This window comes from Scyliorhinus canicula, chromosome 10 (genome assembly GCF_902713615.1).
Source record: "Scyliorhinus canicula chromosome 10, sScyCan1.1, whole genome shotgun sequence".
NCBI lineage: Eukaryota > Metazoa > Chordata > Chondrichthyes > Carcharhiniformes > Scyliorhinidae > Scyliorhinus > Scyliorhinus canicula.
Window position 1 is genome coordinate 99,020,181 of NC_052155.1, and position 116,565 is coordinate 99,136,745.

The following is a 116,565-nucleotide window of genomic DNA, read 5'->3' on the forward strand; positions in this document are numbered from 1 at the left end:
CACCCCGGGTCTCGTTCACACCCCCCCCCCCCCCCGTCTTCCTTCTCCGTAAGGGGTGAATGTGATGATATGATCTGCATACTCGTCTGCCATTGGGCCAGAACGTCGGCTTACCATTGGCCCTGGTCGGTCATGTGCCTCTCGACCGATTGGCCGAGAGGCTGAGTTAACCACGCCTCTATCAACGAGGTATAAATGCTCAGAAGCCTGACGATCGTCCCTTTCCACTGTAGACGATCGCCAGGCTGTGTTCTAGTTAATTAAAGCCTGACATTGGTAAATCACTCGCCTCGCGTGCAATCGATGGTACATCACTCTGGGCCGGCAATTTCGGTCCCTGACCATCCACCATTGCTGCAGACTATTCTTCAACCAACGATCTCTGCTTTTCAGACCATTTCTGGTCCACAAATCCATACACTGGCGGGGAATCCTACTCCTCTACCGCACAAGTCTCCTGTTTTGTCGATCAAATCCTACAGAAATTGGGGAAAAGGGTCCCAAAGGTCCGCACCGAAATTGCGGCTGGTGCGGGGACTGAGAATCCAGTTTGACGCAGAAATTGGGACTGGTGGCGATTCTCCATGCTCCGAAAAGTGGCATCACTGGGGAGTACGCAGCGCCGCCTGGGGCCATTTCCAGAAGCCCGCTCCGACATCCTCTGCCCCCGACCGGCCGAATTCCCGACGGCATGGATCTAACTGAGTCCTGCTGGTCAGGATACTTGCGTGGCGCAGTCCGCTGCCACCCTGGTTGGGACCGGAGGCCAGGGGGGGGCCTTATAGGCGGCCAGGGAATGATTGTGTGGGGTTTGAGGGTCAGGCGCTCGGCCGATTGGGTGGGGGTGGGGGGCATCTCCTTTGTAGGTCTACCGACGCGGTCCGAGTCCATCATGGAGCACGGCGGGGATTTCCTCCGGGTCCCTGCTAGCCCCCTACAGGGCTGGGAAATTGGGTTCCTTTAATCCAGGATTTTCAGGAGTATATCTATACTGTTTTGACGTCGGCTTCAACACTTAGGGGAGACTATGTATGTGAAAAGGAAGGTGGGGACAAGTGAATTTTATTGCCAAACTTGACTTACTTGAAGGATACTGGCAAGTATCTGTATCACAATGAAGGAAGTTTCAGCTTTTGCAACACCAAATGGTCTGTCTCAGTTTAAAGTTATGCTGTTTGGAATGAAGACTATGCCAGGAACATTCTGAAGACGAACAAACAAGGTCATTTCTGGACTAATGAATTGTGCAGTATGCTTAGATGACCTGGTGGTGTTCAATCCAATATGGAAGGAGCATTTTCAACATTAAAGGAATTGTCCCATCAGCTACAGGAGGCTGGTTTGGTGGGAACTTGGCTAAAGTTGAATTTGAGAAAGCTCAACTCACATTCTTTGGCCATACAGTTGTACATGGTCTGGTGGTCCCACAGAATGTCAAAACAAAAGCTATTGCCGAATTCCCAATACCATCAATGGGAATTGAAGTTCAGAGATTTCTGGGTATGAGTGGCTTCTTCCGAAAATTTGTGAAAATTTTAGCACTGTGTTTGCTCCACTGACTGAACTTCAGAAAATGTTCAGGAAATTTAATTGGATGTCGGAACATCAGGAGGAATTTGACAATCTGAAAACTGTGTTGACTCCGCACCAGTGTTGACGACACTGAATTATGCCAATCAATTTAAGGTGGCAATAGACCATAAGCTATTGAAGTTTTTGGAGAAGTTTAAGGATCAAAATGCAAGACTGTTTTTTTTTAAACATACAGTGCAGAAGGCCATTCGCCCCATTGAGTCTGCACCGACCCATTTAAGCCCTCACTTCCACCCTATCCCCCAAACCCAATAACCCCTCCTAACCTTTTTGGACACTCAGGGCAATTTAGCGTAGCCAATCCACCTAAACTGCATGTCTTTGGACTGTGAGAGGAAACTGGAGCACTTGCAGGAAACGCACACAGACACAGGGAGAATGTGCAGTCTCTGTACAAACAGTGACCCAGCAGGGAATTGAACCTGGGACCCTGGTGCTGTGAAGCCACAGTGCTAACCATTATCCTACCATGCTGCCCATAATGGAGTTTATTGCTACAACCGTTTAACCTGAAGATTATATGTGTAGTAGGATGAGGAGACATGATGGCAGATATTTTTTCATGACTTTGAGATGTGAGAAGACTGGAATGTTCAAAGTTGGAAAAGACTGAAATGGACAATATTCATATTCAAATTTGAAAACCTAAATATAATAAGACATGTATCTTATAGATATTGGTGGTATTTAGTAATGAGTTTTTTAAGTGTATAAAGGCATGGAAAGTGAAGCCATCTTTTCATATTGTTGGGGTTTTTTTTTAAGATGGAGGTGTGATTAATGTAAGAAATTGGTATTTGTATTTTATTATATGTATTTGGTGTAGTCATGGTTTTAAATGCCTGGGTTAGGGTGTGTATATATCTCTGCAGTATTTTTTTTTGAAAATCCTGCTTTAAAAGAAAGATGAAATGAAAAATGAAATGAGACTTCCGGTTGCGGCTATGACCAGCTAAGTCGCACGTTTGGCTGCTCCTGCTACAAAGGTGTTTTCGGGCCGATTGGAGGGCCCCAACGGCGCTGTAAGGACAAATCCCGGTGGGGGAAGGCTCCCTGAAGAGAACCAGACCAACTTTATGGTCGGTACCCGGAGTGGGGTGGTAAAGAGAGCAACAGCAGCTCCCAAAAAAAAGCGGGGGAAGAAGACCAAAATGGCGGCCGGTGGTGCACCTGAGGAATGGAGGAAATGGGCGGAGGAGCAGCAGGCTGCTCTCCTGCGCTTCTTTACGGAGCTGAAAATGGAGCTCTTGGAGTCAATGAATGCGACGACCACCAGGCTGATGGGAGCCCAGGCGACCCAAGAGGCGTCGATTCGGGAGCTGCAACAGGAGATGACTGCGAGGGAGGAGGAGGCCACGGTCCTCGTGGGAAAGGTAGAGGTGCACGAGGCACTCCACCTGAAATGGCAGAGCCGTTTTGAGGAGCTGGATACCCGAATGAGGCGGAAGAACCTGAGGATCTTGGGCCTGGCAGAAGGCCTGGAGGGGTCAGACCTCCCGGGATATGTAGCAGAAATGCTGAGCTCCCTGATGGGGGCAGGGGCCGTCCCTTCGCCCCTGGAGCTGGAAGAGGCCTACAGGGTCATGGCTAGGAGGCCAAGAGCAAATGAGCCCCCGAGGGCGGTGCTGGTGCGGTTCCAGCGACTCAGCGACCGTGAAAGAGTGCTGGAGTGGGCCAAGAGGGAAAGGAGCAGCAAGTGGGAGAATTCGACGGTGAGGGTCTACCAGGACTGGAGTGCGGAGGTGGCAAAGCGGCGGGCCCGGTACAACCGGACGAAGGCGGTGCTACATGCAAAACGGATCAGGTTCGGAATGCTGCAGCCAGCGCGCTTGTGGGTCACCTACAGGAACCAACACCACTATTTTGAGTCCCCAGAGGAGGCGTGGGCCTTTGTACAGGAAGAGAAACTGGACTCGAATTAGACCCAGGGGATACTTGGCGGCCGTAGCCGCTCGGGTACTTTCAGCTGAATTCTTTGTTTGGATTTTGAACTCTTGCTGTGGTTTTTCTTCTGATGTTTTTTCCCCCTTTGCCAACTTCCCTTAGTTATTGTTATTGTGGTTATTCATGGTTATTTATGGGTATTTATGCTGTTTGGTAGAGGGCGACTGTTAAGTACATTGTTATTTGTTATTTATCTGTTATTTATAATGTTAAGTTGGGGAGGTGGGACGGGGGGGAGAGCAGATCGGGGATATGGGCTCCTAGGGGGGGTTCTTTACAGGCATGGACGGGGACGGGGGTGGAACTGAAGATGGCGGGGTGGGGTGTGGCAGGGCGAAAGCGCGGGCTTTCCTCTGTTTTCCCGCGCGCGGGGCAGAGGAGGGGGGAGGGGAGGAGTGCGGGGCGTGGCTAGCAATGGCGACCTTTCCCGCGCTGGAGCGGGGCCAGGGGGGAGTGGCAAGGGGGGGGAGGCCCCCCCCCCCCGAGCCGGGGGGAGTCGGAGTGTGGCAGGAGCAGCCGGGTCAGCGTGAACCAGCTGACTTACGGGAGTACAATGGAGGGTACATCGCGGCTAGGAGGGGTCCTAGCCTGGGGGGGGAGGGGGGTTAGGGAGGGACACCGGGTTGCTGCTGAAAAGACCAGAAACGAGAAGTGGAGGACTGGAGAGGTGGGGGGAGGGGGACATCGCCATGGGGAGCGGGTCAGAAGGGGAGGGTCGACCCGGGGCGAGCAGGGAACAGGACATGGCTAATCGGCAGGGGAGGGGGGCGGGTCGTCCCGCGACCCGGCTGATCACTTGGAACGTGAGGGGGTTGAATGGGCCGGTCAAGAGATCAAGGGTATTCTCACACCTGAAGGGACTGAAGGCTGATGTAGCAATGTTACAGGAGACCCATTTGAAGGTAGTGGACCAGGTTCGCCTGAGAAGGGGGTGGGTGGGACAGGTGTTCCACTCTGGATTGGACGCAAAGAACCGGGGGGTGGCGATTCTGGTGGGAAAGAGGGTGTCGTTCGTGGCGGAGGAGGTGGTGGCGGATAAGGAGGGTAGGTATGTGATGGTGAAGGGTAAGCTGCAGGGGGAGAAAGTGGTGATGGTCAACGTATATGCCCCGAACTGGGATGACGCGGGTTTTATGAGGCGCCTATTGGGCCTCATTCCGGGACTGGAGGCAGGGGGCTTGATCATGGGGGGGGACTTTAACACAGTGCTGGACCCCGGGCTAGACAGATCGAGCTCAAGGACCAATAGGAGGCCGGCAGCGGCAGAAGTGCTGAGGGGGTACATGGAGCAGATGGGAGGAGTAGACCCATGGAGGTTTGGTAGGCCGAGGGCGAGGGAGTATTCCTTTTTCTCCCACGTCCATAGAGTGTACTCCAGAATCGATTTCTTCGTGTTGAGCAGGGGGCTGATCCCGAGGGTACGGGAAGCTGAGTACTCGGCCATTGCGATCTCTGATCATGCACCACATTGGGTGGATGTGGAAATGGGGGAGGCGCGGGACCAGCGCCCGCTGTGGCGGCTGGATGTGGGGCTGTTAGCGGACGACGAGGTGTGTAAAAGGGTCCGGAAGAGCATTGAGAGCTATCTGGACTTGAATGACACGGGTGAGGTGCAGGTGGGGATGGTCTGGGAGGCCCTGAAGGCAGTGATCAGGGGAGAGCTGATCTCCATAAGGGCGCACAGAGAAAGAAAGGAGAGGCAGGAGAGGGAGAGGCTGGTGGGGGAGCTATTGGAAGTGGATAGGAGATATGCGGAGGCACCAGAGGAGGGGCTGCTGGGAGAACGGCGCAGCCTGCAGGTCAAGTTCGACCTGCTGACCACCAGGAAGGCAGAGACGCAGTGGAGAAGGGCACAGGGCGCGGTTTATGAGTATGGGGAAAAGGCGAGCAGGATGCTGGCACACCAGCTTCGCAAACGAGATGCGGCTAGGGAGATTGGGGGAGTGAAGGAGAGGGGCGGGAAGGTAGTGCAGAAGGGGCAAGAAGTGAACGGGGTCTTCAGGGATTTTTACAAGGAGTTGTATCGGTCTGAGCCGCCGACGAGGAGAGGGGGAATGGAGGACTTCCTAAACAAATTGAGGTTCCCAAGGGTCCAGGAGGGGCTGGTAGAAGGGCTGGGGGCGCCAATAGGGCTAGAGGAGCTAGTCAAGGGAATAGGTCAGATGCAGGCGGGGAAGGCGCCGGGGCCAGATGGGTTCCCGGTGGAATTCTATAAGAAAAATGTGGACTTGGTGGGACCGGTACTGGTACGAGCCTTTAATGAGGCGCGAGAGGGGGGGTTCTGCCCCCGACAATGTCGCAGGCTCTGATCTCCCTGATATTGAAGCGGGATAAAGACCCCGTGCAGTGCGGGTCCTACAGGCCTATCTCGCTTCTGAACGTGGATGCCAAGTTGCTGGCAAAGATCCTGGCAGCTAGAATAGAGGATTGTGTGCCAGGGGTAATCCATGAGGACCAGACGGGGTTCGTGAAGGGGCGGCAGCTCAACACGAACGTGCGGAGATTGCTGAATGTAATTATGATGCCGGCAGTGGAGGGGGAGGCTGAGATAGTGGTAGCGCTGGACGCGGAGAAGGCATTCGATAGGGTGGAGTGGGAGTACCTGTGGGAGACGTTGGAACGGTTTGGATTTGGGGAAGGCTTTATTAAGTGGGTGAAGCTGCTCTACTCGGCCCCGACGGCGAGTGTAGTGACAAACGGGAGGAGGTCGGAGTATTTCGGGCTCCACCGAGGGACCAGGCAGGGATGTCCCCTATCCCCCCTACTTTTCGCACTGGCGATTGAACCGTTGGCGATGGCACTGAGGGGTTCAGGGGGGTGGAGAGGACTGACTAGGGGAGGGGAGGAACATCGAGTATCGCTGTATGCGGATGATCTACTGCTGTACGTGGTAGACCCAGAAGGGGGAATGCCGGAGATAATGGAACTATTAGCAGAGTTTGGGGACTTTTCGGGGTACAAACTAAATTTGGGCAAAAGCGAGGTTTTTGTGATACACCCGGGGGACCAGGGAGAGGGTATTGGGAGACTCCCCTTCAAGCGAGCAGGAAAGAGCTTTAGGTACTTAGGGGTGCAGGTGGCAAGGAACTGGGGGACCCTCCACAAGTTGAACTTTTCCAGGCTGGTGGAACAGATGGAGGAGGAATTTAAGAGGTGGGACATGGTACCGTTGTCGCTGGCGGGGAGGGTGCAGTCAATCAAAATGACGGTCCTCCCAAGGTTCTTGTTTTTATTTCAGTGCTTGCCCACCTTCCTCCCTAGGGCCTTCTTCAAAAAGGTGACGAGTAGCATCATGAGCTACGTGTGGGCGCATGGCACCCCAAGGGTGAGGAGGGTCTTTTTGGAGCGGAGTAGGGACAGTGGAGGGCTGGCACTACCCAATCTTTCGGGGTACTACTGGGCGGCAAATGTGTCAATGGTGCGCAAGTGGATGATGGAAGGGGAGGGGGCAGCTTGGAAACGAATGGAGAGGGCGTCCTGTGGCAACACAAGCCTGGGGGCCCTAGTAACGGCACCATGGCCGCTCCCCCCCACGAGGTACACCATGAGCCCGGTGGTGGCGGCCACCCTCAAGATATGGGGGCAGTGGAGGCGACATAGGGGGGAAATGGGAGGTCTGTTGGCGGCGCCAATAAGAGGGAACCATAGATTCATCCCGGGGAACATCGACGGGGGATTTCAGAGCTGGTACAGGGTGGGCATACGGCAGCTGAAGGACCTGTTTATAGAGGGGAGGTTTGCGAGCCTGGGAGGGCTGGAGGAGAAGTTTGAGCTCCCCCGGGAAACATGTTCAGATATTTACAAGTGAAGGCATTTGCTAGACGGCAGGTGGAGGGGTTCCCCCTGCTCCCCAGTAAGGGGGCGAGTGATAGGGTGCTCTCGGGGGTCTGGGTCGGAGGGGGGAAGATATCAGACATCTACAAGATAATGCAGGAGGCGGAGAAGCATCAGGGGAGGAGCTGAAAGCCAAGTGGGAAGGGGAGCTGGGAGAGCAGATAGAAGACGGGACGTGGGCGGATGCACTGGAGAAGGTCAATTCTTCCTCCTCGTGTGCGAGGCTGAGCCTCATTCAATTTAAGGTGCTGCATAGAGCTCACATGACGGGGACAAGGATGAGCCGGTTCTTTGGGGGTGAGGACAGGTGTGTCAGATGTCTGGGAAGCCCAGCGAACCATGTGCATATGTTCTGGGCATGTCCGGTGCTGGAAGGGTTCTGGAAGGGGGTGGCAAGGACGGTGTCGAAGGTGGTGGGGTCCAGGGTCAAACCAGGATGGGGGCTTGCGATCTTTGGGGTCGGGGTAGAACCGGGGGTACAGGAGGCTAGGGAGGCCGGAATACTGGCCTTTGCATCCCTAGTGGCTCGACGAAGGATATTAATTCAATGGAAGGACGCGAGGCCTCCAAGCGTTGAAACTTGGATTAACGATATGGCTAGCTATATTCAGCTAGAAAGGATCAAATTTGCCCTGAGAGGGTCGGTACAGGGATTCTCCAGGCTGGTGGCAACCTTTCCTTGACTTTTTAGATCAGAGATAGACGTTCGGGGTCGTGGCAGCAGCAACCCGGGGGGGGGGGGGGGGGGGGAGGGGGGGAGGGAGGGAGGGAGGGGGGGGAGGGGGGGGGGGCAGCAAGGGTCGTGGGGGGACATGCACGACTGTAACGCGGGCAAGTCTGCTCGCTGCTCATGTCTGAAACTGTAGGCTGCCTTGTTTGTTAAGGTTGCCTGGGGGGGGGGGGGGGGGGGGGGGGAGGACTGGTGCGCGCGAGAGGGCGGGCGAGGGAGGGACATTTGCCTAGAGGGATTGTGTTGTAAATAATTTAAAAATTAGTAGGGGTAAATGTTTGTATGGAAAAACTCTTTCAATAAAAATTATTTAACAAAAAGAAAAATGAAATGAAAATGAAACTCGCTTATTGTCACAAGTACGCTTCAATTAAGTTACTGTGAAAAGCCCCTAGTCGCCACATTCCGGCGCCTGTTCGGGGAGCCTGGTCCAGGAATTGAACAGTGCTGCTGGCCTGTCTTGGTCTGCTTTAAAAGCCAGTGATTTAGCCCAGTGTGCTAAACCAGCCTCTAAAGATAGACAATGTGGCTGCAAAAGTGTGCAATTAAAATGTCATGAAATTGAGACTGTCGTTATTTCAAACCATGTTTATGTTCAAAAGGAGAAGCTACTGGGTTTTTGTTCTAATTTCTGCAGAGTAGACAATTAGAGACATAGGGCTGGATTCTCTGTTTTTGAGGCTAAGTGCGGAGGATCTGTGGCATTTTACGTGAAACAAATTGGTGGCACTCCCTCATCGATCCTGCGAACAGTGAGGTGCTAGCAGCCATGCCACCTAAAACTCCTAGCCCCCATGATATAAACGTCCTGAGAATGGCCGGGTCCTTGGCCGTGCATGCGCATGGCGGTGACTCGGCCCCACCCCCATTCATGCTTGTTAGGATTGCGGCATTGCCCCCCATTCCCCAAAGTGAGCATACCCCGCTATGGGGTCGCTGAGAGCCCCTTCCTTGAAGGTCACCCCAACTTTCAAACCTCCCTTTCAGGCACAATACTTAACACCTTCCCTTCACCCTTCATACACCCCTTCACCCCTCCACCCTCAGGCCTTGCACCTTGGCAATGCTCTTGGCACTCTGGAAAATTTGAGTAATAGTCAAAGATTATCAAATAATCACAGTCTTAAAAGTAAAATATGTCCATTGTGACTAGTCCATGGTTGAGTAACTAGTTTCCTTTCCACCAAGGTCTGTTGAGATTGTGCCGGTTGGTGCATTTGGCATATCCGACACTGTTGAATGTAGTTGTCTATATTCTGTTGATTCCCGGCCAATACACCGATTGCCGTGCTCGTCTTCTACATTTCTCAATCCATGATGCCCTTCGTGGATTTGTGCGAGAATGTCTTGTCTAAGATATGATGGAATTACAATGAGGTCCCCTTTCAATCGAAAGTCGTCGATAATTGTCAGGTCTTCTCTAATGTTGCGAAAGTCTGAATATTTCCCTTTAGGCCAGTCACTATGTAGATATTGTATCACTTGCTGAAGTGTCATATCTTGTAGAGTTTCTGCCTTGATTATTCGTAGTTTAGCATCTGTGATAGGTAGCATTGCTGTGATGAAGTTGGCTTCTGCTTCAATACTGAGTACAATGTCAATAACTTTGTTATCCTCGTGCATTGTGGCTCTGGATAACGTATCCGCAAGTACTAAATCTTTCTAACCAGGGAAAGAGTTGGCAGTGTGAATCCTCCCCATCAGGTTTAGCTGGATACATGCATCAACTCCAATAAGTGAGGATTTTGTGTCATCCATAATTTCAAAATCAAGTGGAATTTTAATGTCACCAATCTAAACTATGAGGTAGCATGAACTTTATGTTGCTATTTCATTTCTATTGTAGTCTGTTAATCTACAATGTGTATTTTTATATTTTGGACAGGTCGCTACTTTGCCCAAATCCGATTCTGTTTGCGTGTGCACCAGTGTACAACTTAAATTGTACTTCTGATCCATTTATGATCAATGTTTCAATCCAATCTTTACTTCTATCTGATAGTTGCCTGATTGGTTTATCAGCATATCGTTTCCACTTGTTTTAGTGATTGCTTCAATTATGAAGTTGTCCAGTGAAGTAGACATAGGGAGATCAATCTTTGATTTCAACATTTTTTCTTCTTCTTCCTTGTTTAGTATAGTGTTGTTTTTTTTGATGCTGTAGAAATGCATTTTTAAATTGAATCTGCATTGTTTAGCAAAATGATTGACTTTGTTACATGTTGTACACCTTTTTTCAAATGCAGTGTTGCTTTTAGTGGGAGTGTCAACAATGTGTACATGTCATCGCATTGGTGATGTCATGCGTAAATCTCTCGTGCGCATGCACAAATCAGTCAACGTCCGGTTCACGTCCTTTTTCAAAGTGTGCCTGTGCGAACGGATCCTGCACATGCGCAGGATTTGTGACATGATGGAATTACAATACGGTCCCCTTTCAATAGAAAGTCGTCTATTGCTGCCAGGTCTTCTCTGATGTTGTTCTCAAATGTCCGTTTCGCAGTTTTTTCTTTTCTGCGCCTGCACAATACCTGCTGCAGCAGGATATTTTAAAAACTGCACCCCAGAGGCAATCGCACCGAGCACGTTGCTGAAGTTTGCGTCTTTTTAACGGGATTTGAATTCAGCATATTCATTGACGGCTTGCTCACTTGCTTTACAGAGGTTGATGGCTTCTTCTAAAGTTAAGTTTGGTTTTCTTAGCAAACGTTCCCGCATTTGCTCTTCAAATATGCCAAACATAATTTGGTCACGCAGGATTGATTCCCTAATTGAGGAAAAATTGCAGGATTGCATTCGGAGCCTCAAATCAGTTAGAAAATAGTGAAAAGATTCTCCTTTTAGCTGCCCCCTTTTTTTTAAATTTAGAGTGCCCAATTCATTTTTTCCAATTAAGGGGCTATTTAGCGTCGCCAATCCACCTACCCTACACATCTTTGGGTTGTGGAGACGAAACCCACGCAAACACAGGGAGAATGTGTAATCTCCACACAGACAGTGACCCAGAGCCAGGATTGAACCTGGGACCTTGGCGCCGTGAGGCAGCAATACTAACCACTGTGCCACCGTGCTGGCCTAGCTGCACCTTTTTTTTAAACATGTATCTCTCATACACCTCATTGACCTGTATTTTGCAATGAGAGTCAAATTTTTCCATTACTTTCTCATACTTATTTTTAGCTTCATTTTCTGAGAAATTAAATGAGTTAAAGAGTTCAAATGCCTGTGGACCTGCCAGATTTAGTAGGAGAGCTATTTTCCTAGTGTCAGGAGCTGATTCAAGTGCAGAGGCAGAGAGAAAGACTTTAAACTGCTGCTTGATGATTTTCCAATTTAAACTTGTTTACCGGACATCTTGAAGTTATCTGGCTTTTGCACAGCATCCATTTGGTCTCGGCTTTTCTTTGTTCTTTACAGATTTTCAAATATGTAGCGATGCGCTGATTTATTTTCTTTCTTCTTTCTTACTGCTTGCTTTTCTGGAATACACTCTTGGTACCATAAAATTTAAAGGTGTCCACGCCTGATCCCATGTGGTGATCCGGGATGGAAGGCGTAGAGATCACAAAGATACACAAAGCTCTTTTGGAAACTAAACTAATTTTATTAACACTATTAAATTTGAGTTTGACACTTATTCTGAATAGCAAACATACATGTAAGAATTAAACTACACTCACTAACGCTATCTCTACCTACTAATTATAACTATTCTATCTTAACTAATTCTGCAATACAATAGGAATCTTATCTTTGTCAGCTCCAGTCTAAACTCCTCCCCTTAGCTTAAGAGCGATGCAATTTATAGTATTGTCCCTTAGCTCCCTTTAGTGGCTAAGCTTAACATAACATTAACTCTTCACATGCTGCACATTTGTATAATATCACAGTGAGAAGAAGGTTGAGGTTAATAGGATGAACAGGCAGGGATAGTCTAACGACTACGAAGGGGATAGGAAACGTAAAAAAACAAAACTTAAGGTGACTGTGGGATGAAAGTTGGAGATGAGGCTGAGTGTTATTTTAATGCGAGCATTTCTGCAATCCCATGCCCCAGATGAGTAATCGTTGGATGGAGTGCAGATTAGAGAATTGGGTTGACATGTAATCCTATGACTTGCACTCTACACAGTAGCTCCCCTACTCAGAACATGGGGTATTTCAATTGTTTGCAACTCATTGAGAATTCAAAATGCTGTGTGAAATTTGTTTGCTTTGATTACTAAGGTTCGTACGTGTGCTCATGAAGATTCAAAATGATTCTAGCTTTTAAATTCTGTCTGCGAGCTGGACACACCATTGACAAAAGAAAAGAAAATGAGATTTAAACAATGCCTTTTAAATGTTAAAAGACATGAGTTGTGCAATTATGAGTAAGCTAACTTGTGATTTCAGAACTAAACCACAAATGCAATTAGGATCTTAACAGGGGAATAAGCAGATAAAAATAAGCAACAGAAGACAAGAATCAGACATTAGGACAGATCACCAAATCGTCAAAGCTGCAGAATTTACGAGAGGGAAGGCAGGTAGATTATTGAAGGATTTAGGGTGGGAATTTGAGGATTTATGGCTGAAGTTTTGGCAGATAAACTATGGAAGAAATATGGTTCAAATTGGTGTTAAAGCAATCTCTGGGGCTTTTCTACCAAAGCCTTCAGGTAAATTAATCTCTGTAAATGTTAATTTGAGTGTGATTAAAGTTATTAGATTTGTTACGATCTTGTTCTGCATTATTTATATTTAAAGAGGAAATCCAAACACCCAGCAATTAACTGACAGAAATTTTTGTTAAATAAATTTAGAGTCCCTAATTCATTTTTGCCAATTAAAGGGCAATTTAGCATGGCCAATCCACCTACCCTGCCATTTCTTCGGTTGTAGGGACCAAACCCACGCAAACATGGGGAGAATGTGCAAACTCCACACGGACAGTAACCAGAGCTGGGATCGAACCTGGAACCTCGGCGCCGTGAGACAGCAGTGCTAACCACTGCGCCACCGTGCTGCCTAACTGAGAGAACTTTGCCATAATGATTACACGTATTGAAACCAAAGCAAACTTAAGTGTATGTCAAAAATAATTAAAAAGTGTAAGCCAATGAACCAAACATTATGTATCGCTCATAAAGAAAGGAAGGAAGTGGGAAGGAACTGGACAAGATCACAGAATCATAGAATTTATAGTACAAAAGGAGGCCCTTCAGCCCATCGGGTCTAAACCGGCCCTTGGAAAGAGTACCCTACTTAAGCCCACACCTCCACCCTATCCCCGTAACCCAGCAACCCCATCTAACCTTTTTGGACACTAAGGGCAATTTAGCATGGCCAATCCACCTAGCCTACACGTCTTTGGCCTGTGGGAGGAAACAGGAGCACCCGGAGGAGACCCGCACAGACACAGGGAGAACATGCAAACTCTGCACAGACAGTGACAGGAATCGAACCTTGGACCCTGGAGCTGTGAAGCAACAATACTAACCACTGTGCTACCGTGCCATCCATTGAGAGAGTCTGGAGTCGGGGTAGGAAAAAATGAGTTCAGTGGGGCAAGAACAGGCTGACACGATTGGCCTACTGGGACAGCATTGTTTGTGGATCTTGGAGAGGGCTGTCCCCACCAACTCTTATCGTCATACCCGTTGACAATAGTTCAAACTGTGTTTGCAGCTTTTTCCTACTCGCCTGCAACTGCGGGTTAGCGTCAAGTGAGTACAAGTGAGTACTAGTGGTCTACCTAAAGAATGGAGTCCACCAGCCTCTGCTGCTCCACCCACGCTGTAGTCACCACATCCACTTTATAGGAGATAATTTCCCCTCTAAGGACCACCTTAAGGCCTCCCACAGCGTGGAAGGTGAGATTGGCTTGGTCCTATCATCGAAACCTAAATGAAAGACCTATCCAATCCATCCCTTTCACAGCCTGGTCTGGGTCCCTGACCCTCAAATGGGTCTCTTGCAAGAGCACCACGTTGGAGTTTAAGCTCTTAAGGTGGGCAAATACTTTAGATCTTTTCAGCTGGTCATTCAACCCCGAATATTCCAGGTGGCCAAGTGAACTGGGGGACCCTCAATCTGGAGTCAGCCATTTGCACCAAGAGAGATTACTCAAAGGATACTTAAAAGGTACAACAAACAGGCCCACCCAAGATGGCCACCCAACCAATTTAAAAGACAGGACAAAGAGAAATCTACAAACACCATCGGCTAACTACCCCAACCCCCCCACCCCCTCCCCCCACTGTCATCGCCCTTGAACACAACCCCACCCAAGTACAAATACGAATAGAGGCAAGGCAAACACAAACTACTAAAGCCTACTTCTACCGAACCTAATCAAAACAAGAATTCTAAGCTGATTACCGAAAGAACTACTATAATGAGCTGCAGCCAACCCTTCAAAATTTAGGTTAGCAGGGAGGCTCCCCACTAGAGATAAGAAAAATGGTTACAAACAACAAATTACCAAAAGCCCATAAACCTTGTGCTCCAAAAGGGAGCTATATATTATCATAATAAACAGAGCCCCACATAGAACTAAACCCCAAATCTAAACAAGAACTATAAAAATTCAACCCTAACAAGATCAAACATGAAACCCCAACAATGCAACAATTCAACATGCCTGTCAACAGAACCAAAATCTCAATTGCCATGAACAACTTGGCATGAAGGAGTTGTGCTTGTGGGTGCCAAGGGGGTGCTGCTGAACAAGCATGAAGATTGGATGTGGGTAGGGTGCAAGATGTCAGCCAGTGATTTGTGGGGGAAGTTGAGAATTTGAGGAGTGGCAGGCGGATCTCAGGCCAGGAAAGAGGTGGTAACTTTCCCTTGCAGCTCGGTGGTCTTCTTCCTGCATTGTACGGTGGTCCTCCAGTTCATGCTGACCAAACTGACAGCTGCTGCCTCCCAGGTGGCATTGGTGGCCCTGCTGCTGGGCCTCCCATCCCCCTGGGGTAACAGGATGTCCAGTCAACTCCACTGTGTCCAGACACCTGGACAAGTCGGCATTGCCCAAGCGATGAGCACATCTGCTCGCTGCTATGTTTGTTTGTTGACTGGGAGTGAGTATTGAGGGAGCACTTAAAACCAGTTCCCCCTTGTCAGCAGTGAGCTGCTGAGGAATGAGTCTGGCAAATCAGACGGTGAGACAGCCAATAATGGCGAGAAGCTCGTGTGGTTCATTTTTATCATTTTTAACACTAAGTGCCATTAAATACGGGCCGCGATCTTGCCAATGCGGTTGTCGAGAAACAGCCCACTAATCGTGCCCAAAATGACACTTGAAATTGTTTCCCTTAAATTACATCCATTGACTCAATCTAGCCTCTGAAAACATGTTTAACCAGTTATCTAATTAACGAGTTGCAGTTCTAAGCAGAGCCTGTGTGATGCGCGACCAATGAACATAGAAACAAAGGAGTAGTCTGAATCGAAGGCTTTAATCTACAAGTGTGGCCAGCAGCTTGAGTACAGAAAGAACGATGGCTGCTGGGAAACACAGGTTCTTACACTCTGCCTCATAGGCGGGGCTACCTTCCTCTCGACCAATGGGGAGACAACACTTGGGCCAATGGGCAGCGAGCCTTCTCCACCAATAGCAGCTCACACTCCCAGGTACCATAGTACCTCTAGTCATACTACCACACTGTGTGAATCCTGTTTTAAAGCTGGTTTAAAACTCGCCTACTTCCAACCCAAACACCAACTTTTAAGTTAATTTACCAAAGTAAAAACTGCAATTCTCAATTGACCTTGTGAGGAAGTGGAGCTGCTGCTTTGCTTCCTGCTGTCTCTGCCTCCTCCCAAATCCCCAGCCCTACCTGCCCCACCTTCTGTCCTCCCAACCCTGCGCCTGCAGTGGGAGTGGGCCCACCTGGGGCCTATTGCTGTGCCCCCTCCCGGGGTACAGACCCTGCTGCCTGCCTCTGTCCCCCCAGCCCTCTATCTGAGGTGGGAGTAGGACCACCTGGGGCCTGGTGCTATGCCCCTTCCTGGGGTGAAGATCCTGCCCTATGTTCGCCCATCCCCCTGCCTGAGGTGGGAGTGGGACCACGAAGGCCAAGGACTCTATTTCGGGCCCCAACAGGGCTGTGAGGACCGAGGACTCAGTTTTGGGCCCCCACAGGGCTGACGAGCGTTGTCTGCCCACCACCGTTTAACCACCTGTGGAGAGCGTGGGGCAACCAGGGACATTGTTTTAGGGCCCCCAGGGCTGAAGAATGCTGCCCCACTCTGCTGCTGCTGTTGCTCTGCAGCATCTTCCCTTGTGGCACCTGCTGTATCACAAGGTGCCACATCCACACCCCCTCCCCTACCCTTGCCCTACTCAGATACACGGCCGGGCCATACCAGGGATGGCATGGCTAGCACCTTAGGGGCATTCTCCACTCTGCTGGGTGTGGGGCAGCCACGTACCTATGTGGGGGTGGCAGCCTCTTGACCCTCCGCTGCCTCCGCGGCCCACACGCCCTTCCACCTACTAATGCGGCAGCTGGGAGTCAAGTGCTATGCCCACCCTATTATGACCATCAAGGCGTGCACTCGTACGATGGCCGGGGTCGTCGCCCCTTGATCATCATAGCCGCCTACAGGCTGTATGGCAAGGCCATGTTTTTCCTGTGGGCCGAGCGGGCGGTCCACCAGGTCCTGGAAAGGGGGCTCACGGTGGGCGGGGCACACGTGGCAGTGGACCTGCTGGAGGCCACCGCCGAACATGTCGTTCTCTCCAACATCCCGCCCTACCTCCCCACCGAGCCCCTCCGCCCCCATCTCAACCATTGGGGGCAGTCAGGTCCAGGATGGCGCCGCTGACGCTCGGTCTGAGGGACCCCTCCCTCCGCCATGTATACTCCTTCCGGCATCAGGTTTTAGTCCGCCTGACCCAGGAGGAGGAGGCTTGAATAATAATAATAATTTAAAAATAATAATAATTGATTAGCAACAGCCAATAAATGCACAATGAAAGTCGGCATGATGGTCAGACCGGGCCCTCCAAGACACAGGCCCTGTTCTAACCGCTGAGCCCGTGCCCATCCAGACAAGCTCAGGGGCCGCAGACTCATCTTGGGACACCGCCGCCCTGCAATGACCTGAACCCAGAGAGACCACCGAACGGGCTCCAGAGGGTGATGGGGATCCTTTATTAGGCCCAGGACACCGCCGCTCAGGACACCGCCGCTCCACAACAACCTGGGCCCAAAGAGACCACTATACAGGCTCCAGGCGACGAAGGTGACACTGTATACGGCCCCGACGTGGAGGAGGATCAGACGCCCCAGGGGGGGAAGCAGCCGAAGACCCTCCAGCGGTGGAAGTCATGCAGCAGGGTGATTCTGCCCCCCCTCACCACAAGCGACGTCTGTCCGTGCAGGAGGAGGAGGTGGATCTTGCTGCCCCCTCCCCGGGCGAGCAGGGGTGGGTGTCTCCCATATTCATCCCCATCACCCTGACGGCCACACATGTCAACAGGAAAGCCGAGGAGGCCTCCAAGGCCCCCGAGGCGTTTGAGCTGCTGTCGTCCCCGAGCCAGGGCCAAGCGGAAACATGACCCCTGAGGGCTTGTTCCGCCCGGTGGAGTTTTACTCCCCAGTCACCTCCTTTTGTTCATCGCTAGGGGCAACCAGAGCCCATACATACTCGGATCGTGGGCGGGTGGTGGCGAGGAAGGCTCCCCATTCTCTACGCCCAAGCAGGCGATGCCAGGGAGCCCAAGATCCATGCCAGAGTTGTTTCCGGAGGTCTTCCCGGATCTCTCCGAAGGCCCGGCGTTGACGGCGGGGGCGGGGTTGGAGCTGCCAGCGTCCACAGCCCCAGAACTGCTGGAGCAGCCTGCGAGGGACCCGCCTAAGGATAATCCTGGGAATGGGATCGACTCGGGCCTAGGGCTAGCAGGTGGGCCCGTGTCGTCTGCCACAATCCATGTGGCGGAGGACTCGGGCTCGGGTGGTGACCGCTCGGAGGAGGAAGGCTGCTCGGTGACGGGTGAGGAGGAGGATTTAGACCCTCTCTGCAGCGAGGCAGAGGGTTCCCTCACAGCCGGCACCGAGTCACCCCTCATCTCCTCGGGAGAACTCATCACGGTCACCAGGACTGTGTGCGGCTTGCCCTAGACAGCTGGGGAAATCTGGGGCTTCCACCTGAGTCCACCCACTCCTATGGCAAGAGGCGCGGGAATTCGATCGGGACCAGGGGGAGCAGTGCCAAGCTGTTCTGTTCCTTGCGGGATTCCTGAGGGAGTGGAGGGGGTGTTGAACCTCGGCTCCCTCCGAGCACTGTGTAAAGGGTATTAGTGAAGGATAACACTACTACTGATATGGAGGTAACCATCGCCAACCTCAACATCAACGGCAACAAGGACGCACATCGCCGTCCCAGTGCTTCTCTGTCCTCCGGGACGGAAAGTACAGGGTGCGCTTCCTGCAGGAAACCCACGCCTTGCCACTCCAGGCTCAGTGGACCCTGGAGTGGCAAGGGGGAGTCTTCATGAGTCACTTGGCCCCACGTTCGGGTGGGGTGGCTATCTTGTTGGCTCCACATTTTCAGCCAGAGATCTTGGGGGTCAAGGAGCTACGCCATCTGTTGCACTTAACGGTCCGCGACGCGGACGTTCTGCTTCACTTTGTGAACGTCTACGCTCCCCTGGTCGGGCTCAGCTGGCAACTTTCTACGAAAAAGTGTCCACTCCCCCAGGCACCATCCCGGTGGGTGAGTGGATTTTAATTGTACCCTCCAGGACAAGAACCATCAAGGAGCCCAGCACAGCTCGCCAGCGGTGGTGAAGTTGAAAGATCTGGTTAGGCCCTTCGACTTGGTGGACGTCTGGCAGATTCTCCATCCTGAATTGCGGGTATACACCTTGTGCGCCCTCCGTTCAGAGCATCCAGAATCGATCGTCTTTACATTTCCAAGACGTACTCGCCCAGCGTTCCAACGGCCTTTGTGGAGAAGGTGCCATGCTCGGATCACGACATGGTGTGGGCGGGGCTCGCCCCATCCCGCGCTCAGACACGGGCCGCGAACTGGCACTTTCACAACCTGCTGCTGGAGGGCGAGCGGTTCCTGGACTCGTTTTGCCGTTTCTGGGCCGGCTGGAGAAGGAAGCGGGGTGGCTTACCCTCCTTGAGGCTATGGTGGGATGTGAGCAAGACTCACATCCGCGCCTTCTGTTAGGGGTACACAAAGGGGTCTACGGCCCTGGGACCATTGTACAGGCCACGATGTGGGACCTGCAATTTGCTGTGTCCCGCGGCGTATATGTGAGGTCGTGGATACGTCTCCTGACGGACAAGGACCGCAGCTCCCCCTTCTTCTACTTGCTGGAAAGAGGACGCGGGGCCCATCGGCAGATTTCTACACTGCTGGCCGACGATGGGTCCCTCGTCTCGGATTTGGAGGGGGTCAGGACCCTGATTAGGGACTGTTATTCCGACCTCTTCTCTCCGGATCCGTCCAGCGAGGACGCTTGCAAGTTTTGTGGGAGGACCTGCCGCAGGTCGGCGTGGAGGGCGCCGGGAAGCTCAATCAAACCATCAATCTCCAAGAGTTGACCGGCGCCCTGGACAGTTTGATATGGGGCAGAACCCCAGGGCTGGATGGCCTGACCGTGGAGTTCTTCAGGGCATTCTGGAACATCTTGGAGAGCGACTATGCAGGGGTCCTGGGGGAATGTATCATGACCGGGGAGATGCCCCTTTCACGGCCCAGGGCCGTCATTGCCCTGCTGCCCAAGAAGGGGGATCTCCGCCTACTCCAAAACTGGCGACCGGTCTCCCTCCTCAGCACGGACTACAAAATTTTCGCCAAGGCAATGTCTTCACGTCCACATGATCCACCCTGACAAGTCCTACAGAGTCCCAGACAGCACAATCTACGATAATATCCATCTGGTCCGGGACATAATTCATTTTACCCAGAGGACTGGTATGTCGAGGGCCATCCTGTCTCTTGACCAGGAGAAGGTGTTCGACAGAGTGGGCACGAGTATTTACTCGGGACTCTGCGAGCTTTCGGGTTCGGGACGCACTTTGTCACCCGGATCCGATTATTGTAAGCTGCCTTAGAGTGTCTGATTAAGGTTAAGATTTGGGGCAGCACGGTAGCATGGTGGTTAGCATAAATGCTTCACAGCTCCAGGGTCCCAGGTTCGATTCCCGGCTGGGTCACTGTCTGTGTGGAGTCTGCACGTCCTCCCCGTGTATGCGTGGGTTTCCTCCGGGTGCTCCGGATTCCTCCCACAGTCCAAAGATGTGCGGGTTAGGTGGATTGGCTATGCAAAATTGCCCGTAGTGTCTTCAAAAGTAAGGTTACGGGTATAGGGTGGATACATGGGTTTGAGTAGGGTGATCATTACTCGGCACAACATCGAGGGCCGAAGGGCCTGTTCTGTGCTGTACTGGTCTATGTTCTAAGGTTAACGAGTCCCTGACACCGCCCCTTCGCTTTGGGAGAGGAGTGCGTCAGGGCTGCCCCTTGTCCGGCCAACTTTATTCTCTGTGCATGGAGCCTTTTCTGCGCCTCCGGCGGAGGAGGTTGTCGGGCTGGTTCTGCACGGGCCGGGCATTGGGGTGGTCCTCTCGGCTTAGGCTGATGACGTGCTCCTCATGTTTACTGACCCCGGTGACCTGTGGAGGATGCGAGAGTGCCAGGCTGTGTACTCCGTCGCGTCTTCTGCTAGGATCAACTGGGCTAAATGTTCTGGACTCCTGGTCGGTCGGTGCCAAATGGACCCCCTCCCAGGGGAGCTCAGGCCCTTCAGCTGTAGCTGGACCAACATCCTCTACTTGGGAGTTCACCTTTGCCCGGCAGAGGAAGCCTGGCTGGCGAACTGGCAGGAGCTGGAGACCAAGGTCACCACTTGCCTGGGACGCTGGACAGGACTGCTCCGAGTGCTGTCCGACAGGGGTTGAGTTCTCGTCATAAACTAGCTGATCGCCTACATGCTGTGGTACCGACTGGCCACTTTGACCCCTCCCCCTGTCTTTGTCACACGCATCCACACAACTCTGATTCGAGGAATTAAGGGCTATGGGGAGAGAGCGGGTAAATGGAGTTGAAATCAACCATGATTGAATGGTGGAGTGGACTCGATGGGCCGAATGGCCTTACTTCCACTCCTATGTCTTATGGTCTTATGGTCTTATGGTTCTTCTGGGACAAAGGATTGCACTGGGTCGCCGCGGAGGTTTTGCGTCTCCTGATTGCAGAGGGCGGTTTGGCGCTGGTGTGCCTTCGCATCCAGGTTGTGACATTCCGCCTTAAGACTCTGCAGCGATACCTGTACATTGAGTCTCCTCCAAGATGGTGCGCCCTGGCGACATATTTCTTCCAGCAGGTGCACGGCCTGAACTATGCAGCTCCTGTTTGTTGACCAAAAAAGTCTTCAAAACTGTTTGTTGGCGCTGCCCGTCTTGTACCAGGACCTTCTCAAAGTCTGGAACATGGTCGCCGCGCGCCACAACTCTCCCCAGTCAGGAGTAGTGGCTGTTGTAAGGGAGCCGCTGCTCAGGAACCCGCGTCTCCGCCAATATCCTCGGCCCCGTGTCACATTAGGACTTGAGACGGCGCAGATGTGTGGTGGTATTCCGTCTGAGCGAACCCCTGCTTGGATGGAAGTCCACATTAGTCCCAAACCCTGGAACTTCCCCCCGGGTGCTGGTGCCCCACAGCCCCAGTACCCTCCGTGCCTTTATGCACCGCGCAGAGGTATACCACCCCCTAAATCCCCCAACAGTGTTCCCCGGGATGAACCGATGATTTCCACCTAATGGAGCCTCCATTGAGCCCCCTGTTTCCCCCCTATGTCGTCTCCACTGTCCCCAGATTCTTAGGGTCGCCGCCACCACCGGGCTCGTGGTATACCTCTTAGGAGAGAGCGGCAACGGCGCCGTTACCAGGGCACCCAGGCTCGTACCTCTACAAGACGCCATCTCCATTCTTTTCCATGCCGCCCCCCCCCCCCCCATCAACGCACCATTGACACATTGGCCGCCCAATAGTACCCCAAAAGGTTGGGCAGTGCCAGCCTGCCTCTATCCCTCCCTCGCTACAGGAAAACCCTCTTCACTCTTGGAGTCCCATGCGCCCACACAAAGCTCAAAATACTGCTAATCACCCTCCTAAAGAAGGCCCTGAGGATGAAGATTGGTTTCTTGACAACGTTGTTGTTGAGACTTTCTTTGCATTTCAGCCCCATGCTCTTAATCTACAGACATCCAGTGCGGAGGGGGGCAGGGAAGGCAGAGGACTTTCTCGTGAACCTGCTCCTGGACCTGGCCAAACTTGCCATATAGGTCCAGGCAGTGGGCGACCGAGGGGGTCGTCCAGCCTGATTGTCTGCCCATCTTCCGTGGCCTCATTCACGGCCGGGTGTCCCTGGAGCAGGAGCATGCGGAGTCCACGGGCATACTCGAGGCCTTCCGTGCTCAGTGGGCACCGCAGGGGTTGGATTGCCTTATCGACCCCGATTTTCGCACTTTGATTTCCGGGTTTTGGATAAGCTTTTGTTTCCCTTCTCGTTCTTTTTGGGCTGTGCTCCACTCGTTGTTTTGGGGCACTCCCCTTTTTTGTTTTATCCATCAGTTACTTTGTGTTCTTTTGCTTGGTCGTCACACCGAGCATCATGCCAGCGTAAGTGGTGGATGACGGATTAACAGCCTCCCTGAACAGGCGCCGGAATGTGGCGACGAGGGGCTTTTCACAGTAACTTCATTTGAAGCCTACTCGTGACAATAAGCAATTTTCATTTAATTAACTCCTGCTACGTTTAAATAAACGTAGCAGGTCGTCACTCATGAAAAAAAACACAGTAAAAAATAATAAAAACAAAGCACAAAAAACAAAACATTTTTAAATTATTTTTTGCCTGTCTGGCCTTATTAGAGTAGTAAGACTCTATAAAAGGTCCAAACCAAACAGCAACTGTCAGTTAAGTACTACATTAAAGAAAGACTATACTTTAGCCAGACATTAATGCCTAAATTCCCTTCGCCATCAAGCTACAATTTAAGCACTCTGACTGCAGCTCAAGTGTATATAAATGCAAATCGATTTCCTGCTATTGAAAATAGCTCATTTGGCTGGACAGTTGGTTTGAGATGCAGACTCAGGCAAACAGCGTTTCAATTCCAGTACAGGTTGGCTGTATCCTCAACCTTGCTACTCAGGTTAAATCACGACCGCTCTAAGGGGAAAGCAGCGCATCTCCGTCTGGGACTACTTCGCTTATTAAAAACTATTAAAAATATGTCGATATAAAGTTTTTTAAAGTTGTAAAATTATTCAAAAAAAATATTTTAACTATATTTCTTCAAATTGGTGAATTGGTAAAACCTGAGCAGTGTGAGACTAAAGTTGCTGACGTGCCGACAAATCTGGAGCCCCTGCCCACGCTCACTTCTTTTTCTTGATTTGCAATGATTGGGCTGGGAAGAAGCTGCGGCGCTGGATTTGCATATCCGGCAGGTCCCCCCCCCCCCCCCCCCCCCCCCCCCCCTCCCCCTCCCCCTTCTCCTGCGTAATTTGCTTGTGTAAAGTTCACAATATCGATGAGTATACAGCCTTGACGTGGATCTTCATTGGCTTCCAATCCCCGAAAGGACTTGACCCTTGTTCGAGCTCCGAATCAGCCCGGCGTGGCTTTTAGCGCCATTTCAGTGAGGCGAATCAGCAAACTTGGGCGAATCGGGGAGATCGCAGGGAAGAGCGAAGGCTGCAGCAACCTTTGTCTGCTGCTGTCACCCTCCCGTTGTTGTGGACAAATTATCCAACAATGGCAGATCTGAGTGTCTGGATTGTGAGTGCATTGGCGGGGTTGTCACTCGGCTGCTTCCTGCTGCTAAGGATCAGGAGAAGGCGAGTGCAGATTTTTGTTACTGTCTCTGTTCTAAATTCTGATGGCAAAACCTTGGTAGCAGGAGAAGAAATCCCTTTTCTGTTAAACAAAAATCGATTTTCTTTTTCACATCTTTATCCGCTTTCCTTTAAAAAGCTATTGTGAATTCTGCTCCCGCCAGTGTTTATGCGGGTTTTCCAGGGATGATTTCACTTTCCAGTATGCTCCGGGCTGTTATGGAAAAGAAACAGGGGCAGAAAGGTGGCAATATGTACATTTAGGGGTCCAAAGTGGCAGCAGCAGTAGTAGTTTTTGGGAGAATTTAGATGGCTTCAGTCCCGATTGTTTCTGTGTCGTTTTGTGCAGTTTTTAAAAAAATATTAATTTATGGGCTGCCTTGAACAGCTGCAGTCCCTGAGGTGTGTTGTTAGGGAGGGAGTTCCTAGCTGATGCTAGGAAAACACTTGTTCAGAGGCTGCGTGGAAACTGGGTGCTGTAATTTTCCACTCTTCAACTTCAGACTGGGGGTTCTGTAAAGAGGAAGGTGGCAACTTCAGCAGAATGAATGTATTGTTATGGGCCAGGGTTTAGAGAACCCCAAAGTGTATCATGGAGTTCACCTGACCCACAACTTTTAATAGATTGTGGTATGGGGAGCACATGGCCCACTCTACAGGTGCGGTACAACAGAAATGGAAAAGTATTTTTTAAAGCAAAACAATGTTTATTCTATGAACTCAAGTTAACCTTTTTAAAACATACAGTGACCATCTTAGCAACCATGAATTCAAATACAACCCCCAAAGAATACAACACTAAGTAATTCTTAAAAACTTTCCAAACAACATCCAGAAGACAGAAGAAACACCTTTGAACAGAAGCACATTAGGTTTACATTCACTACTGAGAACATTTATAATTCTGAATTCACCAAATGATCAGGAGATAGTCTTTTCATGGCAGAGAGATCAACAGTACACCTGCTCTGTCTGGCTTCAGCTCCAACACTGAAAATGAAACTAAAACACACCCTTCAGCAAACAGCCTAAACCAAAAGTAAAAAGCTGACTGACAGCCCAGCTCCACCCACACTCTGACATCACTGCAATAATATGAGCAGCCAAACATTTCTTAAAGCGACATTCTCATGACACCACCCCCCCAAGAAAAAAAATAAACCATCATTCAAGATGGTTTCATTTTTCACCTTTTCACTATCCTTTAAGAAATGCACACACTAAATATACTTTTTGTTTCAAAAAACAACACACGCAAACAGGTATAATAATGTGGTCCTTTTTTTTCTTCCTCCGACTGAAATCCTCGATTGACAGTCTCCTCAAACAAGAAGGTCTCTGCACGATCCATCCATTTCTCTACGCCTCGGCATGTCTCTTTAAAGTCATATACTTTAGTTCAATCTGATCAGAGTCCCTTGTAATTCTCCAATACCTGAGCTTTGGTTATCACAGCTTTCAGGCAGTCAAATGCCTGTTGAAACTCCGCTGTCCATTGAAATCTTTGACATTTCTTCAGCAAGTCCATCAGTGGAGCAATCACGCGACAAAACGTTGGCACAAATGTTCAATCAAATCCACTCATGCCAAGAAATCCCATTATTTCCCTTCGTCTTGAGGGTATCGGAAATTCCTCAAGGAAAGTGACATGGGCTTTTCCAAATTCACTTTTGGCTAGGTTTATCACCAAACCCGCCTCCTGAAGTCGATTGAATAACTCCATCAGATGTTTTAAATGTTCTTTCCATGTCTGGCTGAAAATTACCTGATCGTCGATGTATAGCGCATGATTGGGTAATCCTGAAACAACTTTGTTAGTTAACCATTGAAATGTGGCTGGGCTATTTTTCATGCCAAATGGCATAACTTTGAATTGGTATGTACCATCTGTCACAAAAGCTGAAATCCCCTTCGCCCTTTCGGATAAAGGTACCTGCCAGTAACCTTTAAGTAAATCCAGTTGGACCCGGGTCCAATCCCAGTCCTGGGTCATTGTCCGTGTGGAGTTTGCACCATCTCCCCATTGTCTGTGTGGGTCTTGATGTGTTGGGTATGCTGGGTCTGCGAGGACTGCGTTTACCAGAGCAGTGAGAGGCTACCAACATTTGTAGAAGTACAACTCTATTTTATTTAACTATGAGCCGTTAAACATACTTGCACTGTGGGTCGACACTATGTTAGGTTGACTGAAGACCTATGGCTAACCTGACCAGACTATACTGCTAGCACATGGTAGATGTTCGTGTTACTGATTACGGGCTCTGGCTGTCTCAGAGGCTGCATCCCGAATGAGCGTGAAAACTAGTGCCCTCTGGCTTTATAGTGACCGTGCCCTGTCTGGTGATTGGCTGCTGTGTTCTGTGTGTTGATTGGTCTTTCAGTGTGTCAGTCAGTATGTGTCTATGCACCATCATATACTTGTGTGTATATATGCCATCTCTCCTTTAAAAAAAAAAATATGCGTGCGTGGCAATAAATAGCGTGGTATGTGAATGTTCCTGACTATGTGGGGCATATGTGAGTATATTTACAGGACTATATACAAAAGTTCTAACACATTTACACGGGAAGGTGTCTAGTGCAGATAGACCGTATGTAACACAAAGCAGAACATGAATAACAGTATGTACAAACTAGTGAATTAATAAACAGGGTAATGAAACAATCAGTTCATGAGTTTAGAGAGTCCATAAATTCAGGCAGTTCATAAATTCAGTCTCTGTGATGGGCGACGGATTCTGGTTGACCGCCTCAACGGTGGGTCAGGGGCCGCCTGCTCTGGAACGGGCGGGACTGTGTCAGTCGCAGAGGGTGGCAACACAAAAGGTAGATCTGCGAGCTCTGTGACGGGCCTGTCCTGAGGGCGAGGCAGGGCATGGCGATCTGGCGACGAGCGAGGAAGGAGCCGTAGTGCCCGCCTATTTCGGTGAAGAAGAGAGCCGTCCTCTAGACGAGCCAAAAGGGACCTGGGGACCACTTGTTTGAGTACCACAGCGGCTGAAAACCAGCCACCGTCGGGAAGTTGGACACGAACCTTGTCATCAGGAACAAGAGCAGGGAGATACGTGGCGCGGGCGTCGTACGCCGATTTGTGTTGGGCCCGAGACAACTGTATTTGACGCAGGACCGGAAGGTTGTCCAAGTCTGAGACATGAGTGGCCGCCACCGTCGTTCGCAATGTGCGGTTCATCAACAATTGAGCCGGTGACAGGCCAGTGGACAATTGAGCTGACCTGTAGGCAAGTAGTGCGAGGTAAAAGTCAGATCCTGCATCGGCCTCCTTGCACAGGAGTCGTTTGACAATGTGCACCCCCTTCTCAGCTTTGCCATTGGACTGGGGGTAGTGGGGACTGAAGGTGACGTGCGTGAAATTATATCGCCGGGCAAAATTAGACCACTCCTGACTAGCAAAACACGGGCCATTGTCAGACATGACCGTGAGTGGGATGCCATGGCAAGCAAAAGTCTCCTTGCACGCACGGATGACTGCTGTCGATGTGCGGTCGTGTAGCCTAACTATCTCTGCGTAGTTAGAGAAGTAGTCCACTATGAGGACGTAGTCCCGGCCCAGTGCAAAGAAAAGATCAATGCCCACCTTGGTCCGGGGGACGACACCAGCTCATGGGGCAGCAAGGTCTCCGTTGAGAACGGTGATGGCGATGTCCTGGTTGATACCAGGCCAGTACACTGCCTCAAGGGCCCGCTGGCGGCACCTCTCCACCCCCAGGTGACCCTCATGGAGCTGCTCAAGGATGAGTTCCCGCATGCTGTGCGGAATGACGATCCTGTCCAACTTTAGCAGAATTCCATCTACCACTGCCAGGTCATCTTTGATGTTGTAGAATTGAGGGCATTGGCCCTTGAGCCATCCGTCTGTCAGATGGCCCATGACGCGTTGGAGCAGAGGATCATTGGCTGTTTCACGACGAATCTGGATGAGTCGTTCGTCCGTGGCGGGCAGGTTAGACACGCAGAACGCTACCTGAGCATCAATTTGGCACACAAAGCCCGACGGCTCGCAGGGCGGAGTGACAGAACGGGTGAGTGCATCGGCAACAATGAGTTCCTTACCCGGGGTGTAGACCAGTTTGAAGTCATACCACCTGAGTTTAAAGAAAATGCGTTGCAGGCGTGGCGTCATGTCATTAAGGTCTTTTTGAATAATGTTGACCAATGGCCTGTGGTCTGTTTCGACTGTGAATTTTGGGAGTCCATAGACGTAGTCATGGAATTTGACAATTCCCGTGAGAAGGCCCAGGCACTCTTTTTCGATTTGCACATTGCGTTGCTCGGTGGGCATCATTGCACGCGATGCGTATGCGACTGGAGCCCATGAGGAGGCGTCATCGCGTTGAAGGAGCACTGCTCCAATGCTGGACTGGCTGGCATCAGTGGAGATCTTCGTCTCCTTGGCAGGGTCGAAGAATGCCAATACCGGGGCCTTGGTGAGTTTCGCCCTGAGTTCTCGCCATTCTTGTTCATGGGCGGGGAGCCATTGGAATTCGGTTGTCTTCTTCACCAGATTGCGGAGAGCCGTGGTGTGGGATGCAAGGTTGGGGATGAACTTCCCCAGGAAGTTGACCATGCTCAGGAAGCAGAGGACCACCTTCTTGTCCTTTGGTGTCTTCATGGCATTAATGGCCGACACCTTGTCAGCATCCGGCTGCACACCAAACTGTGAAATGTGGTCTCCGAGGAATTTAATTTCTGTTTGACCAAAGGAGCATTTGGCTCTGTTGAGGCAGAGGCCATGCTCATGGATTCGTCGGAAGATGCGTTGGAGGCGATCAGTGTGTTCCTGCAGGGTGGTAGACCAGACGATAATGTCGTCTGCATATACCTGAACCCCTTCGATGCCTTCCATCATTTGCTTCATTATTCGGTGGAACACCTCCGATGCTGAGATGATGCCAAACAGCATCCGGTTGTAACAATACCGGCCAAATGGGGCGTAAAAGGTGCAAAGCTTCCGACTGGATGCATCATGTTGAATCTGCCAGAACCGCTTGGATGCATCTAGCTTGGTGAAAAATTTGGCGCGAGCCATCTCACAGGTGAGTTCTTCGCCCTTTGGGATAGGGTAGTGTTCCCTCATAATGTTACGGTTCAGATCCTTGGGGTCGATGCAGATGCGTAGTTCGCCGGATGGTTTCTTAACACACACCATGGAGCTGACCCAGTCGGTTGGTTGTGTTACTTTAGATATGACGCCCTGGTCCTGGAGGTCCTGCAGCTGCTGTGTGAGGTGGTCCTTGAGGGGCGGCGGACCCGGCGAGGTGCGTGAACCACAGGCATGGCATTTGGTTTCAAAATAATTTTGCACGTGTATGGGAGTGTGCCCATGCCCTCGAAGACACTGTGGTATCGAGTGATGATGTTGTTCAGTTGTGTTTGAAAGTCAGCCTCCGGCGATGCTGAAGCCTCAGCGGGTGACAAGGAGTGAACCCTTTGGACGAGGTTTAGGAGCTTGCATGCCTGAGCAACGAGCAGGGAAGCTTTAGTGGACCCTACAGTCTCGAAGGGCAGGGTGGCCTTTAAGGAACGTTGCAACACCACAAGCTGTCATGAGCCACTGGCAGCAATGGCATTGCCATTGTAGTCAAGAAGCTGGCAGACGGATGGCAAGATGGTTGGCTGAACGTGGAGGCTGTCCAGGTCAGACCGCGCAATGAGGTTGGCTGAAGAGCCGGTGTCCAGCCTGAGTCGGATGTGAGATTTGTTGACCGTGAGGGTGGCACACCACTCGTCGTACGGATCAATGCTCAGCACTGGGAAGGACTTGGCTTTTTTTTTCTGAGGCACCTTGTGTTTGGTGATGATATCCACCCGGAATGGTGCTTTGAGATCCTCGGTGTCAGGGTCCGGAATCATGTTGGAATCTGTGACTGGTGACTGGACGGTCCGGACGTCCCTGCGCAGCTGGTGGGAGTGACGAGAGGTGGTTTGTTGAGCAGACCTACATAGGGCTGCATAGTGGCCAAGCTTGCCACACTGGAGACAGCGTCGGGATTTTGTGGGATATTGCCGCTTTAAGTGGGCGGAGCCACAATTGTTGCATGTCGTGACGTCAGAACGTTCAGTGCGCCACCGCGGTGGTTGTACGTAGTACGCGCCTGCGCAGTTCGGTCTTCGGCCTCGCCGTCCCCTCGGTCGGTGCACGCATGCGCGGGAGCCCGTGAATAGCGTGCAAAATGGCCGCCCTCATCCAGGCTCAGGTCCTGGAGCTGTTTTACGACCTGCACCCACTCTGCCTCGTGGGGGCCTTGCCGCGCCGTCTCTGCCGCTTGATTGTGCGAGTCTCCGTTAGTGGCATGTTCATGCAGAACGCAGGTCTCGATGGCTATAGCAAGGGTGAACTGTTTAACTTTGAGGAGCTGCTGGCGCAGGGGGTCCGATTGCACACCAAAAATGATCTGGTCACTGATCATCGAATCGGAGGTGGAGCCGTAATTGCAGGATTGCGCGAGGATACGAAGGTGGGTGAGGAAAGATTGAAAAGGTTCATCCTTAACCTGCAGATGCTGTTGAAAGACTTAACGCTCAAAACTTTTGTTGACTTCGATGTCACAGTGACTGTCGAATTTGAGCAGAACTGTCTTGAACTTGGACTTGTCCTCACTTTCAGCGAATGTGATGGAGTTGAAAATATGGATGGCGTGGTCCCCGGCCGTGGAGAGGAAGAGAGCAATCTTCCTGGCGTCTGAGGCAGCTTCCAGATCTGTAGCTTCGAGGTACAGTTGAAACCTTTGTTTAAAAATCTTCCAGTTCGCACCGAGGTTACCGGTGATGCGGGGCAGCAGGGGAGGGCGGGTGCTGTCCATACTACCGGATGGCTGATCGCTGGTCAAAGGCAGATTATTTGAGGGTAGGTCCATCAAACTCTAACATCACGTACTGGTACCATGATGTGTTGGTTATGCTGGGTCTGCGAGGACTGCGTTTACCAGAGCAGTGAGAGAGACAGGCTACCAACGCTTGTAGAAGTACAACTCTATTTTATTTAACTATGAGCTGTTAAACATACTTGCACTGTGGGTCGACACTATATTAGGTTGACTGAAGACCTATGGCTAACCTGACCAGACTATCCTGCTAGCACATGGTAGATGTTCGTGCTACTGATTACGGGCTCTGGCTGTCTCAGAGGCTGCATCCCGAATGAGCGGAAAAACTAGTGTCCTCTGGCTTTATAGTGGTCGTGTCCTGTCTGGTGATTGGCTGCTGTGTTCTGTGTGTTGATTGGTCTTTCAGTGTGTCAGTCAGTATGTGTCTATGCACCATCATATACTTGTGTGTATATTATGACAGGTCTCACCCCCAAAACCCAAAGGTAGGCAGGATAGGTGGATTGGCCACGTTAAAATTGTCCCTTAATTGGAAAGAAAATGAATTGGGTACTTTAAATTAAAAAAAAATCTTGTTATTTCTATATTCAATTCTTCCCCTTATGAACATGAGGTATTAATACGCTTTTTAAACCATCTTATCAACTTGCTATGTCACCTTTAAGGATTTGTACATTGGCAGCAACATCTCTTTGCTCATCCACACTTTCTAAACTAGAGCAATTTACACTATATTGTCTTTTCATGTTAGTTCTTCTGAAGTGGGGGTGGCATGGTGGTGCAGTGGTTAGCACTGCTGCCTCATATTGCCCAGGACTTGGGTTTGATCCCAACCCCGGGTCACTGTATGTATGGAGTTTGCACATTTGCCCCGTGTCTGCGTGTGCCTCACCCCCATAACCCAAAGATGTGCAGGGTAGGTGAATTGGCCACGCTAAATTGCCCCTTAATTGGAAAAAACACAATTGGGTACTCTAAGTTTACATATAATTTAATCTGCCATACTTTTGTCCACCTCACTATCCTGTGTATGTTATCATGAAACATTGTGCGGGATTCACCGGGCTGGGATCACGCCCGGCACGGGGGCGGAGAATAGCCGTTCACGCCATAAATCTGGCAGGATAGCGCTTCCTCGATTCTCCGCGCACCCCCAGTCCTGTGCACACGGTCGATGCGGCGTCAGTCGGGGGCCGTTGGAACAGGCCCCCGTGGCGTTTCTCCGCGGTTGACCAGCCGAACACCCACCGGCATGGTTTACATGTGGTACCACGCGGCGGGAGCTGGGTCCCACAGCTGTGGTGGCAGTCCTGGTGGGGAGCGGGAGGTATCTGACTCCAGGAGGGCCCTCAGTGGTGGCCAGGCCCTCAATCGGGGGCCACCAATCGTCGGGCCATTGCGATATGGGAGGGACCTACCTTTCTCCTCTGCGGGACCTGTGCTAGCCCCCTGGAAAACGGGGAATCACCCCGGTCCTTCAAGGAAAGAGTCCGGAGTGATTCTCGCCCGTTTTCCGGCGGGGTCCACAGAAGGGAAAATCCCATCCCTTATTTCCTAAAGGTCGCATTGGGGTGACCTTATTTGCCCTCCTTGCGTCATAAGATTTATGATTTATTCATGCAACTCTATTTTTTAATTAACCTAATAAACCTATTTAAGCTTGACTTAATTAATGTTTCGCTGCAAATGGTCAAAACAATCTGCAGAGATTCACACAACTTCAATTGACAAGGTACCTCTGATGGAACCATCAATTCACCAGACACGTGCTTTCCGATATGAATAGTGGTTTTAATCTACTTACTACAGAGCCAGCCTGTTACCCATTGATGAACTCTCGGTGAACTGCAGGCTGACTCTGGACAAGGGTACTTATACAGCAGCACAAGGGGGAGGAGTCGTGGGCGGAGCCAAGGGTGGAGCCCTGTACAAACTCCTGAGCATTCCCAGAGCTACTCCCCCTAGTGATCGGCTAACGCTACTGCGCTTACAAAGATACAGTGTGAATTACCAAGTTACATTCACCACATTCACCCCCTGCAAAAAAATCAAGTCCGGCGGGGGTGGTGGTCTACAAAGTCAGTCTGTCCGGTGGTTGAACTGTCCGCCGTGATCTGCGGAGCACCGGGGTTGCAGCCTCTTGCGGTGGCTGGATGGGTGTTGTGTGCTGGGGTACGATGGCGGACTCCAGGGAGGGTTGTATCCGAGCTTCATACTCTCCTGGTTCGACTGGGGGCGTTGGGGGCTGGCCGGCGCGGGTGCGCGGAACTGGTGGAGCGAGCTCGTGGGCTCGGGAGCGCGAGGGAGCAGCAGCATGGGGTGTAGAATGAGGGGTCCTTCTGTGGGGGTAGAGGGGGCGCTGGATCCGGCGGGTGCCAGATCCCGGAGGGATACAGTGTCCTGACGGCCGTCAGGGAACTCGACGAATACGTACTGGGGGTTGGAGTGCAGCAGGCGCACCTTCTCAACAAGGGGGTCGGTTTTGTGTGCCCTGACGTGTTTCCTCAGGAGTACAGGGCCCGGTGTCCTCAGCCATGCCGGAAGTGAGACCCCCGTGGTAGTGCCCCGGAAAAAGTGAAGAGCCTCTCGTGAGGGGTCTGATTGGTCGCTGTGCACAAAAGGGACCTAATAGCGTGGAGCGCATCTGGGATTACTTCCTGTCACTGGGAGACTTGGAGCTTTCTAGACCGGAGGGTCAGCAGGACGGTCTTCCCTCTCCACCAGCCCGTTCCCCCTGGGGTTGTAGCTGGTAGTCCTGCTCGAGGCAATGCCCTTGTCGAGCAGGTACTGACACAGCTCGTTGCTCATGAAGGACGAACCCTGGTCGCTGTGCACGTAGCTGGGGAAACCAAACAGGGTGAAGATGCTATGCAGGGCCCTAATGACTGTGTGGGAGGTCATGTCGGGGCACGGAATAGCAAATGGGAAACGGGAGAACTCACTTACGACGTTTAGAAAGTAAATGTTCTTGTTAGTTGAGAGGAGTGGCCCTTTGAAATCAATCGCGAGGCGTTCAAAGGGCCTAGAAGCCTTGACCAGGTGCTGCCCTGTCTGGTCTATAGAAGTGCGGTCTGCACTCCGCACAGATCGGGCAGTCCCTGGTGACTGCTTTTACCTCCTCATTGGAGAAAGGCAGGTTTTGGGCCCTGATGTAGTGGGCGAGCCGGGAGACCCCCGGGTGGCAGAGGTCATTGTGGATGACTTTCAGTCGGTCAATCTGCGCGCTGGCGCATGTCCCGCGGAATAGGGCATACGGAGGCTCGTTGAGCTTCCCGGGTCGATACTTAATATCGTAATTGTCGGTGGAGAGTTCGATCCTCCACCTCAGAATTTTGTCGTTTTTAATTTTACCCCTTTGCGAGTTGTCAAAACATGAAGGCAACCGATCTTTGGTCGGTGATGAGGGTGAACATCCTACCTGCGAGGTAGTGCCTCCAGTAACGAATAGCCTCCACAATGGCTTGTGCTTCTTTCTCGACTGAGGAGTGTCGGAGTTCTGAAGCGGAGAGGGTACGGGAGAAAAATGCGACTGGTCTCCCTGCCTGATTTAGTGTGGCTGCTAGAGCTACCTCTGAGGCGTCGCTCTCAACCTGGAATGGAGTGGATTCATCCACCGCCCGCATGACCGCTTTGGCGATGTCCTCCTTGATGCAGTTGAAGGCCTGGCGTGCCTCAGCTGACAAGGGAAATCGTGTGGCCTTAAAGAGTGGGCGGGCTTTGTCTGCATATTGAGGGACCCACTGGGCGTAGTAGGAGAAGAAGCCCAAGCACCGTTTGAGGGCCTTGGGGCAATGGGGGAGGGGCCCAGGACTCCGTTTTCCACGACATTGCCAAGGATAGCTAGTCTGGTTGTGCAGAAAACGCATTTCTCCTTGTTATACGTGAGATTCAGTTTCTGTGCCGTCTGGAGAAAACAGTGGAGGTTGGCGTCGTGGTCCTGCTGGTCATAGCCGCAGATGGTGACATTGTCCAAGTACGGAAACGTGGCCCGCAGCCCGTACTGGTCCACCATTCGGTCCATTGCTCGTTGGAACACCGAGACCCCATTAGTGACGCCAAAAGGGACCCGGAGGAAATGGAAGAGGCGGCCATCGGCCTCGAATGCCGTGTAGTGGCGGTCCTCCGGGTGGATTGGGAGCTGGTGGTATGCAGACTTCAGATCCACCGTGGAAAAGAGCCGGTACTGGGCGATCTGATTTACCATGTCTGCAATCCTGGGGAGGGGATACGCGTCAAGGAGCGTAAATCTATTTATGGTCTGACTATAGTCGACAACCATGCGGAATTTTTCCCCGGTCTTAACGACCACCACCTGAGCTCTCCAGGGACTATTGCTGGCCTCTATGATCCCCTCACTGAGAAGCCTTCGGACCTCTGATCTGATAAATACCCTATCCTGCAGGCTGTATCGCCTGCTACGAGTGGCTACGGGTTTACAGTCCTTTGTGAGATTGGCGAAGAGAGGAGGGGGGGAGATTCGCAACGTAGCGAGGCTGGAGATAGTGAGTGGGGGCAGGGGCCCGCCGAAGCTGAGGGTGAGGCTCTTACGGTTACATTGAAAGTCTAGGCCTAATAAGAGTGGCGCGCAGAGGTCGGGCAAAACGTAGAGTTGGAATTTTGAGCAGCTAGCGCCTCGGATTGTGAGTGTCGCGGCGGTGCGCCCCTGGATCTGGACCGAATGGGAGCCTGAAGCGAGCGAGATAGTTTGCCGCATGGGGAAAACGGGGAGCGAACAGCGTCTTACCAGGTCTGGATGTATGAAGCTCGCCGTGCTCCCGGAGTCGAAGAGGCATGGCGTTTTGTACCCGTTGATTTGGACCTCTGCCATCGAATTTCGCAGGTGCTTCGGGCGTGATTGGGCCAGAGTGACTGCGCTGAGTTGCGGGTAGTCGGCGGCTCGATCAGCTGTGCTGGAGTGGCCCCGTGATGACTGTCCTCTGAGTTTGTAGTCGTATTCTTCCGATGAGTTGTCCGAGCGTGGAGATGCAGGTCGGACCCGTGGATCGCACGTGGCGGGCGGCGAGGAAGATGGCATCCAAGATGGCGGCCCCCATGAGTCGCACGTGGCCGGCCGCGTGGTGGAGGTTTGCCAAGATGGCGACCCCCATGGATCGCACGTGGCAGGAGGGGGCGGAGTCGGGGTATAGGCCGCAGCGTTTCGGGCCTTCGGGTGTGGGGAGTGATTACTTCATGCCGCTGGGGAGTTGGAAGCTGGAGCCCTTTTTGCGAGGCACACTCTTGCGTAGTGGCCTTTCCGCCCGCAGCTGCTGCAGGTCGTGTTGCGGGCCGGGCATTGCTGCCGCGGGTGCTGATTCTGGCCGCAGAAATGGCAGTCTCGAGCAGCATAGTGGCTGGCTGGGGCAGCATGGTGGCTGGGCGGCCTCGTAGCACAGGCCTGGGAGAGTCGCTGGTCGGGGGCCCATGATTGGGTCGCAGGGTCCGCGGGGAACGAGTTGAGGCTGCGGAAGGAGACCTCCATCGTGGTAGCAGCTTCCACAGTTGTTTCTAAGTCTTGGGCACCCTTTTCCAGCAGTCGTTGGCGCACATAATTAGACCTGAGGCCCGCTACAAAAACATCGCGTACAGCAAGTTCTCTGTGTTCAACCGCGGTAACCGCTTGATAGTTACAGTCATTTGATAAATTATTGAGTTCCCTTAAAAATTCGGCGAGTGATTCTGTAGGCCGCTGGCGGCGAGTCGTGAACACATGGCGTGTGTAAACTTCGTTAATGGACCTTACATACATCTTATCGAGTACCGCTAGCGCTGCAGTATATGAACCGGCCGAGTTTGGTTGCGTAGAGATTCTGTGGCTCACCCTCGCGTGCAGTAGACTTAACATCTGTTCCTCTGTCGTTTCGGCTGTGCTCGCTTCTAAGCACCGCAGCAGTGGGAGAAGATTTATTTTGCCTCTGCATCCTGTGGGTCGAGTTCCAGGCGTCCAGGCTTGAGGGCTGATTCCATGATCGATCTTGACTGTTCTTAAGTAGATTAAATTGATGGAACCATCAATTCACCACTCACCTGCTTTCCGATATGAACAGTGGTTTTAATCTACTTACTACAGAGCCAGACTGTTACCCGTTGATGAACTCTCGGTGAACTGCAGGCTGACTCTGGACAAGGGTATTTATACAGCAGCACAAGGGGGAGGAGTCATGGACGGAGCCAAGGGTGGAGCCCTGTACAAACTCCTGAGCATTCCCAGAGCTACTCCTCCTAGTGGTCGGATAACGCTACTGTGCTTACAAAGATACAGTGTGAATTACCAAGTTACATTCACCACAACCTCATGGTAGACTGGTACAACAGGTGAAGTCACATGGGATCAGAGGAGAGCTGGCAAGTTGGATACAGAACTAGCTTGGGCACAGATATAGAGGGTAGCAGTAGAAGGGTGCTTTTCTTAATGGAAGGCTGTGTCTAGCGGTGTTCCACAGGGATCTTGGGCGGGATTCTCTGAACCCCCGCCGGGCCAGAGAATCGCTAGGGGGGCGCTGTGAATACACGCCCCCGCCGGCTGCCGTATTCTCTGCCGCCAGGGTTTTGGCTGGGGCGAGAATTGAGCCGCGCCGGTCGGCATCCGCTGGCAGCGGGCCCCCGGCGATTCTCCGGCCCGCAATGGGCCGAGCAGCCGCCTGTTTTAGGCTGGTTCTGTCGCCGTAAATTAGACCTGGTACTTACCGACGGCCTCCAGGGCCCTCGGGGGGGGGGGGGGGGGGGCGCGGGAGGATCTGGCCCTGGGGGGGTAACCCCACGGTGGCCTGGCCCGTGATCGGGGCCCACCGGCGGGCCTGCGCCGTGGGGGCACTCTTTCCCTCCGCACCAGCAGCTGTGGACCTCTGCCATGGCCGGTGCGGAGACGAACCCCCCCCCCCCCCCCTGCACATGCGCTGGGATGACGCCAGCACACGCAGGCGCTCCTGGGCATGCACCAACTCATGCCAGCCGACTGAGGCCCCTTGGCGTGGCGCCAAGCCCCTTCCGCGCCATTTGGTGCGGCACCAACCCCGCCGGCACCGGCCTAGTCCCTGAAGGTTCGGAGGATTCCGCACCTTCCGGGCGGCCCAACGCCGGAGTGGTTCATGCCACTCCTCGGCACCGGGACCACCCGCCCTGCCGGGTAGGGGAGAATCCCACTGGTTAGTAAGTTCACAGACGACACACAAATTGGTGGAGTTGCGGATAGTGAAGAGGATTGTCAGAGAATACAGCAAGATCTAAACTGATTGGAGTCTTGGGTGGAGAAATGGCAGATGGAGTTTAATCCGGACAAGTGTGAGGTAATGCACTTTGGAAGATCCAATGCATGTAGGAATTACACAGGAAATGGTAGAACTTTTGCGAGTATTGACAGGCAGAGAGATCTGGGCGTGTATGTCCATCAATCACTGAAAATGGCAACGCATGTGGATAAGGTGGTCAAGCCGGCATACGTACAAATCCTTAAAGGCATGCTGGCCTTCATCGGTCTGGGCCTTGAATATAAAAATGGGCAAGTCATTTTGCAGCTGTACAGGACCTTAGTTAGGCCTCATTTGGAATATTGTGTACAATTCAATGAGGCTTTGTGAGGGGCAGGTCACGCCTCACAAGCCTCATTGAATTCTTTGAGGATGTGACGAGATGCATTGATGAAGGTCGGCATGGTGTATATGGATTTCAGTAAGGCATTTGATAAAGTACCTTATGGGGGCACCCCCCGGGGCAGATCGCCCCGCTCCCCCCCCCCCAGGATCCGCTCGCGCCGCCTGCTCCCGCCGGCACCAGAGGTGCTGTGATTCCCGCCAGTGGGAATGGCCTGTCAGCAGCGGGACTTTGGCCCATCGCGGGCCGGAGAATCGCCGCGGGGGGCCTGCCGACCGGTGCGGCGCGATTCCCGCCTCTGCCGATTCCCGGGTGGGGGAGAATTCCAGGGGTTTACGCCGGCCCAGGGAGATTCTCCGACCCTGCGGGGCGTCGGAGAATTCCGTCCCTGTTTCTGGTACTTAGGTCGTGTGATAAATTTTCATCTATTTTGAACATTTCAATTTGGCACCTTTCTCGTCCATCATTTTATCATATTGGATCTTTGCTTTTCCATAGGCATGACTATTTCAGCAATCTTATCCTGGCACATAATCTCAGTTTCTTTCTCTGTCTGAATTGCTGATTCTGCTACAATTTCAATATTTGTATCTCTTCAGTTAATTTCTCATTGCCTAGCTTCCCTTCTTCAAGTTCTTATTCTCCTGATTTAATACTTCACTGGACTTGCTCTTATTTTCTAGTTGCCTTTTCAAGGAGTTCAGCTTATTTTCCATTGTTTGATGTCTTCTCTAGAGCTTCATTTAATTTTGCTGACTCTTTATATTCAATACTTCCTAGTTTCTTTTGAAGTCTTTAATGTATGCATTTCTTCTGAGGGAAATCCATCAAGTTCTTCCTGGACATTTACATTTCACAAATGGAACCTTCATTACTACTTGTCTTAACTTCAGCCATATGCTTTTTGCTTCACTGTTGGTCAGGTCTGTCTCCAAGGAAGTGTTGACTTGTTTCCATTCCGCAATTCTCTCATTGCGCTTCCTGTGGGGCCTTACATTGTCCTTCTTCTGGGGTCTTTCATTGTCCTCCTTCTGGGGTCTTCAATTGCCCTTCTGGATCTTTCAGTGCCCTTCTGAGTTGTTTCAGTGCCTCCTCCGAGGTCTTCTGTTGCAACTTCCTTGGGGTCTTCATTGCCTCCTCTGGGATCTTGAGATATTTGTTCCTTTTGGACCTTTTGTCTTGGGGTCCTCTCCAATTTTCCTGTCCAGTGTCATTTGTTTCTTCTTGAGGTTGTTGTGTTAAGTGCATTGCAACATTAAGTATATTACCACTTTAAATGAATCACCTCTGAAAATGCATTAGCGCTTTAAATGCATTACTGCTTTAAGATTATCATCTGTTATATTTGAATGAGTTGTGAGCAGCTTCTTTCTGTGCTTTTACTGTGCTTTTGAAGTCTTGGCGGAAATCTGACTGCTCCTCCTTTCACCCTGTTTAAAGTTGTAAAACTTAATTTCTCCATCGATGGAAAGCTGCTTGAGTGATCTCAGCAGCCCTTTCTTCTCTCAGGCCATTTGGAGAGTCACTTCCCTCTTTTGATGTGCTAGGGTTTTTCTCGACTTCACTGGAGACCCAGTGTTCTCAAGGTTCAAGGGGCTGTGGTTTCCAATTTGTTTTTAACTTCTTCTTTTCTAAACAGGTTGAGGTCATCTCCTCCTCTAAACAATGCCCCCACCCCCACAGGCTGTGCTCAAATCGGGAGCCCAGTGTTTCTGTACTCTCTTTTTTCTTGAAAAAAAACTTTGCACTAACTTTGTTTTTACATAAGTTACACTTTCCTTAAACTCAAAATTGCAGCTCTTGCTTCTGAGATTTATTTTCACTGGTTGTGCTGGCCGATTTAGGCTCATTCCGCTTCCTCTCCTCAGGATCTGACAATACCTCAAATGTGTCTATTCTCCCGAAGTCAGGCATCCGGGTGAGCATTTTTTTCTTCAGACTTCAACTAAAACAGGTGTCGGACCAGAGTTCCATCATAATCATCCCATCCTCATCGCCAGATGAAATTATGCACGTTTGCAGACTTGATTAGAAACACAAAAGGTATTTATTAATAAGAAAAACTGTATAGAAGCCATCAGCCTCACAGCTTTCCTGGAGCAGCCCATCGGCTGCCCCAGCTCCCTATATGTCTTCTACGCGTCTTCTGCCGAAGAGAGGACTCCACCTCCTGGAGTGATTATCCACCCTCAGTCCTAATTGGCCTCCCTCTTCTGCTGTGTTGTCATTAAAGGGACAATCACCACAAATCACCACAACCTGCAACCCAGATTGTAAGAACACCTTTCAGGTTTCTATTGACATATTTTGACTACCTGTTCTGTATTTAAAAAGTAAGATGATGTCCATGCTGCAGTTCATATTGTTTCATTGTTGGGGTGTTGTAGAAGGGAATGAGTGGGAGAGGGGAGGAAGACAGTCCCATTCATTTGCGAAAAGCAAATTGCTGCAGATGCTGGGATCTGAAACAAAACAGAAAATGCTGGAAAATCTCACTAGGTCTGGCAGCAACTGTAGGGAGAGAAAAGAGCTAATGTTTCGAGTCCAATGACTCATTCACTTGCTGCGGCCTAAGCTCTCTTACCCCTCCCTTGACACTGTGACACATCACTCACTCACCTCACTCAAGATAACTCTGCAACTCGAAGAACATTCCAGTTGCCTGGGAGTGACTCGGCCAGGTCCAAACTGGTATGACGCCAAGTGAAAGCTGCCTCAGGCCTGCTCTGGCATCTTTATCAGTGGAGTCTCCCTCCTGTTCTTTCATTTTCAATTTCTGCTCCTTGGCCTCACAGGAGATGTTGTCACAAAGAGTTAAGTGCAGTTGAAAGATTCCTGCATTTTGATGAATGGAAACACCCAGAATAACTGCTAAAGCCCATCTAATCATAGGTTTCCCCTTGTCCTTGCTGCTCCTCCAATCATAGATTCTGCCTCTGGATAAGTGACAAGAGCAAAAGGGTGGGAACCTGTTATTCAAGGAACTGGAGCAATGATGAACTCAGACACAATGCAGTCTTGTCTCATTGGTTCCCCCCGTAGGTTGCATTCAACAGTTCTTCGCAAATTCAAGCAAAGATAACGGGTGGGATTCTCTGATCGTGAGGCTAAGTGTTGACGCTGTTGCGTTTCACGACGGTGTCAACATGCCCTCAGAGCAGTGATTCTGACCCCTACAGGGGGCCAGCAGAGCACCGGAGTGACCCATGCCGCTCCAGCTGCTGATGCCGGCGTCAAATGGGCGCCGCGGGTCTGCGCATGCACAGTGGGACCGGCGCCAATGCGCGCATGCGCGGTTCCCTTCTCTGCGCCGGCCCGACGCAGCATGGCGTAGGGCTACAGGGGCCAGCACGAAGCAAAAGAGGCCCCCAGCCCGAGAGGCCGGCCCGCCGATCGGTACGCCCGATCGCGGGCCAGGCCACAGCGGAGACCCCCCCCCCCCCCATGGGTTGAACCCCCCACCACCAGGCCGCCCCGGACGCATGCACACCGAGGTGCATCCACACATGGATGGCGCTTGCGGGATTACGGTTTTTTGTGCAGCCGCTTGGCCCATCCCGGGTGGAGAAGCGGCGGCGCGGCCCCTGACTGGCGCCGCGCCGACCGCGCCGGCACCAATGTCGCCGATTCTCCGCTCTCCAATTCACGCCCGGCCCGGCGATTCTTGGGCCCGGCGTGGGCTGAGAGAATCCCGCCCAACACAAGAGTTTCAAAAGAAAGCCCTCAACAGTAAACTGACACCTGCAGACCTGTTTGTATGTTATAACCTGTTCATTTAATTTTCATACATAAAATGAAATGCAGTGTTAGATGTCCTTTACAGACCAATCAGCATGAGGGAGAGAGGAACAGACAGTGACAGCACTGCGCAGAACCACTGGGAAACCACCAGTGGCAAGTAAACCACCAGAAATCAAAAAGGAAAGGAAGAACTTGTATATATGCAGAGTGGGGGAAACGGAATCTATGATTGGAGGAGAGGCTCTGCCTTTCCCACACTTGCTGCTCCTCCATCACTGCTCTGCTGTCAGTTCTCACTCTCAGCAACTGACAGGTTAACTGACAATCACTTTTTTTTAGATCCTGGCAGTTTTTGCGATTTGGAAAAATCTTCGGCAGCTTTGTGGTTGACTGGCTTAAACAAAACGTCAGAACTGTCAGTTTAACTAGAGTGACTTCACTTCAGGAGTTAGTCATTTGACTGCAAAGTAAACTGGGATATCCTGTGGTCATAAAACATGCTATCTAAATCTAGGCCTTTCTTTTTCCTAAGGATTTGAAGAAACGTTGATAATAGGCTCTTCGGTGGTTGGTGACAAATGGTAATTTTTTTGCTGGACTCATTATTTTGGAAACATTTTATAACACAATTTAAAGCTGATATGTCTAGTTTGCTCATTTCAGGGTTGTTACCGAGAATATCTTAAAGCTTCGCATACCACAGGCATTTGGAGGAGGTGGATGAGTCATGTTCTAAGCATTGCTTTCCCAGTTGATCGGCCATGGATGGCTGCCACTTCCAGAAACTGTATTGGCAAAGAGATTTTTCCACTTTCATACAGTGCCTCATCTGTCTGATGTTTACATCAAGATCTTTCTAATCTGTTCACCTTTAGAAATCTTTCTTAGTTTAGCAGGTTTGGGGAGGATTAAACCCCAGAATGCTCCTGGCAATGTCTTTAGTCGGTCTATTTTGTAATCTATTCCATGGTAAGAAGCATAAATTGGGCTCCTTTACAGAGCATAGTAAGAACTTAATGATAACCATTCACTACACAGTGACAACTGATTTCCAAACGATTCAGATGACTGCACAGGATCTTTTCCATTCTGTAGAGTTTCTCCTGCCTTGGTGCATGATATTATTAAATATAATTATTTCCTCCAAGGAATGTAATTTCGCAGAGTAGAAAGATCAAATGATTCCTGAGCAAAAAAGTGGAATGATTGAGCAACATAGGTCTTCATTGTCAGTGAGAAGTGTTAGAGCCCTCAGGTGCAAGCCCTCAGGTGTCCCTGTGGGATGCAACTTTTAAGAGACCAGAGGACAAAGACTAGATATTTCACAATTATATCTGTGTTTCCTTGATCAGCAAATCTGAGGCTCTGCTGATTACTACTTCTCGCTACAATATATTTTCAATATCTGCTATGCAACACAACTTTATCACAATATTTCAATACCACAAAAAACTCATAACAGCACCAAGGTAGAGTGGGATAATATTTAGGTAGACCAGTCCCTTTCCCTAGCCCACTGGGGGATCCTATCTGGCCAAATCACAGCCTGGTATGGCAACTGTTCAGCCCAAGACTGTAAGAAACTACAGAGAGTCGTGAACACAGCTCAGTCCATTATGCAAACCCACTTCCCATCCATTGACTCTGTCTACACCTCCGCTGCCTTGGGAAAGCGAGCAGCATAATCAAAGACATCTCCCACCCGGGCTATTCTCACTTCCAACCTCTTCCATCGGGTAGGAGATACATAAGTCTGAGAAAACGCACTAACAGATTCAAAAACAGCTTTTTCCCCGCTGTTACCAGATTCCTGAATGACCCTCTTATAGACTGAACTGATCTCTCCATGTATCTTCTCTACTGAGTAGCAGTACACTCCGTATGCTTCACCTGATGTCGTTGTCTATGTATTTACTTTGTGTATTTATCATATGTCCTATGTTTTTTATGTATGGAAAGATCTGTCTGTACTGTACGCAGAACAATACTTTTCACTGTACCTCAGTACACATGACAATAAATCCAAATCCAAATAGGCTAAACTTCCTCCAGCGTTCTCCCCTTCCCTAGCCCTGAATTCACATATTTCTCTAGTTTTCCTCCTATTTCTGCTCATGGCCTCTCCGAGCCCATTTTGTCATTAAGATCCACCTCCATTCCTTTGACCCTATCCCTACTAGCTCCCCATCCTGGGTCCTATGTTTGAAGATATTATTCACAGTTCTCTCTTCATGGCTGTCCCCATTTCAAATCTGCTATAATCACCCCTTGTCTGAATACCATTGCATGGCGTCACTGTTCTTGCAAGCTACTGCCTCATTTCCAACCTCTCTTTTCTCTCCAAAGTCTTTGAATGGCTGTTTGTCTCTCAATTCTATGCCCATTGCTTCATGTTTGAATCACTTCAATCCTGTTTCAGTCCCTGCCACAGTAACAAAATGGCTTTTACCAAAGATACAAATGACATCCTGTGTGATTGTGTGAAAGCCAGGTAGAAAGATCTTTCTTTTCCTCATTCTTGCAACTGTGCCGGATTTTGGGACCGAATATCAAATTCAACGGACAGTCAGAGAACTCACTTGATCTTTCACTCGATTACCAGTCTCGGGTTTGCTTGAGAGTGTGCAACTTATTCTGTCATTGGCAGTTTGTTTCAAACATGCCTCACTTGCAACACATTGGAATAAAATAACATTTTCACAGCATGTTTCCTTTTCAGTACTTTGAATGAGCTTTGTTCTAATTGCCATAACTGGAATGTCTTCTGAAAAGCAATTCCAATTGGCAATATGCATTGGTCATGCCAGGAGGGGACGGCGCACACACTGTGCACAAGTTTCCCGCGTATTGATGATGGGAAATGATGCAGCTGGTGGTTTGTATTGGACGGAGCGTTTTCAACAAGCAGGAGTGTGGAGCTCATGTTGAGCTGCTTTGTGAAAATTGGAACATTGTAAAACCTAGATTGGTATCGGGAGAGAAATATTGGTGTAGCTCGCTGGTGACCTGAAACGGTCTCATGCTCCAGTTTGAGCTGGGGGAGGGGAGGCAGTAATGGGGTCCTGACGGGCACGCAGGTTGTTGGGTCCGGATGAGGTTGTTGCCGTGAAGTCGGAGGCGTCGGACGAGGCGGCCAAATCCTCAATGGAGAAAATACCCAACAAGAAGCTGCATCTGCTCCTCTGCTTCACGGGAATCGTTATCTGTTACTTTAATGCCTGAATTTTATAAGAGACGACGTAAGTACTTGGTGCCCAAGACAGAGCGCACCCAGTGAAAATAGGCCATTCATTGAACATGTACAAAATGTCCTTCCCCCAAGCAGTGGCGGACTGGCCAGGGTGTCAGCTTGCCCGATGGCAAGTGGGCCCCTGATGAAGTGGGCCCCCTATATCAAATAAAAATGCAATAAAGAAACAAACGCAGACAACGGTTTTAGTAATAAAAAGGAATAAGAAAAAAAAGAGAACAGGACACAAATAAGCAGTGCATGAAAAGGAATGAAGCAGGGGAGGTAGTGGAAGGATGTGGAATAGGGGGGCCCAGGTCGGGCATAATTAATGAAATTCCATGTTTTCAGCAAGAGTGTGTGAATTTAAAGATAAAGTTACAATTCGTGATTTGAGATAGTCGGCAACTTCAAAGGATATCAAGCAGCAGTCTTGGTTCAGCCGGTACATCGGTCCGGGGCCCGGAGAGCCAAGAAGGGGCCCGTGAATCTCTGAAGGGCCCTTAAAAATTATAATTAATTAGATAAATAAATCTCCAACTTCTTTCCTGAGATTTGTATTCTAACTTAATAAAATATAATTGTTTTTAAAAAGAGCAATACCAAATAAAAATGCAATAAAGAAACAAACAAATAATCACTCAGTGTATGAACGAACGAAGCAGTGTTAAACGGATGTGAAAAGGAGTGGGGGGGGGGGGGGGGGCTGGTTCACCCGGGTCGGACATAGTTGGAAATCCACGTTTTCAGCAAGAGTGTGTGAATTTAAAGATAAAGTTACAGTTCGTGATTTGAGATGGTCGGCAACTTGAAAGGATATCAAGCAGTAAATAGGGTCGTGAGGTCACCGAAAAGGAGAAGCGGTACCTTTGACCGTGAATCATGAGGTCAAAGATATTGAAGTGATAAGCCATGATCGGTAAACTTAAAGGGTTGCGACTTGTAACACTACGCTGGTATCAAACTGGACATGTTAACTTTGGTTGTGGGACCATTCTTAATGTCTTACTACAGTCGGACCAAACTTCTAAGTTTCAACAGTTGTCTCAGTTGCTTGCTGGTGTGAACACTGGACAGTGGATTGTCTCCTCTTCTGAAGCTGCATAGGCCACAGTAGTATTGACTAATGAACATAGCCTATTGAAGTGTAAGTAAGTTATTTCATATTTTTTATCAAGCAGGGGTTTATCTGGTGTTCCTTCAAGTTATTCTTGCAATCATCAATATTCATTTTTCCCAATGTGGGCTATTTTTAATTAAGTTTTTATTTCAGGAATATTACCCCCACCAGCATGGAAAAGAAAAAGCATAAATCTGGGTCACTAAAATGCAAAGAACACAAAGAAGCAGAAAGGAAGGAATCAGCCAAGCGATGCAGGCCTATTACAGAGTTTATAATACCACAAGCACAATCCACATCAATATCCAGTTCTGCAACAAATAATCAAGAAGCAAGAAACAATGCTCATGGTGATGATGCAATGACATGAGAGTTACAAGAACAGAGAAGAGCTACTTTGAATGTAGAGACAAATACAAGTGCATCCATTACTAATCAACCCAGGCCCAAAATTTACTCTGGCTTCCTTGTTCTGTTATCTGTACTGCCTGTAGTTGCAACATCTGAACACATAGCTTCAACTAGTGACAGGGAATCAGATATTCCTTCAAGCATACATGACTTGGTTTCTGAAGCACATCCTGTAAATGAACATACGCAAGAAAATGAAAGATCAATTACTGGAATCTTCCAATATCCATCACGAACAAAGCTAAAACAGTTTTTTGCTGAACATCCACTTCAGCCACTTGATGATCTGCCATTTGATGCTCGTTTGTATGAGAGGAAAATTATGAATGACTCAATCCCAAGAAAATGGCTAACATATAACAAAGAAAATAGATGCTTATGTTGTTCATACTGCTTAGCCTTTGAGTTTCCCAACACTTGTAATCCATCACCCTTTGTACGTGGCTTTAGTGACTACAGGCATATTAGCCAGAGCTTAACTTTACATGAATTGACAACAACACATGTCAGAAATGCTCAGCAATATATCAGTGTGGTTAATGATGGCACCTTAGATAAATTTTTTGCAGCATCACTAATTAAAAGGAAAGAAGAAGTATTGAAGCAGAGAAGTATTATCATGAGGATTATAGACATCATAAAGATGTTAGGCAAGCAAGCACTTCCTTTTCGAGGTCACAGAAATGAATCGGCCTACACTCTAGATAATGAGGTTCTGAATCATGGCAATTTTTTAGATACAGTGCAGTTGATGGCAAAATATGACCCCATTATGGAAGCTCACGTTTCTGCAGTGCAAAACAAGTCTAAACAAAGAATCAAACGATTAGAGCAACAAGGAAAGGCTCAAAGTAAAGGCCATGGTGGACTTGTTACATACCTGAGTAAAACAACTATAAACATGTTAATCAAAATTATGAAGAATATGATACAAGAAAGAATTAGTCATGAAGTTTCTCAAGCAAAATATTATTCTATTCAGGTTGATTCAACACAAGATAATTCATCCATCGATCAGTTTAGCATTATTATTCGGTATGTGCTTAAAGGTATTATCTGTGAGCGACTACTTTCAGTTGTGCCAAGTAATGATGGTACAGGACAGGGACTTTTTGATCTATTGATTGAAACATTACAGCATCTTAAAATTGACCCCCAAAAATGTTTATCTGATAGCACAGATGGCGCTGCAAGCTACCATGGCCAGTATAATGGTTTACAAAGTAAAATTGCTGATGTGGCTGATCAACATGTTCATATATGGTGCTATGCCGATGTCTTGAATTTGGTGATAACTGAAACAACAAAATGTGTGCCTACAGTTTCTTTTTTCAATTTGCTCCAGAATATAGCAACTTTTGTGAAAGCATCATACAAGAGAATGGCTGTATGGATAGAAGTTGTTGGAAAACATCTAGGACAAGAAAAAATGAAATGATTAAAGCTAATTGGTGAGACCAGATGGTCAGGAAAATCCAATGCAGCAACAACTATATTTGGACGTTTTGATGATGCCGCTGCCACTACTTTGGTAAATCTATCGACATGCTTATCAATGATACAAGATTCAGAAAAGTTTGATGCAAAAACAAAACATGAAGCAAATGTTTTACTTCAAAGTCTTCTAAAGTTTGAAACCATATTGACAGCATTTACTTACTTGTATATATTTGAAACTACAACCCCGTTATCAAGTTATCTACAGACAAGTGGTTTAGATATGTTTACTGCATGGAGTTTGGTAGATTCAGCTACAACAAAGTTGAAGGAACAGACAAGAACATTTGATAACGTTCACAGCAAGGCTTTGTAATTTGTAAATAAATGTAATGACAGGATTTCACAGATGAATATGGATGAAAATCAAACATTGGAAATTGATGCGTTGGAAACAGCATTGCCAGTTAAGAGGCAGAGGAAGAAGAAAAGAATGGCAGATGAGCTTATTGATGATGAAAGAAATTCCTCAGATTCTCTAGCTGATTTTCGAGTAAATGTGTTTAACCTAATAATGGATCGCATTGTCTGTTAATGTGTAAATTGTGCAGTAAACTATTTAAAAATATCAACCAATTACTTAAAATTTAAAAAAATAAATAAAAAATTCAATTATAACATTCTGTATTTACATTTGGTATCTACTGCCAGTAATATGTACAGTACATGTACACTGTAATTACTAAGAAATACACATTTTTTCCACAAAAAATTTTATTGTACCCTTTTTTCCATATGTATTTTTAAAAATTTTTATTTATTGGTTATGAAAATTAAATGATAGCATTGTAGTTGTGGGTGGGCCCCCTTTGTCTCCTGGCAACCAATATTTTTAGACCCAGTCCGCCACTGCCCCCAAGGATTGTAGGGATTTACCGACCACCCCGCCGCGTGCTCTTTGATGGGGGAGGCGGCCCGTCAGCGGGATCTACTGGTCTCGTCGTTGTAATCTGGATGCTGAATAGGATGAATCAAAGCCACTCTGCGTGGTAATGGCTACCCTGATCAGATCATTGCTGGCTGTATATCGCACAAACACCTAAGGCCACCACATTCAATCCTGAAACGTTCCCAGTCTACCTCAGATTATCCTGGAAGGGTAAGGTATCTTAAAATGTTTGAGCAACAAGTGAAGCTAGCTCTTTCATGCTGTTACAATGCAGTAGCAACTTGAGTGGTATTCGCCACTAACAGGATGCTGCCATCAAGCTAAAAAAATGTCCTGTCTAGCACACAAATGTAATGTGGTATATACATTTAATCTCCACTGTTATGTTAGGTATCTAGACCTTATGTCTCAAAGATTAGCGGATCATATCAAACAGCATGTGCCTTTGGCTATTCACAACAAGCAACTGTACCCAACCAGCATGTGCTTGCGAAATTCAATACAGAGTGTCCAGCATTGATGGAATTCCATGATTGGACAATATTTACGAAATAATCTTGAGTGTGCTAGGAATTAAGCTGATAACCAATTTAAGATTACCAGTCAGGCTCACAATGTGATGCACATATACCTGATAGGAGCTACATTTATTAATACACATGGCTCTGTTCTTTGCAGACAAAAAGAACATGTACATACAATCCGTCTTTTCAACTAAACAAAATAGGTGACTGAGTTCTCTGGTTCATTCCCCAAGCTAATGCTTTGACCAATGAGAGCTCACCTACCTGAATTTAAACAAAGCTTGGCAGTTAACTGTAAGGCATCAGTTAGCTGGTGCATTCTCCATGGCAACACCTCTGTCAATCAGAATCCACTTGCGAATTAATCAGCACTCTCTTATGAAGTATAAATGTTGTTCCTATTACACTTGGTATTCTTATGAATTATCCTGATGCATGCTAGATGAAAAGCTTTGATAACATATATCTTTTTTTCAGCAATAATAAAATAACTACAGTGAGCCGTGAACACAGCCCAGTCCATCATGCCAATCCGCCTCCCATCAATTGGGTAGGAGATACAAAGTTCTGAGAACACGCACTAACAGTTTCGAAACAGCTTCTGCCTCACTATTACCAGACTTCTGAATGACTCTCTTAAAGATTGAACTGATCTCTCCACGCATCTTCTCTACTGGGTCGCACTACACTCCGTATGCTTCACCCGATGTCTATGTCTCTGTATTTACTTATTTTATTTATCGTATGTCCTATATTTTTAAAGTATTGAATGATCTGCCTAGACTGTACGCAGAATGTTTCACTGGACCTTGGTCCGCATGACAATAAATCCAAATCCAAATAATTGAATAGGGTCAGACGCATAATTATCTAATTTTTTACTTACTTCAACCCATCTTGTGCATTTTGAACATCGTTCTCAGATTTTCTGTTATATTTTGGGATTCTTTTGAGTTGAGGTTCATACTATTGGCTTTGCAAAATAATTTGAAACGATGGGCAACCATACCTAGCAAACAGCTGCTTGTAAAGTGCACTCCTATTTGAACTCTTGGCACTAATTTACCCTACTGAGTTCAAAACAATTTGAGAATTAGTTTATAATTAATAAAGATTGATTGTAATGAAAACCAAATATATCAGTCCTAACTTTCTGCCACTTCAACTTGGAATGTCACATGCATTGAACGTGTCTTTATACATGGACGTTTGTATGTTTGATATCACCTTACCTTCGTACCTTCCTCTAAGCATCAATTCCCACAATTTAACTTTCCAATTCTGTTGACTCTGGTCTTGTGTGCTCTTCCTCTCTTTTTGTGCCTCCTCCTCACCCCAGGAGTGGAGCCACACGTTTTCTGGGTTCCATTTTCTGGAGCTCTCGTCTGCCACTCCAATGTCCTCTTCTTTAAAAATCAAATCTTTCCTCCAACTCAGCATATTTGCTACATGCAGCTGCCTATGTTTCTTGTATTTTAATGTAAAGCTGTACTGTTGCAATTGAAATAAGATTCTCCTAGGGTAGGATGAAGTATTGTTTTCAGAATTGTGAGAAGTCTTACAACACCAGGTTAAAGTCCAACATGTTTGTTTCAAACACTAGCTTTCGGAGCACTGCTCCTTCCTCAGGTGAATGACACTGTTTGAAACAAACATGTTGGACTTTAACCTGGTGTTGTAAGACTTCTTACTGTGCTCACCCCAGTCCAACGCCGGCATCTCCACATCATGGCTACCATCGACACCGCAAACTGCCAGCTCAAAGTGGATCTCCAAGAAGATCGCGCATACAGACACTTGTTTGAAACAAACCTGCTGGACTTTAACCTGGTGTTGTAAGACTTCTTACTGTGCTCACCCCAGTCCAACGCCGGCATCGCCATTTCTGAATTGTCTCAAGAGATTTATGATCCAATTCTTCTGGATACACATAATAGTTGAACTTATTACCCCTGCCGCTGCAAGTTTTTTAAAATTAGGATTTAACTGCATTGGATTAGTTTAAGCACTTTGGAGTTGAATACTATGCATTGGTCTTCGTGTAATGGGAATGCAAGACATATTGTCGCAAGACATTTTGGTTACTGTTTCAAGTGTTTGATTGCTTTCATTTTCTTATTTTAGTTTTAGTGCTGCAGGGAATATGTGTGGTATTTGATGTGTTGGGTATGCTGGGTCTGCGAGGACTGCGTTTACCATAGCAGTGAGAGAGACAGGCTTCCAACACTTGTTGAAATGCAACTCTATTTTATTGAACTATGAACTGTTAAACATACTTGAACAGTGGGTTGACACTATGCTGAGTTGACTGGAGACCTGAGGCTAACCTGACCAGACTATCCTGCTACCACATGGTGGATGTTCGTGTTGCTGCTCACGGGCTCTGGCTGTCTCAGAGGCTGCATCGCAAGAGAGCTGGAAAACTAGTGCCCTCTGGCTTTATAGTGGCCGTGTCCTGTCTGGTGATTGGCTGCTGTGTTCTGTGTGTTAATTGGTCATCCTGTGTATCAATCAGTGTATGTTTGTGCACCATCATATACTTGTGTGTATATTATGATATCTTCCCCTTTTTAAAAAAATGTGTACATGGCAATAAATACTGAGTATGTGAATGTGCCTGACTATGTACAGAGTATGTGAGCGTATTTATATGACTAGGAATCTGACTATATACAAAAATATGAACGTATTTACATGGGAAGGTGTCTAGTGCAGATAGAGTGCATATACAAAATCATGGAAAACAGTATGTACAGGCGAGCAAACGAAGAATCAAGGCAACAAAACAATCAGTCTATAAATTCAGTCTCTGTCGTGGGCGACGAATTCTGGTTGACTGCCTCAAGGGTGGGTCAGGGGCTGCCTGCTCTGGAATGGGCGGAGCTGTATCGACTGCAGAGGGTGGCAAAAGAAGAGGTAGACCGGTGATCTCTTGGAAGGGCGTGTCCTGAGGATGGATCAGGCGAGGCAGGGGATCACGTTCAGGTGGCGAGTGTGGAAGCAGCCGCAGTGCCCGCCCATTACGCCAAAGAAAAGAGCCACCCTGCATGCGAACTAGAAATGATCTGGGGGCCACTTGCTTCACCACCACAGCTGTGGCAGACCAGCCACCTTGAGGTAGCTGAACACAAACTTGGTCATCAAGGATGAGAGACTGGAGATCTGCGGCGTGGGCGTCATACGCCGACTTGCATTGGACCCGAGACAGTTGCATTCGTTGCAGGACTGGAAAATTGTCAAGGTCTGGGATGTGGATTGCAGGCACCGTTGTCCGTAATGTGCGGTTCATTAGCAGTTGTGCTGGGGACAGGCCAGCGGACAAAGGAGTTGCCCTGTAGGCTAGCAGTGCGAGGTGAAAGTCTGAACCCGCATCAGCCGCTTTACACAGGAGTCGTTTGACAAAGTGTACCCCCTTTTCAGCTTTCCCATTTGACTGGGGATAGTGGGGACTCGAGGTGATGTGCGTGAAATTGTACCGTCGGGCAAAATTGGTCCACTCCTGACTGAAAAAACACGGGCCATTATCGGTCATGACCATGACTGGAATGTCATGACGGGCAAAGGTCTCTTTGCACACCCGGATGACCGTTGCCGATGTGAGGTCATGCAGCCTAACCACCTCGGAGTAGTTAGAGAAGTAATCCACAATGAAGACGTAGTCCCGGCGTTGTGCGTGGAAGAGATCTATGCCAACCTTGGTCCATGGGGACGACACCAGTTCATGTGGCTGCAAAGTCTCTTTCGGCTGAGCCGCTGGAACTGTTGGCACGTTGGGCAATTTAGAACAGTGTTGGCAATGTCCTGATTGATGCCAGGCCAGTACACTGCCTCACGGGCCCGCCGGCAGCAATTCTCCACCCCCCGGTGACCCTCGTGGAGCTGGCCAAGGACGAGCTCCCGCATGCTTTGCGGAATGACGATCCTGTCCAATTTCAACAGAATTCCATCTACCACTGCCAGATCATCTTTAATGTTGTAGAATTGCGGGCATTGGCCCTTTTGCCACCCGTCTGTGAGATGGCGCATGACCCGTTGGAGCAGAGGATCCTTGGCTGTTTCACAACGAATCTGGATGACTCGTTCGTCAGTGGCAGGAAAAAATTGGATGCGCAGAACTCAACATGGTCATCAATTTGGCAAACAAAGTCCGACTGCTCGCACGGTGTAGTGACGGAGCGAGAGAGTGCATTGGCCACGATGAGCTCCTTGCCCGGGGTGTAGACCAGTTAGAAATCATAGCGTCTGAGCTTGAGGAGGATGCGCTGCAGGCGTGGCATCATATCGTTGAGGTCCTGTATGATGTGAACCAGTGGCCTGTGGTCCGTTTCGACCATAAATTTGGGGAGTCCATACACGTAGTCATGGAATTTGACAATTCCCGTGAGGAGGCCCAGGCAGTCGTTCTCGATTTGAGCATAGCGCTGCTCAGTGGGTGTCATTGCGCGTGAATCATATGCGACTGGGGCCCATGAGGAGGATTTGTCGCACTGGAGGAGCACTGCCGCAATGCCAGACTGGCTTGCATCAGTGGAGATCTTCATCTCCTTGGCAGGGTCGAAGAATGCCAGTACCGGGGCCTTGGTGAGTTTTGTCCTGAGTTCACGCCACTCTCGCTCATGAGCAGGGAGCCACTGGAAGTCGGTGGCTTTCTTCACAAGATTGCGGAGAGCCGTTGTGTGAGATGCGAGGTTGGGGATAAATTTTCCCAGGACGTTGACCATCCCCAGGAAGTGGAGGACCGCCTTCTTGTCCTCCGGTGTCTTCATAGCATTGATCGCCGACACCTTATCCGCATTTGGCTGCACACCGAACTATGTGTTCTGTGTGTTAATTGGTCATCCTGTGTGTCAATCAGTGTATGTCTGTGCACAATCATATACTTGTGTGTATATTATGACAGTATTTAACTGATGTTTTGCACTTATTGATTTCAGTTTCAAATTGTGTCAATTTGGTGTTTGAGTTTCTACCCCCACATTAAGCTGGATTTTTGTTTTCAATGGTGAACAAGTAGTGCCAACTATTCATTGCACTTGTCTACAAATGTTCTACGGGACTTTGCACAGGAACCTACTCTGAAAGAGACAGTGTCCTCTGCACTGTGAATGGCTCAAGCAATTATGTATTTTCTTAACTAATCAGATTGAAATCTTGTTAATGAGGAGTCTGAAACTGGGAAATATGAGTTAGACTCTTCAATGTTGTATATACAGAAAACAATATAGTCGAGAGAATAAAGAATGGGAAATAAAGATGCAGTTAGGAAATAGAGATAAAGAGACAGAAAACCTTTTTAAAACTCCAACAATAATTATGATCTGATAGCATGAGAAATCTTAAGATTTGGTCATGAACTAGTTCCACTTACATTTTAGTGTATAGGTGTAGCAGCCTTCAGCCAGTGGCACTAATATATGGATATCTTGTATAATGGTGTGTGTGAACAGTTCTTTTTGGCTCTCTTCGCAATGTGAAACTGGTTGGATTGCATATATTTTTAACATTTAATATTTAGTAGTAGTCTTTCTAAATACACTATTGGGGTGAATTTTCTTGTGGATTTTCCTACTTGTCTGCTACAATTGAAAGATGTGCAGTGATAGTTATGTCTCTTGTTTTATTTCAATGTTTCTTTTTCACAGACAAGAGGGAGAGCCTCCCGTTGAAAATGGTTGGATTCCGTACATTGGTTGCGCTTTAGAGTTTGGTGCGAATCCGCTGAAGTTTCTGCAAACTCGCCAGAAGAAATACGGAGATGCTTTTACATGTAAAATAGCTGGGAACTTCATCACTTTCATCACTGATCCCTTCTCATACAGTTCTGTAGTTCGACATGGAAAAAATCTTAATTTTCAGACCATTGCACTAAAAATCTCAAGAAGGGTAAGGGAGCCTACTTGTTTATGATGTATTGCCTCTTTAGTAGTACAGTGCAAAATGATTAACTGAATAATTTGCCAAGTAATTTTATCAAAATGTTCTATTATTTTTTCTGATTTAAAAATTAATCAAGAAGCTTAATTGACCTCAAACTGGCTTGCAATTACAGTACTGGAAAAATAGCCACACTACTGTAGTACATAGTTGAAAGTATATTTAGGTGCTTCCTGATCTACATTGATGCTTGGTCTAGAAATGCCTTGTTTCTTAAAATTCTCAACTTTGTTTTCGAATCACTCCATAGCCTTGTGCCTCCCTACCTTTATAATCTCCTCCAGCCCACATCCCTCCGAGATAGCAGTGATTCTCTAATTGTGGCCTCTTGTGGTGCATTGCCGATTCATTTTTTGAAATATAAATTTAGAATACCCAATTCTTTCTTTCAATTTAGGGGCAATTTAGCGTGGCCAATTCACCTACGTTGCAGATCTTTTTGCATTGTGGGGGTGAGAACCACGCAGATACAGGGAGAATATGCAAACTCCACATGGACAGTGAACCCGGGACCTCCACACCGTGAGGTAGCAGTATTAACAACTGCACCACCGTGCCACCCCAAAAACAGATTAATTATATTTACCAATCTCACATAGTATTTAACAAATCATTTTTTAAGAAAGTTGTTCACTTGTCATTTAGCTAGGCATGAGATTAATTGTGTGTGGTTAAATACAGAGTGGCTAAGTTGCTGTATGTGACTTAATTAAACATACAACCCAACACCGTGTTGTTATAGTTCTGACTTTATTTGGAATAAGCAAGAATTAGTACATTATAGTACTTAAGTAGCAGTCTAAAAAGCATAAGTGAGAGTTATGTTAAAGAAAAAGAAAACTAGTGCAGATGCTAAAAATCTGAAATAAAAACAGAAAATGCTGAAAATAACCAGTAGATCAGGCAGCACCTTTGGAGAGAAAAACAGAGTTAAGGGGCCCAATCTAACATAATGGGAACAGAGTCCCATAGCGAGTGCGTTTAGCCGTGAGCACCAGGAAACACCCCGCTATCTAACGCCAGTCCGGTTAGATAAGGGGCCTCATTGGGCAACACGCGGCCGCACTCAGCCCCCTTTTCTGTACTAAGGAACTGCGCTAGCTGGAACTCCTCAGTGCAGGATCGCCATTTTTAATTTTTTGAATTCCCGATGTGACCCTCGAATCTCCCTCATGCCCCAACTCACTATAAGGGGTCCCCGGGCTCCCTCACACCGCCCCCACACCCACAAGTGCACCGCCCCAGTCTTCACTGCCAGGTGGAAAATGCCAGCTTGACACCTTGGCACTGCCATGTTGGCAGTGTGCCTACCACCTGAGCACCTTGCCAGTGCCTGGCCAACACCCAGATGGTACTGCCAGGGTACCAAGCTGGCAGTGCTAGGGTTCCCAAGTGGCACCAGCAGTGCCAGCGTGCGACCTTGCCCAGGGGGAAAGCACCTGGGAACCTCCAATCCCTTGCGAGACTCCCATGAATGCCATTGCATCTGGTCCCGGTTTGTGGAGACCAGCACTGAACGGCGCTTGGCTGAGGTCTCCAAGATGAAGGGGATAGATCCCAACACCTTGGTTACCTCAGGGAACTGCATAGAATCTCTACAGTGCAGAAGGAGGCCATTCAGCCCATCGCGTCTGCACCGAACCTTGGAAAGAGTACTCCACCTAGTCCCAAACCACGGCCCGATCCCCACAACCCAGATATTAGAGACAGTTCGTCAGATTTGCTAAAAGTGATCCCGCCCACAATTGGCTGGCTTCACATTGCGATGTCTCGCAAGATCGCTTTAGATCTCAAAAGGCATCGCAAGCCGGGTAGATCCCAGGAGCATGGTCTCCAGTCATTTACTGGCCGCACTGCACCACAGCGCGCTGCTTTTCAGCGCCCAAGGTTTCAGGTGATGACGTTTCACCAGAACAATTCTGATGGAAGAACATCAACATGAATTATTCCCTATGTTTCTCTTTCCATGAATACGGCCATCAGTTTTTATTTTATAATTATGCTACTTCGTTACCGTTTGAGTAGAAGTCGTTTTTCTGTTTCAGGAACACAAGAAACAGGGGCAGGAATAGACCCATTTGGTCCTTCGAACCTGCAATATGATCATGGCTGATATTGGCTTCAACTCCAGTTTACTGTCTGTTCCCCATATCCCTTTATTTCTGGAGAGACTAAAAATCTGTCTGTTCCAACCTTAAATGTATTCAACAATGGCGCATCCATTACCCTCTGGGGTAGTTCCAAAGTTTCACAACTCTTTGAGTGAAGTAGTTTCTCCACATCTCAGTCCTAAATGATTGGCCCCTCCTTGTTTTAGAGATGATATTTGGGGCAGGCTATAAAAGATACTTTGTGGGTAGAGCGTAGGAATAAAAAAGGGACAGCCAGGTTGCTAGATGTTGTAATGAGACAGGATTGATTAATGAGCTCATTGTTCGGGATCCTCTTGGAAGGAGCGATCACAATATGGTGGAATTTAAAATACAAGATGGAGGGTGAGAAGGTAAAATCAAACACTAGTGTTTTGTGCTTAAACAAAGGAGATTACAATGGGATGAGAGAAGAGCTAGCTAAGGTAGACTGGGAGCAAAGACTTTATGGTGAAACATTTGAGGAACAGTGGTGAACCTCCCAAGCGATTTTTCACAGTGCTCAGCAAAGGTTTATACCAACAAAAAGGAAGGATGGTGGAAAGAGGTAAAATCGACCGTGGATATCTAAGGAAATAAGGGAGAGTATCAAATTGAAGGAAAAAGCATACAAAGTGGCAAAGATTTGTGGGAGACTGGAGGACTGGGAATTCTTTAGGGGGCAACAGAAAGCTACTAAAAAAGCTATAAAGAAAAGTAAGATAGATTATGAGAGTAAACTTGCTCAGAATATAAAAACAGATAGTAAAAGTTTCTACAATATATAAAACAAAAAAGAGCGGCTAAGGTAAATATTGGTACTTTAGAGGATGAGAAGGGAGATTTAATAATGGGAGATGAGGAAATGGCTGAGGAACTGAACAGGTCTTTTGGGTCGGTCTTCACAGTGGAAGACACAAATAACATGCCAGTGACTGATGGAAATGAGGCTATGACAGGTGAGGACCTTGAGATGATTGTTATCACTAAGGAGGTAGTGATGGGCAAGCTAATGGGGCTAAAGGTAGACAAGTCTCCTGGCCCTGATGGAATGCATCCCAGAGTGCTAAAAGAGATGGCTAGGGAAATTGCAAATGCACTAGTGATAATTTACCAAAATTTACTAGACTCAGGGGTGGTCTCGGCGGATTGGAATTTAGCAAACGTTACACCACTGTTTAAAAAAGGAGGTAGGCAGAAAGCGGGTAATTATAGGCAGTTAGTTTAACTTCGATAGTAGGGAAAATGCTGGAATCTATCATCAAGGAGGAAATAGCGAGGCATCTGGATGGAAATTGTCCGATTGGGCAGACGCAGCATGGATCCATAAAGGGCAGGTCGTACCTAACTAATTTAGTGGAATTTTTTGAGGACATTACCAGTGCGGTAGATAACGGGGAGCCAATGGATGTGATATATCTGGATTTCCAGAAAGCTTTTGACAAGGTGCCACACAAAAGGTTTCTGAATAAGATAAAGATGCATGGCATTAAGGGTAAAGTAGTAGCATGGATAGAGGATTGGTTAATTAACAGAAAGCAAAGAGTGGGGATTAATGGGTGTTTCTCTGGTTGCCAATCAGTAGCTACTGGTGTCCCTCAGGAATCAGTGTTGGGCCCACAACTATTCACAATTTACATAGATGATTTGGAGTTGGGGACCAAGTGCAATGTGTCCAAGTTTGCAGACGACACTAAGATGAGTGGTAAAGCAAAAAGTGCAGAGGATACCGGAAGTCTGCAGAGGGATTTGGATAGGTTAAGTGAATGGGCTAGGGTCTGGCAGATGGAATACAATGTTGACAAATGTTAGGTTATCCATTTTGGTAGGAATAACAGCAAAAGGGATTATTATTTAAATGATAAAATATTAAAACATGCTGCTGTGCAGAGAGACCTGGGTGTGCTAGTGCAAGAGTTGCGGAAAGTTGGTTTACAGGTGCAACAGGTGATTAAGAAGGCAAATGGAATGTTGTCCTTCATTGCTAGAGGGATGGAGTTTAAGATGAGGGAGGTTATTCTGCAATTGTATACGGTGTTAGTGAGGCCACACCTGGAGTATTGTGTTCAGTTTTGGTCTCCTTACCTGAGAAAGGACGTACTGGCGCTGGAGGGTGTGCAGAGGAGATTCACTAGGTTAATCCCAGAGCTGAAGGGGTTGGATTACGAGGAGAGGTTGAGTCGACTGGGACTATACTCATTGGAATTTAGAAGGATGAGGGGGGGATCTTATAGAAACATATAAAATTATGAAGGGAATAGATAGGATAGTTGCGGGCAGGTTGTTTCCACTGGCGGGTGAAAGCAGAACTAGGGGCATAGCCTCAAAATAAGGGGAAGTAGATTGAGGACTGAGTTTAGGAGGAACTTCTTCACCCAAAGGATTGTGAATCTATGGAATTCCTTGCCCAGCGAAGCAGTTGAGGAACCTTCATTAAATGTTTTTAAGATAGAGATAGATAGTTTTTTGAAGAATAAAGGGATTAAGGGTTATGGTGTTCGGGCCGGAAAGTGGAGCTGAGTCCACAAAAGATCAGCCATGATCTCATTGAATGGTGGAGCAGGCTCGAGGGGCCAGATGGCCTACTCCTGCCGCTCAGTTCTTATGTTCTTTACAGCCACCTTTTTCAACCCTCTGGGGTGCAGATCATCAGGTCCAGAGCATTTATCCTCTTTAAATCCCATTCATTTCTCTATTCCTTTTTTAAAAACTAATATTAACATCTTGCAACAAAAACAGAAAATGCTGGACATTAAGTTCTATAAATTCTTCCGTGGACTTGCTACACATTTTTTCAGTAAATTTCTTCATCTGTATCTCCTAGTAGATCCTCAGTTTCACTGAATCTGGATTACCGCTTGTTCTCATTCCTTCCATTCCACCATCAGAGGCCAAACTTTCAGTTACTGTGCAACATATTTCTGAAATTCTCTTTGAGAAAATACTTCCACCACCTATCCTCCTCTTAGTTTCAGAAGCTTCTCTCAAATCCATTTCTTCAAATGGGCTGTTTGCCTCCCATACCCTAATAAATACCTCTTTCATGCCTTCACCACTTGGCCTTGTAAACTGCTTTCAATCGTTCTTTTTAAATAAATGTAAGCAGTTTATTACTATAGAATTAGCTTATTCAACTCACAGGAAACCCTTGTGATTCCCAACCATGCAGCTATTAGTATTTTAAATCAGTGAACCAAACGCTGTTAGTTTAAAGAAATCTTTTGACCTCTTCATTACAAGTTAACATTTGGCAAACATTCAATTGAAAACAGGAGGAAAGCAGTTTAAAATGTGTGACATGAGGTAACAGTGTGAGCTAAGCATTTAAAAAGGTTTGGAATAACTGATTCTATCTATGCTTCCCTGAATGCATGCAGTACAAACACAGTAATGTGTTAAAATGACCTGGAGTTACCTCTCTCTCTGCATCTTTGATGATTTGATTGCCTGCAGGTGCTCGCATTCCGGGGCATCTCTGACTGTGTCTATATAAACATTTCTGGAACAAGCCTTTCCATTCACCTGAAGAAGGAGCCGTGCTCCGAAAGCTCGTGTTTGAAACAAACCTGTTGGACTTTAACCTGGTGTTGTAAGACTTCTTAATGTGTTAAAGACAGCTCTCATTTGGATGTCGTAGCTTAGAAAGCAACTAATCTGCATATACTGCCCACAAAAATTATATTTTTGCTCATACCGAGACAAATACAATTCTTTCTGAGCTATCATAAACAATAATTCTGAAAGTAAATATTGATTTTATTTAATTTTCCTGTATAATAAATAAAACAATATTTCATATTGTCTTCCACAGGTATTTGATCATGCAGATTTTACTGATGCTAAATATGGGATAAACTATGAAGAGATACATGAAATCTTCAACAAGACCCTACAGGGATTCTCCTTGGACCCTCTGACCTCAAGTATGATGGAAAACCTTCAGTTTGTAATGTTACAAGACAAGAAATCACCAGACTCTAGCAACTGGACCACCGAAAGTCTTTATGCATTTTCATACAGGATAATGTTTGAAGCTGGGTATTTAACACTCTTTGGAAAAAATAAAAATGCAATGAAACAAGACAATACTGAAAAGGTAAAGGCACAGCATGCTGCCATTCAGTCTGTCATGGAGAATTTTAAGGTGTTTGACAATGTATTTCCTGCTTTAGCTGGTGGTATTCCATTGTTGTTTTTGAAAGCTGCCAAGCAATCAAGAATGGCTCTAGCACAAGCATTATTGCACAATAACCTAAGGCAGAATGACAATAAATCTCAGCTCATTGAGGAAAGAATGCAACTTTTTGATCATTCACCTGCACTTGATGAACTCAGCAAGGGGAAGACTCATGTCACAATGCTGTGGGCTTCACAAGCTAATACGCTTCCCGCTACCTTCTGGAGTGTTTATTATTTAATAAGGTACTGTTACTTACAAATTTCAAGTTAGAAGTCTGATCAACTTATAGCAATTTTAAACCTGAACACTCTGTTTTGTTTCCATAACCATTTATACTGCTTTCCTTCAACCACCTTTCTAATCTATTCATGTTGAATTGGAAATTAGGATTTTTACCTTCACTGCCTTTCAGTAATCTGATGAAATGGATAGCCTGTCCATTGTAAATAGGATGAAATCAGGCAGGTACTGTAATGGGTGGGCAATCTGCTTTGCCAGAATATCTTGAAAGTGGTGAAGACGGGTGGCGAGATTCTCCTTTTCAGAAACTATAAGGCTGCGATCCTGCAGCCACACTGCACCAGAAAAACAGCTCGCCGTGGTGCAGGGTGGCCGGGAGACCCCACTCCCAGGATCTCCCTGGCTTGCAAGCCTTGCGAGATTCAACCCAATCTCGCGAGATGTTGTGAGATGAATCCTGCCCACAATGGGCGGGATCACTTTTTGCACCAGAGCTCAACCCTGAGCGGGCCATCGTCATCCCCCATCCCATGGACCAGACCCTCTGTTACTGCCAACCCAGGGCCCACACCCCGCAGCGTGACAGGTAAGAATCATGGAATGATTTGCAATGGGGAGGGAGAGTAGCGCAGAGACAGTGTTCATGGGAGGGGGTGGCCGGTCTGGGGGGGTGGGGGGGATATGCCTGTGCCACTGGCCAGGCTCTCCAGTCGATGAACCTGGGGGCGATTCGAGCATCCCGTGTGCGTCGACCCAGGCACACATGCTATGCGGCCTCCTGTGCCTGCCCGAGCCCCATGTCCTGCCCATCATGGACCTACTCTGTATCCTCCTCGTCAGATAAGGCCTGGCATTCACCCCTCTTCGGCATGTCGCCCCTCTGCAGCTCGTGCAGCAGGCCCTCCTAGCGCTACAATGGATGGCCCTTCTAGAGCAGTCCAGGCACCTGAACCGCAACTTCAGGATGCCTGTCAGTATATCAAAGGAGGTAGTGTTGAGTATCCTAAATTGCATTAAGGTAGACAAGTCCTCAGGGTCAGATGGGATCTATACCAGATTACTGCTGGCGGCAAGGGGAGCAATAGCTGGGGCCTTAGCAGATATCTTCACATTCTCTTCAACCACAGGTGAGGTTCCAGAGGACTGGAGAATAGCCAATCTTGTTCAATAAAGGAAGCAGGGATAACCCAGCAAATTGTAGGCCAGAGAGCTTGACATCAGTGGTGGGGAAGCTTTTGGAGAAGATACTGAGAGACAGGGGGCGCGATTCTCCGCTCCCCACACCGGGTGGGAGAATCGTGGGAGGGCCGGGTGACTCACGACACGCCCCCCTGGCATCCCCCGCAATTCCCCCCCCCCCCCCCCCCCCCCGGCTTGGAAGAATCGCTGCTCGTCGTTTTTCACGATGACTGGCGATTCTCCGCAAAGCGGCCTGCCGTTCGCGACCGGTTCACGACGGCGGCAACCACACCTGGTCGCTGCCGTCGTGAACATAGTGCCAAAAGCTGGTTTGAAGCTTGTGGGGGGGGGGGGGGGGCGGAGACGGGAGTGAGCACCACGGCCATGCTCGGGAGGGGACTGGCCCGCGATCGGTGCCCACCGATCGTCGGGCCGGCATCTCAAAGGGTTCGCACTCTTTCCCCTCCGCCACCCCGCAAGATCAAGCCGCCACGTCTTGCGGGGCAGCGGAGGGGAAGACGGCAACCGCGCATGCGCGGTTTTGAGCCATCAGCCGTCGTGATGTCAGCTGCGCATGCGCGGGTTGGAGCCGGCCAACCTGTGCATGCGCGGCTGACATCACTTAGGCGGCGCCGTCGCGTCTTTCTCGGCGCACCGCCTTGACGCAAGCGTCAAGGCCCAGCGGCCGAGAGTTACGAAGCGCCGCTCATAGCCCCCCGGCTGGGGGTGAATAAGGTGAGATTAGTGGCCTCCGAGGCTGTCGTGAAACTCGGCCGAGTTCACGACGGCCTTCCCGATTTTTCGCGGGAGCGGAGAATTCCGCCAAGGATATCTGCACATTTGCAGAAAAATTGACTAGTTAGTGACAGCGGGGTTTTGTATGGGGAAGGTCATGTCTCACCAACTTGATTGAGTTTTTGAAGAGGTGGCAAAGAATATTGATGAGGGAACGGCTATGGATGTAGTTTATAGGGACTAATCACCTTGTCCCCGCTGTTACCAGACTCCTAAACGACCCTTTTATGGACTGACCTGATTAATACTACTGTATGCTTCACCCAATGCCAGTGTCTATGTACCTTGTGTTGCCCTATTATGTATTTTTTATTTTATTTTATTTTAATGTACTAAATGATCTGTTTGAGCTGCTCACAGAAAAATACTTTTCACTGTACCTCGGTACACGTGATAATAAACAAATCCAATCCAATTAGTAAGGCATTTGACAAGGTCCCACGTGGCAGATTGGTACAAAAACTAAAATCACATGGGCTTGGGGTTGGGCTGGCTATAGGAGACAGAGTAGCAGTTGAAGGGTGTTTTTCAGAATGGAGATCTGTAGCTAGTGGTGTTCCGCAGGGATCAGTGCTGGGACCTTTGTTGTTTGTAGTATACATAAATGATCTGGAGGAAAATGTGGGTGGTCTGATTATTAAGTTTGCGGATGACACAGAGATTGACGGAGTTGCTGATAGTGCCAAGCATTGTCAGAGGATACAACAGGATATAGATAGATTGGAGACTTGGGCACAGAAATGGCAGATGGAGTTTAATCCGAACAAATGGAAGGTGATGCATTTTGGAGGATCAAATCTAGGTATGAATTGTACTGTAAATGGCAGAACCTTTTGGAACATTAACATACAGAGGGATCTGGGCGTGCAGGTCCACAGTTCCCTAAAAGTGGCAGCACAGGTGGCCAAGGTGATTAAGAAGTCATATGGCATGCTTGCCTTCATCAGCCGGGGCATTGAGTACAGGAGTTGGGAAATCATGTTGCAGCTATATAAAACCTTGGTTAGGCCATATTTGGAGTATTGTGTGCACTTCTGGTCACCATATTATCTGAAGACCATGGAAGCTTTGGAGAGATTGCAAAGACGATTCACCAGGATGTTGCCAGGTCTCGAAGGTGTTGACTATGAAGAGAAGTTGAATAAACTAGGATTGTTTTCACTGGAAAGACAGAGGCTGAGGAGAGACCTGACAGAGGTCTTCAAAATTATGAGAGGCATAGACAGGGTGGATAGTCATAGGCTTTTTCCAAGGGTGGGAGTGTCAATTACAAGGGGGCACAGGTTCAAGGTGATAGGGGGAAAGTTTAAAGGAGATGTGGGGGTACGTTTTTCATGTGGAGAGTGGTGGGTGCCTGGAATGCATTGGCAGAGGATGTGGTGGAAGCAGGTACATTAGCAACATTTAAGAGGCGTTTTGGGTGGGGACATGAATAGTGAAGAAATAGAGGGATACAGACCGAGTAACGGCAGAAGGGTTTTTTTTAGTTCCGTCATCATGATCGGCACAGGCTTGGTGGGCTGAAGGGCCTGTTCCTGTGCTGTACTTTTGTTTGACGTGGAGATGCCTCTGTTGGACTGGGGTGGGCACAGTAAGAAGTCTTACAACACGAGGTTAAAGTCCAGCAGGTTTGTTTGGAATCACTAGCCTTTGGAGCGTTGCTCCTTCATCAGATGAGTGTGTTGAAGGAGCTCCGAAAGCTAGTGATTCAAAATAAATCTGTTGGACTTTAACCTGGTGTTGTAAGACCTCCTTACTGTACTTTTCTTTGTTCTTTGTTCTATGTCGAAGCACTGCTCAATCACGTCCCTAGTCACTGCATGGACGTCATTGTAGTGGGTCTCCGTGTCGGTCTGTGGAATCCAGGTAGGTGTCATCAGCCACAGTGGATAACCCCTGTTGCCTAGAAGCCAACCCCTCAGCCAGGGGTGCACCTTGAAGAGGTCAGAAACCGTTTGTGGGCCAGGATGAAGGTGTCGTGCACCATGCCTGAGTATCGGGTGTAGAAGTGCATGATGTGCATCTCTTGGTCACAACCCAGCTGCACGTTCATCGAGTGGAACCCCTTTCAATTTGTGAAGACGGGCCTGTCATGGGCCAATGTCCGTAGGGTGACATGTATCTTGTCGATCACCCCCAGGACCTGGGGCATCTCAGCGACGATAGCAAACTCCGCTGCCTGGGCATCCTGGTGGGCTTGGTCCACATTGAATTTGATGTATTGTGCCGAGTGGGCATATAGGGCCTCCGTGATGGTGAGGTTGTACCTGTGCACCAAGGTCTGTGATATTCTGGACAGGTCCCCACTCAGCACCTGGAAGGACTCTGTGGTGTAATGTTTCAGGGTGACCGTCACCGTGGCGGTCACTGGGAAAGGTTATCCTCTCCCATACACCCATGGTGCCAGGTGCACCATGATCTGGCAGATATGTTGCAATGTCCCCCTGCTCAGCCGGAGTCTTCCACAGCATGCCTGGTCTGGCAGGTCCTTAAATAGCAGGTGCTGTTGGTAAACTCAAGAGCTCATTCAATGCTTCCTATCCACCACCTCCTCCTTGGCCTGGTGAGCGGCCGGCTCTACATCCTCACCAGGTGGCTCCTGTTCCTTTGGGACAGGCTCCGCTGCTGCAGGGACCCCCTTAAGCAGCTCCAGCTTGTACTGCCTCAGTGCACCCCCCATGACTGTGGCAACCAGAATGAAAGCCACCATTCCTGGTTGGATTCTGAAGTCCATGTCTGCAAGAGGTGCAAGTCAGACACGTTAGCACGATGCATACCCCTGTGCCCAACCAGGTCCACCAGCTACTCAATAGCCCCGGTCTGCTCTGCAGACCCTGCCATGGCTTATACCCCCAGCTCCGGCCATTCCCCTTGGCACTTTGCCCTCTGCACCCATGGCCCCATCAGTGCCCGGCACAGTGGGGCCTCTGGCTCTAGTGCCCGTCCCCGCTGCCAGCGGTTCGCTCTGTGGCCCCCGTCCAGCGCCCTCCTGCAGGAGCTACTGTGGGCGTTGCCCATGGTGGTCCGCGTGCTGCTCCGCAGTTGGGTGTTGGCAGGTTGGGGAAGGTAGCTGGGGTGGAAGATAGGGGCTGGGTGCGGTGGTTGGTGGGGTGGGTGCACCCATACATAGAACATAGAAAAATACAGCACAATACAGGCCCTTCGGCCCACTATGTGCCGACCATTTATCCTAATCTAAGGTCAACCTAACCTACACCCCTTCAATTTACTGCTGTCCACATGCCTGTCCAAGAGTCGCTTAAATGTCCCTAATGACTCTGACTCCACCCGCTTTGCTGGCAGTGCATTCCACGCACCCACCACTCTCTGTGTAAAGAACCTACATCTTCCCTATGCCTTCCTCCAATCACTTTAAAACTATGTCCCTCGTGACAGCCATTTCCGCCCTGGGGAAAAGTCTCTGGCTATCCACTCTATCCATGCCTCTCATCACCTTGTACACCTCTATCAAGTCTCCTCTCTTCCTCTTTCGCTCCAGTGAGACAAGCCCTAGATTCCTCAATCTTTCTTCATAAGACATGCCCTCCATTCCAGGCAGCATCCTGGTAAATCTCCTCTGTACCCTCTCCAAGGCATCCACATCCTTCTTATAATGAGGCGACCAGAACTGGACACAATATTCCAAGTGTGGTTTAACTAGGGTTTTATAAAGCTACAGCAAAACCTCACGGCTCTTAAACTCAATCCCCCTGTTAAAGAAAGCCAACACATCATACGCCTTCTTAACAACCCTATCAACCTGGGTGGCAACTTTGAGAGATCGATGTATGTGGACCCCAAGATCCCTCTGTTCCTCCACACTTCCAAGACTCCTGCCTTTAACCCTGTATTCTGCATTCAAATTCACCCTTCCAAAATGAATCACTTCACATTTATCAAGGTTGAACTCCCATCTGCCACTTCTCAGCCCAGCTCTGCATCCTGTCAATGTCCTGTTGTAACCTGCAACAGCCCTCAACACAATCTACAACTCCCCCAACCTTCATGTCATCGGCAAACTTACTAACCCAACCTTCTACTTCCTCATCCAAGTCATTTATAAAAACCACAAAGAGAAGAGGTCCCAGATCAGATCCCTGCAGGACACCACTGGTCACCAACCTCCAGGCGGAATACTTTCCATCCACTAACACTCGCTGTCTAATTTTGGCCAGCCAATTCTGTATCCAGACAGCCAAGTTTCCTTGTATCCCATGCCCCCTAACTTTCTGAATGAGCCGACCATGGGGAACCTAATCAAATGCCTTACTGAAACCCATATACACCTAATCCACTGCCCGACCTTCATCAATGTGTCTCATCACATCCTCAAAGAATTCAATGAGGCTTGTGAGGCATGACCTGCCCCTCACAAAGCCATGCTGACTATCTTTAATCAAACTATGTTTTTCTTTTTTTTTAATAAACATTTTAATGGGGTATTTTTGGTATTAAAACAACAACAAAATAAACAATGTACATGAAACTATAAACATAGTGCAAAAGCTGTCTCCCTCCCTTACATCCGTTATTAACCCCCTTACTCTCAGCTAAACTAAACCCCCCCCCCTGCTGACGATTAATTTTCCGCGAAGAAGCTGATGAACGGTTGCCACCTCCGGGTGAACCATAACAGTGACCCTCTCAAGGCGAACTTGATTTTCTCCAAACAGAGAAAGCTAGCCATGTCCGATAGCCAGGTCTCCGACTTCGGGGGCTTTGAGTCCCTCCAAGCTAATAGTATCCGTCTCCAGGCTACCAGGAAATCAAAGGCCAGAACGTCTGACTCTTTCTCCTCCTGGATTCCCGGGTCTTCCGACACCCCGAAAATCGCCACCTCTGGACTCAGTGCCACCCTTCTTTTTAACACCGTGGACATGACATCTGCAAACCCCTGCCAAACTCCACGAAGCTTCGGACATGTCCAGAACATGTGGACATGGTTCGCTGGTCCTCCCGCACATTTTGTACACCTGTCTTCCACCCCAAAGACCCTGCTCATCCGGGCCACTGTCATGTGAGCCCGGTGAACGACCTTGAATTGTATCAGGCTGAGCCTGGCACATGTTGCGGACGCGTTGACTCTACTCAACGTGTCCGCCGACAGACCATCCTCTATCTCTCCTCCTAGCTCCTCCTCCCACTTGCGCTTCAGCTCCTCGGTCTGCATCTCCTCTGATCCCATAAGTTCCTTCTAAATGTCCGAGACACTCCCTTCTCCAACCTACCCTCTGGAAACTACCCTGTCCTGAATCTCCCTTAGTGGTAGGAGCGGGAAGGTTGACACCTGTTTACGTAGCAAGTCCTGCACCTGCAGGTACCTGAATTTGTTTCCCCTCGCCAACCCAAACCTCTCCTCCAGCGCCCTCAAACTCGGAAAGCTCCCCTCCATAAACATATCCCCCATCCTCTCAATCCCTGCTCTCCGCCATATCTGGAAACCCCAGGGAACTACCCAGGGAAAACCAGTGATTATTACAGATTGGAGACCAGACCGATGCTCCCTCTGCTCCCACATGTATCCTCCATTGCCCCCAGACTCTCAGGGCCACCACCACCACGGGGCTGGTGGAGTACCGTGCCGGCGGGGACGACAGAGGCGCAGTTACTAACGCCCCCAGACTGGTGCCCTTGCATGGAGCTGCCTCCATACGCTCCCATGCCGACACCTCCCCCACCACCCACTTCCTGATCATGGCTATATTCGCTGCCCAGTAATAGTTACTAAAATTTGGCAGCGCCAGCCCGCCCTCTCCCGACTCCGCTCAAGCAATGCCATCCTTACTCGCGGGGTCTTGCCCGCCGAAACGAAGCCAGTGATCACTTTGTTGACCCGTTTAAAAAAGGACCGCGGAATAAGGATGGGAATACATTGAAACATGAACAGGAATCTCGGGAGGACCGTCATCTTCACCGTCTGCACCCTCCCAGCCAGAGACAACGGAAGCGCGTCCCAGCTCTGAAAATCGTCCTTCATTTGGTCCACCAGACAGGCCAGATTTAATTTATGCGGCCGGTTCCATTCCCGCGCCACTTGACCGCCTCGGTACCTAAAGCTTCCCGCTACTAATCTACCCGGCAGCTCCCCCAATTGCCTCTCCTGTCCCCTTGCCTGGACCGCAAACATCTCACTTTTCCCCATATTTAGCTTCTACCTCGAAAAACGGCCAAATTCCCCTAGAATCCTCATGATTTCTTCCATCCCCTCTAATGGGTCCGATACATACAGAAGCAGGCCATCTGCATAAAGCTAAACTCAGTGCTCCCACCCCCCCCCCCCCCCCCCCCCCCCGACCAGCCCATTCCAGCCCTTTGAGGCTCTCAGAGTAATTGCCAACGGCTCTATTGCAAGCATGAACAACAGTGGGGAAAGGGGGCATCCCTGTCTCGTCCCCCGGTGCAGTCTAAAATAGTCCGATGTTGTCCTATTCGCCCGTTCGCTTGCCACAGGAGCCTGATACAGGCACCTGACCCAGTCAATAAAGCCCTGTCCAAATCCGAACCGTCCCAGTACCTCCCACGCATATTTCCATTCTACCCGATCACTACTTCCACCTCCCTACCTTTCGGGGGCATCATGATCACATTTAACAACCTTCTTCCTGTCATAATATGCAGACACACACATAATGATGTGAAGACAAGCAGCTAATGGACACAGAGAACAGGACATGAGCAATAAGCAGGCAGGACACTCAGGGGTGGGATCTGACTATAAAAGACATGAGGCACTCACACTCCACCTCTTTCCACTGATGAACTTCTAGAGAGTCAGTCAAGGGTGTTGTTACAATCTCACACCTCCACAACGTGGCTAAGAGCTAGTCTGGTTCAGTCAGACAGAGTAACCACACTTAAGTTAGCAGAGGGCCGAACTCGCAGAGAACTGTGCTATTAGTTTAATAAACCTGATTGAACTAATTTCAAGGTCGGGAGTATCTTTCTGATCTAAGCTGCATCCAGTTGCAGCCAGTGTTAGATCAGTGTACCTTAGACGACATGATACCAGGAGACTACTAATTTAAGGTGGCTTACCTCAGTCCGTTCCGTGAGGACCAGCAAATGTATCCCGGCACCATGGAAAAGATTCAGGCTCCTCACCAGCTCAGGACCTCCGGCAATCTCAGTGCCAACTGGCGGATATTCAAGCAAAAGTTTCTGCTGTGCATCGAAGCCTCAGACCTCGAGGGTGCGTCTGATGCAAAAAAGATCGTGCTTCTTTCATCAGTGGATGATCAAGCCATCAAACTCTTCAACTCGTTGAACTTCAGCGAAGGCCAGGACAAGACAAAATTTCAGATCATCCTGGCCAAGTTCGATAGTCACTGTGAAGTGAACATCAATTAAATCTTTGAGCGCTACATATTCAAACAATGTCTTCAAGGTAAAGATGAATCTTTCAATGCCTTCTTAACTAGCCTCCGCCTGCTAGCGTGTCCTGCAACTTTGGTGATATTGCTGACTCCATGATCAGGGGCCAAATCATGTTTGGAGTTCACTCTGATCCTCTGAGAGAGCAGCTTTTAAAAATCAAGCATATGACCCTGTCAGTCGCGATTGAAACATGTACAGTGTATGAGCATGCCAAACATCGGTATTCCCAATACAAATCAGCTGAAAATGAGAAACTTGCCTCCCACGAGGCAGAGAGTGTGCAGGCCATCACCCGGATGCAGCGCCTCAGCATTGATGAAAGCGGCCATTTTGCGCGCTCTTCCCGGAGCCCCACGCATGCGCAATGCGAATGGGATAACGAAGCGGCCGATCACCGCACTGCGCAGGTGTAAAGTCTGCCGACCGTACTGCGCATGTGTGACGACGCATGGACCGTAACGACGTCATGACGTGCCCGAACTGCGGCACCGCCCACTTAAAGAAACACTGCCCTGCAAGAGGCAGGCAATGTTTAAATTGCGGAAAGCCTGGACACTAATGCACTACGCATGCGCGATGCGAACGGGATAACGAAGCGGCCGACACCCACACTGCGCAGGTGCAGACGTCTGCCAACTGCACTGCGCATGTGCAACGACGTACACCGCGTCACGACGCCAACGTCATGACGTGCCCGAACTGTGGCAACACCCACTTAAAAGGATACTGCCCTGCAAGAGGCAGCCAATGTTTAAACTGCAGGAAGCCTGGACACTATGCAGCCGTGTGCAGGTCTGCACCACCAGTCAGAGGCCAGCGCTCCCAATTCCAATGTAGGCGCGTCCAGAATGTGCAACAATGATTACAGGATTCTGATCCTGGCAGTATAACGGATCCAGAGGACGAGTGCCTTGAGTCCGCCTACTGAGTGGGCATCATTACCACACGTGAACATGCCACACCTAACTCATCTCGCATTCAGTCCATCCTCGCTGTGGATTCAGAGGACGAATTGCGTGCGGTGATACAGGTCAACCGCTGCTCCATCCTGTTCAAGCTGGACACAGGTGCTTCTGCCAACCTCCTCTCACAGGCAAACTTCCAAATGCATCAAGAAGCCCCTCAAGGTCCTTCCTGCAGCCTGCTAACTCCTGGACTATAACGGTAATGCCATCACGGCACTGGGATCCTGCCACCTACTCATCTCCAACCGGAGTACCCATGTACAGCTAAGTTTTGAAATTGTCAAGTCGGACTGGGCATCCCTACTGGGCGCGCATGTCTGCAAAAAGCTAAACCTGGTACAGCGGGTTTATTCAACGACATCCTCCAAAGTGGATCTTTAAGCTGGCATTGACGACATCCTCGCTCAGTATCCAGACAAGTTTGACGGGATGGGCACTTTGCCATATCGGTACAAGATCCTGATGCCAAGCCAGTGGTCCATGCATCACGCCGGGTCCCAGCTCCGCTGAAGGAGTGCCTGAAGGAACAGCTCAAGGAGCTGCAGCAGCAGGGGATCATTTCCAGGGTAACTGAACCGACTGACTGGGTCAGCTCGATGGTGGTGGTTAAAAAACCCTCTGGAGACCTGCGCATCTGCATTGATCCCAAGGATCTCAACCAGAATATAATGAGTGAACACTACCCCATCCCGAAGCGGGAGGAACTCACCAGTGAGATGGCACATGCACGGTTTTTCACGAAGTTAGATGCGTCACATGGATTCTGGCAAATCTAGCTGGATGAATCCAGCAGAAGGCTCTGCACCTTCAAAACACCGTTTGGCAGGTACTGCTATAACCGTATGCCGTTCAGCATCGTCTCGGCATCGGAGATATTTCATTGCATCATTGAGCAGATGATGGAGGGCATCGAAGGGGTTTGTGTGTATGTGGACGACGTCATCATATGCTCCACGACCCCTGAGGAGCATGTTTCCCGTCTCCAGCAGGTATTCCGCCGTGTCCACGCCAATAGCCTGAAGCTGAACAGGGCCAAATGTTGCTTTGGCATGACGACACTCAAGTTCCTAGGAGATCAGATCTCTCAGCAGGGCGTGTGCCCCGACACAGACAAGGTCAAGGCCATCGCAGCCATGAAGGGCCCGGAAGACCAGAAGGTGGTATTGTGCTTCCTGGGCATGGTCAATTTTCTGGACAAGTTCATCCCAAACATGGCCTCACACACCACGGCCCTACGAAACCTAGTGAAGAAGTCCACTGCCTTCGAGTGGAAGGCGGCCCATCAGGCAGAATGGTTGGAGCTGAAAGCCAAGCTCACCACTGCACCCGTATTGGCATTTTTCGACCCAGACAGGGAAACGAAAATCTCGACAGATGCGAGCCAGGATGGCATAGGTGCGGTCCGGCTGCAACCTGATGACACTTCATCCTGGGCACCGGTTGCCTACACATCAAGGGCAATGACGCCCACCGAACAAAGGTATGCACAAATCGAGAAGGAATGCCTGGGCCTTCTCACTGGCATTCTCAAGTTTCACGACTATGTCTACGGCTTGCCGACATTCAGTCGAGATGGATCACAGACCCCTGGTCCACATTATCCACAAGGACATTAATGACATGACACCTCGGTTGCAACTCATCCTCAAATTTAGAAGGTACGTCTTTGACCTGGTCTACACGCCTGGCAAGGAGCTCATCATTGCCGATACACTGTCCCACTCCATCACCGTGCCTAGTGAACCACTGAACGTCATCCGGCAAGTTGAGTCACAGGTGCAGCTGTGTGCTAGCACCCTCCTGGCATCTGATGAGAAGGTGATTCGTATCCGTGAGGAGACAGACAAAGACCCCCTCTTGCAGCATGTTACGCAACACCTAGCCAATGGCTGGCAAAAAGGGCAGTGCCCTTAATTTTTCAATGTAAAGGACGACCTGACGGTGGTTGATGGTATCCTCCTCAAACTAGACTGGATTGTAATTCCACACAGTCTCCAGAGCTTGGTGCTCCGTCAAATCCATGAGGGCCACCTGGGTGTGGAGAAGTGCAGACGCAGAGCCAGGCAGGCTGTCTACTGGCCCAGGATCAGCCAGGACATCGCGAACATGGTCCTTAACTGTGCGACCTGTCAACGCTTCCAGCCAGCATAGAGTAAGGAGACACTTCAGCAATATGAAATCGAAACCTCTCCATGGTCCAAGGTTGGCATCGACCTCTTTCATGCAAATGGTCATGATTACGTATTAATCATTGATTACTTTTCCAATTACCCTGAAGTCGTGAAGCTTTCAGACCTCACATCTCGGACCGTCATCAAGGCCTGTAAGGAGACGTTCTCCAGGCATACTATCCCACTCACTGTCATGAGTGACAATGGCCCGTGCTTCAGCAGCCGTGAATGGTCTCTGTTTGCCCAGTCGTATCAGTTCAAACACATCACTTCCAGCCCACACTATCCGCAGTCAAACGGAAAAGTTGAGAAAGGGGTGCACATAGTGAAGCAGCTCATCTGCAAGGCCACAGATTCTGCGTCTGATATTCACCTTGCGCTGCTGGCGTACAGGGCGACCCCACTGTCCACTGGCATGACGCCGGCTCAACTCCTGATGAACAGGGACCTGCGAACGACACTTCCAGCCATATACGTGCCCAACCTGGATAACCTCCCATTGCTGCAGAAGATGCAGAAACTCCGAGACCGGCAAAAACAGGGCTATGATGCTCATGCCACCGATTTGCCCATGTTATCCCCGTCAGACACTGTTTGGGTCAAGATCCCTGATGGAGGCTGGTCTGCTCCAGCTGTCGTTGTTCAACAGGCCGCCCCCTGCTCGTATGTTGTGCGTCTGGCTGATGGTTCTGTTGTGCGACGAAACAGACGGGCACTGCGGAAAGTTGCCTGCCCGCAACCACATTCTTCTCCGTTTCCTTCTGTTGTTTTGCCACCTCCTCCTTTGATACCTCAACTCATGAGGCCACCAGTCAGGCTTCAGTCCCGCCCATCAAGGCTGTGTCATCCCCACCTCCTCTCCGGCAGTCGACCAGGATCAGACGCAAGCCAGAGACCGGACTTATGAACATTCGTTCTGTTTGCTTTGTTCTGTGTTCTTGCATTAGACAGCTGTTTCCACGTGACATATGTTCACATCCACTGCATGTACATATATTAATATTGGCCTATTCTTGTAAATACGTTCACATATGTCATCCAAACATAAAAAGAGAGATGTCATAATATGCAGACACACATAATGATATACAGACAAGCAGCTAATGGACACAGAGAACAGGACATGACCAATAAGCAGGCAGGACACTCAGGGGTGGGATCTGACTATAAAAGACATGAGGCACTCACACCCTGCCTCTTTCCACCGATGAACATCTAGAGAGCTAGTCAAGGGTGTTGTTACAATCTCACACCTCCACCATGTGGCTAAGAGCTAGTCGGGTTCAGTCAGACAGAGTAACCACACTTAAGTTAGCAGAGAGTCAAACTCACAGAGAACTGAGCTAACTGTGCATTTAGTTCAATAAACCTGATTGAACTAACTTCAAGGTCGGGAGTATCTTTCTGATCTAAGCTGTATCCAATTGTAGCCAGTGTTAGACCAGTGTACCTAACACAACACTTACATTGGCCACCAACTGCCTACCCTTAACGAACCCCATCTGGTCCTCCCCAATAATGTCCGGAACACAATTCTCAATCCTGGAGGACAAAATTTTGGCCAGCAATTTGGCATCCACATTCAACAAGGACATCGGCTCCGGGTTCTTGTCCCGCTTCAGAATCAGCAAAATTGTAGCCTGTGACATCATCGGGGGCAGCACCCCTCTTTCACTTGTCTCATTGAACATCCTCATCAATACCAGCCCAAATATTCCAGAGAACATTTGATAAAACTCCACTGGAGGCTTTACCCGACTGCATGGCCTTCAGACCCTCCCCTATCTCTTCCAACCCGATGGGGGCCCCCAGCCCTTCTACCAGCTCCCCGTCCACCTTTGGGAAATTCAGCACCCCCAAGAAGTGCCTCATCCCGTCCGGCCCTGTACGGGGTTCCGACCTGTACAGCCTACTGTAGAAATCCCTAAACGCCTAATTCGCCCCTGCTGAATCTCCGAACAGGTTCCCATCTCCGTCATTTACTTTCCCTATCTCCCTGGCTGCCTCCCTCTTTCTAAGCTGCTGTGCAAACATTCTGCTGGCCTTCTCTCCATACTCATAGAGCGCCCCCCTCGCCTTTCTCACAGCTGCTCCACCGCCCTCCCTGTGGTTATCAAGCCGAACTCCGCCTGTAGCCTCCGCCATTCCCTTAAAAGCCCAGCCTCTGGGGTCTCCGCATACCCCCTATCGATCCATAGTATCTCCTTCACCAGTCGATCCGTCTCTGCCCTGTCCACCTTCCCCCTATGGGCCCGTATCGAGATCAGCTCCCCTCTGACCACCGCCTTCAGTGCTTCCCAGACTACTGCTTCTGAAATTTCCCCCGTGTCGTTGACCTGCAGGTAGTTCTGAATACATTTCCTCAGCCGTTCGCACACCCCTTCGTCAGCCACAATTCCCACATCTAACCTCCAGTGCGGGCGCTGGTTCCTGTCTTTACTAACCTTCAGGTCAACCCAGTGCGGAGCATGGTGCAAGTCCAGGTCCGATATCGTTCCCACCATCCTCTTTATACACTCCACATCATCCCAATTTGGCGCATACACATTTACTAATACCACCTGCACCCCCTCCAGTTTCCCACTGACCATAATGCCTCCCACATCCAAGACTATTCTATCTGCCTCAAACACCACCCGCCTATTGATCAGGATCGCGACCCCTCTAGACTTTGAGTCTCGTCCCGAGTGAAAAACCTGACTGACCCAGCCTTTCCTCAATCTAATCTGGTCAGTTACTCTAAGGTGCGTCTCCTGCAACATTACCACGTCCGCCTTCAGTCACCGAAGATGCGCGAACACACGTGCCCTCTTGACCGGCCCATTTTATCCTCAAACATTCCAGGCGATCAGACTAGTTGGGGGGGGTCATTGCCCCCCCCCCCTTTACTGATCAACCATCCCCTTTGCTGGGCCCGCCTCTAGGCCATGCTCCGCGCCTCCACTGGCCCGCCCCCAGGCAGCCTCCACCCCCAACCTCCTCTCTGTCTCTTAGCCCAAATCCCTTCCTCGTCAGCAGAACATTTACCCCCCTCCCCTCCAGTAACAACACTCTGTAACCCAACCCCTTTAATAAACCAAACATATGCGCACCCCCCACTGCGCTTTTGTGAGCTAGCCCACCCAGCTAGCTTGGTGGCCCCATCCCTGGCGCCGTCTCCCATCTATTGTTCCCTCCCCCCGCTCATACAATCATACTCCAACATCAAACAATCCCCACACAATTGCCCGACAGAAAAACACCAAGATCTAAACAAGCACACCTTCATCCCCGAACAGTGGAAATGAAAACTTTAACTCACTCAGCTCTAGCGCTGGTCCCAAATCAATGCAAAAGGCATTACAAACAGCTTCCACAAAACGAAAAACAAGAAACCTTTTTTAAAAGGACAGAAAAACAAAAACAATAAAATGCATGAACGTTGCAGCAAAGTTCAAGAGTTCTCAGTCCACCACCAGTCCTTCACTTTTTGCAAAGTCCAGCGCGTCCTCAGGCGACTCGAAATAAAACTGCTATTCCTCGTGCGTGACCCAGAGACGGGCCGGATACAACAGACTGAACTTCACCTTTTTCTTAAAAAGGATCGACCTAATCTGGTTGAAGCCTGCTCTTCTCCTGGCCACCTCCACACGCAAGTCTTGGTAAACCCGCAGGATACTGTTGTCCCACTTACAGCTCCGTGTCTGCTTGACCCACTGTAGAATGCGCTCCTTATCCGAGCACCTGTGGAATCTCACCACCATTGCCCTCGGGGGGGGGGGGGGGGGGGGTGGAGGGGGGTGTCTCCCATTCTCTGCTTCCTCGCGAGTGCTCTGTGAGCCCTGTCCACCTCCAAGGGCCGGGAGAATACCCCATCCCCCAGCAGCTTCTCAAACATGTCTGCGATGCATGCCCAGTGTCCGCTCCTTTGGTCCCCTCTGGGAGCCCAACGATTCTCCAATTCTGCCGGCGGGACCTATTCTCTAGGTACTCCACCTTCTCCAGGGGCTTCTTCTGTTGGTCTCTAAGCATCCCCACCTCCAACTCCACCGCAGCTTGATGTTCCTCCTGCTCAGCCAGCACCTTCTCTACCTTCTGATCGCCTGATCTTGGGCGTCCAATCTAAGCTCCAGCCGCTCAATTGACTCTTTTATCGGGTCCAAGCAGTCCTGTTACTGCTCAGCAAAGCCCTCCTCAATAACTTGCATCAGCTGCTCTGTAGACTGCTGGGTCGACAAACCAGAAGTCCGGTCCTCCGCCTTGCTGTCTCTGGCTGCAGCTTCAGCCCAAGCCTTCTCTTTCTGCCTTTACAAGCACTTCTAGTCCTTCTCTCCATGCACCGATGTGGGAATTCAGTACACAATTGCCTCTGTCATCAGTTTTACAATTCAAGTCTGGTAGAAAATCGGGGGGGAAAGGTCCAAATGTCCGACCCGAGCGGGAGCCACCAAATGTGCGACTTACTTCTTCATAGCTGAAATCCGAAATCCAAATTATGTTTTTCTAAATCCTATCTCTCAGAATCCTTTCCAATATTTTGCTCACCACAGACGTAAGACTGATGGGTCTGTAATTCCCAAGAATCTCCCTTTCTTGAATAGGGGAACAGCATTCGCCACCCTCCAATCATCCGGTACTACTCCAGTGGAGAGTGAGGACACAAAGATGATCGCCAACGGTGCAGCAATCTCCTCCCTCACTTCCTGTAGTAACCTAAAGTATATCCCATCAGGCCGAGGGGACTTATCTATCCTGATGCTTTTCAAAATTTCCAGCACATCCTCCTTAATGTCAACCTGTTCGAGTCTATTAACCTGGTTCAGAGAGGCAACAAGGTCCCTCTCTCTAGTGAATACTGAAGCAAAGTATTCATTTAGGGCCTCCCCCATCTCCTCAGACTCTAGGCACAAGTTCCCTCCACGATCCCTGATCGGCCCTACTCTCACTCTGAGCATCCTCTTATTTATCACATAAGTGTAGAATGCCTTGGGATTTTCCCTAATCCTTCCCGCCAAGGCATTTTCATGCCCCCTTCTAGCTTCCCTAAGTCGATTTTTGAGTTCCTTCCTGGCTACGTTGAAACCCTCTTGAGCCGTGCCAGATCTTTCCTTCCTCAACCTTATGTAAGCTTCCTTCTTCCTCTTGACTCGAAGCTCCACTTCTCTTGTCGTCCAAGGCTCCTTCACCTTACCATTCCTTCCTTGTCTCAGTGGGACAAAACTATCCAGCACTCGCAGCAAGTGCTCCTTAAAAACCTCCACATTACTGTTGTGCATTTCCCCAAGAACAATTGTTCCCACTTTATGCTCCTCAGCTCCTGTCTAATAGCAGTATAATATCCTCCCCCAATTAAATTCCTTCCCATACTGTCTGTTCCTATCCCTCTCCATGACTATGGTAAAGGTCAAGGAGTTGTGGTCACTGTCACCAAAATGCTCTCCCACAGAGTCAACTGACACCTGGCCTGGTTCGTTGCCGGGCACCAAGTCCAATATGGCCTCCCCCCTAGTCGGCCTATCTACATATTGAGTCAGGAAACCTTCCTGTACACACCTGACAAAACCTGCACCATCCAAACCATTTGCAGTAAGGAGGTTCCAGTCAATATTAGGGAAATTGAAGTCACCAATGACAATAACTCTGTTACTTCTGTACCTTTCCAAGATCTGACGCCCAATCTGTTCCTCTATCTCTCTGCTGCTATTGGGGGGGTCTATAGAAAACTTCCAATAAAGTGACTACTCCTTTCTTGTTTCTGACTTTCACCCATACTGACTCAGTAGACAAACCCTCCTCAACTACCTCCTTTTCTGCAGCTGTGATGCACTCCCTAATTAACAGTGCCATGCCTCCTCCTCTTTTACCTCCCTCCCTATTCTTCTGAAAACATCTAAACCTTGGAACATCTAACAACCATTCCTGCCCCTGTGAAATCCAGCTCTCCGTAATGGCCACAACATCGTAGTTCCAAGTACTGATCCATGCTCTAAATTCATCTCCCTTATTCCTGACACCCCCTGCATTGAAAAAGACACACTTTAACCCATTCTACTAACTATCCTTCCTCACAGACTCGCTGCACACTATTTCTACCTGTTCAAAAGCTGCTCTATCCTCTGATCCATAGCAAAACTAGTTTAAACCCTCCCAAAGAGCTCTAGCAAACCTCCCACCCAGGACATTGGTGCCCCTCCAATTTAGGTGCAATCCGTCCTTCATGTACAGGTCCCACCTTCCCCAGAAGATATCCCAATGATCCACATATCTGAAGCCTTCCGTCCTGCACTAGTCCTGTAGCCACGTGTTCAGCTGCACTCGCTCTCTATTCCTTGCCTCACTTGCACATGGCATTGATAGCAATCCTGAGATCACTACTCTGCTTGTCCTGCTTTTTAGCTTCCAACCTAACTCCCTGAAATCACTTTTTAGATCCTCATCCCTTTTCTTAGCTATGTCGTTGGTGCCTATGTGCACCACGACTTCTGGTTGCTCCCCCTCCCCCTTATGAATCCTGTAGACTCGATCCAAGACATCCCTGGCCCTGGCACCCGGGAGGCAACATACCTTGTGGGAGTCTCGTTCACGACCACAGAATCTCTTATCCGTTCCCCTAACCACTGAGTCTCCTAACACTGTTGCTTTTCTGAGCCCCAGAGCCAGGCTCAGTGCCAGAGACCTGACCACTAGGGCCTTCCCCCGGTAGGTCATTCCCAACAGCATCCAAAGGGGAATATTTGTTTTGAAAGGGAACGGCCAGTAGGGATCCCTGCCCGTTCCTTTTCCTTCCGCTGACTGTAACCCAACCATTCTTGTCCTGCATCTTGGGTGTGGCTACCTCCCTGTAACTCCTCTCTATTACCCCCTCTGCCTCCAGGATGATCCAAAGTTCATCCAGCTCCAGCTCCAGTTCCCTAACACGGTCTCTGAGGAGCTGGAGTTGAGGGCACTTCCTTCAGGTGTAGTCAGTGGGGACACCGGTGGTATCCCTCACCACCCACATCCTACAGCAGAAGCATGCAACTGCCCTAGCCTCCTCCCCTCTGATCAGAACTCTCGAAGAGATTTAAAGGGGGAAAAAAGGAAACGACGAAACACCCGTTCGGCCCTTAAAAAAAAATATATATATACTCCTACTGCTCTCCCAAGTGAACCTTCTAAAATTGATGAAACTGCTAAATGATACAAAGATAGCTAGCTGCCCCCAAAAAACAAAACAAACACAAAAAAATTAAAATGAAAAAAAAAAACAAAAACGAACAACTCTTACCTTATAGAATGTAGCTGGCCTGTGAACCAACTGGAACTCCGCCCTCCGAACTCTACTCCCAGTCAGCTGCACTCTCAGTAAACTCCTGGCTCCCTTCACGCTCTTTGAGGAAACGTAGGAAATGAAATGAAAGGAGCACCTTACTCCCTCCTAACCTAACTCCCTCAGTCACCAAACTCTCACTTTAACACTCTAATGCACACAGATTCAGCACTCAAGTGCATACGGCCAGTGGCACTCTGTATAATCACGGGCCACGGAAGGCAGTCAGTTGGGAGCGCAGCAAGATGGCTGCCTTTCAGGCCCTGGCAATAGCAGAGTGTGCCAGGAAGCCCGCTCCCATGGGGAGGGTCATCCTGACCCCACGGCCCATCCCCTGGTCACCTCCCGCTGCCACCCTCGGCCTGGCAGACGTTCCCACCCTCCCCCAGCCAGCCCTGCCAGTGGCAGGACTGGCAGCAAATGGTCACACCTCTGCATGTTCTACCTCCTCTCTCTCCTTGTCGGCCATGGCGTTTTTAAAACCACAAGTGAAACTCACGGTTGGTAATTCCCCCCGGCGGAGGCGAAGCATTGTGGGGGCCCCGGAGAATACCGGGTCAGGTCTGTTAATGATATGCGAACGGCCTTTACTGTACATGAGGAATAGAACACATTCTTGCCGCTGTCGAGGCAATGTCTGGAGCATGACATTCTGCTGTGCGCCTGGCGCCCGCCGCGATTTTGGTGTCAACCGATTCTGCGCCCAATCACATTTCACGATTCCAGCGTCGCCCGATGGAGAATCCCACCCAGGGTTTTCCATCGTCTCTACTGGAACCAGAAACTCTAGTAGTGCATTCCATAAGCTCACAATCATTTGTGTGAAGAGATTTTACCTGCTTTCTATCGTAAGTCGCCATTTAACCTTCGATCCATGTCACTTTGCTCTCGACCCCTCAACCACAGTCTTGTCAATGTTGCCAAACACTCCACAGCGTCCCTCAGGTCCAGGTGCTGGATTTTTGTCCGGATCTTCTGGTATGTCTGCCATCCTATGGCCAAGACAGCAGCCCCAGTGTCAATTTCCATTTCACGCGGGTGGCCATTGACCTGCGGTTGACTTTGTTGGGGGCTATTCTGGTGCTGGGATTCAGTTTAGCTGCATGTACTCATCCTCGTTGGGCTGTGCGTGTCAGGTGTAAAGCCCTGGCTCTAGGTGGATTGTCCTCCTGGTGTTCAGGGGAGACGTCTCGCTGGGCTGTAGAGGACATCGACCGACCAGTCTGGCCTCGACGTTGCTCGGGCAGTGGCTGGGTCCCAGAGGCTCTATGCTTAGAGGGCATTGTTGGCCTAAATGGGGGACACCTGCTATTCAACTCTATCTCTTGTGAGCCCTGGAGCTCCTGGACTCTCTTCTCATTTTCACTGGCTCTTTCCATGTCCAAAATGGCTCAGCCAGCAACTTACATTGGGTGGTCATGTTGTTTATTCCACACACAATGCGATATCTCAGCATCTCCGCAAGGGATGGCCCAAAATCACATTTCTCAGACAGATTGCGCAGGTGTGCCAAACGTTCTGTGACTGTCTCCCCCGGGTTCTACTGGCCATATAGACCTTGTACCTTTGGACAATTCGCAGTGATTTGAAGTTGTAATGGTCCAGTACAAGTGTCACCAGTTCGTCAATTGTTTTGGAATCTGAGGCCGCAGGATAAGTCACGCTTTTTATGACGCCAAAGGTAGGGGTCCCACAGGCAGTCAGTAGTATCACCTCCTGCCGGTCATCCTGTATAGTGGTGTTCTCCCTACAAAAGTAATGCATTCGCTGAGCACACTCAACTGAGTCTTCTATACTCTCGTCAAAAGCATCAAGCCTCCCAAAGAGCGGCATTTTAAAATCTGTTTTGACGATGCTCCTCTGTCGCGAGTTTCAGCCGTGGTCTGGATGTCCAGAACTGTCGTCTATAGTTCAGTGTTTCCTCATCGCCAGTATTACAATAACAGGAGTCCCAAGAAGGATTAAAAAAGGAACATTTATTCAACAAGCCAAAGCAAAGCCGCAAAGCAGTGGGGAGTACAACTAGTCCCAGCCGGGACCATCTGAAGATGCCGGTTCCCTTCCTGGCTAGCTTTTATCGATCAGTTTTAATGAGCCCCACTGTTAGACCTCCGCCCCTCAGTGTGGAGCTTGTATTCCACTCAGAGTTTAGAAGGATGAGGGGGGATCTTATTGAAACTCACAGGATACTGCGAGGCCTGGATAGAGTGGACGTGGAGAGGATGTTTCCATTTGTAGGAAAAACTAGAACCATAGGACACAATCTCAGACTAAAGGAACAGGGATGAGGAGGAATTTCTTCAGCCAGAGGGTGGTGAATCTGTGGAACTCTTTGCCGCAGAAGGCTGTGGAGGCCAAATCACTGAATCTTTAAGACAGAGATAGATAGGTTATTGATTAATAAGGGGATCAGGTTGATTTCCGGTGTGCACCATGGAATAAGTGGTCACACACAAGGCAGCTCCTGCCCAAGGTTACAGAAAAGAGCTCTTTTCTAAGCAATACGGGTGGAATTTTGATGAAAAGGTGTAGGTGAATGTTGGAGGAGTACTTTCCCCCAGGAATGTTTCTTGGTTACCAGACCTGCAGAAACAGTGAAAGATTTGGCTGAAGCTACAGCAGAGACAAAAGCCTCTTCCAGCATGCAGGCGGGGGAAGGGCGAGCTTAAAGGCCTCAAGCTGACTTGAGGGCCTTTATGAAAGCTGAATTCTAGCAGCAGAGGGAACAACTATGAAAAGATCTCACCAAGGCCATTGAAGAAGCGGTGACGGCTGACTTCCGGTGACGGCGGGCGGGAGGCAGCCGCGCGTTGTAGGGCTCCTGTTCGGGAACGGCATTGTGGGGGATTGACGCCCGGTCCTAGGGGCAGCGAAGGTGGTGAAGGCCAGGAGAAGGTAAAGGGAAGGGATATGTCGAGGCCCAGTAAGAAAACGGCTGTGAAAATAGCTGAAAGTTCGTCAGGGAGTGGAAAGGTCACCGCGGGGTCACCAAGGAAAATGGAGGCTGGAGAATCAGGGGAGGCTGCATTGCTTATGGCTGAAGAAATAACTAAGGTGATGGCTGCGGAATTCGAAAGGCAGTTTACAAAATACATCGAGCCAATGAGGAAGGAGATGAGGGAGGTTTTGAGTGTGCTGGTGGAGGAGGCGATTTCCCTGGTGACGACGGCGGTGGCGAGTGCAGTGGTGGAGGTACGGGAGCAAGGGGAGGAGCTGAAGGAAGTGGAGGAGACATTATCGCAGCACGGTGACCAACTTACCTCGATGGGGGAGGAGATGCGGAAGGTGATGGAGATTAATATGGATCTGCGAGGTAAAATGGAAGACCTGGAAAACAGGTCCAGGCGACAGAATTTGAGGATTGTGGGGCTGCCCGAAGGAGTTGAAGGGCCGAGACCGACTGAGTATTTTGCTGCGATGCTGGCGGAACTATTGGGGGAGGGGGAGGTCTCCTCCCGATATGAACTGGATCGGGCTCATCGGTCGTGGAGGCCTGTACCAAAGGCGAGTGAGCCGCCAAGGGTAGTGACTCTGTGCTTCCGTAGGTACAGTGTGAAGGAGAAGGTCCTGTGCTGGGCCAAGCAGAAGCGGGTGGTGCAGTGGGCTGGAGCTGGTATACGTGTATACCAGGACTTTACGGTGGAGCTTGCAAGGAGGCGTGCTGCTTTCAACCGGGTGAAGAGGGCACTGTACATTAGCAAGGTGCAGTGCGGCATTGTATATCCAGCGAAGCTGAGGGTGACTTACAAGCTCAAGGACTTTTATTTTGGAACGGCGGAGGCAGCGGAGGAGTTTGCGAAGGCAGAAGGAGTGTGGCAAACTGAGAAATTGAGAAATGGCCATGTGCCGATGTAACCTCATGACCGTAGTTTCTTTTTTTTTGTTTGTTTGTTTCACTGCGTGCATGTGTATGGGCTACAGGAGCCAATGTTGTATATATTTGGACAAGGGAAGTGATGGGACTTTCACTCAAAGTGAGGGCTCTTTGGGACGTAGGTGGATATGCGGGGTTTGTGCGCTAAAAGGGGGATTTTTGGGCTTTCCTGGGACCGGGCAAGGGGGAAAGGGACCTGGGCGGTTGCCTCCACGCTGGTCGGTTTATGCCAGCCAGTGAACGGAAGTGAGGTGGGGGGAGGGGCTGCGGCCATCGGAGCCTGGCAGAACAGGGTCCGAATGGTCTAGCCGGGGTCGAACGTTGGAGGGGAAGGAACCGAGGGTGGGGGAAGGAGTTTTACAAGAGGTAGTGTACGGGAGGAGTTGGGAAGGAGTGGGGGGGTTTACAACTCTTGGGTATCATGTACGGCACTCTTTCAGAGGTTGGACGGCGTTGAGTGTGTGTGTGTGGGGGGGGGGGGGGGGGGGGGGGAGTGGGCTCAATGGTGACTATGAGCGGTCCCGGACTCCTTTTTTCTTTTTCTCCTTTGCTTTTTGTTTCCACCGTGGGAGGGTTTGTTTTATTGGATGCATGTATTGACAGGTGGGCCATTGTTTGGGGTGGTGGGAGGATGGGATCGTTGTTATTGTCAAGGGGATTGATTTTGTATTTGTTACCGTTTACTGTTTGTGGATGAGGTGTAAATTTTGGAGGAAAATTCGAAAATGGAGAATAAAAACATTTATAAAAAAAAAATAAGGGGATCAGGGTTATGGGGATAAGGCAAGAGAATGGGGATGAGAAAAATATCAACCATGATTGAATGGCGGAACAGACTCTATGGGCCGAGTCGCCTAATTCTGCTATGTCTTATGGTCTTGTGGAGACCAATGCAGACACAGGGAGAATGTGCAATCTCCCCATGGACTGTGACCTGGGGCTGGCATCGAACCTGGGTCCTCGGCAGAGTGAGGCTCTAGTGCTAACCACTGCACCACCTTCTGTGTGGCCCTTCTGAATTTAAACGCTAACACCGATACTGTAAAGAAAAAAATGAGACCTTCCAAAAAAACTTGTAATCCTTTAAGGGCGAAATTTTATGGCCCCATCATGGCAGGGGTGGAGCCATAAAAGGCAGATAATTTGCACATTAATAATGTGATGTGTCATTAACACGTCATTATTTTTCCAGCAAATTTTGGGACCGCTGCATTTCGGTGACAAGAAATGCACGCTGAGCTAAGGGCCGGGATTCTCCGGCCCGCGCCGGGTCAGAGAATTCCCGGGGGGCCACGGGAATCGTGCCCCGAGGCCCGCTTCCCCATTTTCCTCCGCCGTTTTTCGGGCACCCGCGGGATCGCCGCTACACCGGTTGGGGCCCGTTGACAGCGGCCTCCCCCCTGGAAATTCTCCAGGCCCCGATGTGCCGAGTGGCCGACGAATTTGGCCGAGTCCCGCCGGTGTGGAATTACTCACCTCGCACACGGCGGGACCTGGAAGGTGAGTGTGCGTAGCTTTTCCTGGAGGGACTGCAGGGGGATCCAGGGGGGGGGGGGGGCCACAGTGGCCTGGCCCGCGATCGGGACCTACCGATCAGCGGCGGGCTGGTTCCGTGGGGGCCTACTTTATTCTGCGCCGGGCCCCTGTAGGACTCCGCCATATTGCCCAGGAACCAGCACGGAGAAGAGAACCCCCGTGCATGTGCGGAAATACGCCGGCCGTTCCATGCATGCGCGGACTCGCGTGGGCCGTTCTGCGCCGGTTGGAGCTGCGGGGACGATCCCAACGGCAACCTAGCCCCCTAGAAAGAGGAGAATTCCTCACTTTTGGGGGCCATTGATGCCGCAATCATTGCCGCCGGTTTTCACGCCGGCGTGGGGCCATAGCCCCATTATTAGAGAATCCCACCCAAGATTTTTAATAACTGGATGGAAAACTATCATGCATGTTATCTGTGACATATTATTCACACCATCATTTATCTGGGTTTACATAAACTGCAGGTCTCCAGAAGCATTGAAAGCAGTGAAAAATGAAATTGAAGATTTGCTTCTTGTGACAAATCAGAAACCTGGAGACATGAATAATCCGATTATCTTCACCAGAGAGCAATTAGATAGCATGAGAGCGATGGGTAAGAACACGATCACATCTGTCATTCTAATGTATATCTTTGAAATAGTAATGCACATAATGTGAAATAATAAGACTCACAAGGTATTAGAGCAGACAGAACCTAGTATAATCAGATAAGTGGCCTGGGCTTTTGACAACAGGTTTTATTTATTTCGCCGTTATTAACATAACAAGCACTTAATTTTATTGCTAAACCAGCTATACAAATTAGCTTTAATAAACTTTTCACTATATAGGAATGAGTTAGGCTATTCAACCCCTTTCAGCCTGTTTCACTGTTTAACTAGATTATGACTAATGGGTATCTTGCCCGGGATTCTCCGAGCCTCCGCGCCGAAATCGCGCTCGGTGCGTGGGCGGAGATTGGGGCATCAGACCTGCAATCGGGTCCGACGCCTTCCCATGATTCTCCGTGGGCCGGAGAATCGCCACCAATCGCGCGAGCGAGGTCGACGCGGCGCCGGTCGGGGGCCAAATAAAGAGGCCCCGTGGCGAGTCTCTGCTGGCAGCTGGCCGAGTTCCCGTCAACGTGGTTCTAACATGGTTCTACCCGGTGGGCACTTGGAGTGGCTGCCAGCACCCTGGTGCGGGGGGATCCGTCACCAGGGGGGGGGGGGGGGGTCCTCCAGGACGGCCAGGGTAACGATTGGGGGCCACAGATCGGCAGGCGCACATGATCTCAAGTGGGCCTATATTGTCGGGGCCGGCTTGCTGTGTGGGTCCGCCATGTTGCACGGGGCCGCCGCGAGCATGCGAGGTCCCGTGGCTGGAAGTGCAGAGCCCCGTATCAGCAGCCGGAGCTGCGCCGAGCACTCCGCCGCCCTGCTGGCCCCCTTCAGGTAAATGAATCTCTGGGCCAAGGGGCCCATTGACGCTGGCTTGAAACGCTCTGGTGTTTACACCGGCGTTAACACTTAGCTGCCGTTTTGGTGAATCCCGCCCCTCATCTCCCATCTACTTGCCATGGTTCGTTAACCCTGAACATTAGGTTCAGTATTGACCTGGCCTCAAGAGCTTTTTAAAGAAGAGAGTTCTAGATTTCCATTACCTTTTCTGTGAAGAAGTGTTTTCTGACATCAATCCTTCACTGCCTAGCTCTAACTTTAAGATTATGACCCTCTTGTTCTGAAATCTTCCACAGGGAGAATTATCAGTCTACCCTATAAACTCTTTTGATTATCCTAAACGCCTCATTTAGATCACTTCTTAATCTTCTACATTCAAGGCAATACATGCCTAGCCAATGCAACTAGTCCTCATAATTTAACCCTTGCATCATTCCGATGAATGGCACAGTGGTTAGCACTGCTGTTTCACAGTGCCAGGGACTGGGATTGAATTCTGGCCTTGGGTGACTGTGTGGAGTTTGCACTTTGTCCCCGTGTCTGTGTGGATTTCCTCCGGGAACTCTGGTTTCCTCCCACTGGCCAAAGATGTGCAGGTATGTGGACTGGCCATGATAAAATTGTCCCTTAGTGTCCAAAGATGTGTAGCTTAGGTGGTTACGGTGCTAGGGAAGTTGGGAGGGGGAGGGGGGGGTTGGCTCTTTCAGAGGGTTGGTACAGATTCAATAGGCCGAATGGCCTCACTCTGCCCTGCAGGGATTCCATGATTCCCCAACTGTAAGGTGTTATGCCCAGAACTGAACATGAAGTTCTAGGTGGGGTCTAAATAGAGCTCTGTGTAGCTGGAAAATAACTTCCAATCATTTGCATTCTAGCCTTCGAAGTAAAGGACAACTTCTTAATTATTTTTAGTACCTGACAACTAGCAATTTCTGTGCTTGGGCCCCAAAACCTTTCTAGCTTTTCACAATTTTGAAAATATCCAGAGCAACCTTTTTTAGATCCAAAATGGATGATCTTACACTTACCTCACATTAAACTCCATTTGCCAATCTATCAATGACCCTTTGAAACTTATTGTGCCACATAGTTTAGTGTCAGCAGAGAAGATGTTTAATGCAGCAAATCAATCTTGTGCTTCCAGTGACATTCATAAGATCGCTTAATTAGTTGTAGCTTACAATGTTATGAGAAGCTTTGGGCGGAATCTTGTTGCAGCGACGGGTGTTTCAACAGTTGGATTGGAAGTAAGTGAGGCCTCCACTTGGATGCGGAATACTGACCATACAATCATTTTGCAGTCAAGCGACCCAACCAGCTGTGCAGCGGGGGTGGACAGGACCCCACCGTTACTTCAGGGAGTCGAAGGCCAGGGTGCTGGCATCCACTCCCTGCAAGCCAGCAGTATATAAGGGGCCTCACGGTAGCATGGTGGTTAGCATCAATGCTTCACAGCTCCAGTGGTCCCAGGTTCGATTCCCGGCTGGGTCACTGTCTGTGTGGAGTCTGCACGTCCTCCCCGTGTGTGCGTGGGTTTCCTCCGGGTGCTCCGGTTTCCTCCCACAGTCCAAAGATGTGCGGGTTAGGTGGATTGGCCATGCTAAATTGCCCGTAGTGTAAGGTTAATGGGGGGATTGTTGGGTTACGGGTATACGGGTTACGTGGGTTTAAGTAGGGTGATCATTGCTCGGCACAACATCGAGGGCCGAAGGGCCTGTTCTGTGCTGTACTGTTCTATGTTCTATGTTCTATGTTCTATAATTCTGCCTGTTTGAGGGGAAGATTTTGAACTAGAACTGCTGCCACTCCCTGCACACCTTCCACAATTGGATCCCTGGAGTTGATTCCAACTTCCCTCTCTTGAACAGTCATACCCTGACCTCCCCTGGCCAGACTCAATGCATCAGCTCAGCCTCCTCTTCTCTGGTCTAACTAGATGGTCTTATGGTCTAACAAAGTTTCCCATACAGGAACAGCAGATCATACCCACCCCAAATCCACCAGGCAGACAACCTCGCCTGCTGCAGGCCACCTTTGACCAGCATGAATTGGAAGGTGCCTGTTCGTCATTTACTGCCAACTTAATTGCAGAGGGACAGTTTGATCGAGCGACCATGTATTTAAATGTGCATACATGACCTGATATTGCATAAAAAATTGGGTCCCGCTGTTTGCCATCGGGAACCATGATGCACCTATAATCTGCTGCCATTTGCTTCCCAACTTTCGTCCCGCCATCAAGAGGCTAACATTTTACCTCCCACACAATTAAATGCCCTGTTTTCTGTTACAGGGAACTTCACTAGATTCTGCCCATTTTGTTGAACTACTGATCTAGATTTGACTATCCATTATCTATCATCTTTATCGTTGTAGCTAATTTCAGAAATAAACTTGCACATTTTTCAGCCTTGTAATATTTCTTGACATAATTCTTTGGAGAAACAATTTGTGGCTTTGTTTTATGCAATGTTTTTTTGAATCTCTACTAAACAATCTTCTGAAAAAATTGAACAGGTAGCCTAATAAATGAAAGTCTGCGCTTATCCAGTGCATCAATCATGCTGCGTGTTGCCACCGAGAACTTTGTACTAACTCTGGATACGGGTACAAAGCTGGCCGTACGGAAAGGAGACCAAATTGGTTTATATCCTCAACAACTACATTTGGATCCAGAGATTTATGAGGATCCCTTGGTAGGTAAAATATCAAAATTATGCATATTGAATTTTAGTGTGAAAAGTTTAGGAATCCTGAGTACTATACTACATTCAAAAACATACTCTTAAGTATAATCATGGATTTTAATTTCATCTTTTGAGAACTGTTTCTGAGACTTTTACAAATCTCCCTGTCTTCATCGAATCATAGAATCCCTAAAGTATAGTAGGTGGCCATTCGGGCCATCGCGTCTGTGCTGACCCTCTGAACGAGCACCCTATCCAGGTCCATGCCCCCACCCTACCCCCACCTAACCTTTTGGACATTAAGGGGCAATTTAGCATGGCCAATCCACCTAACTTTCACATCTGTGGACCGTGGGAGGAAACCGGAGCACCTGGAAGAAACCCATGCAGGCATAGGGATAGCGTGCAAACTCCACACAATCACCCAAGGCTAGAATTGAACCCGGGCAGCAGTGCTAATCACAGTATTGTAATCAAATGTAAGACAGTTGCCAATAAATACAATAATGAATTCAGAAGAAACTCCTTTACACAGAGAATGGTTAGAATATGAATCTTGGAGTAGTTCTGCATTGTAGGAATTCAATGGGTTCTATGGATCTATAGAATTATGGCCCCTAGTTTTGGACGCTCTCACAACTGGAAGCATCTAACCTATCAAACCCTTTCATAATTTTAAAGACCCCAATCTTGGTCTTCCATTTTCTAGAGAAAAGAGCCCATTATGTGCAGCCTTTCTTGATAGTTATAACCTCTCAATCCTGAATTCCTAATTACCCTGAGGTAGCAGGGAGGGCATCACCTTGAACCACCATATCCTCGTGATGATGATGGTCTCAAGTTAGGGATTGGTACGGAATATTAAGATTTCCATCCAGCCACAATGAAGAGAAGATAATGGGCGGGATTCTCCATTGGCCGACGCTGAAATCAGGAAAGGCGATTGGGTGGAGAATAGGTTCCAATGCCAAAATGACGGCAAATTGCAATTCTCCATCACCTCGACAGCAGCGGCAATGCGTTCTGGAATGCACATACAGTAAACACCGTTTACATGTCATTCGGGGGCCGACCCGGTATTCTCCGGGGCCTCTGCAATTCTCCGCCTCCGATGAGCTGAGTTCCCGATTGCGCAGTTCACTTGTGCTTTTAAAAATTGTGAAACCGGCGTTGTGGCTGCTGAGGGAGAGAGAGGGGGTACAGAAAATGCCGAACATCACCATAGTCTACTGACAGTTGTGCTTCTGGCCAGGCTGCCGGGGGGGGGGGGGGGGGGGGGGGTTTACGAGGGATATGGCCAGGAGGTGGGCTGTGGGGTTGGGGTGGACGGGCACTGAACACCATTGCTGCAGCCATCAAGGCAGCCATGCAACTGCACATGCCGTGAACAGCCCACTGTGAACACGGGTTGTATGGGTGCCCCCCCTTTTAGGTGCTCTCTGGCCCCAGCCGGCCCATCAGCTGTATGGATGCACTCCAGCACAACCAGTGCTATCTTGTTGGCTGAGATGAATGTGTGTGGGAATTGTAATGTGTATGAGCGGCTGCAGCTTGTCAACCTCTCGAGTGTCAATCACGGACCCGGCGAATCCCGCACCGTTTTTCATTGGAATCAATTGTGTTCCACGTGGCACCGGTTCTAGCCTTTTAATAATAATCTTTATTATTGTCACAAGTAGGCTTACATTAACTCTGCAATGAAGGTGCTATGAAAATCCCCTAGTCGCCACACTCTGTTGCCTGTTCGGGTACACTGAGGGAGTATTCATAATGTCCAATTCACCTAATAAGCACGTCCTTCGGGATTTGTGGGAGGAAACCGGAGCACTTGGAGGAAACCCATGCAGATAGGGGAAAAACATGCAGACTCCGCACAGACAGTGACCCAAGGCGGGAATCGAATCCGGGTCTCTGGTGCTGTGAAGCAACAGTGCTAATCACTGTGCTACCAACAGTAGCAGAATCGGTCCAGGTGTGGCGCCAGTTGTGCTGTCATGAATGTCCATGAATTCTGCGTTGGCGTCAACTCTTAGTCTCATAAACAGAGAATCCCACCCAATATATTTACTTGTTGGTATGATATGTGATTTGGAGGAGGGTTTCGAGATGATGGTATTCCCATTATATTGCCGCTCATATTTTTAATTAAAGAGTTCAAGAGACTTGGAAATATTGTCAAAGTAAGCTTGGTGAGTTATTGCAATGCATCTTGTGCATGGTGTAGATTATAGCTATGTGTGCTGATGGTGAATGAAGTGGGTATAGAGGTCCCAGGAATGTTGAATGAGGCGTGCGAGACATTGATTGAAAGATGATTCTGGAGAAAAATTATATCAGGCGTCATGGTGGCGCAGTGGTTTGCACTGCTGCTGCACGGCGCCAAGGACCCAAGTTCGATCCCGGCCCCGGGTCACTGTCTGTGTGGAGTTTACAGTTCTCTTAGTGTCTGTGTGGGTCTTATCCCTACAATCCAAAGATGTGCAGGGTAGGTGGATTGGTCACGCTAAATTGCCCCTTAATTGAAAAAAAAAACAATTAAAAGAAAGATTATGTCAGGCTGTTACTTGACTGGTCTGTGGGACAGAGCACACCTAATTTTGACAGAAGTTCTCTGGTGTTAGGGAGAAGGAATTGCAAGGTTAACTGGGCTCAGTTAGCATTTGTTGTCTTTGGTGCTAGATCGACCCGTGCCCCCCCCCCCCCCCCCCCCCGGACCCCAGAGCCCGCCCGCCCGCGCCGCCAGGTCCCGCCGGTAAGGGACCAACTCCAATTTATGCCGGCGGGACCTGCATAGAATGGGCGGGACTTCAGCCCATCACGGGCCAGAGAATCACTGGGGGGGCCCGCCGACTGGCGCGGCGCGATTCCCGCCCCCGCCAAATCTCCAGCGCCGGAGAATTCGGCAGCTGGCGGGGGCAGGATTCACGCCGCTCTCCGGCGATTCTCCGCCCATGTCAGAGAATCCCGCCCATGTTCTCCACAAAACATAGGTATACCAAGAGGATTTGTCATTCTTTAAAGTATTCAAAATATTTTTCATGTGATAGTTTAGTAAATGCATTAAAATAAAGTATCATTCTTTACCATTCAGGAATTTAAGTACAACAGATTTTTGGATGAAAATGGAAAAGAAAAGACTACATTCTACAAAAATGGTAGAAAGCTTAAGTACTATCTCATGCCTTTTGGTTCTGGAGTCAGTATGTGTCCTGGTCGTTTTTTTGCAATCAATGAGATCAAACAGTGCTTGGCTTTACTGCTCTGTTATTATGACATGGAACTGCTTGATGCCACAGCACCTACTCCAGCTCTTGATAACTCAAGGGCTGGATTTGGAATTCTGCAGCCATCTCATGATGTTTTATTTCGCTACCGGATGAAATAATGATGGCATAATGATTTCACAGGAAGTTGAAATTTGGTAAAATGCAAAGTATAGAAAATCAATGTCTCCCCGTTGAAGCCCAAATGAAAAGTAATACATAGAAATAAAGAAAATTTAAGGCACAGAAGGAGGATGGAGAAGAGATATCTAGAATTGCCCCAGTTTTCAACTCTTAGTTTGTCGTCCTGCAGGTTATGGCACAATAAGTTTAGATCCCAGTATTTTTAAAATGCGATGAGGAGTTCTGCCTCTAGCATACTTTCAGCAATGAGTTCCCAACTCTCACCACCCTCTGGATGAAAACATTTTCCTCAGTTCCCTTCTCACCCTTCTTCCAATTACTTTAAAGCTATGCACCTTGGTTATTGACCTCTCTGCTAAGAGAAATAGGTCCTTCCTACTTATTCTATCTAGAGCTCTGATAATTTTATACACCTCAATTAAATCTTTCTTCAGCCTATACAATTTTTCCTCTTAGCATAAAGTTTTAATTCTTGGTAATATGCTTCGAAATGTCTTCTGTACCTCTCTGGCAATCAGAGCTGTATGCAGTACTCTATCTGTGGCCTAAGATTTTATACCGTTCTGACATAAGCATTCCATATGCTTTCTTCACTATCTCATCTACCAGTCCTGCTACCTTCAGGGATCTGTGACCATGCACTTAAAGATTCCTTTGTTTCTCTACATTCCTCAGTATCCTACCAGTTAATGGGTATTCTCTTGCTTTGTTTGCCCTTCCAAATACAATAGTTTACACTTCTACAGATTGAATTCTATTTGTCACTTTTTTGCTCATCTGATCAGTCCACTGATATGTTCCTGCAGTCTACAGCTTTCTTCCTATCTACCAACCGCATAACTAATTTCCATATTATACACAAATGTTTTAATTATGGCCCCTACAATTAAGTCTAAATCATTGATATATGCCTTGAAAAACAAGGGGCGTAGTACTGAACTCCAATGGAAACAGCTTTCTGGTCACAAAATCCACAGCAACCATTACCACTTGCTTCTGACCACTAAACCGATTTTGGATCCAATTTGCCACTCTTCTTTGAATCCCATGGGCATTTATTTCTCTGACAGTCTGCTATGTGGGACCATGACAAAGCCTTGCTGAAATCAATATAGACGACATCAACCAAACCGCCTTCACTGACCCTACTTGTTACATGCTCAAAAGTTTCAATCAAGTTCATCAATTGCAATGTTTCCTGAATAAATCCATGCTGACCGCCCCTGACTAATCCGTGCTAGTGAGAACTGGAAATGCGGTCAGATTTATACTGTAGTGGGGGAGCGTGGAGCGGTAGGGCTGGATAGGGGGCGAGCAATAGGTGGAGATTGACAAAGATGTCGAGGACAGAAGACTTTGGGTTTCTGAGGAAGCCTCTGACACTTGTAACAGCTGCTGTTTTAAAGAATTTTGTCTGAGACAGCATATGTAAGGAAAGGTTGAGTGAAAATGCAGTGATTTTTCACTGTACTGCCTGGACTGTTCTTCAGCTTTCAGGCAGGGGTGACTGATGGGGAGAAGGGTGTCTGGTAGGGGTCTTTGATGGGGGGGGGGGGGAGAGGTCTGATGGGGGGATCCAATCCCCAGAGTCCTACCAGGCCCCGTCTGCAGCCTGGCAGCAGCAGAGTGGCACTTCACCAATGCCCTGACCCACCTTGGCCCCACGGTGCCAGGGTTGCGCTTGGCCATCTTTGCACCAAAGCCCGCCAGAAAATTTCCTGATGAGGGGGTTGGAGCAACACGTGGAAGGCGGTTTGGAGGGTGGGGGGAGCGGGTACTCCGGCTTTAAGTCTGTCAATTGCATGCATGTGCATGCTTAACATTGATTTACATGTTTCCACTGACGCAGGGAGGGTAGCGCGATGCTGCTGCCAGCTGGGGATCAGAGCATAACAATGGGTTTTACGTCTGGCTCCAATCACATTTTTGGGCAACCCCCATTCTCCTCCCGATCGGGAATCTCGACACCGGCAGGGGATAATGGAGAATCTACCCCACTATTTAAAAATCTTCCTTAATGTTGCTTGCATTATTTCACATGTTTCTATATTCAACCACATCTGTCATTTTCTGCCCATCTTACCAGGGCGTTTCTATGTCTTTTTTAAAATGTATTTAAAGTGCCCAATTCTTGTTTCCAATTAAGAGGCAATTTAACTTGGCCAATCTACCTACCCTGCCCATCTTTGGGTTGTGGTGGTGAGACCCACGCAGACATGGGGCGAATGTGCAAACTCCACACAGACAGTGACCCGGGGCCTGGATCGAACCCGGGTCCTCGGCGCCATGAAGCAACAGTGCTAGCTACTGCAACACCTATGCTGCCCCTATTTTTGTACAGTCTTTGTCACAATTTGTCACACTCTCAATTTTTCTACCATCAGAACGCTTGAATATTGTCCCCATAATTCTTAAATCCAGATCATTTTTATAAAAAATAAATTTAGAGTACCCAATTAATTTTTTCCAATTAAGGGGCAATTTAGCATGGCCAATTCACCTATCCTGCACATCTTTGGGATATGGGGGCGAAACCCACGCAAACACAGGGAGAATGTGCAAACGCCACACGGACAGTGACCCAGAGCCGGGATCGAACCTGGGACCTCGGTGCCATGAGGCAACAATGCTAACCACTGTGCCACCATGCTGCCCTTAAAACCCATATCCCGATAACTGCCCTATGCCATCTCCCTAGCTATGTGACTACAATCATGTTGAATCCATGCTTTAATTCTATCCTTCCAACAGTTTCCTGAGTGTTATGTGATCAGGTGTGGTTTGAAAATCCATCTGAATCATACCCACTATTTTCTTTTCTAACTTGTCCACTAACTGTTCTGTATACTTCTCTGGTGCTTGTAACTACTTTCACCTCCTCTTAAAATTGAGGCATATTATTACCTCTGTATTCCCTCAGTCTTCACTGCCCACTTGCCTCCTTCGACCCTTCAGTTCTTGGACAGCATAATTCAGAAGTTAATTTAATACGAATTGGCACTGTTAGCTATCTCACTATAGAACCATAGAAATGTTACAGTGCAGAAAGAGGCCGTTCAGCCCATCATGTCTGCACCAGCCAAGAAGGAGAAAAAATAAACTAGCCGCCCATTTTAATCCCACTTTCTAGCACCTGATCCATAGCCTTGCAGGTTGCAACACTTCAGATGCAGATTGAGGTACCTTTTAAATGAGTTGAGCATTTCAGCTTCAACTGCCAACTTAAGCAGTGAATTCCAGATGCCCACCATCCTCTGGATGAAAAGGTATTTCTTCACGTCCCCTTTAATACTTCTCCCAATCACCTTAAATCTATGCCCCCTGGTAATTTACCCCTGAGCTAGGGGAGCAAGTATTTACTATCCAGGCCCTCATAATTTTGTACACCACTATTAGGTTACCTCCTCTGTTCTAAGGAAAAGAACCTTAGCCTAGCCAATCTCTCCTCATAGCTCAGATAGTCTATTTAAGATTCTTGAAGTGGAATAATTATGTAAAAGGTGCACTGAAGTAGGAAATGAAATACGATGACACAATATTTAATTAAATAGCACGTTTTAACTTATTAACGCAAACTAGAAAAAAAAGTGAATTAGAGTCAGTGTAAAATCTGCTGTATAATCCTCACCTTCATATATGTTTACTGTCTTCTTAAAAATGTTTCAAAGTAACTTGCACACTAGTATGACTTTAGATCCCAGTTTTTAAATTATTTTGTGCATTTTAACAGCAAGTACAAAACAGAGGATATTAAATTTGAACACTGGATTGTAAGGTCAATAGAGTATGCTGCACTTTTTTTGAAATGAGTTTTACCATTTCTTGGTTGCTGGTGGAATGCCCAGTCTGCCTGGATTCTCCATCTGAGAAAGAGAAACAAGAATAATCAATGCAGTCTGCCTAGAACGGTCAACCATCTGGAGGGTGGTCATCGGATACTTCATCATACCAATTATCTTTTTCTTTTGGCTGAATGATGTTCTATTGTGATGCACAACTCTTATGGGAAAAGTAGGAAGAAAATACTAATTAAAAAGTAAAATGTGTGAACATTTTAAATTGTTAAGATTTATTCTGCCAGCTTTAAAACAGTTTGAAACACTTGTACTCTGATTTTCATTCATGCGTATTCATTATTTTTACCACGTAGTAGCAATGCAAGTGCACGGTACTTTGAAATGTACCCATTATTATGCATGCTATGTTCAATATGTAATGTGATTGTAATTAGAATGGTAGTCATTAAATGGTATACATCTTAAAGAAATAAAATGTTCCTTTGTCATTCATTTCCGGAATTGCTTGTTGCCCCCAACAGCTTTGACAGCTCCAAGGCAGAACTTGAAATTGTGTAGCTACTATTCGATGTTCAATTGCATTACTGGGTGAAATAATAATGACATAGCAAATTAACGAAAGGCACAAAATTGCACAATCAAAATAAGTTGCAATATTAGGGTGAATCACTGGACTTTAAATAATTTGTTTCCAGTTAACTGATTAAACAGATGTGAGGAGCAGGTAGGGAGGTGGCTTTGAGACTAGGAACAGATCAGTCATTATCTGATTGAATGACAGAACAGGCTCGAAAGGCTGAATTGCCTTCATTTGCTCTGAATTCCTACGTTCCTATGTATATCAAAGTTTATAAAAATATTTTTCTGATTTAGCTTTTTGGTGCTCCCATCAACATACTGAGATCACGAAAATATAACTTCTCAAAATTGAATATGTCGGAAAAATAGTTAAATAAGTTAATTATGAAAGATGGCTTCATAACGCCTAAAAGTGATAACTACTCCAGCATCTGATTTAAGTGGGTGAAATACTGTGGGTGCGATTCTCCGGAAAGATTTCTAAGTGTGGTAATGAGCGGGAACTGCCGCAAACTTCCCGGCGCTCGGTCCAGCGAAGCAGGTAACGCTACTCAAAGTTAATTGGTCCACTTAACGAGGAGCCATGGGTGTCTTGCCACAAATGAAGGCTCACTAGCCAATTCTCCAGGAACGTGTTTGCCAGCCCCTCGCTAACCAGGTAGAGCAGCACTTAAACAGCACTTGCACAGCCAGCCCCACTCAGCTCAGAGCCATGACGCCGAGAAGACCGGCCCCAAGATTCAAGGATGCAGACCTGAGGAGGCTCCTCGATGCAGTGGAGGCTAGAAGGGATGTCCTGTTCCCCTGAGGGAACACCTGGGATGAGGGGTGGCGGCTGGGAGCTAAAGGAGTGTGAGCAGGACTGGCCTCCAGTATCACAAGAAGGTCAATGACCTGCGGTACCGGGCAGCACGGGTGAGTTGACACTAATGCTGCCCCTGCCCCCCCCCCCCCCCCCCTCCTCCGAGACCATTTCTCGGCCACGCAAGCATCTCCCCCCCCCCCCCCCCCCCCCCCCCGCCAACTCTTCCTTCAAACCTCCCCTCCCAGCACTGTGAACCACCCATATGACTAATGATGCCCTCTCTGTGTCTCCGTAGGGGAAGCTCTCCCACAATTTTGGGGCAAGGGACTAAACTGGCGGAGGTGTACCGAACATAAGGATCCTCACCACCTTCGAGAAATGCGCCCTGCAGGAGATGGGGGTGGCCGAGGACAGAGCGGTCACCAACGCGGAAGTAGGCAGAATCTGCAGAGGTGAGGATCCACTGGGCCCAACCAGAGGATCTGTCAAACATGAGTTGTTATTGCCATACTGACTGACCCATCCCTCCCACTGACCACATGTCCATTCTCCCGCAGGTCCTTCAGCCGATGGCTCCGGCCCATCCCGGGTGTCCCCCTCCCTCCCTCCCATGAAACCAGCTCGGAGGAGAGCTCCAAGGAAGACACGATCGAGGTGTCACAGCTGTCATCCCCATCCTCCACCAGTGCAGAGACACACCTCACAGGTGCTGATGCACATCATGTGGAGGCAGGAACGCCCCCAGGCGAGACAGCAGTCAGAGGGCTGCTGGATCCCAGGACCCGGCTGGGTCCCAACCTGATTCTGAGCCTCTGGCACAGGGTTACTGGGAGTTGATAGTGTGGTCAGGACATTTAGAGAGAGATGTCAGCGACACTCCAGCAGATCCATAGCCAATTGGAGGAGTCCCAGAGGCTACGGGCACAGGAGATGTCGCCGCCAATGCGTGGCACCGAGGTCAACACTGCTAGGGTGGCAATGCAGTTGGGGGCCTGGTGCACGAAGTTGGCACCATTAGTGAAGGTGTCCAAGGCATGGCGCAGTCGGTGATGGCCATGGCTGAGGGCTTCGGCAGAATGTCCGACTCGATGAGGTACGTGACCCAGTAGCAGGAAGACCATGAAGAGGGGAGGGGGAAGAGGTGAGTGGAGGGGGAGGGGTGGGAAAGGGGGGCCAGTGCCATCGGGATCTAGGAAAAGACACAGGTACTGCATTTAAAAAAGTTGCACCCGAGAAATATGACGTCTCTGGCACTTTCTTCCATAATGCAGGCCGACCCACTCCCCAGGCACACCACGTGCAGTTATGGGTGTGAGTAAGCACTCAGCAGACAGGCAGGAGTCAGACTATGGCATAGATTGAGGAGCACCGGCACTCAACTCTCAGCAGGTTATCATCACTTCCCTGCCATCAACAGTGACCCGTTGACAGTGACGACACAGTCCCGTCACAGACACCCTGGAGGGTGGAACAGGGTGTGGGGGAGAGGGAAATGGGGGGGGTAGGAAGGGGTGAGATGACGGACGAGGTCACGTCCTATGTGAAGCAGGCGAGGATGATGGCCTTTCTGCCCCCCCGGGCTTGCCGGACCCAATCATTGCGGCCTGTCCTCCATCCACCGACTGGTCCTCTGGGACTCATCCTCCAGCTCCTCTTTGTCCAGCGCCTCCTCGTCCTTCTCCTCGGAGGTGGCCGCATGTTCCTCCCTTTCCACCTCCAGCACGTCGCCCTGCTGCTGTTCCAGGTTGTGGAGGCAACAGCAGGCCTCCACGAAGTGGGCGACCCTCTAGGGAGTGTACTGTTGTGCACCTCCAGAGTTGAGGCATTTGAAGCGCATTTTGAGTAGTCCGATGGACTGCTCAATGACAGCCCGGGTGGGCGCAATGACCTTGTTGTATCGGGTCTCCGCATCGGTCACCGGACTCCTTACTGCCATCATTAGTCAGGTCCTAGGCGGGTACCACTTAACCCCCAAGAGCTAGCTGGCCATCCTGGGGATGGCCGACTACATGCACACTCCCTGGGCCGCATGCACACACTTGCATGATCTTTATGTGGTGGTCACACACGAGTTGGACATTCAGGGAGTGGAACCCCATCTGTTGATATAGGGCATTCCCTGGTGGCCCAGTGCGTGCAAGCAAACATATGTGCCATCTATTAGCCCCTGGACCTGAGCATTCCAGTGATGGCAGAGAATTCTGCTGTCCGGGCATCTTGTTGAGCCTGGTCCATGTCAACGTTTATATGGTTTGCTGCCCAAACAAACAGGGCATCCATGACCTGACAGATGCACTTGTGCCCTGTAGCTTGTGAAATGCTACACATGTCCCCGCTGGAGCCCTGGAATGACCATGAGGCATAAATGTTGATAACCTTTCATCAAAACTGAAGAAAGTTAGTGTTTTAAGTGGAAGGGAGATGGGGCAGGAAGAACAAAGGCAAAGGTATGCAGTAGGGTGGAGGTCAGCAAGATTAAATAACAAAATATTTCAATATACATCAGCCAAAGGGAAGGGACAAAGAAAGAAACAAGATGACCCAGGAAAATTAAAGAATATGTAAAAACACAGAACAAGATGGAGGCACTTATTATCATTTGAAGTTGTTGAATTCAATATTGAGTCTAGAAGGCTGTTGAGTGCTGAGACAATGAGGTGCTGTTCCTTGGGTTTGTGTTGGCCTTTATTGGAATATTGTAGAAGGCAATGGTCAGAAAGGTCGGTGTGGGAGCAAGGTGGAGAATTAAAATTAAAAGCAACCGGGAGCTTAAGGTTATGCCTATGGACTGAACACAAAAGAAGGTTACCTAGTCTATGTTTGGTTTCCGCAGTGCAGAGGAGACTGCATTATGAACAGCAAATACAGTATACTCAACTGAAAGAAGTACGAGTAAATTGCCATTTCACTTGGAAGAGTATTTGAGGCCTTGGACAATGAGAAGAGAGGTGAAATCAGGTGTTGCATCTCCTGCGCTTGCACTGAAAGATTCCATAGAGAAGGGAAGTGGTGACAGGAGTGGACGACGGTGTTGTGGAGGCAACAATACTTACAGATTTCTGAAAGGAGGGCAAGGGAAGATGTGCCTGGTGGTTGCATGACACGAGCTGGAGGGGATGGCTTAGCATGATCCATTGAATATGGTAGATGGTGGGATGAAGGTGAGGGCAAGAGGCACCCGATCATGGTCCTGGGAGGAAGGGTAAAGGTAAAGTCTCCTGCTTATGCCATGATAAGGTTCCTCCTGTCTCCTTCCCCTCCTCTCCATCTTCTCCTGTATTACTCTTCAGCATTCCAGAGGGACCGTTCTCTCCACAACACGATCATCTTTCCCTTTCCTTGGGCCCTTGCCGTGCAAGCATTGGAGATGCAACATCTGTCCTTTCGCCTCCTGCCTTTTCCTCCAAGGTCCTTAACACTCTCAAGCAAAACAGCGATTTATTTGCATCTCTCAATTTAGCATACTGTATTTGCTGCTCAGGATGTGGTCTCTTCTACATTGGTTAGATTGAATGCAGATTGGGTGAATGCTTTGCAGAACACCACCGTTCAGTCTGCGAGTGTAACCCTGCACTTGCGGTTTTAATTGTCCACCTCCCATTTTGATGACCTTTCTGTCCATGGTCTTCAAAGTGTTCTATTGAAGCTCAGCACAAGCTCGAGGAGCAGCACCTCATCTTTCAACTTGACATTCTACTGCCTTCTGGACTCAATATTGAGTTCAACAGCTTTAGACCATAACTACGGCCTCCATATTGTCCTATGTTTTTTTTTTCTTTTTTTGTTTTGCAGGGCCAGTCTTCATGTTGCTTTTTAAATCTCTTAATATTGCATTCTTACGGTTTGAGAAATTCACTTCTCATTTGGGCCCTTTTGTTTCTTTCCATTGTCACTCTCTTTCACTTTGCATCATGAAATTTTCTGTTATTTAATCTCTCCTGGCCTCCACCCGATCAGAGATCTTCTTTGTTCTTCCAGTCCCTTTCCCCCTTCCACTGGCTGAGAAAATCTTACATTTCTATTTTTCTTTTGTTCTGATGAAAGGTCATCAACCTGAAACATTGGGTCGGCATTTTTGGTCCCAACAGCTGTGGACAGGTGTGGAGGAAGGTGAAAAGTCTGTTCCGTGGCATAAAAACAGGACGTGATTGTCCGCTCTTGACTTTAATGGTGGACTGGCTACCATGTCAGGTGCGGTTTTTGCATGGATTTCAATATCTGCTCATTATGAGGCTAGCTCACGGGAACTGCGCCCTAACTCCTGATCAGAATCTGCACCGGTTTTTAATTACACTGGCATGTTATACGATTGGATATAAGTGATGTGCACCTGGTGATGCGCACTTCACTCGCCACTTTGAGGTGCGTTCGCCTATCTTTTACCGTGCTGCACTCGCAGCTACTCCAACGCATTAGAGATGGGAAAACCCAGTCCACCTAAAATGCTCTCATTGCTTCATTAGTCATTTGGATTCCAAACCAAAGGATGTGGTCTCAGAGTGCACTGTCTGCAGCTTCCAGTGTCTGGCAGAACTCTTGCAGATCCAAGTGCTTGTCCAAAGCACTATCATTGCCCATTAATGTACCTGCGGACATTCAAATTTGTAGTAGGAGTAGGCCTCTTGGCCCTTTGACCTCGACCAGGCCCATCAAAATGCCAGGGCAGTAGAATTCTCCATCACTGCCAGGATGCCCCACTTCTGGAGGTAATAGATGGCACGCATGTCACCTTGCGCGCACCGGGGGTCCGGGAGTGCCCTTCATTTACAGGAAAGGGTTTCCACTCCCTGAATGTTCAACTTGTGTGCGACCACCAGCTCAAAACCATACACATGTATGCACGCTCCCAGGGAATGTGCACAACAGCTACGTCCTAGGCAGTCAGATGGCTCTTGAGGGATAAGTACCCACTGAGGTCCTGGCTAATGGCACCAGTTACGGAGGCCGGAGACTGATGCAGAGACCCGATATAACGAGGTCCATGTGGCCACGTGGGCTGTCATTGAGCAGTGCATCGGACTGCTTAAAAAGCAGTTCCGATGCCTCAACTGGTCTGGTGGTGCGCTGCAGTACACCCCCGGAGGGTCGCCCGCTTTGTGGTGGTCTGCTGCAGCCTCCACAATCTGGCACAGCAGCGGGGTGATATGCTGGAGGTAGAGGAACGTGCGGCAGAGGAGGAGGATGAGGAGGAGGCCCTCATCCTTGCCCATTTCACATATGATGCGGCTAAGTCCGTCATCCCACCCTCTCCCCCTTCACCTCCCTCTCTCCCGCTTCCCCCCTCTTCCTCAGTCCTCTCCGTTCTCCCTCCCCTCTCCCACTCCCACTCCAACTCTCTGTGGAGAGCTGAGCGCAGGTGCTCCTCAAGCTATCCCATAGTCTGACTTCTGTCTGTCACCTGAGTGCTTGGTCACACCCATCACCTGCACATGGTATGCCTGGGTTGAGAGGGGAGGCAGAGAGGACATGTAGGACTTCCAATACTGGGGGGCTGGGGCACTGGATTGGTGACCGGCCCGCATTGCAGAAGAAAGTGCCAGAAGCGTCATATTTCTTGATTACATTACATTACAAAATGTAGTCCTAGAATTTGCACAACTGTAGCTGGATAAAATGTTAGTACAATTGCAATTAAATTTCTCAAAAGCAAATAATTGATTTGAGATGGTAGGTCTTAATAGTTTCAGCAGAGGTTCAAGCATCATATTTTGCACAGTATTGCTGTCTGTATTTTTCTAGGATATCATCAGTGGCTTTGCTTATAAATTAGCAAATGTACTATTTTATAGCAATGTGGTAACTTAACATATTAACATGCAATGTTGGGTGGCACAGTGGTTAGCGCTACTTCCGAACAGCGCCAGGTACCTGGGTTCAATTCCGGCCTTGGGTGATTGTGTAACGTTTGCACGTTCTCCCAGTGTTTGTGTGGATTTTCTCCAGGGTGGTCCGGTTTCCTCCCACAGTCAAAAGATGTGAAGCTTTGGTGGGGTTATGGAATAGGATGGGGGAGTGGTCCTAGGTGGGGTGCCCTTTTTGGAGGGTCGGTGGAGGTTCAATGGGCCGAATGCCACCCTTCTGCAGTGTAGGAATTCTTTTTTTTTTAAATCTAGAGTATCCAATTATGTTTTCCAATTAAGGGGTAATTTAGCATGACCAATGCACCTACCCTGCACATCTTTGGGTTGTGGGGGTGAAACCCATGCAGACAGGGCTGCAGGAATTCTTATGTAGTATCAAGATCGCTGATATACAGTGAGCGAACAAGTCGGATTTCCTTTTTTGTTATTATTAGGAGTATCGGGGATCAAATCTGTGGTGAATTATAAACACTAATAATCCACACTGTATTGTACAACATATGTTGAGCCTGTACCTTGTATCAGATCATGTGTAGTTGCGCGGCTCTACCCATATGGGGAGATGAGGAGCTTGTACTGGGCTCCACCCTTGGCTCCACCCATGGCTCCTCCCCTAACCAGAAGTATAAAGGTTGCTGTTGTGAGCCTGCCTGCCAGTTCATCAAGAGTTCATCTTGTCACAGGCAGGCTCTGTTGTAAGCCGATTAAAACCACTGTTCGCTTCTAACCACGTGTCGCGTGAATTGATGGTCTCATCAATTTAATTGTCTTAAGAAACAGTAAGGAATGACCATGGAATCAGCCCTCAAACCTGATCGACTGGAACTCGACCCACAGGATGCAGAGGCGAAATAAATCTTTTCACACTGGCTCCGATGTTTTAAGGCCTACCTGACTGAAGCAAGCACTACAGAAACGACGGAGGATGAGAAACTCAGTCTACTGCACGCAAGGGTGAGCCATCGTATATCTACTCAACTTAATTGTACCGGCTCATATACAGAGGCCCTGGCCCTGCTCGACAGAATGTACATGAAGCCCGTCAATGAGGTCTACGTGTGAATTGCGCTTTCACGTATCTGATCGTCAGTCCAGAAGTAAAACACTCGAACACGTCAGTAACGAATATCCGTTTATTTACGGCCGGGACAAATCTCTAAGCAGTCGGGTAACTACCTTTGAGAAGTGCCAAAATCCCAGAATAAGGACTGCATTTTTATACATTTTACAGCTTAGGGGTGGTCCCCTTAAATTCCTAGATACACCTATGATTTGGCAAGGATCCAGAACATGTACATATATGGAATTATTCTTCGAGGTCGGGAGGTTATTTTTGACATAATCATTAGCACAAGTCACTATTAATATTATTACAAAGGTTTTTGTATCCCATGGCCATCTGGCTTAACTCATTCCAAAGCCCATTCCTTTTACATTTCAATGTTTATTTATTTCAACTGGTCAAACGAGCTTAATTGCGCTATCTCTGCAATAAAGTAACGCTTCCCATTCATTCCATTCTTTGACTTTTTGACCTCTCTGCTTTCACAGATGCGGGTCAGAACATTAAATAGTACTAAAGCCACACTCCCCTTTTTCCATCCCATAACCTTCTGACATCTCTGCTTTCACAGATGCCGGTCAGAACACGCTCCCTTTATTTCATCCCTTGACCTGTTGACATCTCTTTCACAGAGCTTTTCAGAACTGTTATATTAACCCTATCAGCGAAGTTCCAAATGAAATCCACTTCTACATTCCCCCCTTTGATCATTCCATGATCACATAACACTCAGGATACTTTAGATGGAAATGAGAGCGAGGCGGAGGTACTCCTCCTCTACTAGGCTCCGGCAGGATGCCACTTCCTCATATAGGTCAGGGGTAGGTGGAACCAGTTTTTCTTTTTCGTCTAGGGCGGATCTCTGAAGCATCTGTGGTAATGCAGTGGCACCCAAACGGTTGCATAGGCATTTCACACCAGTAGCTATGATACAGAGCAACAAACAGATGGTAACGAAGATAATGAGCCCATGGAACAGGTAAGTGGCCCAAGAATTGGACCACATCCAGCTCCACCAGTCAGCCTGACCGGCGAGTCGCAAGCGCTGTACTCCATCTCTGATATGGGTTACCAGACGCGTGATATTCTCTGAACTGTCTGGAATATAACCCATTCAGCCGTCTGTTCGATCGAGAAAGGAACAGATATCAAGGGAACGCCTCCATGGGCATGGGTCGGGACCTGTGTACATACCCAGCAAGAGGAGACACCCACTTTCTTAGCATAGACATAGGACATAAACAGAAATGAATTTGCCGTTACATGGTGCGTTGCCCGCTTCCTTCTGGAAGGCGAGTAGGGGTGAGTAGTCCTTGATGGTAAAATTTGTACCCTGTCCTTATCAATGCACCGGTGGTTCCACCTGCATGTGCGGCGATCGTACATTAGAACCATGTACGTAATCAGGAATCGGCGCTTCTGGTCGTCGGGAGGAACGGTGGTCGGGCAGTTTCTGATAGCGGTGGTGATCCATCGGAGATCTGTCGTTGTTCCACATCGTGGGGTTCCTTCCCGGCACATGGGTGGGTGTCGGCTTCCGTACAGGCATCTCCTTCTTTCGGATGCAGTGAGAGAGAGCAGGGTGGCGAGTATTGTGACGGCGAAGAGAGGCCTCATCCTGGTACTCATGTTCCTAGGACTTAAAGGAAAAGTTTAGAACATCATGGATACTTAATTAATTTACAATGGTGCATATGTACCCATGCGTTCCGGCCCTCCACTTTTACTGCAGTGGGGGTAGTGAGTAGAACCTGTAGGGGACCCTCCCATCGAGGTACCAAACCTTTACGTGTCCAATTTTGAATTAGGACATAATCCCCAGGGTTGATGGAGACGTCATGAGTAATGGAGGGGACTTCTTCCTGGGTGGCACGAACTCGGGAGTGTAATCCTTTCAAAATTCTAGTTAGTGTTAATATATAATTAGCCATCTCGGTAGTCATGTAATGGAATTGAACATTCCGTGGAACACTGCTGTCCCAAGGCGTTCGAAAGGGTCTGCCATAAAGTATTTCCGCTGGGCTTAGGCGAGTTTTTCCTGCGGGGGTGGCACGTAGCTGGAAGAGTGCTAAAGGCAGGAGTTTGAGCCAAGTGGCCCCAGTGTCTGCTTGTAGTTTAGCGAGTTTAGTCTTTAGAGTCTGATTAGCCCTTTCCACCACTCCAGCGGCTTGTGGTCTGTAGGCACAATGAAACTGTTGCTTTATTCCTAGCAGAGCACAGAATTCCTTATTGATTTGACCTATGAAGTGGGGACCATTGTCAGAGCTCAGCCAGGCTGGAATTCCAAATCGCGGAACAATTTCTCGCATTAACACCTTAACTACTGTCGAGGCCTTGTTATCCGTAGTCGGGTAGGCCTCGATCCATTTGCTAAAAGTGTCCACAATGACTAACACATATTTATAGCATTGACATCTTTCCAACTCCATGTAATCCATTTGTAGGGTCTCAAATGGACCCTCAGGTAAGGGGGTTGTGCCAGGATCACAGGGGACGGCCTTACCGGGGTTGTGCTGTTGACAGATTAGGCACCGACTGCTAATTTGTTGGGCCATTTCTTGCAGTCGTGGGTGCCACCAGCTTTTTAACAATATGTCCCCTGTGGCACGAGCTCCACAGTGAGTTGCAAAGTGTACACATTCGGTCACCCAGGCTGCTAATGCATCGGGCATACATGTTTGTCCTACCGGGGTGACCCACAGCTTATTTTCGATCTCATATATACATCCTAAGTTTTTCCACATATTTACAGCAGTTGCAGGAGCGTCCTCCTGCATTTGGATTATGTCAGCAATGGTTGGCATAGGTTTTTCAGAGGGAGACTTTTCCGGGGGGGGTTTTAGTCTGCCTCATCATTCTAGGCACCATTAGTTTGCCAGATTTAGAAATTTCTTTTGCCTTCTCGTCCGCTCTCCTGTTGCCCGTTTCCACCAGTCCCGTGCCTTTTGTATGCGCTGCGCATTTTATCACCGCTATCTTGTCTGGGAGCATAAGGGCCTGCAATAACTGTGTTACTAACTGCTGGTGTGAGATGGGTGGACCAGCGGAGGTTAGAAATCCTCTGTTTTTCCATAATTGCCCGAAATCATGTACTACCCCGAAGGCGTATCGGGAATCTGTATAAATATTAACCTTCCTCCCCTGTGCCAATATGCATGCTCGTATTAACGCAAACAATTCTGCCTGTTGGGCAGAAAAGGGAACTTCAAATGCTGCTGCTTCTACTACGTCACCGTCTTGATCGATGATTGCATAGCCAGATTGTCTATCCCCCCTTACGCCGACGGAAGAACTTCCATCGGTGAAAAAGGAACAATCTGCACTTGGGAGGGGTATATCGGAGAGGTCGTCTCGAACCGAGGAGACTTCTTGCAACAGTTGCAGACAGTCATGAGTTGGGTCGAGCATGTCTGTGGGAGGATGCGTCAAAAAGTCAGCAGGGTTGATAGTGGTGCAGTGGGCAAACTGGATCTTCGGGTTATTAAGGAGAGCAATCTCATATTTGTTCTGACGAGCCATCGTGAGATGCTGAGTCTGTAGCTGTCCCAAAAAGGCCGTAACAGAATGGGAACTATAGACAGTGATATCTTGTTGGAGGGTAATATTAGCAGCCGATTGCAGGCTGTTGTAGATAGCTGCAAGAATTTGGGTACAGATAGGATAGCCAAGGGCTACCGGATCGAGTTTAGAGGAATAGTATGCAACCGGGCGACAGCGGTCGCCGTGGCGTTGGGTCAGGACAGCTGTGGCGCAGTCGGCAAGGACTGTGCAATAGAGCTGAAAAGGGCGATCATATAAGGGTTGACCAAGGGCAGGGGCCTGGAGGAGTGCCTCCTTGAGGCGGTTCTGCTAGTGACTGTTTGTGATCAGCGGGCACTAGGACCCTGCGGAGCCATGCAGTGTCAATTTCAACGCAGCAGTTTCGAAACTGCCCAGCACAAATTCTTTATCTGTTTATTCTGAGACCAATGTAGTTCTGAACATACTGAGGTACTCATAATACTGATCACATTCCAGGGGCGGTGGCGGAGGTGGCCGTGGAGGCTGTGGAGGCTGTGGGGGCTGTGGAGGCTTCTGACGTCCCCCGCAATTGAACAGATGTTCCTCATCCCCATCGTCCCCCTCCTCCCAACCTTGCTTCGCATTGCTGACCGGCGCCGGGGTAGGAGTAGCATTCTTACGTTTCTTATATTCTTTACATTCCCTTTTTAAGACTTCTACTGTTTTAACAATTCCCCCTTTGGTGAGACCAATACCCAATTTTGAGGCATTGTCCTGCCAGCTAGCCAGTATAGATGCATCTTTCACTAACTGACAGTATTCCCTCCACAAGGCAATTAATTTCTTTGCGGTGGGTTCTTGATAATACAGAAAAATGTGTCATTTGAAACATGAAAGTCTGGCAATATCTGGTTTGAGAGGGTACAGGGAAAGATCCCACAAAAGGTTAATAGCAGCTGCAAAGAGCAGGGTTATAAAATGCAGATTCTTGCTCACAAGCAGGTTTCAGCAGACACACAGGCTTCATGTGGTAAGCTAAAACAATGGCTCACACCTTCATGGAATGTAACTATCTCAGAAAGCATCTGAAAAAGCATGGATGAGAGTTTCAATTGCATTAAGTGACGAATGTTTAAAACAGGCAAGTCTTTCAAGTCACAACCAAGTTAAATTTTAGCATACAACTAAAAGCAAAGTTTCACACCTTAATTGAAATAAACTCTCTTAGTAAACAGCTGGAAAGAATGGAAGATGCTCAGTCGAATTTAGTGTCAATTTAAGGGGTAAAATTCTACGAACATCAAGTTAATTAAAAGAAAATTGGAGATGACCTGGCTACGAGAAACATCATTTAAGTCAAAATCAAAGGCAAAGTTATGAACTGGGGACAATTGGAAAATTAAATGATTTGAAATCACAGAAATAAAAGTTAACCATTAAAACGAAAGCAATTTTTTAAATCAAATCTGAGAGGAGACGATATGCCTGAAATGAATAATTAGTTGTAGTAAGATGTTTACATCAAAGATACTTTTAAACTATCAAAGTGAAACAAGCCCATATACAATACAGTCGTTAAAACTTAATAACTCTTCGAAAGAGAATATAAACCCAGGGAGCAGAAGCAGCAGCACTCTGCAACAGCAACAGGAGAGAGAGAGAGAGAGAGAGAGAGACGCAGCCTGCTGGAGAAAGACAAGGAAAGCAGCCGAGTTTAAACAGCTAATACAACTCAAGAAGACCAGATTTTAAGTGGTTACTAGCTTACTTCACTTCCTTAATAACGCAGGACCCAGGACACCAATGCTATTAAGGGGTAAGTAGGTAAAATTCTTCGGTGAAAGTATGGGTTATACCGGGGGATAAGCTCCGAGAACCCCGCCCGTAACTTCCAGAGAACGCTGCCTGGAATCACGGCGGCAGTCCCGTCCGGAGCCCACAGCCCGGAATCGTCCCCTAGCAGTCCTGAGAACTCCGCCCGTAACTCCAGCGAACGCTGCCTGGAATCACGGCGGCAGTCTCAGGCTGCCCCTAGCAGTCCTGGCAACCCCGCCCGTAACTCCAGCGAACGCTGCCTGGAATCACGGCGGCAGTCCCAGGCTGCCCCTAGCAGTCCTGACAACCCCGCCCGTAACTCCAGAGAACGCTGCCTGGAATCACGGCGGCAGTCTCAGGCTGCCCCTAGCAGTCCTGGCAACCCCGCCCGTAACTCCAGCGAACGCTGCCTGGAATCACGGCGGCAGTCCCAGGCTGCCCCTAGCAGTCCTGGCCACCCTGCCCGTAACTCCAGCGAACGCTGCCTGGAATCACGGCGGCAGTCCCAGGCTGCCCCTAGAGACGATAACCGCAGGGTTCACTCACTTACCCTCTTTAAAACGGGTTCGCTGGACTGACCTGGATCTCGCAGAGGCTTCTCGACAAACCAACGGCAAGGCTGAGCAACGATCAAACTAGTAGTAGGCGAATACCAAGGTGGAAAAGAAATTTTTACTCACGTTGGGGGCCAAATTCGTCCTCTACTTTGAACGAGCTCAGTCGATTACGCCGGTTAGTTGCGCAGACCCCTCTGGAGATCCCCGTACGGGCCACCAAATGTGAATTGCGCTTTCACGTATCTGATCGTCAGTCCAGAAGTAAAACACTCGAACACGTCAGTAACGAATATCCGTTTATTTACGGCCGGGACAAATCTCTAAGCAGTCGGGTAACTACCTTCGAGAAGTGCCAAAATCCCAGAATAAGGACTGCATTTTTATACATTTTACAGCTTAGGGGTGGTCCCCTTAAATTCCTAGATACACCTATGATTTGGCAAGGATCCAGAACATGTACATATATGGAATTATTCTTCGAGGTCGGGAGGTTATTTTTGACATAATCATTAGCACAAGTCACTATTAATATTATTACAAAGGTTTTTGTATCCCATGGCCATCTGGCTTAACTCATTCCAAAGCCCATTCCTTTTACATTTCAATGTTTATTTATTTCAACTGGTCAAACGAGCTTAATTGCGCTATCTCTGCAATAAAGTAACGCTTCCCATTCATTCCATTCTTTGACTTTTTGACCTCTCTGCTTTCACAGATGCGGGTCAGAACATTAAATAGTACTAAAGCCACACTCCCCTTTTTCCATCCCATAACCTTCTGACATCTCTGCTTTCACAGATGCCGGTCAGAACACGCTCCCTTTATTTCATCCCTTGACCTGTTGACATCTCTTTCACAGAGCTTTTCAGAACTGTTATATTAACCCTATCAGCGAAGTTCCAAATGAAATCCACTTCTACATACGCACGCCACGTTTTTACTACTCGCCACCAGCGCCCCACGGAATCACTAGAAGAATTCCTAAGAGACTTAAAAACCTTATCCCGGGACTGTAATTACCAAGCTGTAAATGCTGCAGAACATAGGGAACTCGCTGTCTGCGATGTATTTGTTGCAGGCCTCAGATCCAATTACGTGCGCCAGCGGTTGCTTGAGAAGGGGGCCCAAAACGTAGAAGACACTGTAGAATTCGCCACTACTATGGAGGTCTTGTTCCGCAGCCTCACCTCGTTCCCCGCGGACTCCGCGACCCCGTCATGGGCCCCCGACCAGCGACTACCCCAGGCCTGCGCCACGCGGCCACCCAGCCACTATGCTACTCCAGCCTGCCACTTTTGTGGCCAGCCCCAGCACCCGCGGCAGCCCTGCCCGGCCCGCAACGTGACCTGCAACAGCTGCGGTTGCAAAGGACACTATGCCAGAGTATGTCTGGCGAAGAAAGCTCCAGCCTCAAACCCTCCCGCAGCCCAGAGCACTCGCTCCCTGAATTCGCAGGCCCGCAGGCCCCGTAATGCCGCGGCCTGTACTCCGACTCTGTCCCCACCCACCACGTGCGACCCGTGGGGGCCGCCATCTTGGCAAACCCCCACCACGCGGCCAGCCACGTGCGACTCATGGGGGCCGCCATCTTGGACGCCATCTTCCTCGCCGTCCACCACGTGCGAACCACGGGGGCGGCCATCTTGGGCTCCATCCTCTCCAAACTCGGCAACTCAGATCGAAGACTGCGACCTCAGCGGGCATTCACCACGGGGCCACTCCAGCACAGCTGATCGAGCCGCTGACTACCCACAACTCAGCGCGGTCACGTTGGACCAGTCGCGTCCGAAGCACCTCCGCAACTCCATGATGACCATTGAAACCAACGGGTACAGTACACCGTGCCTCCTCGACTCCGGGAGCACCGAGAGCTTCGTACACCCAGATCTGGTAAGATGCTCCCTGTTTTTCCTGTACGGCAAACTATCTCCCTCGCTTTGGGCCCCCACTCTGTTCACCTCCAAGGGCGCACCGTCGCGACCCTAACGATCCAAGGCGCTAGCTACTCTAATTTTCAACTATACGTTCTGCCCGAACTCTGCACCCCACTCTTACTGGGACTCGACTTCCAGTGTAACCTTAAAAGTCACACCCTCAGCTTCGGCGGACCCCTACTCACTATCTGCAGCCTAGCCACACTGCGAATCTCCCCCCCCCTCCCCTCTTTGCCAATCCCACTCCGGACTGCAAACCCGTAGCCGCTCGCAGCAGGCGGTACAGCCTGCAGGACAGGGTGTTTATCAGAACCGAGGTCCGGAGGCTCCTACGTGAGGGGATCATAGAGGCCAGTAACAGCCCCTGGAGAGCTCAGGTGGTGGTCGTCAAGACCGAGGAAAGATTCCGCATGGTCATGGTCTATAGTCAGACCATTAATCGATTTACGCTCCTCGATGCGTATCCCCTCCCCAGGATTGCAGACATGGTGAATCAGATCGCCCAGTATCGTATTTTCTCCATGGTGGATCTGAAGTCTGCATACCACCAGCTCCTCACTTACAACATGGAGAAATGCGTTTTCTGCACAACCAGGCTAGCCATCCTCGGCTATGTCGTGGAAAACGGAGTCCTGGGCCCCGACCCGAACCGTATGCTCTTAGAACTCGTTGGACCAGTCGCGTCCGACCCATCGAACCCCCTCTTAGAACTCCCTCTCCCTCATTGTCCCAGGGCCCTCAAACGGTGCCTGGGATTCTTTTCATACTATGCCCAGTGGGTCCCTCAATATGCAGACAAAGCCCGCCCAATATTTAAGGCCACACTTTTCCCCCTGTCGGCTGAGGCTCGCCAGGCCTTCAACTGCATCAAGGAAGACATCGCCAAAGCGGCCATGCGGGCGGTGGATGAATCCGTCCCTTTTCAGGTTGAGACCGATGCCTCAGAGGTCGCTCTTGCAGCCACATTGAATCAGGCAGGGAGACCAGTCGCATTTTTCTCCCGAGCCCTCTCCGCTTCAGAACTTCGACACTCCTCGGTCGAAAAGGAAGCACAAGCCATTGTGGAGGATGTACGTCACTGGAGGCACTACCTCGCAGATAGAAGGTTCACCCTCATCACCGACCAAAGATCGGTTGCATTCATGTTTGACAACTCGCAAAGGGGCATAATTAAAAATGATAAAATCCTGAGGTGGAGGATCGAACTCTCCACCTACAAATATATCATGTATCGACTGGGGAAGCTCAACGACCCCCAGATGCCCTGTCTCGCGGCACGTGCGCCAGCACGCAGAGCGACCGCCTGAAAGCCATCCACAATGACCTCTGCCACCCGGGGGTCACCCGGCTCGCCCACTACGTCAAGGCCCGAAATCTACCTTTCTCCACTGAGGAGGTAAAAGCCATCACGAGGGATTGCCCGATCTGTGCGGAGTGCAAACCGCACTTCTATAGACCAGACAGGGCCCACCTGGTCAAGGCTTCTTGGCCCTTTGAATGCCTCGCTATCGATTTCAAAGGGCCACTCCCCTTCACTAATCGGAATGTGTACTTCCTGAATGTCATCGACGAGTTCTCACGCTTCCCTTTTGCTATTCCGTGCCCCGATATGACCTCCCACACAGTCATTAGGGCCCTGCATAGTATCTTCACCTT

At 48.9% G+C, this 116,565-nt stretch overlaps 1 protein-coding gene across 1 annotated transcript; it reads left to right on the forward strand.

Annotated features, from left to right (window-relative positions):
* Positions 1-23,619: 23,619 nt before the first annotated feature.
* Positions 23,620-96,527, forward strand: LOC119972545 (cytochrome P450 7A1-like). The gene is made up of 6 exons (XM_038809417.1): positions 23,620-23,953; positions 55,436-55,676; positions 61,668-62,278; positions 87,926-88,056; positions 91,421-91,599; positions 94,682-96,527. The coding sequence occupies exons 1-6, from the start codon at positions 23,871-23,873 to the stop codon at positions 94,973-94,975; spliced, it is 1,539 nt and encodes a 512-aa protein (XP_038665345.1). The 5' UTR covers positions 23,620-23,870; the 3' UTR covers positions 94,976-96,527.
* Positions 96,528-116,565: the final 20,038 nt, after the last annotated feature.

Bases quoted from the DNA above. Each gene is read 5' to 3' on its own strand.
- LOC119972545 (XM_038809417.1), top strand. From the start codon at position 23,871: ATGGCAGATCTGAGTGTCTGGATTGTGAGTGCATTGGCGGGGTTGTCA. The intron at 55,677-61,667 runs GTAAGGGAGCCT...TGTCTTCCACAG, and splicing joins CACTAAAAATCTCAAGAAGG to GTATTTGATCATGCAGATTT. The intron at 62,279-87,925 runs GTACTGTTACTT...CATAAACTGCAG, and splicing joins AGTGTTTATTATTTAATAAG to GTCTCCAGAAGCATTGAAAG.